The 118,358-nt window shown below is 41.5% G+C and overlaps 1 protein-coding gene across 1 annotated transcript; it reads right to left on the bottom strand.

The window, feature by feature from the left end:
• Nucleotides 1–26,484: 26,484 nt before the first annotated feature.
• On the bottom strand, nucleotides 26,485–116,515 carry ano2b (anoctamin 2b; the record flags this gene model as incomplete). The annotated part of the gene is made up of 27 exons (XM_083999645.1): nucleotides 26,485–26,871; nucleotides 28,587–28,692; nucleotides 44,456–44,628; nucleotides 45,725–45,777; nucleotides 45,994–46,146; nucleotides 57,451–57,593; nucleotides 60,081–60,181; nucleotides 60,288–60,345; nucleotides 61,612–61,723; nucleotides 63,313–63,514; nucleotides 63,737–63,811; nucleotides 75,937–76,020; nucleotides 76,670–76,756; nucleotides 77,125–77,207; nucleotides 78,684–78,844; nucleotides 79,899–80,033; nucleotides 81,529–81,593; nucleotides 83,242–83,289; nucleotides 83,517–83,572; nucleotides 87,828–87,879; nucleotides 87,969–88,023; nucleotides 88,144–88,295; nucleotides 88,533–88,631; nucleotides 102,926–103,321; nucleotides 107,440–107,481; nucleotides 109,942–110,135; nucleotides 116,479–116,515. 27 exons carry the CDS (start codon nucleotides 116,513–116,515, stop codon nucleotides 26,485–26,487), a joined length of 3,309 nt encoding a protein of 1,102 aa, XP_083855771.1.
• Nucleotides 116,516–118,358: the final 1,843 nt, after the last annotated feature.

Raw genomic sequence — 118,358 nt, 5'->3', positions numbered from 1 at the left:
GCTCGTATGAGAAATCATTCAGTAGCTACATGACTGAGTGAAATAAAATGTAGGCCTGAATGTGACATGAATGATAATTTGATAATTTCAATTTCTAATTATGTTTCATTTGTAATTTTTCCACATGTACCTTCATTGTATTACCTCTATGAGGACTTCAACCTATGTATGCTACAGTGTTTATTGTTCTAGATGGAGAAGGTTTCTGGATAAAAACATGACAATAGGTGACATACAGTACATGTGACCCATTGATAAAGGATCAGATAAAGTGACCTGATGCCTGCCACTGATGACATTTGGAGAAAAAAAAAACCCATCAGAACTATCCATTAGGCAGCTCTGGCTTCTGGGCTCTTTATTAGTGGAACGGTGGCACTTCTGCCACTGCGCTGTGGAAATGACTAACATGTAAGCTGCATGCCGTCACCATACAAGAACCTGTATAACTCTGATCTGAAACTTTGAGTGGGGACTCTCAGTTGGATGTGGATGTGGACGCAGGACGTGTATTACTGGAGATTACAGGGAACCGTCTCTGAACCCTGAAAGGACTGAGAAGAGTTGGTCTTGACCCACAGGTGAGTTCCTCACTGACTACAATGTATGAGTGTGTATCATTTCAACGTGACAACGCTCATGTCGGTTAAACTCTGTGTGTCGTCTCTGTGTGATGAGCAGCAGACCTGTCCTGGACCAAGATGACTCATATGAAACAGTTTCAGAACATCCCCATGTCAAAGGTACGTTAGTAAAGCTCACTCCTGCACAGTTTTAATATTTGCTGTGTATTTTTTTCAATATCAACCCCAACATTAACCTTAAAGATTATTATTCTTTGGAACTAAACTGATTGTCCAAGTGGACTGAAAAGGTTCCATATCATTTTAAAAATGTGGATTCATTGTTTTTATATCTGCCCAAACATTTAAACCTGATTTATGTTCAGAACTTCTTCTGACACAGGATAGTAGAAAGTGTTCCCCCGCTCTGATGTTTGCATCTTTAATCATTTCATGAGGAAATATCCTTTAATCTCCATTTTTGAAATCCCTATAGTGTAAATGTAAACTAACAGAACACATGTTCTGTATATACCTTTTTGTAAATTTGGGTAACACTTTACTTGAATACGGGTTCATAAGATTGACATAATACTGTCATAACCATAACATGACACCTGTCATAAACATTGTTGAATACTTATGACAGCTGTCGTTAAATGTCATTCGGTAAGTTATGTCACTTTTGATGCAAAGTTGACATAACTTACCAAATGACACTTAACGACAGCTGTCATAAGTATTCATTGATGATTATGACAGGTGTCATGTCATGGTTATGACAGTGTTATGTCAGTTTTATGAACCCATATTCAGGTAAAGTGTTACCTAAATTTGTCTCCATCCACTTGTTTTGACATATAACTGAAACTTGTGCATAAACAACACTGAGAGATTGACAGAGAGACATCAGCAGTGTATGAGCTCCAGGTACTGACAGAGAAGCCAATATCATTGAAACCAAATGAAATGAGATTCCTCTGCAGGCTGTCTTAGCTCAGACATCTGGAACAAGCTCTGAGTAGAACCTTCACATCAAAAGGAGCCAGTTGAGGCCCTTACGATGCCACCTGTGGGGTGGGGGGGGCTCTCTGGGCACATCCAACTGGGAGGAGACTCCAGGTCAGACCCAGAACTTGCAAGAGGGCGTCTATATTTCACCTGGCTGGGGAGCGTCTGGGATCCCTCAGGATGTATTAGTCTTCTGTCATGGCCTGACCTGGGATGGGTGGGAGGAGGTTGGAGAAAACAATTTGGTTGTGCTGAAAACAAAGTAATACATCCAGATGGAAACCAGACTGTGAACAAAGATGGAGGTAGCCTAAACAGGTTTCTGAAGAACAGCTTCTGACCTCAGAGTGAGCTGCTATACACCATCACCATATTGGTGTCTGACTCCGCCCCTAAATCCAGAGATGGGCAGAGAGGAGCACTCTCAAAGTGGCCACGCCCCCAAATAATCATACTGTTTTATTTATATATTTATTCACACTCTTGTGTCAACGGGAATAACTGCCTCTGTGTGTGTTTTTTAATTGCCTCTTGGAGACAAATAAAGTTGTATTTAATTGAATTGAATACAGACTTGATAAACTGTAAACAGGTGAGTTACATGTTATGAAGGTTGAGTGTTAATTTCTGCTGTAAAGTTGGACATTTTAACATGGGAGTCTATGGGGACTGACTCACTGTCGGCCACTCACTCTAGTGGTCAGGAGAGGAACTGCAGTTTGTAAGTTCATCTTTCTGTCGTTCTAGTTTACCAGAGATTGGACTCTCTAGGTTCGGATTCATTTATACCACGAAGTGAAACCAGTGACTGTGATGATTTACTCCAGCTGAAATAAGAAAAAAAAAAATGTTTGTTTTGTTTTTCTTTTAAATTTTTATTCCAATTTAGAACAGTCCGCACAGACGGCTGACTGTGCAGCAGACACAAGGGTTCATATAGAGTGTCACGTCTGATGGATGTTCGTTTTTCTGGTTCCAGTCAATGAGAGGTTTATGTAAAGAGGAGGACTACTCATTTCTGGGAGTGTCGGAAAGGACGACAAAAGAAACGGCAGAGGGAGGCGGAGCTTCCGAGGACGACTGGAGGGACAAGAAGGAGGAGAGGGTGAGGAGGAGATGAGGAGGGGTGAGGGGGAACAACACAGAAACCCTAATTCAACAAGCGTGTAACAATATTTGCGTGTGTGTGTTTCCCAGGTCCGCCAACGACTGGAGAGGGAGCAGCAGGAGAAAGAGAGACTCAGAGAAATAGAGGAGAGCAGGAAGGTGATCAATACACACACACACACACACACACACACACACACACACACACACACACACACACACATTCACACACACACACACACACTTTTGGATACACACTCAACAAGTCTGTGCAGCCAAGCAGCCTTTTGAAGGTTTAATGACACCAGCTCGGCATCAGTGGCTTGTGTTTGTTTCTCCTGAGGACACACTCTTGCCAATGCATGCATGCAAGCCTTGTCTCTCACTCTCACACACATACACACAGACACATGCACAGACACACAAGTTGCACCTGGCAGTGAAGTGGAAGCAACTGGAGTGGACTGGTGTGATGACAGATTGTTCTAAACATTGCTCAGTTTATTAGAGGCCAGGACGTGAAGGAGACACTTGAGAGTTTGGATTTCAGCTCTGGCGACAGTTTGTCGTTTACTCTTCCGTGGTTGGAGGAACCGGTTCTGATGGAATTGTTTACACCCTCCCCGAAGACGTCTCAATTCAGATTTGAAACATAAATCAGTTGTTTTGTTAAAGGGATAGTTCAACATTTTGGCAAATTGGCCCATTGCCATAATCGCTATAGTCATAGCAGTAGATTCGTTACCTTTATTTGTCAGTGCAAGCTATTTTTAGAATGGCGGAGTAGAGCGGCGAGCTGCTCAGAGCTACGCTATGGAGGCTCATGGGATTTCTTGGTTTCCCTCATCAAACTCATCAAATACACAATCCAAAAACTCCAAAACAGTCTGGTGGACAAGTTGTGACCTGCACATTCACCACGCAATGAGATAATAACACAACGTTACGAGACAGAGTTGTTTTTAAGGTAAATACAGAGACTGCTTGCTGAAAAACTGCCCGTGAAGGCAACGCGCATCAGCGGTTTTGCATGAATTTACCTCTACAACGGCTCCGTCTTGTAACATTCCGTCATTATCTCATAGCGTGGTGAATGTGCAGGTCACAACTTGTCCACGAGAGCGTTTTGGAGTTTTTGGATTGTGTATTTGATGAGGGAAACCAAGAAACCCCATTAGCCTCTGTAGCGTAGCTTTGAGCAGCTCACGGCTCTGCTCCGCCACTCTAAAAATAGCTTGCACCCACAATTAAAGGTGACGAACCTACTGCTATGACTATAGCGATTATGGCAATGGGCCAATTTGCCAAAAATGTTGAACTAACCTTTAAACCGTTGCCGCTTTGTATTTCCCCTATATCAGAAGACGTTGCGCTCAACCTGACGTGAGACCCGGCTGTCAGAGCCGGGCCTGATGGAAACAGCCAGGCAGACAGACAGTTGTGTGATGACGGATCGATGAGTGAATTTATGGTCAGGGTTCACTTCATCGCTCGCAGCCAAATCAGATTCACTTCCATGGAACAGCTCTGGCTCTCTGTCAAGGCTGCCGGGCTTATCGGTCGCGTCAAACTTCACTCACACACTTTGCTGCACTAAACATAGACAGACACACCCACATGCATGGGCGCACGCACGCTCTCACACACACACACACACATACACGTCGGAGCGGGAACACGTTCTGCATTTCCAAAACAGAAAGTGGCTGTGAGTTCATGTAGTGGATTCATTCAGAAACACACAGTTGCCAAAGCAGATGGACATCCTCACTAACATGGAATTCACACACACATGCACACGCACGTACACACACACACAAACACACTAGGCAGCTGTGGGTGCTTTGAGCAGCCGCCCCGTTTCTGACAAGTGTGTGTGAGGTTAACAAGGGACATAGGCTGTTGTTGTTGTCAGTGTTTCCGCTGCGTGCACACACACACACACACATACAGACATACAAAAAAAGACAGGGGGCTGGTGATAGTATTTACCCAGACAGAACGGACAGTTACTCTCACCTCAGTATGGAATGTACTTTCTTCACACACACACACATACACACATACATACATTGTGTGACCCCTGACACATGCATACCCATATATGCAATGTGAGCAAGCTTTGAGGGCCACAACCGCGCCAGACGAGGGCCAGCACCTGCTTTATCCAAATTACAAGACCAAACTACTCACACCATTATACATCCAGTGGATACTTTTAATACAGTTTAAAACTTCTTTGGAGGAGAGTCAGGGAATTCCTGAGTAGAAAATCATCAAGAGGTCAAACACAGCCAGCAGGAAATACATCTGTCTAACTATTTGGATGAAGTGTGAATGTATCAGACATCTATTTCAAGTCCAGGCCTTTGTCATGGAGCTAGAGTGCAGGATGTTTTCATATATTTTCAATGTTAAGTTAGTTACAGAGGAAGTTTCCCATACTTTATTACATGTATTGTTATTCAGCTGCAGGTGTTTTATTTAATGCATCACATCATGACATCTTTCTCTGCGCTAAATATTCTAACTCTCCCCCTGCAAACTGAAGGCAGAGAGACCTGGATGAATGAGAATATCCATAGACAGAGAGAAATATGCATTTTCTTTTTCCAGGAAACTTTTATTTTCATTGCAGACCTTGAAACTATATTGAGGGAGGCCAACGTGATAACATACCTCCAAATGTGATAGATGAGCACTGAGCTCCAAGAATGCTTCATGAGACCATCCTCCTGATAGGAAAAATAATAATACTATAGCTTGTCAGTGTAAGGAGCTTACTGTGACATATAGTTAATTTCTATTGTTGAGCAACCTCCAGTGGCTGCAATGATTATAACAGCAGCTGAGTTGAGTTTAATTTTATGTAATATAAGTATATATATAATATGTATATGACATAAACATAACATTTATCTCAAAGCAGCACCTGTAGCTCTGACCCTCTCTTCTGGTTTGCTGACTGTTTCCTTAGTAATCCAGTAAATCTATAGCAGACTTCAGGTTAAAGGTCCAGTGTGTAAGATTTATTGGCAAAATCTGAATATACGACCCATGAATATATTTGTATAAGTGTATAATCACTATAAAACAAAATCGGTTTAGTTTTTGTAGCCTTTAAATTCTTCTATACATACAGCAAGGGTCTTGCTTTAGAGAGTGTCACCATCTTGCGCCGCCGTGTTTGTACGGCAGCCAGTCGGGGTAAACAAGTGTTTTTGTCCTCGGAGGCCACCGTCACTTTGCCAATGGGAGGGTTGAGTGCGAGAGAGTGAGTGAGCACTGCAAACTATAATCTAAATGCTAGAAGTGACGGCCCCCCACCCCGTTTTACACACTGGACCTTTAACTAATCAAATCCTTTGAAGTCGAATGGTGGGTTCAGGTGGGCGGGGGGTTTGTTGTGACATCACAAAGACACAGGAAGTCCTGACGGCTGGTTTTAAGGCTCAGTTTCTGAATACAAGCTGTGTGTATTTCTCTGAGGACTGAGGTTTTGATACTTTCACAGTGTTAATATAGAACCTAGAGCTGATTTATAATCACACTACACATGAACATCTGCCTTTATATTGTATGGAGCTTTAATACAAACATCTGCCTTTATACTGTATGGAGCTTTAATACAAACATCTGCCTTTATACTGTATGGAGCTTTAATACAAACATCTGCCTTTATACTGTATGGAGCTTTAAGATGTTTTATTTCCGTAAATCTCCCTCAGTAAGTTTTTTTCCCCCCATCATACTCAAGTCTTATTTCATCAAATTGACTCCTCTTCTTTTGGTCTCATTCAGTCCTTTAGGTTTCAGGGGATTTTCTTTGTGCATGGTGTTGCATTCAGTATTCACATCTTTAGCATCTGCAGTAGGAGTCTAAATATCTTTCTAAAAAGCTTTCTAAAAGTATACAAATGTCCACAGTGTGACGTGATGGATTCGTGGAGTAAATATTATAATGTGTCCGTGCTCCTTTGGGACACTGTTCAGGGTCTGCAGACCATTCATATGTTCTGCAGAGCAGGCTGAGTGCACAACCAACGCAGCTGGCCAGATGGCTAATTGCCACCATGATGTTTTGATTGGATCACAGTCAGAAAACAAGTGCTAACACAATTTATCAATTTGTCAGTGATCGCTAATTTTACGGCAATTTGTTCCAAATGCGCTACTCCCGCTTCACGCACACAGCGACAACTGACATGTGTACAGAACATGAACCGAGCAATCATTCAAACAGCCAAATCAACTCAAGGTCTTTCTGGAAGAATGTGCTGATTGTTTGCCTGAGTGTGTGTGTGCATGTGTGTGTGTGTGTGTGTGTGTTGAGCATGTAATTGGGGAGGTAACACTTTAACTGCTTTCACCTTCACTCCACATGTGTCAGTGAGGCTTCCTCTTTAAACTGACATTAAACTAAATGCCTCCCTTGCTCACATTGGCTTCCTCCACATATTACTGCTCCCCTGACAGACACACACATACACACACACTCTCACGCACACACAAAGATACACACTCATGGCGTGACAGAAATGTTAATTGATGACAGGCCTTGTCCGTAGAGAGCAACTGGCCTCGGCCATCTCACATGTATCCGATCTGAGCTGTTTGAAAATTTCTCACTTGAAAATTAAACATAAGAATCATAGCAGGAAACCAGATCCAAGATAGAGCCCAGCAGTTTTCATACACTTCTAAACACTCATTACAGTAACACGCCTTACTGGAAGTTCAGGGCTGCAGCCCCAGCTGATAGTTTTATATCACTCTATCAGTCTTACAGTGATCTTAAGATGTTTTATTTGTCAGGATTTACTGTGAAGTAATGTGGGTGTTTATATGGGGGCTTGTATAGGTTATGTGCTATATAAAGTGTTTACAATCCAATATATCACCATTTATATCACTGTTTATTTGTAACAAGTTTATCAACCACGATAAACAACACAAGTAAAGCTTCACTGCAGTAAGACCTTGGTTCTACATCTATTTCATAGCTGAAGAAGAGCAGTGAAAGTTCACAGTAAGAGCAGAGTTCTTCAAGTGAGTGTTGGAGGTGTTGGAGAAGAGGTTTTCTCTGAAGAGGTGAGTCTTCAACAGATTCCTGAAGAGACAGCTCTCATAGACTCTGGCAGCTTGTTCCTCCTTCAGAGAACCACAGAACAGTCTGGACTGAGATTGACTCGTGTGCAGGGGTGGTGATGACAGACCACAGTCATTAGAGGAACACAGTGGCTGATAGTGAACATACAGCCGAATGATTGAGGTCCAGAAGATGGAGCAGACCCAGAGGTCTCTCTGAGACTGATTACGGTTCTTATAACAGTGGAGGTTGATGAACAGCAGAGTGACGTGGGGCCAGAGACCAGACATGCTGCTGCAATCTGGACCATGTAACCATGTGGTTTCACTGTGCATGAAGGGTGGTCCATAAGAGGAACACTGCAGTTCAAGGAGAGGGAGGTCTGGACCAAGAGCTGGAGGGTAGGACTGAGTCAGTACATCAACATTTAGCTCAGTCAGAGAGCCTTCACAACTGCATTTTCAAATCAAAGATGACACCCATGCAATTTGTGAGCTGGACGTAAAGAAAAGGAAAAGCCCATGTTAAACACTAGGCATGAACATGTGAGATGCATCAAGGAATTCAATCACTTTGGTCAGAACATCTCTAGAGGTGATTCAGTCTGTGAATTACACCACTGCAACTGCAGTCTGTGCAGTGTTCACACAGTATAAAGGTAGATGTCCATGTGTAGTGCTATTATAAAACAGATCTAGGTTATATACTGTGAAAGCATCAAAGCCTCAGTCCACAGAGAGATGGCATGCAGACAGCCTGCATTCATAAACTGAGCCTGAAAACCAGCCGTTTCACTTTGTGTCACATACAATGAGATCATTTTTGGTGATTAAAACTACAAATATATTTTCTGATGGCGCAATGTTTCAAATAAAACACAAGAGAAGAAAATATAGAGCGTTTCCGTCGCCATTGCCGGTACCGTTGCCCTTGCTGGGGATGAGACTATGATAAATTGGATGTCATACAGTATATCATCCATGAAATATCCAGATACCAGATATAAATAAGCTGTATTTTCTATATTAAATAGGCAAACTTTAACTCTCGCTATTGACTCATGAGGGAAAACATCTGGCTCTGTAATGGCCAGATGCTCCACTGTGATTAGGTGCTAGCTAACCGCAACAATGAGCTAAAAGATGCTACGATGCAGAACTCCTTGAGTTACAAATGGCCTAGTCATTTGACTCGTTGCTCAGATGTAAACATTGCATAATGCAGCTTTAACACAATGTCACCCTAATCCCTCTGTGTCCAGGAGAAAGAACAGCAGTGGCGGACTCATATAGCAGAGCTGAGCTCCAACCAGGAGAAGACTCTGACAGACCGGCTGGCGAGACTCAGGAGGTTCAGGGTAGGTATCACACACACACACACACACACACACACACACACACACACACACACACACACACACAAACAGATTATCTGAACTTGAGCTGCAGACCAACTGTTGATGTCAAATACACAGCTGATAAATCAACCAGCTGCCTTTTGACAAGTCTGACACCCTAACAGTGTGTGACTCAACACCACAGTGTGGCTCCTGCAGCAGCCACAAGGCCTCTAGTGTTCCCGCACGTCATTTTCACGTTGCACAGCGGTCACAGTTCAAGGTTATAGATCAGGCATTAGTTAAAAGCCCTGTCAGTGGCTCTTCAAATGAAGGGATGCCTTGAGGTTCAGTGAGTGGCTTTGGCAAAGTGAAGGGTTCAGAGCTGTCATCGTGGAGTTAGCTTTTACTGTGTATGGCACTGGTGCCAAATAATTATCCCTTTGTGTTGTGTTTAGCACTTGGTGTCACTGAGACCACCTGTCAATCAAATACTAATGATTTTCTGTTGGTGTGGAGCAACATTTATGACCAAGTTTCACTTTCTGATGGTGATCTTTCCTTAATCACTCAACATAAACACTGTTAACCCTTTAGTGGAGACCCTTTAATGCTCAGTGTTCCTCCTGCAGGAGTTCCAGAGGAAGGTGCTGGTGGAGGAGTCGGGGATGGAGGGTGGAGAGGTCGAGCACACAGTCCAACAACTTCTCACCAGGATGTAGATGCAACCATATCAGAGAGTGGTTTTGCGATAAATGTGTCTTGTGTTGCATTTTAACAACAATAAATCATCACTGTGTTGAGTGAGATATTAACACGCTCAGTGTGACTGGGTAACATGATTATAAAGGGCAAGGCTATGGAACGTCAATGTTCTTTCTTTGAACTGTGAAAACAAAAATGTCACACCATGTGGAGCAAGGAAAATAGAAACTCATGTCAGTCGTAGAAATAGCCATGTTTCCATTTTAAAGAGGGACCTGCAACTAAAAACAACCAAAGGAACTTCACTGTGCTAACATTGCATCACCTTTGCTAACAACCAACATCTCGTTTTGTCCCAAAGAACTGAATTCAACAATTAGTTTTGGCAACATTCACTCACTAGATTATTGTCATATATTTGACTGTTATTGTCAAGTTCTGCACCAAGCTCACTAATATAGAATGTGATGGACATGTTACATTAGGAAATCTACTGATTGGCTTTTGCTGTGAGTAAAATGAGGAGATTATTACCACTCTCATATTTGTGTATACATACAGTACGTGTGACATATCCAGCCTGGTTCAGTAATAGAGGTGCCAACCCTGAAGTTAGCAACACCCTGGTTCCCTCCAAAAACAGTCAGGTCTTAATACTTACAGTATTTATTATTCAGTAGAATTATCTTCAATCATGAACAAATTGGCAAATTACTCTGGAAAAGTAATTAAATTACTGATTACTGATTAGCCTACTCCTTTTAAAAGTCATCACATTACTGTTCTGGTTCCTTTATATCACAAGTAATTGGTATTTTTTACTAGTTACTCCATTCCCCAAAACAAAAACAAACAAACAAAAAACTGTGTGAGAGCAGCAGAGAGGAACGCGGAGGTCAGGCAATTATAACGCCTTACATTACTCCATTACTATAAAAGTAATTAAATAACAGTGCCCAACACTGCTTTTGAACCACTTTATGATGTTTGAAGCCAAATACAACCAGCAGAAGTGGAAAGCTAACATTATGCTACAACTACACCACAGTCACATGACCTCAACACCAGTTTTCATCTTCACTGTGATGGTTTCAACCGCCCTAACAACCTCTGTAGTCTCATTTAGACACTTGTTAGCAGTTCGGACCAGGCTATTTACTGATGTATTGAATGTTGTAGAATAAAATGTAAAAATGTCTTGAGCTTGTGTTCAACATAAACCTTATTTCAGTTATTTAAACACATTCAAAGAAGAGACTTGAGGAACACTGAGCAGGAAATCCAAATGGAAAACCCACGGTGGCCCTGAGAGCTCAACACACTGCAGCTTAAGGAAACAAAGGCAAAGACACAAATGTGCTGCAAATCCACAATTAAAGTGTTTCCAGGGAACTCTATAAAGTGATGATGTGATCATGTTATGTCTTTGCAAGTGTGTAAATTTAGAAAGACGTTTGTTTGCATGTGTTTTCTTCAGTTGGAGTGTGTTGAGCCTTCAGGACCTCCGTACAAAACCTCAACTTTATCTTTTTTTATATATACACTTTTTGGACAGTGAAGTGCAAACTCTCTGCTCCGCTCTCTGATCTGCTCATGGCGCCAGGATCACAGATAGAGTGGTATCAATGGAGTGGTGTTTCTCAGAATGTCAAACTATATCTTTGTTGTAGTGCAGTCTACTTCAGCTTAATGTAGTTACAATAATTACTGCACTAAGAGCTTTTTGTGTTTGTTAAGCTTTTTAGATGAGCCTTTTTAGTTTTTGCTTCCCATGTTGTTACTAAAACATATTTTTCTGTGAGAGACCCCACACATGAAGATAAAATCTTTGAACAGTTTTGATCGTATTGTGTGTGGTGTGCTCCGATATTCCAAATACAGCACACCACACACATAAAGATTACACTAGAATCTCGTCCCCCATGCAAGAAATCTCACGTGATTTGAATTTTGCTTTGATGGAGATGGTAGCCACACTGGTTCAAGTACCTCTGGCTGCAGCCCGCAGATCGGGGCGTGGCTCAACGTGGGCGGAGTTCAACATTTGACTCCTCCCACGTCGAGCCCCGCGCACTGTGCTTGACTCATTTTCGTGTGCCGTCTGGTGGAGGAGGACATGCAGCACATTCACAAGCGTCAATGCAGTACCTATGGACATAGTGGCACTAGACCCACTTATTGATTTTATTAGCTGGATTTTATTAAATTACAAAGACAGAACTGAGAATTAGGTCAAATATATTAGGTGGATGTTGAGCTCCGCCCACGTTGAGCCACGCCCTGATCTTTGGGCTGCAGCCAGGGGCTTCTCCACTGCTTTAATATGCTTCTTTTCTTCAGTCGGCATGCTTTTTTATTAGCTACATTCAATTTCACGTCACAATCACAATCTGAATTGTCGGCTTCCTCCACACACAAGACGACTTTTGATCGAAACAACGATCATAAATACTGAACATGTTAAATATTTAGGCGATCGTTGGCTCCGACCTTTTTCTGAGCAGATTGTCGGGAGAATTAGACTCTTAACACACTTCACACCACAAGATAATCTTGAAAGGATAATTTTATGAGCCATAAAATAATCAGTGACACTGCACACAGTGCTCTTTTATAAGGCTCATTCAGTTGATAGTCATCTGAAACCACAGTCGGCCTGAGAGACCACTGTGGTGTCATCATATGGTTCCTAAAAAGAAAAAAAGAGGAAATCCCCAAATTGTGTTGGTATCAGTCCTAAGATTAGATGTGATTTTGAATAGTTGAGGGTGTTGGACCGTAACATGATGTACCAGTACAGAGAGAGTACAGAGCTGAAGTCTCAACATTCTGTGATAATCTCATCTTGAGATAATGACAACAGTGTGCAGTGAGATAAAGGAAAGAGGCTGCATGAGTCATAAAACATCACTGAAACATTTACTATGGACACTTATCTGTTGATACATGTTCATCGAGCAAATAATCAGTTGGCTGCAGCTCTGAATGATTTAATTCACCCAGACATAAATCTGCAGCATGTGAGCTCATTTCTTTCCAGTAAATATTTACAGACTATAGCGTATTTGTATTTGTGTGTGCATCTATGCAACCGTATGTGTGTAATCATATGGCAGGACTGTCTCTCAGTCTGTCTAAACAAGATTTAAGAGGTCCTGAGACTCATCTCATCTGGCCTTCTATGGTAAGTGAGGGGGCAGAAGAAGAAAGCAGCAGAAAATAGAGGGATATTAATAAATATGAAGCCAAATTCAGGGTCAGACTGATAGACACAAAGAGAATGGCCTCCAGTATTTAGATACAGTTACAAGTGAAAACTCTTCTTCTATTCACCTAAATGAGACTGTTTCCACCCTGACATCCCAGTCTGGTAACACTTTATTTGACGCCTATCTCTATAACACATTATAACCATACTTATAATGAGTTATAAGGCAGTTATAGCACTATATAACTGTTATAAACACTCATAAATGATCATAATGCTTTATAACAATAATCATAACACACTATAAAGCATTTTATCATTACTTTTAAGGGCAGATATTATAATATGTTATAATTATTAGTAACTCGCTGACAATGCCAACATCGATAATACATTATAAATATAGTGATAATGTGTGTCTCATAAACGTGTATAACTATCATTATAAACACTCATCAATTATCATAAGACTTTATAACAATGAGCATAACACATCATAGAGCATTTTATAATGGCTTATAAGATCAAGTATTATAATAGAGTTATAATTGCTCTATGATGTGTTATGCTTATTGTTATAAAGCCTTATTATAATTGATGAGTGTTTATAATGATAGTTATGCATGTTTATAAGCCAACTATAACACATTATGACTACGGTATATGTATAATGCATTAGTGATGAGGGCATTGTCAGTGAGTTACTAACAATTACAACATATTATAATACCTGACCTAATAAGTAATGATAAAATGCTTTATGTTATGATTATTGTTATAAAGTATTATGAACATTGATGAGTGTTTATAACTATAGTTATACAGTGCTATAACTGCATTATAACTCATAATTAACGTTATAATGTGTTATAGAGATAGGCGTCAAATAAAGTGTTACCGACAGGCTCATAAAAACTGATTCTATGGTGGCCCTGAGAGGCCAATGCACCGTGACTAAAGGAAACACATCCAATTTAGAAAACATGTTGATTGACAGCGTGTTCACATACAGTAACACTGAAGTGGATCCAGGGGGACACTGAAAAGAGACGGACCTGTTGAGACGTGTTGAGTGTCCAGAGAGAAAGAGAGAGAGAGAGAGAAGGGCCACAGGTTGGAACTCGAACCTGCACAAAAACAACACAATTACACATGTGTAAAATGTTGTATGCACACGTTCATGCATTAAGTGTTGCTTAAACATACACTGGTTTTCATTATGTTTTGGTTGTGTGGGTGTGTTTATGTGTGTGTGCAGACAGACACAAAGCATGTATGTCAGTGTATTTGTAGGTCCATCGAGGGTGTGTTGGTGCACAGTATGTGTGTGTGTGTGTGTGTGTAGGGTGTGGCCAGGGTCATTCATGAAAGAATTCACATCAGAGTCCTATAGAAGTCTTTCATCCAAATAGCAAAGGGTGGAAAAGACAAAAGCCGCTGACAGAGACAGAGAGGATAGAAGGAAGAGAGGGAGGAGGAGGAGGAGAGGAAGGTGAGATGAGGAGGAACAGGTGTTACTGGTGTGTCAGATGAAGAAAAACAAAAAGAAAAAGAAGGAGTGTTAAAATACTTTGTACTTACAGTCTAAAGTATAGTATGGCCTGAGGACATAGACATACAGGAACATGAACTCCCTCCCTGTTCGTCCTCCTCCCATTGTGTCTTTAAAATCCTCTTCTTTACTGTTTACATCAACCATTTACCATTCTGAAAGTGCATGTGTCAAATTGATGAAGATGTTTTCAGAACTTACAACATTAATTTGCATAATTTCAAAAGCTTGCACAGTCTTGAGCTCTCATGGGGCCACCATGGAAAGACGCTTTGTTCTTTCTCTTTATATCTCGTCTGTAATAACGGGTGTACTTAGAGTATAAATGTCAGTGAACTTTCCTGGAAGGGCAGAATATGTAGTAACAGGAAAGTAAATGAAGAGCTGAGACAGATCAGGGCAGGCCAGGAATTAGCCACAGGCAGGAAACATAGACACTAAGACATGCCAGCGATTACACCATGTGAAAATGCACTATATCTGCTTCAGCTGTAAAACATGGAGCTACTGAAAGCAATAAACAACATGTTATTATGTATTATTATTATTTATTATTATTATAATATAGAATATATATTGGAGATATGAAAAAACTGACATTTACATCAATGTACTTCAGTTCATTTTATTTTGAAGAGCACACCTTACTAACTGTTTGGCTCAGGTCTGATTCTCATGCGCCATCCACCACAAAGACTATGTAGCAGCACCCGGCGCATCATTTTATTTCAAGAGTTAAACATGGTTGGTTGTGATATTTTTCTGTCTGCATCTTTAGGCCTGTTTGTTCAAACTGTAACACAAACCAGTTCCACGTGTCTGCTGTTCAATAGCTGCTGCAAACAGAAGATATTTCTATTTAACTGTGTACATTTGTATTTAACTCTGTATAAAGTGAATGGCCATATTCTCCACTATACAGTTTTCTTCTTTCTATATTTCAGTCAAATTTCATGCCGTGAAATTAATTAATCCTGCATTCACATGGAATCAGGCAGACGGACTACAGCAACTGGATGTGCTGATTGGATGGAACAAATTGAATGAAATATTAAAAATATATATTCTTCGTATTATTAAATGTTATCATCACTGCGGAAGAGTATTAGGGCCACTGTGGGAAAAAAAAAGTGAGTTCTGACTTTAATCTCAGAATTCTAAGTCAGAATTCTGAGTTTAAAGTAAGAATTGAAAAAGAAACATCAGAATTCTGACTTTTTAATTCTGAGTTTAAACCCAGAATTTTGAGATTAAAGTCAGCATTCTGAGATTAAAGTCTGAATTCTGAGAAAAATTTCAGAATTCTGACTCTAATCTCAAAATTCTGAGAAAATGACAGAACTCACTTTTTTCCCACAGTGGCCCTAATCCTCTTCTGTACATCACAGCTATACATATGGCAATACAATTCTTCTGTCTCCACAGCAACAAAGTTAACTTTTGCTGTGGAGGGACTTTAACATAAGTTTCAGTTGCAATGTCTACTTTCTCTAGGCCCAAGTTTACCGTCCTCCAGTCATCCACTAAAATGACATCCAGTTTGCTGACTGTGTGGTTGCATGTGAATGCAGCATAATTCCTCCTCTGTGAAAGAAGATGTGATCAGCAGTGATTAGTGATGGTAGAGCTACTCCAGTTACTTCGCCTGCAACAACAGTAAATAGTGTGTGAAATCAGGAGCATGAATCAGCAATTAAAGGTCTGTTGGGAAGCTGTGGTTGTGCACGAACATGCACACAAATCTCTAGAGCCTGGTATTTAAATGAAATATCCATGAGCTGACGGGAATCAGGGCCACGGAGTCTGACATCATCATCAGGTGTTAGATGATGTGATGGTCACACCCAAAACCTTTTTGTCTTCACATGATTAGGCTTTTGGGGAAAACTTCACATAGGACCCTGGATACATCCTGGCAAACTTTTTAAAAACTGACTTCATCATCATGTCAGAAATGTTCACGGTTTTCAAAGCTCGCTTAGTCAACAGAAATGTAAAACTCAAGTTACTGCTCTCTCCCCCATCTGTCCTTTTACAGTCCTCTTTGTGCTTTTTACTCTGCATTCCATCTTTCCAACTTTCCTTTCTATCCTCTTCTCTCACCTGTAGTTTAAGTGTATCCCATGGCAAATAAAAGTAAAATATCATTCTATCGACTCCAACTTTTATCCCGGTCTGTTTCCAGTTGCAGCTTCATCCCATTTTTTGACTTGGGTGCACATTAGTCTTTAGTGTTCATGTTCTGAGTGTTTCCTGCCAAACCTCTGTTGATATTTCCCTTTAAATGACCAGTCTACAGGCTTTGATATACATTCACTGGCCAGACTTCAGTCCTCTGGAAGCACATCTGCACCCGGGAAGACAGACTGATAAATATATAAAAACGTCCACTCCAAATGCAGCGCAGCACATCTGGGTTTCAGGTGACTGGGTTCAGATGATCTCAATAAGCGTTGACCTCACAGAGATCCAGAAACAAGAAGAGGTCCACTGTCCACTCCAAATGTCAGGAATGTGAATTCCATATTGAGGATGAATGGATCCACCACCGACGCCCACCACGGAGCAGCTGCTGCTGATCAGGAGCTGAATGCTGCCATCATGTCAGCAGCTTGTGTCAGGACACAGTTGTGTTTGACTCCATATGTTGTGCAAAGAGTTAGTGTAGTGTACAGTAAAGAGGTTCATGTGCTGCTGTCACTTCAACTTACCAAGGGAGGGTGAAGATATGCACCCAAACATCATCCTGGATCCAGATCAAGGTCCTGCTGCTGCAGCAACTAAGACTGACAGGAAGAGGAAGGAGCACTGAACAGACAACGTGGTTTTCAAGCATGGGCGTAACCGCGTATTCTTTGGGGGGGACATGTCCCCCCCGATATTAGGGAAACACCAATCTGTCCCCCCTATAAATATATAAAAATATGTGACATACTGTACATTCTCCTTTTAAGAACCCCAGCTGTTAACGCATCTGTCTCTTGTTATTTCTGATTTATTTTCCATTTAATTCTATTGTTTAATTCTTTTGTTAGGGAAAACTGTGTGTGCAACCACCCCAGTTGTGTGTTGGTAGCGCCCATGTTTTCAAGGATCAATTTGGAAAAGCAACAGGTTACTCTCCCTGTGTGTGTGTCTCTCTCTCTCTCTCTCTCTCTAACATACCCACACACACACACCAACACACCTCCAACCCCCCAACTGTGCGTGGCAACCACAGCTCATTTTTCTGCAGTGAGGTTCAGCTGGCTTTTACTGTGGTTGGATGCCAACTTGGCTGCACACTAGAAAAAGGAAAACTACCTGTTCCATTACAACACACGCACACACACGCACACTTGAATAGGTGTACTTATATAATTTATGATTTAATTGCGAACACATGCACTCATTCACACACTGCTGCAGCATGTTGCAGTCACGTCAGGCTTCACACAGAGATCCGGCGGTTGCGAGGGATGAATGACTTCCACAGCTCCAGTTCATAAGTCCAGTTGTGAATTTTACAGATTGAACACACTAAAGCTTTGTCGTTTCCTTAAAAACTGTCTTGTATAAACTATTGAAAACAGTTGTTAGTTGCTATTTGTAATTTGTACACTGGCCCTGAGAACTGAACACAACATCTTCACAAAACATGTGCAAACAGACAAAACACAGACAATTCTTTTGTAGCCTGTTGTTTGGCCGTGCCCTGAGGCTTTCATGGTGTTATTGCTCCTGCTGAGCCTCTTGCCATGTTATTGGTTCAGCTTCAACAGTCAAAGTGCTTTGTAAAATTAGTTTTTAAAGGAGCTGTATAAATACAGTTCTAATTGTTATTGTTAGTATTATCATCGTTGTGTTTTTTTATTTCAGAACTCCCGTAGCTGCCTGCGGCTCAGCTCTGACCTCAGAAAGAATGTGTTCACACCACTCTGGTCTCAGCATCTCTACACCACCTCCTGACGTTTCTGACAGTCTCTGCCAGGGTGTTTCTGTGTTTGGTTGTGTTGTGAGTATTTGTACCACATGTGTTGTCAAAATTGATGGGGAAGTTTTCTGAATTTGTTTTGCTCCATCTGTTTGCCTGTGTTCTCCTTTTGTTTCAGGTTTCAGGTTTCAGGTTACAGTGTGTTGAGCTCTCTGGGCCACTGTACAGTACAGTAGTACTGCAAAGATCCAAATTTATGGACCAAACAGATACAAAAGATGCATTTAAAAATTTAATTGTAGGGGAGACTGGGGTAAGTTGAGCATAGTTGCAAGTTGAGCCACCCCTTGTTGCTAGGAAACCATAAGAAAAAATGAGCATGTGACCAAATATAGGAGAAAGGCATCATGGAGTCTGTGAAGGTAAGGACCACATGGGTAAAGTGGTTTGACATTTTATGTCCGAAAAAAAAATTTCCTTTCGAAAATGAATTTAGTTAATCACAAGTTTCATGAGAATTGTGTTTAGACCAAAGATTATTATACTGTACATGAGTTGTGGTATCTATGAGCTACACCATGAGGAACCTTGAATGAAAGTGAACAATTTTAGCTGTGGGGAGTAATTAAGCTCTGTTTTTTAATTTCTTTTTTTATTTAAAGCAGAAGTGAGTGATCCGGTCGTTTTGGCTAATGCTGCGTTCCAGGCAGGCTTTTGAAATCGTAAATTACAGCTTCAAGTCACAACTTACGACTTTGTAGCGTTCCAGGCAACCCACTTGTGTTTTTCCGACCTGTTTTACCGGTGAAAGTCACTATAACGGCCACTCGTAACTTCCGACCGGTGAACTCGTACCAGATCGAACTGGTACCACTTCACGGTCGGAAAAATACGAGTTTCCTTGAACGCACCATAACAGTCCTCGTCGCTACGTCACCACATTCACGGCGTCCCTTGGCTGCACACACAGCCCTGCATGCCGTTCTCTCTCCTCATTGGATAAAAACTGTAGGATACGATAAAGGTTTTCTCCTCGGCTCAGAGCAGAGCAGAGGGACTGAGAGACCCGTGTTTCAGACCAAACACTCTATGTAAGTGATTGCTGTCGGAAGATATAACTATTTAAGACTTATATTAACACAAATATATCACTCACTTCTGCTTTAACCTGTTTTTAACTAATTTTATCTTTGTATGTGTCATTTTTAACCTTTGCTGCGAGTACTTGTACTTATGTGTGGTATGTAGGAATGTGTAATATTATATTGGGTATGTCTATGGTATGTAGGGATGTGTAATATTATTATGTTGGGTATGCCTGTGTTGATGTCCTTCCGCAACAAAGTTTTTGTCTGTATATGTCCTAATTAATAAATCAAGATTATGTTATGTTTACAGTAAGTAAGTTCCTGAGAGGAAGGTAACGCTGATTATAGTAAGTCAAACTTTACTTTCAAAGAGAAGGGTGAGTGATTCTTCCAAAGATGCGATGAAAATCGCAAAACTCCCCAAACCTCACTGAGTTGGTAGCAGTTTGTGTTCCCCTGCAACCTGAAAAGGTGGGAGATGGAAGGAGGGGGGTGGCTCAACTTACCCCGCTCCTACTGTATGCTCAACTGACTTCATGCACGAGACCACTTTTTTTGAACATGCTACATTATCAAATCAGTTATGTTTCATTCTGTTTGTTTGTAGGAATGCACAACATCCTGAAATGTATGCAGATATGAAACCAAACAATAATTGCCTTGATGTAGTGATCCTGAATATGAAAAGTGGCTCAACTTCCCCCGGCCTCCCGTACAATTTTTCCACTAGGGGGGGGGACATGTTTGGTTTAGTGAAATATCATAGTATCATGCATGTCATAGTAGAGATGATACATTTGGACATGATAATTAAATGGTTAATGTGCAAATGTTCATCTGCCTCAATTATAAAACATGTTGTTGCAACTAACCTAGACTAGAAGCCATGAAGCGGCTTCACTTTCACATCACAGCCAAGCTATTGAAAGAGATCTACATAGTTAACATACATTTGAAGAGGTAAGCTACAAAGCAGGCAGTGATATTACAAAATGAAGAAGAAGAAAAGAGGCATTCTAATTTGTGTTTGTCGCAGGCTGCTGTCTCCTCACATGTGAATTAAAGACTAAACTGTGCAGGTACAGAGTGAATCAGCTGATTCCTAACTGTTTCCTGATTGGAGGAAATATCCACATGTTACAACCATCTCTGTTCTCCACTGAGCAGACTGATGAATGAACGTCTCTCTCATCTGCAGAAGACCTAACCATCTGATTGTGGCGGGAAGTAAAGACAGTGCTGCCTTCAGGGACACTCAAGAAATCCCCGACAGTTCTTCGAGGAACACTGAAATCTCTGAGCAGTTGTTTCAGGTTAAACATTTCTGACACAAGTTTAACTCAACCGAGGCAAAGGCAAAGGCAAAGGCAAAAAAAAAAAAATACACAGCTGCACCATGTACAACATGACATACACCCATTTACTGTAACAATGATGGAATTTCACAGTACATCATATGACACAGAAGAATGTCCAGTGTTTTACATATTGCTTTTGATGTAGCTTCTAGCTACTGTACATGTGTTCACTGTCTCTTCAGATGCTTTCAAACTATCCACAGAGGTTTTACACTCTTCATTCAAGACATCATGACATCAGTCAGTATTCCCACAACACTGAAAAAGAAATGCTGTTTCTGGATCAGACAAGCTCATTAAGTTCTGTATCCTTGTTCTTAGGATAAAAACATCATTACCCAGTTGTCTCGGATGACAGTGTCATCTGCCATAGTATAGATTGTTCATAAAATGACAACTTCAGGCTGAGGCTTGACTCCGTTCATGGTACAGCTTCTCATGTAAACAGAAAACTAAACTAAAGCTAAACACAACTGTTGTTTGTTATAATTATTTTAAGGGGAAAATGGGATTCTACAATTAAAAAAATGGATTACTGCACAAAACTGATTACCTGTTTAAAGCTGCAAAAGCAGTGAGAGGTAGTTGTCTGAAAGAAATGAATGGATTTACCTGCTTATCTGTTTTCCACTTCATCTTAGAACAATTGTAAGCACTTGAAAACACCATCACAAAAGATAAATCATTACTTATACACCCTAAACCACTGTGTGGGTGGCCAGAGGCTCAAACAAGAAAATAGACATTTAAAGCTCCATTATATATAAAAAAAAAAAAAAAAAAAACGCCCACTAGGTAGCAGAGATAGATTGGACCTTTCGATATTCTCAGAAACACCCCTGATGTACCATAACCATGAGCATCTGGACTGTTTTTGTGGATGTTTTTCTTGTTTTACTTCGGTTTTGGTCACCACCAACTTGTGGGGGTTTTCTTCAATTACAAGGGAATTTTTCATTATGTCGTTTGTTGTCTTGTACAAAAATACATTTTATTTTATTTTACATTTTAAATAGACCTCTTACTTTTATAATCTGGAATATCACTGACTGACTGACTGACTGACTGACTGACTGACCGACCATAATTCCACTACTCCACCGTGCATGAATCCCTATCCAGAACAGAGAGTTATAGTGCCCATAACAAGAGGTCTAGTTTGGGGATAAATCTTTTAGGCAGTCCACAGTTTACCTGCCTCTCAGGAGGTGCAGGGAAGAGGAGGTGCACTTCCAGTACACTGAGCCTCCATCACAGCAAATAAACTACTTTCATTACATCTCTCATTATTACCAAAGGAGGCAGAAGAAGAACTAAACATAACACAAACCAGGCAGAGAACAAGAAAACAGCAGAGAGAGCTGTTAATATCACAAACTGCTAAAGGAACAAGCAGGTCTCAAGATCGTAACGATCGTAAACGGTAAAAATACCAGCAACTACACGAGACAACACACTTATTGCAGCACAGCAATAACAGCCCTCCTAACAAGGTTCTGCCCAATGAACCATTAGAGGAATTCTAACACAACCAATAGGAGCATTTCATCTGTGAAAGTACTGGCTTTACAAAAAAAAAGTATGATATTATTTTTTCTGTCTTTTCTGTCTAAGTGATCATTTTACATTAAATTCAGCTGAAATCACAGCTCAGTCTTTGTCTTTAATTTATGTGTTTGGTGATTATGTTGTCATTTTATGATCAGACACTATTGTGACTCATGGTTTAGTAGGAAAACCCACAGAAAACAGAGAGAAAACAATTGAAAATGTATGATTTATTCATGATTCATCTCTAAACTAGCTGCCAGTTTTTCATAGCTGATAATGTTGCCAACAAAAACTTTCTACAGGACAGACCAAGCCCAAGCACTCTTTCCCCGTGTCTTCTCGTGGTCCGTTGCCATCAAATGATGTGCGGTCAACAAATTGAAAGTCCAACAAGAGGAAACAGGTACTGTAGGCTACCTGAGAAAACACGCAATTCACTTTCTGTACACGTACGTAAGATGATTTGATGTACTCAGGTTAACTGGCAACGATGCCACAACTTGTTTCAACCTAGGATGTTTATTTTCTTTTGGCAGGTAACCTCACCAGGAGAACCTTGTCAAAAAAGGCCAAAACAAAAAAGAGAGTCCAATGAGATGAGACAGCAAACAGATCACACAACAGTTTAGAATTATTTCATAATATATCAACAATCATCCTATTTACTGTAGGAACTTCTACACCAGTTTAGGAAAGGTAAGGATGAACATTTCCATTTATAACACCAGCTGGAGCACACCACAATGTCTGAAAGTCCATGTGAAGTGATGTAAAGTTAACAATTTGTCACTGTATCACAGCTGAGCAAACATACATCATGTCATGTTGTACAGGAACCACGGGAGCAGTGACAAGGCCTCTGAAACAGCACTATGCGTTTACAGCATGTCAGCATACGTCACAGCTAGTGAAGTCTTGGTGTTCCAAGATGGCACCCATTCATACCAATATCCCCTGAAAATGACGCACCATGACCTGATCATGACATATCTATTGTTAAATTGTTGAATTGCAATTAATATCCATTCTTGCTTTGGTCAGAATTGTGATTATTTCTCTGCCTAGATTCAAGTGTTTTAAATACTGATACTAGCATCATAAATACATCTGATGCTGTGTAAAAAAAAAAAACTCAGGTGGTGATAACTATGTGAGTCCCCTCATCTGATTTCTGAAACTATTGATTTACTCTTATTTACTCAGTTTCATATGTTCACAGTTTTCCCAAAACTAAGAGCCCGTCCACATGGATTACGGTTTCAGTAAATCCGCATAAGTTTTTTATTGTTTCACATTTCCTCCAGAAGGTATTTTTGGGAAACGGGTCCGAGAAAGGGGAAATCTCAAAATGACACCTCAGTGTAGAAACCCAAAACAGAACTTTCGTGAAACAATGATGTCATACCTCCCACCACTCTAACCATAACCTGTAACCTGAACCACACCGCTAGACATAACAGTAACAACATCAGACACTGCGGCTGAATCACGACCATTAAATAATCGCTGATCGTCATATTTGCACTAGCACAACTCCCTGTCAACATTTAATCAAGGTATAATGTTTAGAGTTTGAATGCAGGGGGAAAGCTCCACATGTACTCTGCGTTTTGAGTCGTTTTCAGTGGATCCGTGTGTTTGCAGATATTTCTCTTCTTGAAACAATGTTGTGTTTACGGAAAACTTTCAAAACGAACAAGAAAAAGATTGCTTTGAGGGAAGCTCCTTTTCCATGTGGGCAAGGCCTAAATTCTTCTTCCCTGCAACAAAAAAGTAGCCTACACAGGAAGTCCCACTGTGCAGTGGCTGGCAACTACTATTCCACAGCATGGAACTGATTTCCAGTAATGATTGCTGCTAGCAAAATGTTAGCAACATTTTCAACATAGTCCCAACAGTAAAAAGGCAAAGTGTCCATCAAGCAGGCTAAGGGTTTAATTAGGAGGAGTAGCAATAGTGTAGGAAGTTTGATTCATTCAAGCTTTATTTATTTGATGATTGACAGGAACTTGACAATAATAGAAGGATTCTATCATTCATGTTTTATAAAGGGTTTAACCTGAGCTACGCTAACTATGACAGCAGTCACACACAGGGTTCTGAATTGAATCTGAATTGGGAAGGAATTAGGCTATTCAAGATGCTATGCTACATATATGCTACACCAGTGGACACATTTTCACAAGACTACCTACATCACTGGTAACTGTAATTGGCGAGTGTAATGAGTAAAGAGTGTCCAATGAAAGTAGTCTTGTCTTTTGCCATCACTACAACCAGACCTAAAGAGGAATATCTGATCTAAGTCCCTCTACTTTGACCCTGTGCCGGGGATGCTAATGCATGAAACATTAGCAAGCTTTGTCAAAAATCACTCCTTCATTTCTTACTTTCTATATAATGGACACTTAAATATTTACTTGGTAGTAAACAAAATCTGCCCTTTTTAAGTATTTGAAATTTCTCAGCCATCGCATGTAGTTTCTTAGCACCGACAGTAGCCTACGTCCTCATGGCAGACCAGAGTTATTGGAAAGAGAGGACATGGGCTGGGACTGAGTGGTTAGCATGCTGACTTAAGTGAAACAAAGCTATGATAGAGTTAGTGTTTGTTTCCACCACTGGAGACAGCTGTTGGTGAGTAAAGGCATGAACAACTTTTTTTAAACTGGTGAGCAAAGAGCTGTTTAATGCTGATGTTAGCTATATAGCAATGGCAAAAAAAAAAAAAAAAAAAAAGTCAATCAAATTATTATATAGAGTTGTTGATTTATGCAACAGTAAGTTTGCAGAGGAATAAATACTATTACGTAACTGCAAAATACAGCTCTATGTCAGCTGCAATTACCAAGACAGTAAGATGTGGCTCAGTCACATGGTGCATTTTCTTTGTTTCCCAACAAACCTTCAATATGGCTGCCACCAATTGACACTGTTTACTTTTATGGACAATCTTCTATTTAGTAAAGTGTTTTATTCTGTTCTGTGAAATAATAACAGATTATTGGTTGTACAGTACACTCCCATTAACCATAAAAGAGTCAGATTTCTCTTTGCGTTGGAAGCTGATAAAGTCTAGTTACGAGATTGTTCAGACCGATGTAAAAGTGCTTAAGGCTGAGAGGAAAATGCTTCGCAGTTCATCTAATTCTAAAACTGTAGCTTGGACTGGAATTTGAGTGGCATACAACAATGTGCCACATTGGCATTTGCGTTAATCCATCAACCTGCAGGGTGGGGTGTAGAAAAACAATGAGGAGCAGCTGTGTGTTGACTGACAATTCAATTGAAGTAAAATCTGAGGTCAACTAAAAGTGACTCCTAAATTCTTTGAAGTGGAATCAGTTTAAAGTGGAGTAAAAAAAAAAAAAAAGAAAGAAAAATAAAAACATTAAGACTTCCTTTTATGAGGCTCCTACACTTTCAGCACCGTGCACTGAAATGCATGGACAATACGGAATGTTGCTGCTACAAATTCTGTTAAAAGCAAAGAAAACAGAGATCAGCACATAAAGAAGGAAATGTCTGACAGTCCCTAACACTAGCAGTGAACCACAATGTCCATCACTCCATTTAAGTTGATTAAGTGTTCATTAGTTCATAGTTCTGTCTTCATCTCCAGTCTCTTTCAGCTTCTTGTGGTCTTCATCCGTTCAGCCTAATACAGTAATTATTGCTTTTCTACGCTATGAAGCTAGTGCGCCTCGCTAAGTAATTTATTTTTACCAAAAAGTAAAAATGATAACACTTCATCATGTGAACAGTCAGTGCGAATAGAAACAACATACAAACCCATTCGACCAGTGTAGACGCTGCACATTCAACCACTGCGACCTATGAATAAAACATCACATTAGCGTTAGGCTGTGATGCCTTTAATCACAGCTCCATTGTGTCACACACACCGGGACACAAGAGACACAGGCAGGAGAATATACTGTATATATGGACCAGATCACAGCCATGAGGCATAGCTGAGGTACCCCTATGGATGCACGTGATGTCACACCGCCGTGTGTCTGGCATTTTCATTTTCATTCCTAGGCAACGGAGGAACATTCCTTGTGAACTGGCTGAAGCTAGCGGCCCTGCACCTCACCCTCGGCCCTCCTCCTCCATCTTCAGCAGAGGCCTGGGTGGTGCCGGGGGGTAGAGTACTGTAGCGGCCCAGAACGGGGAGGCCCTGTTCTGGAGGGGCAGCAGCGTGGCCGCCCGGCTGGGCGGGGGTGTCCTTGGTGAAGAGGCTCTGGATGAGCTGGAATTTTTCTTTCTCTTCCCTCAAGAAGACGTCGACCAGGAGCTTCTTCTCCCGTTTGAGCTGCTCCACAATTGTTTTGGGGACGTCAGGGATCACCCAGGCAACCACGAGGCTGAGGAACATCACCAGGTTCTGAGGGCGGGGCCGAAGAGGAGAAATGGGTGAGTATAGACAGGTGGTGGTTCAAGTCACAAGTTACAGTTACAAGATCTTTAAGAGAGTCTATATAGTGCAGAGATGCTCAACACACATGAACCATGTTGAGCAGAAAATCTCAACTGTAATAATATATATATAAAAAAAAAATAGGAATAATAAACCATCACATATAAGAGCCAAATGTCACCTCAGTGTAGCTTTACATCTCCTCTCTCAGCTTCTCTCTGGAGCTCTAGTTGGTTCTGACTGGTTGCTTTCTAGGTGCTCCAGATTACAGAACAGTACAGAAACTAAATCGGTAACCTATACAGGCCTCTAATTACATGATAATGTCAAGAAATAGCAGTCAATTTAATGACTTGTCATTTATAATATGTATTTATTAATTTAATGTCATGTTCTTCATAAAGGCAAAAGATAACACATGCTTTTCATGTTTTGATTTTTTGGGGAATTATTATTTCTGGGCTATTTCTACAAAATCAATCGTTATTTCTTGGCATTACTTTGAAATTGAACGTTATTTCTAGACATTATGACGCAATTACTTGTTATTTCTTGGCTATTTCTTGACATTATCATGTAATTAGCGGCCTGTAAATTAAAGGGTTACCACTAAATCCTACAGGAATGGATGGATGGTCCAGGTGGGAGGGGCTTGGGGTGTGGCTGAGAGAAGTCCTGACTCACTCACTCAAGGCTCAGTGTCTGCAGGCAGCCTGTGTATTTTTCTATGGACCTGCTTCATAATCAAAAGACACATCTACCTTTTTTTATCATATCTTGCTCTAAATTTTGAAGCAGAGTTTATGGGGATGTAAATCGGCTAATGTAACATGTGCTACAACTCAAGCGTAGTTTTTCATGTATATTTCTTAAGGGGGTCAGGTTGAGTGGGTCCTCCACTAATCAGTAGCTCACTGGTTTTATCCACCTGCACATACACATTGGTTCGTCTTTGGGTGGATACTAAACCCTGAATTGAAGAACGCCTTTTTTCTGTTATTTCTCTTATGGGCATTTTTTCACATTGAGATGATGACATCAGTGAAAAGAGAAAGTAATGCTTATTTAAAAGAATATATATATATAGTTATTGACTGGGCACCTATCCATTTCAGCTCACACACTGTCTCTGCTTCATATTGCACTGGGAGTGTGGGAAACCTCTGATCCAGAAACTTGCCACCCACTGTAAAGTGTTTGACACTGAGGAAGTACAATGATCTATCTGCAGTAATGAACGGAAACTTGTCCAGCAGCTCTGCTGTTCAAAGACATGTGGTGGACACATGAGGCATGAGGCCGAAAGACAATAATGAGCTGGTCAGTGACTGACCTTGACCATAATGAGAGAACAGTGTGATCCACTTAAAAAGAAATGACTGGCCCACACACTACATGCATGAGCAATTACTTAATCTATGTTTTCATCACAGAAATTAAAGCCATACACCTGCACACAATAAAATGGGAAGTGGATCGACACATTTGAAACCTGCAGATGCAAAACTGTGCAATTCTGCGTTGTTGCTCATGAACTGTGAAAAGCCTGAACATGTGTGTGAAACTGTTAAAGACCATTATGTAATTAATTTATTAATAATTTGCTTCATTCTGAGTATTTCTGTCAGTCTGCTAATTGAATTAAGGATTAGCAAAAACAAACAAAAACAATGAGCTCATACCTGGAACAGTATGACAAAAGCCAGTCTTGCAGCCAGGACACACCAGTACTGTTTGGAGTAGTGGTATGCATCTAGAGACCAAGGGGGTTCCCTGTAGTCTTTGTACCTGCAACACAACACACAAGGAAGAGGAGTTAGACGGAGCGACCGTAGCAGCCGTGCTATGACGACCCTGTTGAAGAGGTACTATGAAGTACTCAGCTGTAATGGAAAATGACCAAAACCGAGTAGAGCAGCTGAGTCGAGTGGAGCCGTAACTGTGTGGTGTTCAAAGGGCCAATAGACTCCCATGTTAAAATGTCCAGCCTGGGGAAAAAGGTTTTGGTCTCTGCAGCAGTTAATTTCCTCCTTATTAGTTTACGTTTCAGAATGTAACTTAAAGTGCATTTCCCAACATGTTATATGAGGTAAATACAACATTTTAAACAAAAATTATGTTTTTATGTTTTTTTTTTTTTTTACTTAATTTAACTTAACTCAAGACCTATAAAATACAATGAATTACCAGCTTTTGAACCACTCTGATGAATAACATTTTAACATTTTCACTGTTCTCATGAACCAGTCAACCCTAACCCTGCCATCCAGTACTCCCATTAAAGGGACAACGAGGAGTTTTGGAAAGCAATGTCTTTTCACACTACATTTCCCATGAGCCTCCGCACGCACGGTGACTATATGAGACTATTTTATAACCAAATACAAACTCCTTGTTGTCCCTTTAATGCACTTTTTAAGTGTTTTTCAAATGATATTTTTCCATTCATTACAGTTTTACCTTCAGTCTTTTTATCATCATAACCATTACAACCATTAAATTAGCTTAGCCTTTTAACTTGTTATTTAGCTAAATGGTGAATTATCCTCAGGTTAGCTTTCCACCAACAAGACAAGGAAGCCTAGCTTTGCTAACGATGCTAACAGGAGTGAATGGTTGCCACAGTTATAGATCCAGGTCCACTAACAAAACCTCTAAATCCATTTTTCAAAGGTCTTCAATACTCTTCACACCTGTGGTTGACATCTGGAGACTGCGTCCATCTTTATATCCAAACAAAGGTCGCCCTTGCTGCAGAGTGTGATTATAGAGAACAGAGTCTGCTCCACAGTACCAGCTCTGCAAGGACCTCTGCCGGCAGAGAGGGGGAACAAATGTTTTTGCGGTGCTTATATAGACCAGTGAGGTTGAAATAAGGCGGTTAACAAGGTTAGCATAGGTGATTGCAGACTCTTGGACCCAACTCAGATCAACTTTCATCCTCAGCTGTTATTCCAAAACGGATTTATTATGAGACACAGGCTGATTACAACACACCACTCCTCCACTCAGCTTGGTACCTGCCTCAAAGCGCAGTAAACTTTATAAGGATTCCGTTCCTTTGTTTTTCTTTGTAGTAAACACGCTTTACTGTGCTGGTCAAACTAAAAGCCCAAAACTGGAACCACATGTTGAGCTAATGGGCGGCAGACTCAGACTGAAGACGGAGAAAAGAGGGAGAGACAAGAGGAGAATGAGAGATGATGGGAGGAAAAGAGGCAGAGGAATGAGAAGAAACTGACTGGGGATAAAGAACAAGAGAAAGAAGCCAAGAAAAGAAAATGTTTAATTCACGGCACGAGATGAAACAAGATTTTATTTCTCTAAGCAAATTGAGGTTGTGCTCTTATTTAGTCCAACACACTCAGTACATGAATGGAAACATTTCTAAACTTGTTTATTTATAAAAATTGGGTCAAGTTTTGGTTCCACTTTGTCTAAAATAAAACTTTATTTGCCACTGGCAGGCCGCTGCTCTGAACAAAGCCAGCTGACTCAAGAATGGCTATTGTGTGTGCTTGTGTGAAGTGCATAGTCTGCAGGAGTGGTGCAGACTGGAGTGTGAGGCTGTAAAAGTGAAAATGACTAGAGCTGCTCAATGTGCGAACAACAGAGAACAGAGTAAATTATGTCTACATGTTTGGTAATGTGTGTGTGTATCTGCTCTCAACAAGAATCAAGAGGATTATCATGTATGGACAAACATCTGGTTTCAACAACATACACACACTAATGAGACGACCTGGTACACAGCCAAGCCCAGTTTCCTGCTGTATGTGATCACTCCTACATAACATAGGCAGGGGTCTCACCCTATGTTCCACTCCAAGGTTTATTTAGAATGGAAGTCTTTGGGTGCAGTCGCTCATATGGAAACACAAATGAACACAGCAGGATTCAGTCAAAGTCAGCTCCTCAGCAGAAAACACGTTTGCAGCTGCATCAGCTCTAATACATCACATACAGTTTATCCCTTTGGAGGTGTTTCCAGATATGTAACCTATATAATTATAATATATATACAGCCCCTGGATATGAGACAATATGAGTTTATAACATGGGATTTATCTATTTTATACGTATTTTTGAAAATCTGTATGAGTTTTTTTTTTTTTTTTTTGAAAACCATGTGAACATTGAAGTTTACTAAAACAACATTTAAAGGGACAATGAGGAGTTTTGGAAAGCTCATACTACATTTATCATGAGCCTCCGCGCGCACGGTGAAATTCTTGGACCGGCGCAAGACGGACGTCTTGCCACAAATGTTTTCATTCATCAACAATGAAAGTCAGAGGTTCGAAGACGATCACATACCGTCGTAGTTCCGACCATAAACGGCGATTCGGCGGTGTTATTCTCATGACCCGCCGGGCAGCGTCCGCGAAACCGAAAGTAAGGAATCACTGGTCGGCTCACCCAGCATTTCCACCATTAATTAAAATAACAAAATAACGATAGAGACAAAACAATATATTTATCGAACATGGAGCCATTAACAAGTGTGGGTAGCGTAGATTCATCCACATTAACGTGAGGCTTTTTTATAACCAAATAGAAACTCCTCGTTGTCCCTTTAACAAAAATAGAAAAAACATGTTCATCATTTTCTGATGAACTTTGAACAAACTTCACATCTGTCTTCACATTCTGAAAGTATCTTTTGGACTCCATTGTTTATATTATCAACATGGACTGGCAGATTTTGAGGTGGATATACATTTATTCATGTATCATATTGTACTGTATATACATAAATAAACATACACATCTTTCAAAGATAGGCATGTACTGTATGTCAATATTTGGAATTGTTCTAACTTTGTAAAGTGTGTAATGTATATTATTATAAATCCTAATGGTTATGTGGTCAGGTCTGATTCCTGCTGGTTGGACCTTTATACTACATCTGCCCCTGTGTTTCTTGACTCTCTCACATTCCTCTATTCAATAAAGACATGCAAATTGAATAAAAAATAATAAACTTTATAATACTTCTTCTAAGAGCTGAAGTTAAACATATTGTAAGCATATAGTCATTGTAAACAGTGTTCAACTATCTTCTAAAAGAGAGGCTGAGTGGACAGAGACAGATGGTCCATCAGGGACTGAAAGTTGCGACATGTATAAATAATGTTTTGGTTTGGAGTCAGAGTGCAGGCACTTATTTTGCCATAAATTTTCATTTCCCATCAGCTCGGCTCAGTTATCTGTGACACAGTGAAACATACTGTAGCATTAGTGAAGAAGATAGCAAAATAAACCTGCTCCATACTTGAGCCACATGCTTGTTTTCTTCTGGCTCAACATATGTCTGGTTCCACGGTCCAAATCTGACCTACACTTAGTTTGATTGTCAGATGTTAGTTCCACATCTGGACCAATTCTAGTGCGCACACTTCCAGCCATCAGTCAGAACCCGCCCAGACATGGACATATACAGTATGGGCCAGGCATTGGCTCATATCGCCAACATATGTTGGGACAGTAGTTTCATTTTACTATCTGGGAAGTTATGATTTACGTAATTTAATTTTTAAATGTATTTATTTTGCACAAACATATCATTTAAAATATTATGAACAATTTTTATGATTGGGATGTGCGAAGGGGAGGTATGAATTTTATGAAACCGAAAAGGGCTTATATGAAAACCTCACCCATGAAGAACATAATCAAATAAAGACGAGAAACAATTAAATGATAACAAAAAATAAGTAGAAAAAAAGTAACAATCAATTGAGTGATATAAGAAGGAAAGGAAAAATACGTACATGAATGAATAATGCAAAACAATATGAGACATGCAATAATGAAAAATTAGGTACTTTTTGAGAGCCTTTTTAAATGATGTTAAATAAATAATATGATGTCAATGACCTGACCTTTATCTCAACTGCAGAGCAGTATCAATCTACGCTAGGATCTGCCAATATCAGTCAATATAAACTAAATTACACTGAGTCATTCTGCAGATTCAAAGCCACTGACAAGTGAGGGACATGAGCGATCGGCGCAGTGAGACCTTGGTGCTACATCTGTTTCATAGCTGAGGGAAATCAGGTGAAGAAGACCAGTGAGGACTGAGACTGAGGATGGTGATGACAGACCACGGTCATTAGAGGAACACAGTGGCTGGTAATGAACATACAGCTGAATGATTGAGCTCCAGTAGATGGAGCAGATCCAGAAGGTTCTCTGAGACTGATTCAGGTGGACATGAGGGTGGAGGCTGATGAGAAACAGAGTGAGATGTGAACAAACTCCAGATGGGCTGCTGTGTTCTGGATCATCTGTAAAGGCCTAAGTGGAGCACTGAGTCAGGTAAGATCTGAACTGTTGTATAGAGCAAAGAGACACAACCAGGAGACAGAAAGAGCTGCTCATCAAACATCACGCCAAGTTCTGTTCCAATGACCTCGGTTGTAGGAAAAGGTGATTTAGACACTGATAACATGATGGAGAGCGACAGTTCAGACTTAGAGATGTTTAGATAAAGATGGAGGTCCTTCACCCATGTGGGTTTAAACCGGTCACACCAGGTGATGCTCAGAAGAAATATGTTTTGACGATGATAAATTCTTGTAAGGTCTTCACCTTTGAAACTATAAGGAGACTGAACCCATAGGTTTCCTGTATCAAGACATTGATGTGACCACCAAGCAGCCCCCACACACATGTTCCACTGAGGTCTGTACAGTAAAGTGCTTTCATTCATGTTGAAGACAGGAGTGTACGGACTCAGCTGAAGTGTGGTCTTATACATGATATTTTCACATCAGCTATTTAAAAAGGATCGGGCCGTCCCCGCGGGATGTAAAGAAACATATAGCTCCTCTCAAGGCAAGAGCTGGAGAGTCCCTCATTGTTCATCTTCAGAACATCTTTAGGCAGAAAATCACATCCTCCCAAACCACTGAATGCACAGAGGAGATGAAGGAGATTGTGATTTACAGACAAAGGTCTGCATTATGTGGAGCCGGAGCTATTAACGGAGCAGTCTTCCAGTCAGCAATAGGACATTGAGATAGACATCGAGAGTCAACAGCCAGTCAAATCACGAGAGTAAACAGATTTATCACTGAACAGCAGGACGGAGAATCGAGGCGAAAACTAACCAAATATGGTCGAAGATTGAATCAAATCATTACGTGAGTTCTCTGCAAAAATAACTGTACAGTCTCAATAGCTCATGATAAACTGCTGAATGAATGAGGCAAAGGCAGCACCTGTACTGTGCTGGTAAACATTGGCTGATGCTGATGAAACAGGGTTCAATTGAGACCTAATATGTACAGTATACATGTACATATGGACTATTTCATTGTTACTAATATTACTGCTGCGATCATGATTTCTGTTTGCTTCATCTCCTCTGGCTGATCTTGTGCTCTGTGTTTTTAGATTAGCATATTACTGTTGTGATGTTGTGTCATGCACTTTGTTTTATCTCATACTGTTGATAATATGCTCTGTGTTTTTAGAATAGCCGCCTATGGACTGGTGTTGAAAATTAGCACATGTGCTAAAAACACCCAAGCAAAGCATCTGGTCTGTCCACTGGAACAGTGTCAATGTATTTGGGATGTTCATATCAAATAAAATAAACATAACATAACATATCATATGACTCGTTAAATCTCTTTTTCTTTTTACATTAGGAAGTCTGTTAAAATAAAACGACTATTATTAAGAGTTATACTACTACATTTTAACTTTTAATAAAGAAATACAAAACACGTCTGTATATCACTTACTGTATATCAAAGATTCTAATGTTGCAATCATCATCCATGCCATAATTTTCTGCAATATTACAACTAACCCTGAAACTTTGCATCCTTTCCTTCCTGCATGCTATGCAGTGTTCACCTGTAGCCGCTCCTCTTCACCCTGTCTCACCGGCACCACTGTGCTGACTCAGCTCTGGATGCGTGAGAAGAACAGCAACAACACAAACAAATGCAGAAGCTAATTGCACCAAACCAAATTTAATTTCACCTAAGGAAGACACTCTGTCTGACAGCACAGACACTGCAGGCACATGCAAGGACGCTGTTGTTCATTTTCTAATTAGGAACCCAAGGAGAGACAGGATAATAGAAAAAACACAGTTAAGTCTACTACTGTATGGCAGCAATGTAGAACAGGCAGTATGGAGGTGAAACAAACATTGAGGGAGACCATCATTCAGTCCCTTTGGTGCCAACATTCAGACAACAGGTCATGATCTCCCCCTCTGCGCCAGAATCACCAGGAAGTTTGCTACAGTACTTCCTAGTTTCAATAATAATGTAATATTAAATAACATCATAAGAAATATGGAGAGGGTGAGGGTGCAGCAACTGCAGCAGGAGAAGTAGGAGAGCAGGCATCACTCTGCAGAGTAGGACTCCTACTTGTTGTATTTTAGTTGTTTTGTTTTTTTTGTACAATGAAAAAACATCTGAAATGAAATTTTACATGTTTTTGAAGCCAAAATTAAAATGGATAAATCACTGTTTTTCTTGAGAGACTCTCTTTCACAAAAATGCATTTTTCTCAGCTTTCTAGAAAAAAAGTGGTTTTGGTGCAACCAGGCTCTATTCAACTTAATGTTTTTTCCCTAGTTAAATAGAGAGTCTCCTCTTTCCTTTGAGCTGTTAGGTGTTTTCAGAGTCATAGTACAAAATATTCTTGAAATATTACTCAAAATGCCCCGAAACGCTGGCACATGGCACTGACCATTTTATAAAAGGGCTGGCACTCAATGAGTTGTAAGTGGAAATCTGACGCCCCCCCTTCCAATTAAAATGTGGCTTGGTGGAATCAATAGCTGTGTGCCCCAAGAGAAAATAACTTATTGGATGCAGAAAATAAGTAAGACCTTTTACAAAATATAGCAACCATTTTTAATTTATATGGTTATATATATAAATCTGCCAGCCCACCAGGTAGACTACCGGTAATCTCTCTGTATTGAAATTTGACTTGGTATGAACTATGGATGCTACCCCATGTCTCTCTCACTATCTTTGATTATTATAATGTACTTTATTTATTCATTCATTTATTACTGTCATTGTTATTATTAATTTTTCTATTAATTGTTTTTTTTTCCATTTTCTATTGTCATTTTATTTTTACTTTGCCACCAGTGTTACCAGCAAAGTAGGTGTGACTGAAGACAGAAGTCCTGGTAGATACACCACGGTCCACGGTTTGACTCCCACTTCTGTTCCAACACACTCCCACACTCCTCCGCGCTGACTTCCAGAATAAAGGCATGAACGGGGCCGAATCGTTGTCAAGTCTGCAAAACTGCAACGTGAGGCTGTAACTTAAGGGGCTGTAAAGAACATTCTGATCTACTGTGTCTCACTTTCATGTCTCAACCAATACCTGAGCTTTACATGTACAGTACCTCCTGTCAATCACAACCCCATCCAGCAATTAGACCAAACCAAAAACAGTGCTGTGAAGATTGAATATCATTTTATAATAAAAAAAAATAAGAGAAATGAAAAAGAGAAACAGGAAACTCCGATCACACTGTGAACTTCCGCAGTGGAGTCAACAGATCGGCTTTGTGTAATGGCTGGGATTGTAGTTTTACATTGCGACAACTAACAAGACATAATCAGTCTTATCGCGTCCACACACATCTGTCATGTAAAAATGCCCCTGAAGCTAAAGCAGATGAACTGACCTGACTGAGAGAACTCCCCTCACACTATAGAAACCAGAGGAGGGGGGGGGGGGGGGGGGGGGGGGGGGGCTGTTAGCAGGGTCTTATGGTGTCTGATTCCTTCTCCTTATACAGTCATGAGTGAGGAATGCTGCCTCAGAGTCCACTCTTCTCTCCCTCTCTCTGCTCTTTGATCTATTCATTCTACTATGTCTCTCGCCCGCCCACTGCTCCTTGGCCCCGTGTTGCTGAGGATGGGCTGAAGTGTAAAACCTCCGACCTGCTGTCCTGTCACGCTCTGCTTCCTTTTACTCCACCTGCCCGGCTCTAATAAAATCTAAAATACTGTTATCATTTTTCTCCCTCTTCCTCTCTCCCTCTGTGTGTGTGTGTGTGTGTGTTCTGGACGCTCCATGTTTGGTTATAATAATACGGCTCAGCAGCCACTGGAGCATCTAACTCAATATTCTTTCGTAAGACTGCACAATGAGATTATGGTGAGTATGTGAGGGACTTGAGTATGTGTGTGTGTGTCTCTGTGTGTGTGTTTTACTATATTTGTGGGAACTAAAATCTGGGAGCTCATTATCCTTTTGGGGGGAAAATGCTGGAACTGATGAGTTTGATGAGCTGCATCAAATCATTATTGGTTCCCTATAAATGTAGTAAAGCAAGGGTGTGTGTGTGTGTGTGTGTGTGTGTGTGTGTGTGTGTGTGTGATCCTGAGAGTCCCTGCTGCCTCCTGGGATCCAGGAATAAATTTACTGACAAACAAGGGTCAGGACATTCCCATCCTTAAATACACACACACAGACTCACACACACGCATGCTAATGTGCTAATGCACACACATACACAATGGCATACACACACACTGAAAAAATTTGACTGCTGTCAGGTAACATTATGTGTGTGCAACATGTGTGTTTCATGTTTGTGAAGATTGATGTGTTTCCCTCTTGTCTGCTGCTCTGGGTGGCACGTTGGCGCAGTGGTTAGTACTCTACTCTGCAAGAAGAGACTTCTGGGTTGAATTCCCAGGCCTGTGGAGTTTTCCTGTTCTTCCTGTGTCTCTTTCAGCATCCAATCATTTCATCCTTGAGTTCAAGTCCATATTTGTGCCAGATTACAAGACATCTTAATGTATTTCCAGGGGACGCTATAAGTGATGGATGTGGCTGCAACTTCATTATTCCATTGTGACTTCTGAGGAGAGGGATTTGTTATGTGTTATCAAATTGATTAAAAAATATATTGTTTGCTGATATTACAGCACAATAATGTGTCATGTTCACAGTAAAGGATGACATTTTTCTGGGATCTCATCACGTGATTCCCACGGTATGGGATTTCACTATTAATCAGGTGATCGGGACGGGAATTAAAGTTAATGGGTGTGGACAGGAGTGGGAACCATGATGCAGTGTTTTTTTGTTTTTTTCTCCCTCTCTCTTTTTTTCTATTTAGAATTTTTCCACCAGCGATGGCAGCACAATCAGCAAGCAAGACAAAATCACGTTGGCGGACAAATTAAAAAATAAAGAGTCACAGCAGATAATATTTACCACCCTCTCTCGGGTATGTGAATTCTGAAGGTACAGCCACATGCACTTCTCAATAAATCTTCTTAATGCAATATAAATAAACACATGAAATACAACATTAGATGTAATGTTTAGTTTTATATTCAACTGTATTTGGAAGGAAGAAAATAATGGAGCTTGGACGGGAGTAAACAAATGGGAGTGGGATTTTTTAAAACTTTGGCTCAGGATTGGGACGGGATGGGATTATTTCTGTGGGAGTGGGATGGGATGGGAAAGGAGTCAAAATCCACTCCCATGTCAGCCTGTAGTTCACAGAATTTGTCCTGATGTTTCATCAGTGTGTGAATGTGTGTGTATGTGCAGGAAATTGACATATCTTCCTGGTCCATGCAGGACGATGTGTTTCCTGATATTTTGACATTTACAGTTATGTCATTTTATTTCTGAAACAAGAGCACTGGGTATAGAATAAATATTCCCCACTGGGCCAAAAGAAAACATGCCATCAGAAATAACATGATACATCGTGACATAGCTCAGAGCATCACTTGACCTCCTGCTAACAAGAAAGTAACCACGGCCAACTTCCTGTCAGCTCGGGGGAAACCAGCGCTGCTTTGACATGAAGCAGTCAGAAGATGAGGAGCACCGCTGTGATGATACTCTACAAACGCTACTCCTGCTGGAAACACATGAAGCCGCTCTGTCCGAGGGATATTTACACAATTCTGCCTCCGTTCTTGTTTTTATTTGCATTGATTTATCTGTTTGTGTTGTTTAGCTCTCTGGCTGAATACAATTTGTGCTTGAACTAACCGACGTCAGGAATGCAGATTGAAAACATACAAACATCATATCCCTGTAGGGAAGCTGCCTTTTCTCTTGCCCCCTCGACACGGAGGTGAGAGGTCAGCCACAGCTCACATTACGCCACAGGCTGGAGCCAATGAATCTCAGCAGGGGCTCCGACCTCAACCACCTATAAACACCGCATTTTATGAGATGTTCTCTAGGTTTACATGCTGTCGCCAAGGTACAACCACAACAAGCATCACTCATCAAAATCAATAAAAAAAAAGCCCAGTACAGCTGCATCATGCAGAGTGATATTATCTTTGTACAGTATTACACAAGCAGGGGGGTGATGACACAGGTTGGGGGCGAGGTACATCCTGGACAGGTCACCAGACAGACAACCACACATGCTCATGTGCACAACTTCAGGTATTTTAGAGTCAATAGTCAACCTAGTGTATGTGGCTTTAGACTGTTGGACGAAGACCTCAGGAACTCAGAACTTTTTGTTGGGATGCACAACCTACAAAAGACCTAACATCTTAATAAAAACTGTTTTACTCTTTCTCAAAAATTGGACTAAATATGCAGTGATGAGGGAAATGTTTGTTTTTGAAGGCAAGAGGGAGAAAGCAGCAGAGAGAGTGAAGATGTGCAGCTGGAATCAACTTTTCCATGCTCAAATAGCACAAGTGATTGATTTGAATTTCTTTTTCCATTTTGTATTAAAAAAAATGTATTACAAAAAATCAGCAGACAGACATAAGAAGACCATGTGACCATGATGCTGACTGTGAGCCCATGCTGCAGGGAGCTGTGCACCTGTCACAGGGATCTACAGACAAGTATGAAATGAACTATGGTATCGTACTGATTTACAGGCAAATCTCAAAACCAATAAATATTGTGGGTTTTTTTAACGACTGGGTAAACATCATCATCATCATAGTTGAGGCTACAGTCCTCACTGCAGGCGGCCCCGGTTCGAATCCTGCACTGGGCAGCCCTTTCCTGCATGTCATTCCCCCTCTCTGCCTCCCCATTTCCTGTCTCTCTCCCCAATGTACTGTCAATTAAAGGCAATAAAAAGCCCCAAAAATATATTTTAAAAAAACAAAAAAGCAAAACATCATCATCGTCGGGGAACCGTGTGACGTAGTGGGTGGAGCAGGCACCCCATATGCAGGGGGGCCTGCGGCCCTTTACTGCATGTCATCCCCCCTCTCTCTGCCTCCCCATTTCCTGTCTCTCTCAACTATCAATTAAAGGCAAAAAATGCATCATCATCATAATGAGGTGTTCTGTGGTCGACTGGTTAAGAGCGTGTCCCATGTTGGCAATTTCTGAAGCAGTGATCACCTGATTGACTCCCGACTGTGAGCCAGTCACTCTTCATTATCCTGTCAATTAAAGGCAAAAATGCCCCCAACTCCCCCAAAAAACATAAAACAGCACAATAAAAGGAATAACTTGAACTTATGTTAAGATCAAAACATTATTTATAATCCCATTATTATTTTTTTTAAACCAAATCTGTTTGAATGATTGGTCAGGCCACATTCAATGAACATCTAGAATGTAATGAAATTGAGTTGCTGTCTTGGTGTGTTCTTTCACATTTCTGAAAGCAAACTCCTTAGTTTTCTTGATGGAGGTGTAATGATAAATATATTTAATTACATAATGTCACATCATCTTCTATTGTGACCCCTGCTTCCATTTTGTTCTTGCTGTGCTTCATTCTTGCTAATCTGTTGACTGAACTGAACCATGGATGTTGTGATTATGCAGCATGAGTCTTTACCACAGGGCCACGCCCCAAAATATATCTTTTGATTATTCATAGCTTTCATAGTGTTACAGCAAAACCTTTGTTCAAAAACAAAACCATCCAACAAAGGTCCCTGGAGCAGGAACATCATGATCACTGTCCTGTCAACCCACCGCTGCAAATTACAAATGACTTCTGCTGCATCACATGACTTTGCTGCGGAGGGTTTTCAATTTGAAGCACAGGATACAGGAAGCGGGGACATATCTGCGCCAGCATACATGCACCCGATCCAGCCTGATGTCTGTGGTCAAATCGCCCCAAGACGGGGAAAACTGAACAGATACTGAAGGTATTGTTTGTCCAACGAGGCCTGATCCTGCTGCTGCAAAACATCAGCAGAGCAGAGGAGACACTGCAGCCATTTACACATTTATCATTTCTACTTATATGTCATTAAGGTACACGCTTCATCTGCTCTGCTGTCTTTTAAAGGGATAGTCCAGCTTTTTCTTGAAGTGGTGATGTACATATGAGGTATATGGCCATATAATACCATGACCATGATGATTCCGCAGGAGGACGTCAAGACCTCCTCTCAGGATTGGATGAACAAAATATTTTCTTGTTCTCTTTTTATTTTTCAATGTTTAATTAATTAATTAAAATTGGGCATTATTAATCTCTGTTTTTAGCCTAAAAAGAGATTAACTTAATTTTTTCCAAACAACTTTGTCATGTTGCGCTTCAGGGTCAGTACGGACGAGCAGTATGGAGGTATTTGGATGTTTCATAGTGTGTGTTTTGGACGATTTAAAAGTGAGCTCTATCCGGGGCGGTGCGTGGCGCAGTGGGTAAAGCGGCCGCCCCATGTAGAGGCTACAGTCCTCACTGCAGGCGGCTTCGGTTCGAATCCCGCATCGGGCAGCCCTTTCCTGCATGTCCCTCTCTCTGCCTCCCCTTTCCTGTCTATCTCTACTGTGTGCTATCAAATAAAGGCAAAAAGCCAAAAAATATACTTAAAAAAAAAAGTGAGCTCTATCCGCCGCCATTATATGAAAATCCGTTGCCCCCCTGGAACTCCAAAGGTGTTTTAATGACTCCAAAATATCTCCAAACCCTTCCTTGGCATGATGGGGAGTAGATGATTGGTGAATTATCAATTTTGGGTGAAGTATCCCTTTAAGTTTGTAACCAGTGTGCAGAATCCACAGCTTAGCATGTACAGTGTGTTTCTGTGGCAGCGTGGGGAGTACAGTAGAGGAAACATGGCAGCAGAGATGTACAGTGACGCTGTGCCCACTGAGGCAGAACCACTGCTGTTTTTATACATGATTAAAGATTTAAAACCTAAAAGCGGTTGGCTTCTGTCACACCATCCATCTATTTATTCATCCCTCCATCTACAGCACCTCTCTTCCAACATCCCTCCACGCTGCCTTCGTCACTCCACACGTGTCTTGGAAGTCGCTGTCCTCCTCCTTCCTCCAGATCTTTCCATTTCCTCGTCTGATCATTTTCTGCAACGATATCTTCCCCTCATCTGTCCAGCTGTGTGACACCATCGTTCATCCCATCATCCAATCTTGACCTCTTTTCTCCCCTCCTGCATGCGCTCATTCATACAAGAGGCCTCAAATTAAGTGGGCCAGAAAGAACGAGAGGAGGAGAAAGAAAGACGTGAACTGTCTGCAACATCTGACATACTTTGAATTGCATACTGAGTTGGATCATTTGCCTTGGAGCCCAGAGGCGCTGCTCACATCATCAGCAACCGCTAACACACTCGCCCGTCTGTACATCCACCATGCACACCCAGTAGATGCATGCAGACGTCACATGGGTAATTTCATGCCTATAAAGTGTTAAGGCCAAACAGAATCTAGTCGTGTTGCGGACGGGACGTGCCGAGCCACACTGACACAAAGGCCGTATTCTTGCATTGTAATTCTTTGCCCGCCTTATGCAACAGCAGGTCGGCCTCAGCTGTCTGTGGGCGCTGGCATCCTTGACCTTTTCTTCCACAGCGCTTTATAGTGAGGTTCTGCCACTGGCATGTGTGAAAACCCATGGAAGACATGGTACAATAGTTCACTGTATGACCGCACTAATGGAGCATGTGACACGTCTGTCACATCGACTGTCATTGTTTCAAAAACACAATTAGCATGTAAGTGTGTGAGCAGGATGAGTACCGACCGAATTCCAACTGCAATCCCGACTATGGACTAGTGTAAAAATCAAACGGTGCCACATTTTGGTCCCTGAACACACCCTCATGTTTGTGAGATAGTGGAGGAGTGTCTGGCTCACGCAGAGGGCATTGCCCCTGCTTGCCCTGCTCCCTGTCTCTCACAGACACATTGACAACAGAAAATATATATAAATGACTCTGGTCCAGTCGGGACTCGGGCTTCCTCTTTTTTTGGCTGTGATCGGGCCGAAAATCATTGCTAGTGAGTCGGTCCGTGCCAGGTTTGGGCTTCAACACAGAGAGGTCAGATTTTAATCTTCAAGCCTGTTCCTAACTCTACTGTCGGTGAACAGCTCCTCCTCTCCCTGGAAACTCTGAAGTTTTAAGCAGAGATCCCACTATTGCCATTAAAGGTCCAGTGTGTAATAATTAACAAGGTTTATTGGCAAAATCTGAATATACTACCCATGAATATATTTGTATATAAGTGTAAAATCGCTATAAAATAAAATGTGTTTGTTGTTTGTAGCCTTATAATTATTATTTTATATACATGTAGCAAGGGTCTTGCTTTAGAGAGTGTCGCCATCTTGCGCCGCCATGTTTGCACGGCAGCCCGAACGGAAAATCCAGCCAACCAGAGAGAGCGTTTCAAGAATTTCCATTTTGCGTTCATAAATAAACCAAGGTGAGTGCGAGCGAGCGAGTGCTGCAAACTAGAATCTGAACGTTACAGTAGATGTGACGGTTTTCCCCCCATTTTACACACTGGACCTTTAAAGAAGACCCCTGTGTCGACAGTTTACACTGAACCAAAATAATAATTCAGAAGTTTTGACATATTTTTTCTAGACAAAATAACTTCATTTACCACACAAAATTCCGAAAACAAGTACTGTTGCATAAAGGTACCGTTGCCCGATTACCAGTTTGTTGTTTTCTGTATAAGCTGCAGATAGACAAAGTCCAAAACAAATTTCCCCACAGGGACAATACAGTAAACTAACTTGACCTGAAATTCTGTCACTTTGACTCAGTTGAGATGGACATCAGCTCCATGTACGCCCAGGAAACAGACACCTCCAGAGTAAATTGATAATAACCTTGTGTTGCTATTACAGTAACACATTAGATATAATACCCAAACTACACTCTTCTGGTGTGACAGTAGATGAATGAGCAGTTCAAGGATGAATCTATCAAAGACTACCAGATATGAAAACACAAGAAATGTGTGTGCAAAATAGGCTTCTATTGTATGTTTGCTGAGTTCTGAATAAAATGATGATAGATAGATAGATAGATAGATAGATAGATTGATAGATAGATAGATAGATAGATAGATAGATAGATAGATAGATAGATAGATAGATAGATAGATAGATAGATAGATAGATAGATAGATAGATAGATAGATAGATAGATAGATAGTACTTTATTAATCCCTTGGGAGGTTACCCTCAGGGAAATTGAGTTTGTATACAACTATTTGAGTTGTATGTATTTAACAGTATCTTTAAGGTACCTCAATAAGACTTGCCTGTAAAAACTGTAAAGGAGCCAGTGTGAGTATTTACCGGCAGACGGTGATGTCTCCGGAGCTCTGCGGTGTTGTGCCAGGTTTAAAATTGGACACGTTGAAGTAGGAGAGTGTGTGGTCGATGAAGCCGTGCATGGTGCCGGTCTGACTGTACATGTACTGGTAGACCAGTCGAGGGATGAAGTCTGACGTGAAGGAAATCACAAAGGCCTCCAGAAACAAAGAGAGAGACAGAGAACGTTATTTTTTCTGTTGGTACAACATGAGAAAAATAGATTTAGCGTGGAAAAGTTGTTTGTTTTCAGATGCTAAAAGCTAAAACCACATTTAAAGAGATATCCAGCAATGTACTCATTTAGCAATATTGAATAAAGTCTGTAGGACTGATGAATGCAAGATATGTTCTGCTTACAGTTTTCCACCGCCGAGAAGGGCATTAAGTCTGTGTGTGTGTGTGTGTGTGTGTGTGTGTGTGTGTGTGTGTGTGTGTGTGTGTGTGTGTGTGTGTGTGTGTGTGTGTGTGTGTGTGTGTGTGTGTGTGTGTGTGTGTGTGTTGAGTGCCCCTGAGCTCTAGCATAAATACAAATTCCCATTGCTTTCTCCTGAATCCTCCACAAATCTGTTTAGTATTAAAAGTAAACGGAATAAGATTTAGTCAGCTGAGGACAAATCCTGAGCAGAATTGTCCTCAACTCCCACAGATCAGCCTTTACGGGTGTTTCAGATATAAATCAGGTTCTCATCAGGTCATCACACATCACAGAGAGCTTAAATCTGTGTTTACTTTCAGCTGTCATCAGTGTAACTTAAAGTCTATGCAGGACACACAGACCTGATGAGAGCTGGATTACATGTTGAAAACCTTCCTGCTGAACGTTGAGGTCAATCAACAACACTCTTGTATTGTGTAATCATTGTTAACCCTTCACCTCTATTCCTGGCTGGGATTTCTATGAAGTCACAGAAACCTAACCACCAACTGTGACTTAAGGATCTGTCAAAACTTTACAATGTAATATCTCTAAATTAATACAACAATAACATATTGTTAATTGTATATGCTGTAATGTTATTGTTATTCATATATATAATTTAAAAATAATTTATATTTATAATTTAAAAAAGCATTAAACACTCACGCCACTAACGCCAGTGGTATTAGAATAGGAAGAATGTAGCTACATGCATAATACATGCCTAAAATGTAAATACAGTGATCATTGATACAAATGTCCAGTCTGTTCTATAGGATACATGTATCTGTATATTTACTATAGTGAAGAATATACACTGCATTAATACTTACATTTATGATGACTGAGAATTTTCCCATTCCACTCAGGATGTTGTACCATATCCCTAGAGAAAGAAGAGCAATAGTGAGTGTATAACATCCATGTCCTCCTTCCACAGTGGATGTGTTCACCTGAGACCTGCTGGTGACGGCTGCAGGTTAAATCAGTTTAAGAAAATCACCGGAGAACACCATGACTACACGACAACATTATGAGTCATATAATAAAAAGGTCTTCTGCATGATCCGATATCAGCTGTGTGTGTGTCGGATCAACTCACCGATGTCTTTAGCGCGTATTGCTACAGGCCTGCGCAGCTCTGTGACAAACTTCTTGGCGTCCAGTCTGATCTCAATGACGTTGTTGAGGAGGGCGAAGAGCGGAGCGAGCGGGAACGAAGCCACAAACAGAGAGACGAAGCCAAACTGAATGACTGCAGGAGACAGAGGGGGACAGGTGCGTCAGTCTGTGGCTGGTACATGTGATATCTAAATCAAAGTTACATAATTGTGAGGACACTTCTCCCACACAATATCACCACAAGAAGAATGCATGTGTTAAACAGCAACGTATGCAACAACAATAATAAAGACCAGTGAGAAATAATTGGTAGATCATACAGGTGAAGTTGTGCTGAAAAAATAAAGACACCAAACTTTGGTAAAACCCAGAAATAGGCTCAGACTCATAAGAGTTAAACCAATGACAAAATGATGTTAAGCCAGTATAAATGTTGTACACTGCTGCCTGAACGCGTTCATGAACGATCGTTCATATTTTGGGCGAACGTGAACTGAACGTACTGTATTTCCACTTGATGAATGTTATTGTGAACGCGTTCATTCTGGCGTTTGTGAACGGCGCTCTCTCACAGTATGAATTTGTTCAAGAGTGTTTCAGATTTCCATAGAAACCCCAGCTAAAACACACCATAAACAGGCCTTATGTAGTAGAAAACCACCCAATCTGGCAACACCAGCCACCACAGTGTCACACAGCTAATCTAAACCCTGGTTGGATAAGAATTCAAAATTGGATACGAAGATTAAGGGCCCTAGTTTTGTAGACCGGGTGAAGTCTAACCTCAGGGCAGCTTCGCCACGTCAACGGGGTGTGGCCCAGGTCCATTTCGCAAGTTTGGTGGGCCACGCAGTCAGACTTAGACCAGCGCAAGCCCTCCCCTCATCCCTCCTACCGGCGCAAACGGTGAAGAGGGAGGAGACAGGGAGGGAGGGAGACAGGAGGAGGAGAGAAAGGCGTGGAGTGGGTTTGACACAGCCGAGTCAGATCTTCACCAATCAAATGAGCTCCTCTCCTCACCTTTAACTGCGCGGCGGGCGATGCGCGCTGCAAGTTTGTCATTTTATACTTGGACATGGACGGAGGAGACAGCGACGCCAGAGGCCGAACCTCTCCCAGGAGGAAACAGCTGTGCGGTCCGGAGGTCCGAGCTCAGAGTGACCAATAATGAGTTTACTAACATCCTTAACCAGGTTTGATCTGATACACTGAGAACCCCTGCCCAATGTAAGAAACAACAACTAATAAACTAATAAAGAAAGAAAAGAAACACCATGCGGGATGAAATCAGCGTAAAGAACGCTCTCTCTCTCTCTCTCTCTCTCTCTCTGTCCGTCTCTTTTTTTCTCTTTTTTTTCTGTGATAGAGATGCTGAGTATACTGTAGTAGGCTATATTCTGACTATCTGATACCGAGGCTGTTGTGGTGGACTAAGAGAGATGAAGATTTGTGTTTTGTTTTTCATTACGGCTGCGTGATGCGGTCGCTTGCGCTAATGAATTAATAAGTAAATAAATAAATAAAGCGATCATCACAAGGGCAGAGTGGTATCTCAACACGGCAGCGACATGCAGTCATCCACCCTCAGTCCTGCTTTTGGGACATCCACAGCTGCTTTTCAGTGCCAGTTCGTCCCTGCTGTGTTAATTCAGGTGGAGTTTCCATTACGCGTGCCACAGCCTTTGATCTCTGCTTTGATCTGACGTCAGATGTGACGGGACAATCTATATAGATATAAATTCACGTGTTGATTCCATTAGTTGCATTAATTAGTGGTTATTGTGGATATTTATTGCATTGAAATGTGCCTGGAACTGTGGAGATCTGCCTGTGAGGTCTTGGTGACGTGTGTGCACTGCAGGTCAGTCAGCCAAACTTCCACTGCACCTGCTGCGCTTCGCCCTGCGCTGAGACTAGACCTGGTTGGAGGTGGCGAGCTTTCAGCGCAACCTCGGCGGGACATTTTCGCACAAAACTTCCACTGCACCAAGCTGAATCTGTGACGCCTCCCCCTGCTGCGCGGCCACGCCTATCTCAGCGCAGCGCGATCTGCCAATCTTCCAATCTGACTTTGCACTAGGCTGCGCTGGTCGAAACTTGCATTAGACCAGCTGCGTTACCTTGCGCCACCTGCGCTGCGCCAGCAAACTAGGGCCCAAAGTGACAATGGAGACAACGGAGGACGGGGGAAAGAAGCGGAACTTCTCCGCTTCTCCGAAAGCAGATACACGGGCATTAAATCAGTCAGAAAAATGATCTTGCACTTTAATAAGCTACAATAAAAACAAAAACCTCCCAAATCTCAACAAAAGGGAGCAGAAAGAAGAAGAATCTTATGTAATCTGCCCCTTTAGCCCAGAAAATCTTTTTTTTTTCTTTTTACCTAGATGTTAAAACAATGTAGGAAGCAGGACGATAGTTACCATTACTTTGAACGCCTTTCAACTACACAGTTACAGCTCTACTGGACTCGGTTTGGGTCATTTTCCATTACAGAGTCCTTCACAGTTCCTCCTCAGAGCCGCGTTGTCTCGCTCTTTATTCTCTCCTCTCATCAGCTCCAAACACACGTGCACCTCGTTAACTCAGGTGACAGAATAATAACCGTCTAGGCTGCAGATCAGTGTGCGCTGCTGCCGATGTGTTTTTAAACTTGGATGGTTTGATCCTTGTCGGACGTCACACACATAGCCTAATCAAAAAAGCAAAATCCACAATCCACTCTGTTTATCAATTAACATAAAGCCTAGTGTTATTATAGAGCGGGTTGGATTGCCAGCATCAACAGTCAACCACTACCACAATTACTTCAACAAAATCCTACTGTGCTCTTCTAAATGTACTCCGCTCTCCTCTCTCCCTCTCACACTGCAGTTCTCTGACTCAGCAACGGTGTCGCCAATTCCTCCTGTTCCTCAAAAAAGGCGTAAATCACGGTACGCCAGGGTCAAAATGGGTGTAAATGTCCGCACTTTTCCCGGTCAGGTTTTGGCTTGATAGATCCCAAATTTGGCGGAGAAAAGTGTGTACGCACAAAACAAGAGGAAAATGATGTAAAAAAAGGTGTATCCACAATGATAAATGAGGCCCCTGGTCTGGCTTCACTACATCAGCTGCTGCCACTAAATCTCTCTGCACTCATTTTCACCCTGTTTGGTTTTGCAGTGTTTTCTTTGTCAGGTTTTATTTCCTTTCATGTGCAATAAACTTCCATGTGTGTTCTTTCCTCCTTACCTAGTTTGTCAGTGTTTATCCAGTAATTTATAATCAATCTTCACAATATATTGGTTTGTGTTGTAATAACTCTACAGGTGTCCTAGTCTGACATCAAACTTAAAGAAGAAGAAGGCAGGAACAGAAAATAATGACAACAAGTGGAATGACGTCACCACTAACACTAACATAATGTCTGCAGATATTTGATCAGTTCTAGATAACATGGGAAAACATCAGAGCCATCAGAGTTCAGGCTGGGTGAGTTTCACTAGTTCACTTTATATCAACATGTCATCAACAGGTTCATGTCCTGACATGTCACTGATCACTCACTGTTGACAGAAGCTAACGACACCTCTGGGCTCATGATGCCACCGGCAGCCCATAACACCTCTGGGTGCTCGGATTATCTCCTACAGCCATCACAGTTCAGTCTGTCTTAATGCTGAATATTCAGGAATATTAACATAATGGGTCTGCTTTGGTTTTCATTAGGGGTAGTGTATACGTTTTACTGTGGTATTGAATTTGGTTTGGATGATCTAGGAATTGTAACCCTATTTGTGCTGACATGACTCCAGTGTTGTTGTTTACTTGAGTTTTCTCTCTTTTTTGGGTTTGCTAAGACATCAGGGCCCGTACATATCAAGCTTTTAAAATTGCTGTGTTTCAGACATTTACTCCTATGTTCATATTTAAGTATTAATTCAAGACATCACGCTGGGAATCACTCTTACTCTCAGTTATTTAAGACAGCTCCAGAGGTCTTTTATTTTGGTTAGGAGTTGCCACTAGAGGCCTATGATGGCACAAAGAAGACAGAGTCGCGTGTGAACCCTCCAGGAGAGAAGGAATGTTTTGGAAATGTTTGATTTTTCATTGTATTTATTCGTTTATTTCTAATGGGACTCTGCATATTCATGAAAAAATAGAAAAAGCACACACATCCCTAAATCTAAATGCTGGGTGCCGGACAAAATAAGTAAATGATAAGAAAACTTGAGCCCGAAACATCACTCCCCCCTTGGATGATAATAAATTATTGCTCTGGAGCTTTTGTTGGTGTGCCGACTTTTCTTTTTCTTATCACTCTGCATATTCATGAACATACAAAATAGTTAATCAGTTGATATTGCATGGACAGATATTTGGGGCCACCCCAACAGCCACTAAGCCAAGCTGTTATGAAAATAATTATGGCGCCTATCACTCGACACATTGTTATTATTCGTTTCATCGACTTCCCAACAGATGCTTGATAACTAACTTTTAAGTAGAGCTTTGAGCTGTAGATATCACTCCTCAGTCAGTTCTACATCTACATCCCATGAATTACAAATGCTGTGCCTCATATAAAGTCATTTCCGGTGCTTAAAGCAGCAGCTACTAAACGTTTCAACTTCCTCACAGAAAAACATGTCTGTCCTGTGAAAAGAAAAGCAGATGTGTGAGAGAGGAACTCGTCATCAGAGACACACGTTTCAAACGTCATCAGTGTGGTGAGGAGTCGCTCTGTCTGTCCATTCAGATGATGCCTTTTAAGGTGAAACACTCCACAGCAGCCAAAACCGGGCCTTTTTATGATTAAGATGTGTGTGGGTGTATTTGTGTGTATCTACACTGTATGCTTATGAGTTTGTGTTTTCTAATATAATTACAGTAGATAACCCAGAGATATGACTGATTAAATCTAAGGTTGAGGTGAATGTGATGCACTTATAACTCATGTCAGCTTAAAGATAAAACAGTGAGTAGGGCACTATAAATATGAGCTGAATTACTGTGAGACAACTTAATAATTAAATAACAATTAATAAGGACCAATAAATGATCGGAACAACATCCACCTGCTTCTTAAGGTTGTGGACAGGAAACATGAGACGGATGAGGCCCTTGCCCAACTGGTGGAACCTTAGCAGTGTGGGAACGGGGGTTTCCAGTGAGCCGGAGACGGCCTCACCTTGGGACGCCGCAGACAAAGAGCGGCGAGGAAGAAAATACGACGGCGGCGCAGCGAGCGCTAGAGGGCAAGCTTAGAATAACCGGCTATCTACCTGACACGAGGTTGACGGGTTCGGGACTGGAGAACACAAAGGAGCGACACACAGACCTCAGCGCGGGGGGCTCACAGATACTGTATATAGGCTACATAAACACACACGCACACTACCACAGCAAATGTGTTAGAACAAACACAGAAGTGCCCATTCACATACTCACAACTCTGTGTGAGTGTGTTTGCATGCAGAGAGCAGACATTTCTGACATTCCTCTCCTGTTTGTCTCCTCCCACCTCCCTCTGTCCTCTCAGTCTCATCACCTCATCAGTATTAAAACCAGTAGATTTGATTCCAGTAAACACAGCCAGGAAACCTATAACCCTTCTAAATATGACATCAATTCTACCTTAAAGGTCTAGTGTGTAAAATTGGAGGAAATCCGTGATATCTAGCGTTCATTCCAGATCGCAGCGCTCACTCGCTCGCACATTCCCGTCGGCAAAGTGACGGTGTCCTCCAAGGACAAAAAAACTTTTACCACGACTGGGACGTCCGAAATAGGCTCAGACCCCTAAGAATTAAACCAATGACAAAATGATGTTAAGCCATGATAAATGTTGTACTCTGGTTATATTTCTGTAATGATGCTCCCAGGCAGAGAAGATCTATATAAGGCCATCAGATGGTCAGTGTTGTGCCTGAACGCGTTCAATGAACAATCGTTCAGGAGCAATGAGGTCTAAATCATTTTACGATAATGTCTGCTGTTTCCTCCTCCTTCTTCTTTCCTTCCACCTTCTTCTCATTGGTTTATGTATTAATGCAAAACTCACGAAACGCGTTCTCTGGCTGGCTAGATTTTCCATTTGGACTTCCGTACAAACATGGCGGCACAAGATGGCGACACTCTCTAACGCAAGACCCTTGCTATATGTTTATATAAAAGAAGAATTATAAGGCTACGAAAACTAAACAAATTTTATTTCATAGCGATTATACACTTATACAAATATATTCATGGGTAGTATATTCAGATTTTGCCAATAAACCTTCCCAATTTTTACACACTTTTTCAACGGCTTCATTGTAAACAAATGCACATGGCCGAGAGGAGGGTTAGCAACACAGCGGAAAAGCGACTACTTACATAGTTCCTCTTTAAGACGTATTTACTTTGTCTGTCCCTTTAGTCCAGTACAGTATGTTCTGTCTTTCAGACCCTGGTCCTGAATGCCACATTTACAAGAAGATTTCTCACGCTAAATAAAAGTATTATTTCACCATCAAAATTTTATAAGCTGTTTACAATTTCAACTGAACCGCAGTGTTTTTATGGCCGTGACCTGAGAGCAGACAGTCTCACTGGTTCACAGTCCTGCACATACACATGTTCCCTCTCTCTAAGGTCAGGCTTCTTGCTGCATGTTTACTGAACTGCTACCGCACTCTGACCTCGGCCTCCAGCAGGAAGTGCGCAGAGAAATCCGGCTGTGCAGCTCATTGGTTCACTGGGGCTTCATAAATGTCTCATTTTAAAATGATTCATTTTTCTAATCTGCTGCGTGTGGCCTGTATCTCTCCTCAGCATACGTTTGCATTTATTCTCTCTGAACATCACATTTGCATTTTTTTTTCAGTTTACTTATTTTAGCCTATTACTCTTCTGTTCTTTTATGTTCATTTTGTTTTGTTTCTATATAAAACATATTTTCATGTGTGTGATGTAAGTGACTGCACTGGCTGTCAAAGTAGGGATTCTCTGATGACTCCACCAAAAAGTGGAATCATTGATATTCACTTTAATTTCACTGAAAGAGTGTGGGACTATTTTTGGTCATGGGTTTGAAACATCTAAAAGCAAACACCTCATCACATGGGAGTCTATGGTCTAATTCAACCATATTTGTATGAACCTGGAAGTTGCTGGAGTTGGACGCTGCCAAAATGTTGGCGGTGGAGCAGCAGAGCCTTCACCCATCAACAGTCTATGCTGAAAGTTGAAAGTTTAACAAAAAGCTGAAATCAGATCTGCATCTGGTGAAAACTGATTATAGTTTCACCAAAAGATCCAACAGATGTGTTCAGACCACCGAGGAATTCAGATGTCAATGATATTTTCAAATCACAAATGCACAAAGGACTAAATGAGACTGTGGACATAGAAAGTGCTCACTCTGCTGAGCTGCATCTTTTTTTTTTTAAGTTTGCACAAGGCAAGAAATATATTTTTGCTATTTTACAAATGTCAAGGTGACGTAGCAGCTGATTTGTTTTGGTGACCTTTATAAACAGCTGAATATATTTTGACTTCTGTCTCAGTTGATCACTCCAACTGAACTGTTGATTGTTATAGAGTTCTTCCTTTCAGGATGTCAGCATGGCTCCACTTATTCTTTATACAATAGTCTTGTATTATAGAAAAACATCAGGTCAAACACTTGGTTTTCATCAGACAGGACAAGAGAAAATATGTCCCATCTTCCTAAATGCTCCAGTGAGCGGCTGCTGCTGTTTCACTCTGAGTTTGTTTCTGTCTTGTATTTTATCCAGTTTGTTGTTTTTGCTTTTTAAACAATCTCATGGGAAAAACAGACTATCTCATAATTCAAGTATTTAAATCAGAAGGTTTACAGTGCCCCCAGAAATATGTTTTGCTTATTGTTACTTGAATATTTGACCTAATGTGCAAGATGTGATACTGACAGCTTTTCTTTTCACATTCATCTGCTGAGGGATGTTCAGCTCAGATCCTGTGTAAAATGATGTTGTATCATCATGTGTCAATCACTGTCCATTTGCTATCTAAACAAGTGTGATAAGGAGACCAGGCCCCACAATTAAGAAAATGTAAAAGAAAAATCTTAATTTTAACAATTCCAAACAAGGTCAATTAATGTTCTTGTTTTTTTCCTTTCCCTGAGTCTTTGTATATAAAAAGTAGATGATGATAAACTCCACAGTTCTTGTCTGTTTTGTTCCATATCAGAGTGGATAAATCCAATTTTAAGACAATATCTTTTTTATATTTTAACCAACATTACTGCCAGTATTCTGCAAGAAACTCCAAAGTCCTGAGCAGAAGTAAAGATGATTGACTGGAAAAATCATACAATGATCTTTTTCTTTCTGTAAGAATATCAACCTATCTACGGTGGCCCTGAGAGCTCAATAAGCTGCAATACTTGCAAATCAACAAACCTGCTGCAAATTGAATAATCATGTTCAATAAGGAACATGATGGGGTTGGCTGTCTCTAGCTGATGGAAGATGGAAACTCTATAATTTAATCAAATGGCTCTGTTGTTACTTTGAGTAAGAACTGGAGTCGGATCCAGAGCAGCATTCATTTACAAGTTTAATTGACACTGATTAAACTTCTTCTAAATAAATGTGTGCTCCAGCCACAGACTGTAATGTGCTCCGGCTCTTTCCTTGGGTCAGTCAGCGGACCACGCCGGACAACATGACCAGATGCACTGGGTTCGGATCGAAAAACATTTAATAACTTGGGTCTGACCAAGCTTTTTTTTTTCCCCTGCAATCCAGCCGAGAATTAATGCTCATGAGTCCACCTGTAGCCATGCAGCCTATAGCAGAACGGCGTCTGTTTGAGACTCGGCCCTCTCTTTTTTTTTAGATAACACTGTGGCGCTTATAGCCCACTGTAGGGGGGATGTAGGGGGGATCTAGTGGTGATGCAGGACTTTAACCAGAAGCTGGAATACTTACTCTCTTACTTACTCTGTTTGATGGATAAAAAATGACGAAAGCAGAGGGGGGGTAAATACCACCCATCCCCCCCTGGCAAATCGCATCCTGGCCCTGCCCAAGGTAGGGGTGGTGTTATGCAAATTCGAAAACTAATTACATCATTGCCAGAACTGGGTGAACAGCTTGTAAAACCTCATGGATTTCAACCTAGGGAGTCTCAAAATTACAGATTTTTTTGTCAATTCTCATGTTTTGGGGGCCGGAAGGCAAGACAAACACCCAGATATATGTTATAGAGCCTTTAGAAAGTGATATTTCCATAATATGTCCCCTTTAAACGTTCCAGTGTTGAGTCTTCAGAGCAGCTGAGCACCTTCATCATCAGTTTAACACCTGAAGCTAGCTGTACCTGTGGACAGTCTCCATGGTGACTGTCTGCAGACTATATTTAATATATATTTATAAGAACAAAACAAAAAAAACTATCAATTATGTTCAATTTTGTCTGATTACAAGTGTCCTGTGGTTGTCAGGAAGTGATTTAATGAGTCTCTGGGCATCACATGATTTACAGTGTTCTTTCCAAGAGTTGTACATGTGCCAACAACACTAAATATAGACTGGTGATGCCAAGCGGCCGCAGCACTGCCAGCTTTCCACAGAAGCTCTGAATTCTCTCCAAATACATGAGCGACTGATAAGATGAAGGTTATTTTAAAGTCTTATTTAGATAGTTCCCACAGTGACGGAAGACTAAACCTTTAAAGGGTTTGAATGACTGCAGCTGTCTAAAAATTACCATTATGTTGTCTAACATTGAGTTATGTATTCAAATTCCCTGATTTCATCCACATGTAACAGTTTTTAAAAAAAAATCACATGACAAAGGGCATAAAGTAATTAGTGTGGGATCATTGTTGTCATCAGCGTCTCCTGGTTTGGATTCCTTCAGCTGGAGCTAAATTATCTCCAGAGGTCTCTCCTCCTCTACAACAAACAGCTGATAATCAAAAGCAGTCAAAATGCTGAATAAGAAATCTTCACACATGACCAACACTGTATACAGTGACTCAGCATCTCTCCAGCAGCTGAGAGCTGAGCTGCCTCACACGTCCTCAGCTTGTTTCTCTGAGAACTGCAGATCCAGAAGTCAACGACTAAAATCCTTCATTTGGTTCAAATGTAGAGTTGAAAACCACAAAGCTGATTTAAAAATCAATGCTGAGTTTTTGTGAGACAAACACAACGCTGACACACAATCGTAGAGGATATGATACCACTTATAGGCAACCAATGACATGTACACTTTACCATTTACTGTGCTTACTGGTTTTAACAGACAATATCCCATCACTCTGTCCTTGCACTGGCTTCCAGTTAGTTTTAGAATTGATTTTAAGATTTTACTGATCACTTTTAAAGCTTGCACTGGTCCGACTCCAAGCTATATATCGGAGCTCTGCAGCCTTAGATCCTCAGGAGGGGCTGTCCTGGTTGTTCCAAAGTCAAGATTTAAATCCAAAGGTGACTGGGTCTTTGCCATCACAGCCCCCCAGCTTTGGAACGACGAGGACATAGTAAGGGATGCGGACTCAGTGACATCTTTTAAATCGCCTCTGTCACCCACTGTTACAGACTTGCTTTATGTGACGTCTAGGGTCTTCTTTCTATCATCTATTTTATCTCACAGTTTTACTCAGTTTTACTCACTTTATACCTTCTTCTGTTGTAACTCTTTTATCCCATCTTTCCTTTTCTTATCATCATCTTATCTCCTTTAATCTTATAGACTCTGGTCTCAATTTGTTGTTGGGTTCTTGTATTGCCTGTGTTGCTGTATTGCCTTGGATGTACCATCTCTATGGCATTTATGGCTTGTCTATTATATGTTGTTTTGTCAAGCACTTTGTAAACTTGTGTTTTTAAAGGTGCTATATGTAAATAAAGTTATTATTATCATTATTACTATTGATACCAATAGCGTATCCAGTTAGTTATTTCTTGAAGGTAGATAGTAAAGGGGGTTATAGCTACAGGGTCATTAGGTTCAGTAAAGATAGCCAGACACAGTTGTGTCTTGTCCACATAACCATGGAAACATACATTGTGCTCTTTGATGATGTCACCAAGTGAGAGTAATAATGGCCCAGGGCAGAGGACGTCATGTTTCTAAGACACATGATCTCCACATCTGATGTAAAATGTCCCTGTGATGTACTGTATGTTTTGAACTGGTTTAACACAGAGGTACAAAGACTAACCAACCTTTCTAGACAGTTGATTAAGATATGGTCTGGACAATTGTAAGCAGTAATAGTGCAGTGGTTCGGTTGAAAGACTGTAACACTCAGGGTGTTGTGTAGTATATCTGCACTTTTTAAGTCTGTTGCATCAGCAGTAATACTTCTTCTAAGTGAAGCAATGTTGTTCTTGAAGAATGTTGATGCAGACATACACACATACAAGTATGATGCCTAAATGGTGGCTTTTTGTTCTGTGTGTGGACTCACTCATCTCCATGTATTCAGGTGTGAGGCCTTCGAAGGCAGCCAGTGCGTAGTCCAGGTTCCACTGCTGCGGAGGCCTCTCGTCCTCCTGCTCCTTCTCTGCTGATCCTTTAGCCTTCAGTGCTCGCACTAACTTCTTCAACTTCCTGTCAGGACACAGACGACAGGAAGACTGAGGTGAGGTTTTCACATAAAAAGTGTAAAAGAATTGTAATCATTTGATACATGATAACTTGTCTCCCTGATGAATAAGACACCAGGATGTGTTTTTCTAGGGGAACTGCACTCAGTAAACCTTTTCAGCCAAAACAGTCTTCAGTGAGGTGCTGACATTTCACTGGAGGAAGAGCCAGATGATCATTGTTCAACTGTGGACGCTGCCAAAGGCGGAACTCAGGTTGTGTGATGCTACCAAGCTGCTGCTGAGTCTCAAGAGTCTTTATGCAAGGTGTACTGTGTAAATGAACTGGGTTTTTCTGACTCTGATCCTCTATAAGTGCTACTGGTGGATCCACCTACTGATCATTTCTCTGTATTGTTATAGCAGCAGCTATAGCAGTTGGGTCCGTCTGTCCAACAGGTGGCAGCAGGTTGCTGGCAAAGAGTCAACTACCTGCTTTGTCTTTTTTTCAACAGAGAAGCACCAGAAACTCCCAACAAGTATCTTACATTAAGAACACCTGATTTACACAATCTAATCATGAATTAATTATATTAAATTATGTCAATTGACACAATTATTAATGGACCTAAACAGGCTCAACCAGACCAACACTCTAATATCAGATACAGGCTGAATTCACATTTAGCTTTTAGATGTTTTTTATAAATCAGCCGATAATTGACACTAATCAATCAGGGTATCCTACATGCTACATGCATTTATTTTATTGTTTATACACCTGGGGGTGTTCGTAGAATGTGTTTACTGCTCGTGAAATAAAAGCTCAAATAAAAGCAGCTAAATGGTTCACTACAGGCTTACTGTATGTGGTGGTCACACACACACACACACACACACACACACACAAAACAGTTACAGTTTTCACACATACATGTTAACTGCCTTATAAACACACACAGTCAGGGATGTACAGTAGTTGTTAACTCACACGGACGAATACAGTCCTGATGGAACCTTTTTCCATTGCAGTTGGTGTATCTTTGACCGGTGGGGGAGGGGTTTCACAGTACAGAGTGAGATGCACCATACCAGGGGTTAAAATAATAACACCACTGCCTCACATTTATATAACTCCACCAAGTTCAGTTTACACGCCTGTCTGTCCAGACTCATCTAATTTAATCAGGGAGGACTTTGAAGGAATTTAATAAAAGGTGTTGAGTGTGTTCTCTGGCGAGATGGAAGTTATCACACTGAGAGACACACACAACCAAACTCTGTGTTGTTCAGCCAAGGAAGGTGATTCTGATAAAATGCAGAGTGGTAGCCATAACAAAGACAAAGCTTCAAATGTTGATGTTCTGCAAAGAAGCTTGAAATTCAAATTTTAGTGTATTTTACAGTTGATTTAAAGGGATAGTTCAACATTTTGGCAAATTCGCCCATTGCCATAACCCGTATAGTCATAGGAGCAGGTTTGTTATCTTTATTTGTCGGTGTAAGCTATTTTTAGAACGGCGGAGCAGAGCCGCGAGCTGCTCAGAGCTACGCTATGGAAGCTAATGGGATTTCTTGGTTTCCATCATCAAACTCATCAAATACACAATCCAACAACTCCAAAACGCTGTCATGGACAAGTTGTGACCTGCACATTCACCACGCTATGAGATAATAACGGAACGCTACAAGACAGAGTTGTTTTCAAGGCATCTCATTAGCCTCCGTAGCGTAGCTCTGAGCAGTTTGCGGCTCTGCTCCGCCGTTCTAAAAATAGCTTGCACCGACAATTTAAGGTAATGAACCTACTGCTATGACTATAGGGATTACGGCAATGGGCGAATTTGCCAAAATGTTGAACTATCCCTTTAAGACAACGCAAGAGATGGTAGCAGACAGCTAACACAAGATGGAGGTTAAATAACACAACTGCTCCAGAAGAAGATAGATATTGAGATATTGAGACACAACCACCATGAGTCCATGAAACAACTGGGTCAGCCCCTGACTCAGGGTAAAGCTGCACAGTGAGAGCTTTGGTGTTCCAGGACGCCTCCCAGGTGTGAAAGCTTTTAAGAGGATGAAAGAGAAAGAGATGAGAAGGCATGTAGACGGTATGATGGTATGATGGTATGTGCCGTGGCTCCCTGATCCCTCAAGACGTCCTGGAGAAAGCTGCAGCATTTGATAAGACTCACCTACAGGGTCAGAGGTGGCACTGCGCTCCCAGCAGCAGAGAGCAGTGTGGCCCGAGGCGGAGAGGCCTCTCTGCTGTGTGTGACAGTTGTTATAAACAGAGCCGACCTCTGCACTTTGGGATTTGCATGTAAAAGCTGAGCTGATGGGCAAGATGGAGTAGCAGAGTGTAGACACGGAGGGAATGTCATCGCAACAAGAAGGTACGGAGGGAATGTCGGAGGTGCCTGTGAGTAGCCTGTGTGTGTGTGTGTTTGATCTATGTGTTTTTGTTCCCGGCTGTGTTGCACCTCCGTGGCGTCTGCCATGTACTTACGGGATGCCGATCTCAAAGATGTTGTTCTGGATCAGCTGTTTCCCCAGCATGATGATGCTGAGCTGGATGCAGAGCTCGATGAGGCAGCCGCCCGGAGCACACTGGAGGAGACACACACAGACAGTAAGCATGACACTCACACACATATTCAACAGCAGCAACAGCAGTAGCTGAAGTTCTGCACTGAGACAAATAAAAAGAACCAACCTCTTCCATTCGATAATCATTGAAGACATACACGTAGTTGCCAGGTCGACCTGCAAACCTGCACAGACAGAGATAGATTCCTTTACAATACACTAGTGGTTCCCAACCTTTTTTGACTGTGACCCCATTTTGACATCACAAATTTCTGGCGACCCTGTCAATCAAGATGCACCAGCTCAGATGCTGCATTTGACTTGATTTGATGATATTTGATTTATTTGAGAAAGTGAAAGTATAGAATACAGGTGTTTAAGATTGTGTGTGGTGTTTTTAATCATAATTTTAGAAAGAATAATTATTACTTGAAAAAATATTTTATCAGTCATTTTTTATCAATTACTAGACATTTCAGGCGACCCCATTTGAATTACAGGCGACCCCAAGGTTGAAAAACACTGCAATAAAGGTTCAGTGATGTTTTTAAAGATCATTTCTTAAAACATTTGGAAACATGATTTTGATTTTTATCTGTTTTCATAATTTGCCAAGTTTTATAGGGAAGATTGAGGACGGTCCAACAAGTGACACACATACTTCATGCACTCACTTAGATCCACATGGAAGTTAGAACATAATCAACACCTGCATTTAATTAAAAGAAAAGTTGATGTATTTTTTGTGAGAGTGTTTTGGAGTTGTTGGATTGTGTATTTGATGAGTTTGATGAGGGAAACCAAGAAATCCTATCATCCTCCGTAGCGTACATTAGCTCTGAGCAGCTCACGGCTCTGCTCCGCCACTCTAAAAACAGCTTGCACCGACAATTAAAGGTAATAAACCTACTCCTAAAACAATAGGGATTATGGCAATGGGCCAATTTGCCAAAATGTTGAACTATCCCTTTAATAATAAACTCATTAAGTGTTCAATGATAAAATACTACGGAATAAGTATACTATACCAATATCATAATATCAATAATTGATCACTATGCTTATGGAGACCAATATCAAATGTGCTGCATCTGTCCACTGGGTTAAGCTCAGTTGCAACTTCTGAATCCCTCCAATCAAATACACATTGTGGATGAAGTCACAGGAAATCATATTTAGATGTGATGAACAGAGACATCTGTGATTAAGATATAAAAATGTGGATGGTCAGATTACTCTGAGTCACTGAGACAAAGTTGCAACTGCCCCCGTCTCCACCAGCGTTCTATAAATGATTAGTTGGCCCACAGGTTGGGAACCGTGGTCTGAGGGAATTCCCCCCCTCTTTAAATAAATCATTCAGAAACCCATTAGATTTGCTGAAAAAGTCATGTCAATAAATGACCTCGGAGGGAAATGTACATGTAGTGAGGCACATGGCTGTCACTCACCGTCCCTTGAAGAACGCCACGTAAAAGATGGGCGCGTACGCATTCATGAACTTGAGCAGGAAGGCCTTCAGGATGAGACGCTCCTCAAAGTTGGTTTCTGTTTTGGGGATCTCTGCAAGAAGGCGTTGACATGGCATTGTTTCGTGAGGTCAGAGGTCACAGAGGAGGAGAAAGTATTTGAATGCACATGAAGTAAAGTAGGTTTCCAGTTTTCCAGAGAGGAAAGTGATTCTGTCAGTGTGAGTTATGACGTGATCACTGTGCTGGAAGTAGGTTAAAATACTGGCACATCACTCTATCTCTCTCTCACACACACACACATGCATGCATTTTCCCCTTTTCTCACACTTCCTTTTCTTCTCCTCTCTTTCCAAGGTTTTGAATATGAATGTAAATGCAGCTGAAGCCTCGCGGGACGACTGATGGGACGGCTGGAGCATGAAAACATCAAAGTTTCATCAAGACACTCTCTCTCTGTCTCTCACCCTCACGGACGCAGGATGATCACATGATGTGAAAACGTTTGATTTAGTTTATGAGCGGCAGACACATCTTTTCCTCATCCTTTTTTTAAATATGTAATGAACATGAAAAACACTAAGTGAATAAGACGACATCTGACTCTCATTAGTAAACTGAGTGAGTCTAAATCAGGAGAAAAAAAAAAAAACTCAGCTGGACATTTCACAAAATGCTCTAAAATAGTGTCCACTCATTTATCATCTACCATTTCTTACTCTACCTCCAAAAAACTTAACAAGTTTCAAATGTTGTTGATGTCACTAGATTTACTCTCATATCTGTGCCATAACTGTAACACTAGAGTTAGCACATGTTTTGTTAAATGTTGCTCCAAAAGCATGAGAAACAACTGAGCTGGGACTGAGATAATTACTGGTGTATTTTATGTTGTAGAATAAAACATGAACACATGTTGAGCTTGTGTTGAACATCTTATTACAATCATATAAACAAACCAAAACTCCTTGAGGCTTCTAATGATAATAATAATGGTAATATTAGATATCCTTTGTCTTGTGTCAGCTTTCTGCTACCATATGGTGTTCGGGTCAGTTTTGGCCCGTGTTTTAAATCAGCTGTAAAATACACTAAAAACATTTTTTTTTCACCCAATTTGTTTATCATCTCTTGGTTACATTGTTAGGCTTCCTTATCCATGAAAAGGTTGGTTTTAATATTTTTTGGTGTGGGCCCCTGGGCCTTTTTTGTCTGTATACCCCTTGGCTTCAATTGAACCTTCCTCTTATGGTGTTAGGGTCAGTTTTGACACACTAAAAACAATTATTCATCATCCCATTTGTACTCATCTCTTGGTTACGTTGTCAGGCTTCCTTATCTATGAAAAGGTTGGTTTTGCACTTATGATTTCAGTTTTAACTCTAATTATTGTTCTTATCATTATAAACGGGTCAAAATTGACCCTAACACCACAAATGTCATAATTTTAACCAGAGCATTTTAGAATTTTGTGAAAAAGAAAAAGTGTTTTATTTTGTTTAGATAGAGGTTCCTGACCAAGTCAAAAGGCCTTGATGCTATAAACACATTTATGTGGTACTTTTATTCATTTAAAACCTGAAAACGGGTCACTGACCCGAACACAAGAGAAGCGATATGTAGCAATAGCAAAAAGAGCTGCTCCTACAGTGATTCCACAGTCTGGACTTTGTGTCTGTGTACCTAGCTCTGTCAGCCACACTGCCACGGCTCCGTAGATTTCATCCAGGATCAGGATAACCACCAGGTTAATGATGACGGCGGTGGCCGTCACCGTCACCCGGACGTTGGACTTGGTCTCCGGGTCGGGGCTCATGGCCATCAGCGCCGACACGGTGATGCGGTACACGATGACCCCGAAGACGGCAGAAAACGTCAGTCCAAACTGGGACGTGAAAGAAGGAAAAATGAATTAGTCATCACTCATACTATTTGTGTGGGATTAATATTTCAAGGAAGACATCGATGTAGGTCACTGTACTGTACATGTATGTCAACTCTGCTATGTTTGTTTTTATAAATAAAGTGCTTTTATCTATACAGAGAGAATATATATATACTATATATGATCCCTGGCACAGCCTTCACTTGATGTTTATGTACTGACCATGAAGAGGATAGAGGAAACGTTGATGAAGTATCCAGGAAGTCGGTCTTTCCAGGTCAACTTGTCTATGGCAGTCTGACAGGAAGGATAGAAGGGGGAGGGGGGAGGAAAAGTTTGCATGTTACTGATACAGTGAACAATGCTTCATCAACCGTAGTAGGAAATCTGAGGTGTGGACCACAGAGCCTCATCCAAAGCTGCTTCATTCATAAAAATAAACAAAAAAAAAACAATCCCTGGGTGATGCCTTTGAACGCATCGTCACAGTTTCATTTCCTCCTGTTTGTAAAAGCTGAATGAGAGTGGAAGCTGCTGCAGCGCGGCTCCTGGCATCTGCGCGTAGCTGCCTCCACAGGAAACATTATGTTACGTCTCAACAGAGAGACATAAAGAAGCACAATGGACCAGTTTATAGCCTGCATCCTAAATTTGGAGACCAGCTGGAACAAATATTTTCATTCCACACAATCTCAGATACCCAGGCGACCACTGGTTAATGTGCTTTATCCATTTTCCCAGGCACTGACATGGGAACATTTCTGTAAAACTTACCTAACCATAGAATTGAGAAATACATAAACCCTGCTAGTACAAACACAACAACATGTGGATTGGTATGAAGTGACATAACATTTAAAGTTTGTTGTGTCAAGTCCTGACTCTTTGAGACCTTGTACCTGTTTTACTACATAGAGATCAATTAGAAAGTTGATTCCAAGCACTTTTGTTGGATAAACCTTGGGACATCCTTGAGCCTCTGCTGGTTGTGTTTTAATACTTTGGCCCTTGTAGTACTGATTGAAGATATAATATTTGGAGCTTTGCATGTGTTGGATAGTGGGTTTGTTCTTCTTCCCATTGGCTGGGACCAGGTTAGCTGTTTCCACCTAAGTGGTGTATGTTCTATGCATTAGAGTGGTATCAATCCACTCAAAATGAGTAAATAAACACATTTTACAAATTTCCAAAAGGAAAATAAAGGTATTTTTAAGTTTAAGTCAAGTTTACTGAGATGGTGTTTGGTTCCAAAACCCACTTTACATCTTCTTATGTATCAACACCTCAAATGAAAGACAGGAGAAGAGGAACATATGAAGTTTAAAGGACCAGCATCCTGTTATTAACCATAATTACCAATCATCACTCATTCCCTGTTTGTTGTTGACTAGCTGGCCCTTTGGGCTACCGGCCGACCCGGGTTCAAAGACAATTTCTGTGACTACAAACATGGGTAACCATGGTAACAAGTGTTTCACAGGGAGAACAGAGCTAGGATGTGTAAAAACTGAACAAAATTAATCAAATAGCCTACACTCTGTCCTTCCTTACTCTATTAATGTTCACCTGAAGACAGTGTGTGTAACTCTCTGCCAGTAAGAGAATCCTGTATAAGGAGAAGATGCTTGCCTGTAATATTTGTTGTCACATGGGGTTTGATCTCTGCAAAGACAAATGCTGCATCCCCATCTCCAGGAATGTGACCCCCTTCACCAGGCATCAGTAATAATAGGTGTGTATATACATACATATACTTACATGGACAGGCTGAGACACAGCTAGAGGGGAATTTCACACACACACACACACACACACAAACACTAAGCTCACTGTGATGGACAGTCAGTGTGAGCGCTGGAAGACATTCTCTATGCCAAGAGAACAGCACCATCTAGTGGACCGAGTGGCTCAGTACAGCCTGTAATACAGTAATACAATAACACTCTACTTTCATTGGACATAAGGAAAATATATAACAATTAAGGTCCATCCAACAAACTGGTGCTATAGTCCTTGGTCCTACAACAGGTATCTCAGACATGAAATATATACAAAATATATAGACAAATGTCTGTGCAGATCCTCAGAGACTTCAGCCAAGGACAAACTATATGTGAAGCAGAGCATGAAGATGCTTTTACACTTATAAAAGGACAAAAAGACCTTCAGCTTCAGTGTGTGTGTGTGTGTGTGTGTGTGTGTGTGTGTGTGTGTGTGTGTGTGTGTGTGTGTGTGTGTGTGTGTGTGTGTGTGTGTGTGTGTGTGTGTGTGTGTGTGTGTGTGTGTGTGTGTTAGAAATGGTTGGTGGGGACAGCCATCAGAGAGGAGCAGCAGTAAATGGGTCAGGTGTTATATTTGGTTTGTACCCTCCGTTGAGGAAAACCCAACAAGGCATCTCATGACAGAGTCACACACGCTCGTTATGTCTCACTCTCTGACTTCAAATATAGGCTACAGCTAGACTTCACTTTCATATAATGGCTATGGTGACATCTTTAAAATCAGTTTTGTTCAGCACATAGTCAATAAATAATCTCTTTAGTGAAGCTACAACCACAGAATGTAAAGCAGCTTGAAAGAGTGCCAGGGGGTACGATCTCTGTCAACAAGGGAATCAAACCCACGACCTTAAGGTCAATAATAAAACAATCATAAGTGGAAAACTGGAATTTTCTGATTATTTAAGTGGTCATGTCATGAGAAAACAGTTTAACACACCTAGCTTTTTGCACAATAATCCGTTTTACCAGTGCATGTATACACCTTTATCTGGTTAACTTGGTTCTCCTACTACTTGTCGCGCCTCCAGTGACTCAGAAAATCTTTGTATTGGAGTCAATGGGCAGCAGGAAAGGGACCTGGCTGCACTCAGAGGTTCACAGTTTAAATTCTGTAAGTCTATCTGCTTCTGTAAGAGCACATTGAGAGAGAGTGGACAGGTTTGTCTACAACTGTGGATGAAATCATGAGTGTAGAGTGTCATTTGTGGCCAGGAGCAGTGAGGAAAGAGACAAATTTCAGACAATTTCAGGCAAATTCTCCCCAACTCCAGCCCAAAGATTCCACGCAATACACATCCATTATAATCTCAAGATTTCTCCAAACAGTGATTGATCAAAAACTATAAAACCTTGCGAAGCGTGGAATAATACATCAATAGACAAGATTTGTATTTTGAATTGAATTGAATTAAACTTTATTGAGAGGGGAAATTAGTTTAAATATTAAAGTTTAAATGGAGTCTCCAGGTGAAAGTTTGACCTCCTCTCAATCATTCTCTATGGGAAATTTTTCGTAGATGAGTTTGATATGAGCTCAAACTACTAGGCTAGTAGAAGTTTAGTGGTGGTGACACTGAAGTCAGAGGATTGTGGAAGATGATCCAGCTGAACTAAACCTAAACTCTACTTCATCATCATCAATTCCGGTATTTAGCATTTATCCACCATTTGAGGATTGATAGTGTCCCAGTATCGTTCTTTCTCTGAGCAGTGGAGGCTCCAACGGGTGGATCCTTCACATCCACACCTATCCAAAGAGTCAATGGTTTCTGATGTAACAAAAGTTCCTGTTGTCAAGGTTGCTAGGAAACAAGAGCGCTGCTTCGTAATGCAGCAGGAAGGTCAGACACAGCTGGAAGTCCCCTGTAGACCAGAACATCTCATCAGAGTTCGGCCCTCACTGTCTCTGACAGTGATGAAGGGCCACACCTTTGTGAGTCCAATTCCCTGAAGGATGCCACCGCCAAACACAGCTACTGTAATAATCCCACTGGCTTTTTGCTGAGGGAACCCAGATGATCCTAAATTCAGGGTTAGACTATGAACTTTATCATGACTCAAAGTACATATAAATATAATTTGACAATATTAAGTGAGAAAGTGATTTTTTGTTTAGTTTTTTTTTTTTTTTTTTTGCTTAAGTGTTTTGCCTCTGGTTAATTAAAGGAACATCTGTCACTGAGGATCAGACATGACCTCAGTTATAAATAAACAAGAAAAATGTGCCAAATGACCAAATAAATAATTACGATTATTAGGCCTAGTTTGTAATCATGAAGACTAAAGGTTGATGTTTGGTACAGTGGCTGTAGAATGTCATGTAATAACTGGTGGAACACATGCAAATTAGTAAATAAACCACTTAAAATGTGCTGCAACATAATCTGTAGATCTGATCCTACAGCACATTTCACTGTCTCAGGTAACAAATCAAAAGGTGTGTGTATGTGTGTGTGTGTGTGTGTGTGTGCGTGTGCGTGTGCGTGTGTGAATGTCAGAGAGAGTTCTGTGTCGCCATAGTGACGGTCACTAATCTTACCCCTGGCTTCCTGCCCAGCATGCATCACTCCCACTCAACTGCCCTCCCTCTGCTTCTCTACATCCCTGTAATTCTCAAAGTCTCTCTCTTTTTTCCCATCTCTCTCTCTCTCTGTTTCTCTCTCTCTCTTGCTGTTTGTCTTTTCCTTTTTGTCTGTTTTCTTCCTCTAACACACTTTGTCTTTTTTTTTCATCTCCCACAGATGTTTGTATTAAAAAATAGAATAGAAAATAGAAAATGTGTCTTTGGCCTACATGTGCAGCAGGTCAAGTGCATTAACAAACATCACATCCAACCAAGTCATACAATACACTAAACAAGACACAAAAAAACTATAAGAAAAAGAAATGAGCACCAGTTGAGGCTGAGAGAGGATAAAAGGGATCTGAAGTGCTGTGTGCTGAGGCAGTAGGCTGACTTACTGATTAAGATATTTTATAGCAATGGGAATTAATGATTTTCTGTAAATGCTTTTCTTAGCACAGGGGGCTTTACATTTCTCCTGACAGCACTAGCTGGAAGTACTGATGTAGAAGACGGTTGTTATCATCTAGTATTTTGTTGTTGAGGCGTTGGACCTCTGTACTATGGTGGTGACCAGGACGGTGGGGTTTGTACTGTGGAGAGCTTTGTTTTGCTCAAACCAGGGAACAGTGTTATAGGTGAGTGTACTGTGGATCAGAGATTGGTACACCGTATTGAGGGTGAATTGGCTGACATGAAATTGCCTTAATTTGCGCAGCAGGAAAAGCTTTTCTGTGTTTTCTTTGTAAATGTAGTCCACATGATCTGTGAAGGTAAAAGACTGGTCCAACACAGTCCCCAGGTACCTAAAGGAGTTAGGTGACTGACTATAAGGCCCTTAGCTGTGATAGGTTCAAATAAAGGCTTTGACAGTTGCTCTTGTTACCAAATAGACTCTTTTGTTTTGGTTATGTTCAGTAAGAGACTGTGTCATCAAACCATTTTATGAGCTCTTTGACAAAGTTAAAATAAACATTTAATGACTCTACACTGGTAAGGCGTTCCACTGAGGCCATGTCAGCTGCATAACTAGTGTTAGGTTGTTTGTATTGCACATTATTTGATTTGTGTAAAGTGAAAATAAAATTGGTGACAAAATTCACCCGGTCTCATGTATTTAAAACTAGTCTGTCAGACATAAAATCCTTTATCTTGACTCTTCATGGTGGATTACATAGGAATTATTTTATCCAGCAAATAATAGATAAGTCTATGCAAGTTAAAAATGGTGCAGGTGTTCAGTTCAGTCACTGATTGCATCAGTGTCCCTTTATGCAAACTGGAGAGGATCTAGATCACAGAGTGACCGTGTTGGATGGATACACATGACTCTCTCCATGCACTAATAGGAATGAGGGCAATGGAGCAAAAGTCCTGCAGGTCTTATGGCTCTGGTTTTCTTGGGAATGGAGATTACTGTTGATGTTTTACAGATCGTTGGGACAGAGCTAGTGTCCATGAGCAGCTGGAAAAGTTTGGTAAACACACCTCTTCAGCACAGTCTTTAAAGGAGACATATTCTGCCCCTTATACACAAATGAAAATAGCTCCCAGGTGTCTTAAAGACAGGTCTGTGACATGCTTTGGTCTAAATACCACAAGGATCAAACATCACAGCTCTTTTCATCCTCTCAAAACAGCCCTGTTCAGAACTGCTAGTTTCAGTGCCTGTCCCTTTAAATGCAAATGAACCACTGCTTGCCCCGCCCCACCCTTTCTACCGGTACCGGGTGGTATTATGCAAAAACTAATGACATCATTGCCAGACAACAGAGGGAACAGCTCGTAAAACCACATGGATTTTAACCTAGAGAGCCTGAAAATTACAGATTTTTTGTCAAGACAAAACACACATATGTTAAAGAGCCTTCAAAAAGTGATATTTCTATGATATGTCCCTCCGAATCTGTCAGGTCTTACAGCTCTGTGTGGTTTCACCTTCCTCAGGACGGACATCTCTGATAAAAAATGATTAAAACGGCTGAAAAAAGTATTGCTGATTTTGGATGAGAGAGCTCCTTATTGTAAAGCTGTAGACATTTGCTGTATAGATCACTATGGTTGCTCCATTATCAATGTTATTATCAATATTGAGAGAGAAAAAGGTTGTGTCTATGTCATTTTTTAGGTTCTACATGATAAAGATGTGAGCATGAGAAAGCAGCCAAACAGTGGCAAACTTCTCAAGACGATGCACTCTTTGTAAATATTGAAAAAACAAAAGCAGAATTTTAGATGTGACAGAGTTTCAATGGTTGTCAATTTATCATTCGTGATTGGCTTCTTCCAGTTTGTGCAGTTTGTAATGTCAAGTCACATTCCTGCAGGAGTAGCCTAACAACACAGACACTGTAACACCATGTGGAGTTCTTCTGGAGCTTCCTCCTCTGACCCTTTTCTTCCTCTTTGATTTGTGGATAGAACTTTCAGTTGTGGATAAACTAGGATTAAGTGTTTGTGTGTCTGTTTATTAGAGGGATTAGCTTCCTCATGCTAATCCTCATTCGCCGAATGCTCCCTTTCAACAGCACCACTCGTTTTCTGCCAAATCTGACTGTGTAATTGTTGAGTACAGAGAAGGAAGTGGGAAAGATGTGTGTCTTTCAACAGCTGACAGACTCAGTGTGAAACAGTGTGAAACAGTCTGGGGTTGTCTGAGACGAGACAGAAAACAAAGACAAAAAAAAAACTAACTTGTCCTGAATCTATATTCATCCAAATGAAGAGCCCTTTTCTAGGAGAGAAGGAGAGAGCAGCCTCAGATTTAAGATCATATAAAGAATTGCATAATTAATCCCCAAAGGAAAATTATTTTGTCCGTCAGCTCATCTACCATTTGCAGAAGAATTAAAAAGCCTGATGGCTGTAGGTATGAAGTGTCTTATAGCGTATCTCTCTGTCCTGCAGTGAAGAGAAGAGAGAGGAGTCGTCCATCACTGCTGGGTTTTTTTTTTTTTTTTTGGTCCATCAAGGTGTTATGAAGTGAATAATCTGAGTTGTTCAGCCTCTACAATTCTTCAGTGTGCATCTCTCCACCACATCCCCCAGTGAGTCCATCAGGGAAACATGATTGAAGTCTCAGAATGTTTAGTCTGTATCCTAGCAACAACTTCATGGAGAACTTCAGATGGAATTTCAGCAGTTGCCATGGATGAGATGTAGTTTTCACCAATATCTCCAGCTCATCATCCCTCTTGTTGGGCAGAGAGTTGACATTTCCCATGATGACTGATGGCAGAAAGGACCTACAGTACAGTACATCTCCACTTCCAATCTTCACCTTTGCACCAGCATGGAAGCCAAAAGAATAGTTCTTCATCTCAGCTGTGAACAGGGAGGCACCCTCCAGACCATGAAAGAAGCTCCTCTCCTGAACAAACAAACTCCTCTCAATATGACTGAGTAAAAGCTCAGAGCTAACATTACCAGTTGAAGCGCACGCTCTGGAACATATAATATAATCATTAGGATCTAAATAATTTAGAATAGAATTATTTGTTTTCTCTGCTGTATGGAAATGTACATTTGTAAGTAGGCTGCATTATTTTGGTTTTGTTAGGGTGTATGGACGGCACAGTCTCAAATTGGTCATCATAGTATAATTGGAAAAGTTGTGTTATTTTCAATCATCTTGTAAACAATTACAAGATCATTGCTTCTGAAGGAGTAAAACACTGTTATAGTAGTATAGCAGTGACTACTCTTGGATTACGAGGACATATTTCACAGAGTAGTTAATTCTAAGAACATTTATTGTGCATATCTGCACTGCAGTAGGCTATAAAAGAAAAGAAGCTAAATCTTCTCTCAAGTTGCACCAATCTCTTTTTTTCATAAATACAATAAAATTAAGTGGAATAACATGAAGATTTAAAAAAGGCTTCAGTGGAACAGCAGGTTTCTTTCCCTCAACCAACACAAAGACAATCAAACTCCTAAAATGCAGTATTTATTTAAAGTGACTGTTCTTGAGTTACATTATGGCAAGCATTACCATCATTGCTTCTACACAGTCCAAAATAACCCATGTGCAGTGTTTGTGCTTGCTAACTGGAGCTGCTCTTGTCTGTGCATACATACAATCTAGTGTAATAAAGATATTGACCAAGTCATTTTTGGGCTTTTTAATGTGTACATGTATCATACTTGTACAGGTGTTTTAAATATTGCTTAATTACTCTGCTCAGGTTGTGGGTCTGTATGTCAGGAGTGATTCTCTGAATCTAGTGCACTTTTTGTTAATATAATAGTTTCCATGACTACCTTAACCAAAACATACAAAAATCTGGAAAAAAATATATGTCAATGAATCATGAAATAGCAATACCAAGCATAATTATAGCTGCTGCGCAGCGATGGGTCGGGTCCGGGCTGCTTTTGGGCAAATTTAGGCAATTCTGAGCAACAAACAGGAGAATAGGAAGACAAGACAGTTGACCTTATAATGTTCAATTTGCATCAGTTGAGGATTGAACCCACAACCTCGGGAATCAAAGACCGTTGTCTATCGCACTGAGCTAATTGACAAGTGGTAGTTTAACAGTGGCTTCACAAATTGAGTAAGCCATTCACTGTCGTGTAGGCAGATTTGAAACCACAGTAAAAAGAAAAATCAGTTTTTGAGGTAAAATAATGATATGTATTTGTCAAACATCTACTATGAATCTATGATGTTAGGAGCCTTCGCACATGGTCCAGTCCAAGCTATTTGGATTTTTAAATTTAGAGGCTTGTTGTGATGCCACCATTAGGACAATTGTCTTGTGTTTTGTGTTAAGGACAACTGACATTTTGATCGGTCATCATCATCATCATCACCCTGGCTGGGTCTCGAACCCACAGCCTCTGACACCAAGAACCAGTTCCTAACTCGCTGAGCTAAGCGGCTGGTAGTGAGACCTGCTGTGTAGCTTCATTTATCCACTCAGGGAGTCAGTGCCCAGGCAGCTGTTGTCAAGGCAGATTTCAGAAAGTCAGAAATTCTATTATCTAAACAAAAATCTGTTAATACATAAATTGCATTTAGACAGCAAAACAGCTTGAGGACATCTGACATTTTGATCTGTCATCATCATCATCACCCTTGCTGGGTCTCGAACTCACAACCTCTGACACCAAGAACCAGCTCCTAACTCGCTGAGCTAATTAGCTGGTAGTGAGACCTGCTGTGTAGCTTCATTTATCCACTCAGGTGAGCCAGTGCCCGGGCAGCTGTTGTGATGAAATGGTCAAAATGTCAATAATTCAGTCATCTAAACAAAAATCTGATAATACATAAATTGCATCTTGACAGCATGGAAATGTTGGTGATTTGTTTTTAATGATAAGTGTTTTGCTTCATAAGAGAAAATCTGATGTTTATAAATTCCACTCTCACATTGACTGCAGTTGTTCCCATGAGAGCAGAATTCAAAATGTTCTAGAAAATTTAGTTTTTGAGTTAAAATTCTGATATTTGCCAAACTTCATCAACCATGACTCCAGAATATTGTCATTTTTTTTCAGGAAGATTGAAAATGTATTTATCAAGAATTTGATGGTATATGTTTACAGTACTGTTTACAGTCAAACGTTTTCATGCACTGTAGGCTCAATTTTTGCTTAATCAAAAAACCGAGAAACAAGTTTTGTGGAGGACGGTCTGGAGATGCTCTGTAGCAAGTTTGGTGTCAATTGAGCAAAAATTGTGGGAGGAGATACATTTTAAAAGTTTTACAGTTATTGAAAAAAACAGAGTGATGGACTTCATAATTTGTAATAAGTTTAAGTGGACAAAAGTTTCAGCAGTATTGAGGCTACATTGTGGTGAAGTTTCAACACTGTAGCATCTACCGTTGGTTTGGTAGGAATTTTTAAAGTTTTTAAATTTAAACGCTTATTGTGCCCCCCCTAGGAGGGGGGGGCACATGTCCTTGGAGTTGAGTGAATCTGGCATGGGACTGAACCTTTGTGCAAAGTTTGGTGAGTTTTCGCCCATGGGAAGTATGACTTCCTTGGAAGAAGAAAGAAAGAAAGAAGAAGAAGAAGAAGAATTCCTAGGAATACAATAGTGTCCTGTCAGCTGCGCTGCCCGGACCCTAATAATTCCCCTGTTTTAAAAATAATGGTTCAGTTCAACATCCTCAGCATTGAGGAAGTGACATCAATCAAGGCTTTAGAAGAACATACTGTGAAGAGAACAAAGTGTTAGCATCTTTTGTTACTGTTTTTTGTGAGATTGACATTGTCAAGCTCAACCTTCGACTGCATTATATAAATAAAAGATAGTTAACAACTCTTTAGGAACTAACAGAAAACTAACAATAATGTTGAAAAATATTATAATTTCATGATTTCCTAAAGTCATATGGTGCTATAGCCTGCCCTACGCTTTGTTTAATTATAGACTTATGGCTAATTTTAGCCAGAATCTTCAACCATGTAGCATTCAACCCTGTAACAAAAACAATGTGAGGGGACTTGTTACGGGGTTGAACGTTTTTTCAAAAATCAGACAATTATAAGTGCACTGAATTCAGAGAATCATCTTGCTGTCATTACTGGAATGCATTGCAATGCATCTTGGGATAGCTTGGACCATGAAGGGCCCACCTGTAGGACACTTTGTTGCTCAGGTAAAGAATGGGACAGTCTAGTTGCACCACAACAGCACATGCAGCTTTTGATCTGAGACACATACAGCTCCAGGATCAGGAGAAGAGAAGCAGAGACACTGATTATCCCTAATTACCATCAGCTGTGTGTCTTCAGCTCTGTCCATCCAGTCCTTCTAAACATGTCATTAACCAGCACTGGCCTTAAAGGGCCGGAGTGGAGGATTTAAGGGGGGGGGGGGGGGGGGTCTATGGAACAGATGGAATGTAATATTCATGATGTTATTTGTATTCATAACGTTTTCATTATGACCAGAATAAAAAAAGAAAAACTCTGTATTTCCATTAACTTCCTCCTTTCTAACAATGAGTTTTGATGAACATCTGGGTCACACACAGTCCTCATACATAGCCTCTGCTTTTTCTTGCATTTTCTTCTTCAGAACAGAAGCTTTTTAATATCAGCTCTCCAATATGCAAAGTTCCCGCCCAACGCTATTCTGCAGAACCACTGTCACTGCATCCTTCTGCTGCCTGTGATTGGTTTGAATAGATGAAAACATGCCAACAGCAGAAATACAATAGATACAGTGTTGACCCAGCGCTAAAGGAAGGGGGGTCTGCAGCCCCTCAGCTAGATGGTAAATGGACTTACATAGTGCACTCAAAGCACTTTAGACTATTAGTCACATCCACACACAGTGCTTGTATCTACACCTCAATACAGTATGTGATGTGGCTTGAACCACTGACCACCTGCTAACCCTGTATACTGGTCCTTTAACCGAATGGCAACTTGATTTGACACAGTGACACTGTGACTTCCTCCTTCTGCTTTGGAACAAAAACACACCACAGAGCTGAAAATCACTGTGTAAAATAACACTTTTGTCTTCCTGTCTGCTGATGGTAGGGGCCTCCTGCTCCCTCACCACAAACCAAGTATAAATTCAACTAAGTTTCTGAACTAGTTCCCTCAGTACGTAGAGTCAGATGTGAGCAGGTCTCAGTGATGAGCCACCTGAAGCACCGACTTAAGGAGGGGACATCCCTTCCAGAAGAGATACAGATATTTGGTGCCGAAGGAATTTCATTTGTACTTTTAATCCCAGAAACAGACCAGAGATTACTGAGGATCAGTTCGTTGCTGTGATCATCAGATATGTGGATTAAGATAGAAGATGCAGAGGAAGCACAAGTACCTGAGGAGCTGAGACTGTAGCAGCCCGAGGACGGGACAGGAAGAGAAGAACAGATAGACAGCAGCCTGCAGGAGGGGGAAACCGGAGAGGAGAGGAAAGAAGGAGCAGGAGGAGGAGGAGGAAAGGAGAGGAGGAAAGGAGGAGCAGGAGGAGGAGAGGAGAGGAGAGGAGAGGAGAGGAGAGGAGAGGAGAGGAGAGGAGAGGAGAGGAGAGGAGAGGAGAGGAGAGGAGAGGAGAGGAGAGGAGAGGAGAGGAGAGAAGGAGGAGGTGAGGGGGGGGTTACCGGTATTCCTGCAGCCATGGCAGACAGCAGTTTTTGTCTCCATCTGTCCTTCCCTGTCACTGTCCCGTCCTCCTGTTTCTCTGGCTGCAAGACAGAGGGACAGGTTACACACACACACACACACACATGCACACGCACACTCATGCACAGACGTCTAAAAACTATTATGCACAGTTAGTAACCAACCCCTCAGTCTACAACTGACCCTGTAAATGAATGTTCAGGGCTTTTTTTTTACCCCAGCACCACAGACAAGACACTGGTTAACTGTCTCTTCTTCCTAACAACAAGCTGAGCCGTGTGGTCACTGCTCACACATCCACCACGGCTACAGCTCCACCTGTAGAGTCCTTCAGGTCTCAGGTTCAGGACGCCGCAGCACTGATCCTGCACCGTGTCAATCAGTCGCCCTCTCACCCCTCTCACCGTGGCAGCACGCCATCTGTCGCCCCAGCACAGTGGATGTGGGCCAACGGGGCTCAATGTGACTGACCCAATTTACAGAGGCAATCTAGATCATTACATCTCACACATTAATGTCCGGTGCACGTTTCAGAAATCAAAATATCAGCAACCGTTCAGTAAGACTGAACCAGACGCCAGATGAGTGTATCTTAAAACCTGATGTTTTTTTAACAATTCATGAATGAGCATTAGTGTATTATATATTTCCATTAGTAGCCTATCAGTGGCATTCTGGTCTATGCTAATGGAGGTGTTAAATCTATCTTACCTCATTCTTCTTCTTCTTTTTCTTATTCTTCTGCTTCCTCTGTCTCTTCTGGAGGAGGATGGTCTCGTACCGTGGCCTGGGGTGTTCCTGAGGGGAAACCAGAGGTGGTAAAATTATAAATACACTCATTCACCCATCTCTCTCTCTCTCTATCTCACTGACTGTTGTACAACCATAAAATGCAGGATAAGAAACTGAATTAACTGATGTGTTTCTTTTGTCAGTCTCCTCTATGCCTAACAGTGCAGCTCCTACAGTACACAAAACAAGCAGCTCCTTTGCAATCAGCTGGTCAGAGTGTGTATGTGTGTGTATGTGTGTGCTCATGTCTATGTTTGTCCTATGTTTGAGGACTTTGTATCTGTAAGTGTGTTTACGTGTGTATTCAGACCTCCACTCTCAGTAGTGCATGTGCCAATTTGTGTGTGTGTGTGTGTGTGTGTGTGTGTGTGTACCTCGTCTTCCTCGATACCCGTCAGATCCCAGCTGAAGCTCAAACTGATCTGACGACGCTTCCAGTGCTCCAGGAACAGCACCGCTGCAAATACACACACACACACACACACACACACACACACACACACACACACACACACACGAGTACACAACTGTTGTTAATGCCAACATTAGCTATGTAGCAATAGCAAACCTTACAACTAGCACAACAATAGCTATTGCAATTGCTATGGACCCAGAGTCCAAAATAAAGAAATATAATATATATGGGGCTTGGGTGGCACAGGCCCGCCCTAAAATCTGAGAGGCCACCCCAGGCACCACCCCAAAATATGATGGGCTATATGCCCAGTATAGTTTTATACTGGCTTTTGTCAAGTTATTTTTCTTATTTTTTCAAGAATGAAATAGAGGGAAATTGAGGGTTTTCTATCACAGTTGTATGTTGCCACTCCTGTATTTTGACTAGTATATCTAGTTTTTCTCACAGTGTTAGTAACTGAAGTAGATATGGGTTTTGCAGACAAAACTGGGCATGGCCAAAACCTGTGTGGGCGTGTGTTTACGTGTGCACATGTATACATGAGTACGTAATGTGTGCGCACAGGCACTAATGCTCACGTTTCATGCCACCCCACCATAAGTCAAAGCTCCACTTGGGCCACCCCTATCAAAAATATCTGGACACGCCCCTGCCCAGTCAAAGTCCAGACCTAAATCCTACTGAGAATCTGTGGAAAGACTTGAAAACTGCTGCTCACAAACGCTCTCCAACCAATCTGACTCAACTGGAGCTGTTTTGAAAAGAAGAATGGGGAGAAATTGCAAAGCTGGTGGACACACACCCCAAAAGACGAAAGGTGGTTCAACAAAGTATTGACTCAGGGGGCTGAATACATATGCACAGTGCACACCACACTTTTCAGATTTTGATTTGTGAAACATCTTGAACACCATGTATCATTTTCCTTCCACTTCACCATTATGTGCTACTTCATGTTGGTCTATCACATAAAATCCCAATAAAATACATTTAAGTTTGTGGTTGTAACGTGACGAATTTAAAAAGTTCAAAGTTCAAGGGGTATGAATACTTTTGAAGTCTGCTGCCTGTAAATGTCATCATTTCTTCTTATTTTTCTGAAATGAAAATAAATTCACCTCACTACGACAGGTTAAACAGTCCTGAGGGCGACTATTTGGTCAAAATGATCTGTAGCCTCACAATATTATGCCAGGAACCAGAGGAGCTGATTAAGATGCTGATCACGTACCAGAGTATCAAAAGAGCACGATACAGAGACTTTCACCACAGAGAGTTTGTGCTGCTAATTGTATTTATTTAATTCCCTTTGACTGTGACTTCTGTATCTGTTAACCTTTAATTCCTACTGTGTTGGCCTGTTGCTCTCAGCACGACTTCCTCTTGAGGTGAAGGCAGTCATGAGATATTAATGAGCAACTTCGCATTCAGCCCACCTGTTCACACACACGCAAACGCACGGGAAAACACGCGCGCACACACGCACTCCTCGAAGCAAAACGCGTATAACCTCACCCCACAGAGACATGAAAATGGCGAAGAAGACGGTGGCGGGGTTGTCGAAGAGGTGCGAAGCTCTGGCGGTGCCGCAGGCGGTGCTGAGCTGCCAGAAGTCACAGGCTCCGTCACACAGAGGACACATGGTGAAATTCAGACGGTCGTCACACATCTCCAGGCTGAGGAGGGAGAGAGAGTCCAGACGTATTTGTGATTAACAGTTACAGGGATTTAAATGCTAGATTCACCACCTGTCCGTTTACATTTAACCGTTGGAAATGAATGGAAGTTTTAACACATATGCACAATAAAAGCTTCATAGTATTCATGAGCAGTAGTGTAGGCTGAATTATCAGCCTTTTGCTTCATGACACACTCACACACTGCCAGCTGTACCTTCTGTGTTCCTCCCACACAACCCTGACTACAGCCAGATACAGCAGGTATCTGGGCAATCCCTGTCTGCAGTGTGTGTGAGCATGTGTGCGTGCATTTAAAGGGATAGTTCAACATTTTGGCAAATTGGCCCATTGCCATAATTCCTATAGTTTAAGGAGTTGGTTCATTACCTTTATTTGTTGGTGCAAGCCGTTTTTAGAACGGCAGAGCAGAGCCATGAGCTGCTCAGAGCTAGAGGCTAATGGGATTTCCTGGTTTCCCTCATCAAACTCATCAAATACACAATCCAACAACTCCAAAATGCTCTTGTGGACAAGTTGTGACCTGCACATTCACCACGCTATGAGATAATAACGGAACGTTACGAGACGGAGTTGTTTTCGAGGCAAATGCAGAGACTGCTTCCCAAAAAAAACGCCACCCACAGGAACGTGCATCAGCGGTTTTGCATGAATTTACCTCGTAACGTTCCGTTATTATCTCATTGCGTGGTGAATGTGCAGGTCACAACTTGTCCACCAGAGTGTTTTGGAGTTGTTGGATTGTGTATTTGCTCTGAGCAGCTCGCGGCTCTGCTCCGCTGATCTAAAAATAGCTTGCAATAATAGCTTAAAGGTAACAAACCTACTGCTACTATAGGGATTATGGCAATGGGCCAATTTGCCAAAAAGTTGAACTACCCCTTTAAAGGAGAAGAAACTCTAATTTTTTCCATCCTGCATCTTTTAAGTGTGAGTGTATTAGCAGACATGGAGCTGCCCTCACCACTTTGTGTCTTTAGAGGTCAAATCAAGAGAGATGTCACACTGGAAGTGGAACATTGGAGGGACATACCTGGGTATGTTAGTGTTGACTGTGGCCACCCCGTAGCCAAACACAATGATCCCCACTATGGAGGCCGGTACCAGCAGCTGCGTGTAAACACCCAGCCAGGCGAAGTAAAGGCCGATCTTCTCCCCAAAGTACTTCCTGTGGGGTCAGAGCAGGTCAAGGGTTAACTCACACAGGTGTAATGACGCATCTAATCTGAAGCTGGAGCATCATCTGAGCATCGTCACAGCCTTTGTGTGTAAAACAACAGTCAGCGTCCTTCATCACCAGTGATGGGAATGACGGCGTTACTAACGGCGCTACTTTTTTCAGTAACAGTAATCAAAAGAATTACTGTTTCCCCTGTTACAACGGTGTTACTGTTACTGACAATAAAATGCGCCGTTATGCTGTTACTTGACTCATCGGAAAATAATACACTGTTTAAGTATAGGACGTTATACACACAGTTTTCTCAGTTCATCAACTGGTCGCGAAAAGCCATTTATCTGGAACTAACCAACTCACTCAGCATTCCTCCACACAGGCAGGCAGGATCCGCAACGTGCTGTATCACTCCACCTCTTCCACACACCGCTGATCTAAACAGCTGATAGGCGGAGTGATACAGCGTGTCTCGAAGCCTGTCTGTGTGGAGGAATACTGAGTGAGTTGGTTAGTGCAGTGGTTACATAAACAGGGATAGGGAGGGAAGTCCAAGTAATTTGACGTATTTGAGAAGTCATACATTAAAAACTCACATTTCCAATCAAAGTAACATGCCCAACACTGTTCATCACACACTTTTCATCAACCTTCTGTGCAGCTTTATTTGCCACAAACATTTTTAAACCTGTAACTACAGTCCCTTCAGCAGTGTCACCTGCAGCAGCAGCAGTAGCAGGAGGACGGATGTGACCTATGGTGACCTTTGTCTCATCATTCAGCTGCATTTGGCAAAACTATGCACACTTCAAATAAATGTCTTTCTATCTCAAGTCACATCATCATCACTGTATTGACCAGTTTTATCTCACCCTCACACACATCTCTCTCCTGGCTTGTTCTTGCTCATGCAGTCAGGGGAGGAGATGCTACCCTACAGTTAACTAGCTTCTTTCCAACAGCAGGCAGGTTGCTTAGCCAAGGACTGTGAACTGCTCATATCTGGATCTGTTCCTCAGGAATATATCTGTAATTTGAATCTAAATTACTTATTATTTTGTCCTATTTAAATGTCTTTTTAGCTAATTCAATTTTAGCCTCCTTTTATTTTAATCTAGCACTGAATAACTGAGTGGTGGATGTGTGAAACTCAATTTCGTTTTTATGTGATGCATAAAAATTACAATAAAGGAATCAATCACACATATCACTCATTTTTCTCATACGGTGCAGGAGTAATGGGAACGTGTCCAAATTTACTGTCTTCAACACATTTGTCTCACCTCATGGAGACTGAGTGGTTTCACAATAAAAGCAGATTAATCCAACACTGATACAAGCTTTGGATATGCGAGGTCTTAAATGCGCATTTGCAGCTGAACACAGTTTGATGTGAGTCTCATATTAACATAGTGTTGTGATGGCAGTCATCTTCAGTTATATATTAGGCAAAACAACGTCTCCATGTGTCTGAGCTGCGTCGTGTTACCTGACGAGGTCAATGGGCTGGTACTTGTAAAAGGCCGAGTATTTGGCCCACTCGTCATGCAGAACCTGAGGACACACAGAGAAGAGAGACGGGCAGTGTGGGTGTGTGACATGGTGTTGTGTGTTTACCTGCTGGAGCAGCATGAAAACCAGCAAAGTCATCAGAGGAAGAGGAATATTCTGTCTGTCAACACGTTTGTAAGGATCCCCATAATGAAACAGCTACTCTTCCTGGGCTCCATGTTAAAACATGCATATAAATACGATTACAATGATATGTTACATAAATGCATACATGAATACAATTTCTTCACTAAATTCCCCCCTTTCCCCTGCTGTTAAACCGGCCTTCCCTTCCCGGCCCTGCCATCCAGTCCTCCCATTAAGCTGGCCTGCTCTCCCTGCCTTCCCTCACCAGAAGCTGCCTTTATCAGCTCTTAACATTTCTGTGTTTTCCACATTCTGTGTTTTAAACTGTTTTCTTGTCTGTAACAACATCTACTACACGTCTGTCCGTCCTGGGTGAGGGATCCCTCCTCTGTTGCTCACCCTGAGGTTTCTCCATTTTTTCCCTGTTAAAAGGGTTTTCTATGGAGTTTTCCCTCAGTGGATGTGAGGGTCTAAGGGCAGAGGATGTTGTTATGATGCCATGTAAAGCCCTTTGAGACAAACTGTTTGTAAAAATGGGCTTTATAAATAAAACTGCCTTGCCTACACACAGAGTACCTGCCAACAATAAATCCAATGCATTAGGATAAAAATAAAAAATGTCATAAAAGAAAAATCAGCAAAAACAGGTAGTATTTTTCAGGCCTTTACCCAAGAACAATCTTTTTAGCAGTTTTTTTTTTTTTTTTTTTTTTACTTTCTTTACTTGTTTGAGTTACGAAATGTATGGCAACTTATTCTATCAGAAATGGCTCTATACATAACCCTTTTTTTAACAGCATTAATTCTTGGTCTATAGGAATCATAGCATGACCCCTCCTCACTTGTCTTGTTTCATGGCTATGTCTGTTTTGAGAAAATGAAATTCTTCAGTGAAGACAAGTTGGTTGTTTGAAAACACATATATTCCTATATATTCCTATTCCTATATAAAGTTAGAAGACTCTCCACCTTCAGCCAGGCAAGATCAGCAGGTATTTGCTCTATGCTTTTCCTCATTAAGTTTTCATTAAGCTATACATACAGTATAACTGCAGCTGAAGTAACATTATCATGAAGCCTGGTGCCCTGGAAACTGAAGGAATATATAAAATATATACTGTATGATACTAAAAAATGAATGACTCATGAAGTTCTTCATTTATATTTTGTCCAGATTTCTTTGTTTATCTTTGTTTTATTTTATGTGCTAACCTGAACTCCCCAAAACTTTTTTTTTCCGTTTTGCTCCGTCCTCTCCCCTCGCAGCAGCTCGGCCTCACAGACATGTTTACTCAACTTAAACTTCAATCTGCGCCACAGCTCTGCAGATGGGAGGGTGGAGCCACCGAGACAGGGAGTGAGAGTAAATAAAGGAGATGAAAGAAGTTGAGTCATTGTTAGGGAAAAGTGGAAGTTCCCTTTGCTTTTCAGCTAATTTCTGTGGCCCCAGCATCAGCAGGTGACTCTGGACAGTGGGAGCGTTTGGATAGAAAGACAAAACGGAGAGGAGGAGGAGGAGGAGCTGAGGAAGAGAGGGAGAGAAACGTGAGAGGAGGCGTCGTACCTGTCTGTCGTTCCTCTCCTCCTCGTGTCCGCTGACCCTGAAGTCACCCTGAGGACCAGGAGGAGGAGAGGGTGAGAATCACAACACACACACTCATCTATAATAGACAGAGGACACACTGCGCACTTTTGGAAATACACACTTTCACACACAAGTTCCAAAAAAACACTCAATAAAATCAAACCCAAACGGTCAATAACGCTCTATTTAGCACATTTGCTACACTTCAACCTGCAGAAACTCAACACTCAACACTCGCTGAAGGTCTCACTTACATCATGGAGAGGGAAGGCAGAGTCGTACACGCCTTTAGCTATCAACGTGCTGATGCCTGGAGAAGAGAGAGAGAAGAGACATAAGCCATAACATCACTCTGAACATCTTCTGTCAAGGTTTTGTTTTGAACCATAAACCATGAGAGTTTTACACTTCATCACACCTAAGAAGTTTATTTACAACGAATGGCTACAAGACGAGGTGTGAAATAAAGTGTAATAAATAAATAAATAAATAAAAAAGAACATTCAATGTACTGCAAATGTCTGATGTGTTACTGTTATTATGTGCTGAAGGAGAAATTTTCTTCATATGAGCGGAGTGAATCTGACCCAGGATCTTAAAGGTAGAGTCTGTAGGTTTGTTCAATGCAGTTTGTAAACACAACATTCAACCTCTGCCCTCCTTTCTGGCTCAACTGCCACGACCCCTGCCCCCTGACAGCAGTAGTCAGAACAACTGACCCATGTTCAACTGCTGCTCACATGGAACCCCTTTCCAATTTGGCCTTCAAAGTTCACCTTTACTACCACCTAAGATAGAGACTGGATACCAGACTGGATGACCATGTCAAGCCGGGAGAAATGGCGGATACTGAAGAAAAGGAAATACAGTGTGAATGAGGCGCTGGAGAGTCAGGGCCGGGTGAAGCCGCCCGCGGGTCCTCCTACTCGTTGCAGCATAGCGCTCAAGGCTCTTGTTGCTGGTTGCAACAGGACATGGGCCTGATGCTCCAGCGCCTCACTCGGACCTTGCACCTGCATTATGTCATTGGCTGGAGAAAACATACCGACTCCGCCCAGAAACGTCCCAACTACACCAAAACTACACCAAAACATCAAAATATATTTGGATATGAAGTAGTGTTGTTGATTGATTCTGGTCCAACTCTTGACATTTTAGTCAAAATATTTCAATTGTATTTTGTTGTAAAAATGTAAGAGTGACTTCCCTCTATGGGTTGAAACCTGGCTATTACAATCAAATTTGGCTATTGGCTGAGATGGAGGCCATTGACGTTTTTGGAGGCAGCTTTCGTCACGCACCACCACTGTTCGCCTCGCCACCTCAGCGCCGGCTGCTGCCTGTGGTCCTAACAGCTGGCTGGATGCGAATCGTTTGCGGCTCGGCCTCCTAGTAGTGTCCACGCTACTAGGGCTCATGTGTCTTAACTGCTCCTGGATCTGTCCGCCCATAATCAATCAATCATTTTTTGAATTTCCAGCTTAGACACCTATAAATCTATATTTACTTTTTTTAGGAAAATCCTACAGACTCTACATTTAAGGCCTTATTATGGGGGCATTGAGGAGCCAGCACACTGCAGTCAGAGTAAATACTGTACATGCAATCAAGGAAAAACATCTTCATCAATTTGACAGCACATTCTAGGTTTTGTATCTGCAGCACGTGTTGTCAAATTGATGTGTGTGTTTTCTGTAATTAAATGAAATTGAATCAACTCCTGATTGTTTCTGTCTGACAAAGTCACAGGAAGTCCTGGCAGTTGGTTTCAAGGCTCAGTTTCTGAATACAGGCTGTGTGAATTTATCTGTGGACTGAGGCTTTGATACTTTCACAGTATTAATATAGAACCTAGAGCTGATTTATGATCACACACATGAACATCTACCTTTATACTAAAGGAGACTTTAACACTCAGCTATTCCATGTTACAGATTCATATTTGACAGTGGCGATATGTGAAGCAAAGACATGAGGCCACAGCCTGGAGCCTGCACCATTTCTGTTCCTTCTTTCAGTGTCAGGCAGACTGGGACTCATTCATCGGCCACTTTTAGTCTTTGGGATCCTTCACATGGGAAGTGATGACCTGACCCGTGAAGGTCGAGGCCGACATCGATGCACATCAGATGACCCGGCACGTAGTACAAGCGCTTCTTTCATCACGGTAATTAATCAAATAATTACAAGCGCCTCAAAGGAGACTGGTTACTATGCAGTGATTAGCTCTGCTATTATTGAACGTCATGACCACCACACACACACACACACACACACACACAAATACTATTGTAAGAAGAATGCTCACTCAACCAGCTAGAAACAACCACAACTCTCAGAGGCCCCTGCTTCAATCTCAGCCTGACCCAGGAAGTATGACCCATTTGTACAGCGAGGAGAGCAACAGCGTGTGTCTGTGTTTGTGTGTGCGTGTGTGACTTTGAAGAATAACAAGATCATAAAGGCTGAAGAGAAGCAGCTCTCTTTTCTGTCCCCTCCTCCCCTGCAGCTCCATCAGTACCCGCTGGCTGGGACCTTCTGCTGTGATGGCCGAGCCAACCAGACATATGGTGAACTCTGGGAATGAGTCGGGTGTCAGCTCGTTCCTATATGGAACCAATGGGCCTCATAAATATAGCGGCAGCTGTTGTATGACATGAAATTGCACAGATTCAGTTTACGCTCGCTAAACAAGGCCCTGTTTCATCGTAATGCAGCGTTTAGAACATTTGGAGAATGAATCAGTCTCGTAGATAAGCAGTAATGGCCCCACAGCAGAGCTCAGTGACATGTTTGTCTTTTGTTATTGCACCATTTTAGAGTTTGGACAGCTTTGCTTACCAGTGTCACCACTGGCACCACTGCTGACATTTAATGAGGGATGCCTCTCTCCAGAGCTGTGTCTGATGTAGAGGGGGTGTAACTACAGTACAACACCCAGACAGTCTCTGTACAAGTTGTTGGCTCCTCAACCGCTGCACTCTTTATAAGACAAACTCTGGTCTGCTCCTCCAAAATAGTCCAGTTGGATTTAGGCCAAACATCACAACTGATGGATCAAAGACATTGATCTGCCCAAAAAAGATGTTCACTCAGGCCAGATTTACACCTATGTTTATGCTCTATCTTATCTTTAAATAGCAATAAGAAAGATTTTTCAACCCCACAGGCTGAAATAGAAACATCATGTCCTCTAGGAGCTCACTGAGATGTTCATTATCAGTGATTCAACTATAGACCAACCTGCTGCTGGGGTTTCCTTCTCTTCCTCTGTTTTTGGCCAAAAAAACAAGTCTCAAGATCCTCTAACCTCTGACTAGGATTTTCAACTTTTCAATTCATTCTGCAGACGCACCTATACAAAGTGATTTACACTGAGGGACATCAGGCAGAGAGGAACAGTGAAAGTAGCCTTCATAGTGAGTGATACAATATATCCCATAAGAAATAAAAAGGCTCTTAAACCATTTCATTATTAAAGGAGTAGTTCAGGTAAATTTATGCGGGGCTGTGTGAGGTAGGCTACTTATACACAGCCAGTGTATTATAGTCTAGTATTTGAATCAGTTTGCTCCCGGTCTGAAGAAGCAGGAGAAACATGGGCACAGTGCAAACCTTTGACTGGCACCGTATGCTCAGTAAATACTAGTGATGCACGGTTCAATTCTCATGTCATCCTAATCCACATGTTTGAATAAATCATCCACCCAGCAACTTATTTCAACATATTAAGAGACGGTGGCATATGGGGACATCCCCACGTTCCCCAGGTTCTATGTTCCCCGCTCACCCAAAAAAGGGTTCTATGTTCCCCTTACTAAAAAAAGGTTCTATGTTCCCCGCTTACTAAAAAAAAGGTTCTATGTTCCCAACTCACCCAAAAAAGGGTTCTATGTTCCCCACTTATCCAAAAAAGGGTTCTATGTTCCCCACTTATCCAAAAAAGGGTACTATGTTCCCCACTCACCCAAAAAAGGGTTCTATGTTCCCCACTTATCCAAAAAAGGGTACTATGTCCCCCACTCACCCAAAAAAGGGTTCTATGTTCCCCACTTATCCAAAAAAAGGTTCTATGTTCCCCACTCACCCAAAAAACGGTTCTATGTTCCCCACTCACCCAAAAAAGGGTTCTATGTTCCCCGCTCACCCAAAAAAAGGTTCTATGTTCCCCGCTCATCCAAAAAAGACAGGAAACATAGCAGTTAGGGTTACGGTTTATGTTCCGTTGTTTGTGTTTAGAGATGTTAAAACAACATAGTAATGCTACTGCTATGCTTCCTGCCTTTTTTGGATAAGCGGGGAATGTAGCACCTTTTTTTTTTGTAAGTGGGGAACATAGAATCTTTTCTGCAGGGCTAAGAGGGGAACATAGAACCCAGGGAACATAGATCCACTCCCGGGATATGACACCTGATGATAATGTAAAGTGATCCACTAAAGGAGGCAGGTCTTAATTAAACAAGCATGTATCTATGTTCATCAGCAAGTTCATTTGTTAATCTGTACAACTCAAACCATACACACATAAACACCCATAGTGAACACACACAGCCTGGTGTCCTCACCTATGGTCTGACAGGTTCGGACGCACACTGTTCGTCTCAGAATCTCGTACACCTGAGAAAGATGTTGAAATGTTTAGACTGAAGAAATGAACCAATCCTGTGACACCACAGAAACACATTCAAAAGGAAATCAACACTCACTATTCGGCCTCTTGTAGCATTGTCAAAGAATGTGTCCTTAGATGCAATGTTGTACCTGAGAGGAACAAAACCAGTCAATAAAAGCCTGTAAACATCTGCATTACAACAGCAATGCATCAATATAGACCTGTTAGTTCAGTCAGGGTGTGTGTGTGTGTGTGTGTCTGTGTCTCACAGGTGGAGTTTGTCCCTGGAGAAGCAGTGAGACAGAAACTTGGCGCTCTCGTGGTCCTGATGTGGAACTTTGGGCTGAAAAGGTTGATTCAGTTTCCTCCACACTGAGCTCATACTGGACCCAAAACCACTTTCTTCTTTGAATTCATAACGCTGACAACATAAAACACACAACATAGAATTAACTGACTCAACTTATTACACAGATATTGTATTTATTGTTACAGTTAGGGTCCAAAGGTGAGTAGCCCTGTAGAAATGACCAGCTAACTCTAACTCAGTATCACTATGATACTGAGTTCTCTTGTTGTTGCACAATGCAGCTGGATCCAGAAATGTGTTCACTGACTGCTGATAAAGTGAAAACTGTTGCTGAGGTAACCATCCTACCGTTTTGGTGGGGACCTTTATCTTGAGGAACTCTGCCTCTCGACACAGCACTGGCCAGGGAGCATGGAGCCGAGTGAAGCTGGGGCCGTGGGCCTTGATCTGCAAAACAAACCAAAAGTCATGTAAAGTTACAGCCAGGGCCCAACTGGGGAAAATAACCAGGTCTACATAGTGATCAGACTCAGTGGGCAGGATAGTAAAAACAAAAAAACTGTCGGATTACAGTAGAATCAATCTTTTGAATAATCTGATATTGAATCATAAAGATCCATATTTTAACATGTCTCTTATTTTTTTATGTGGATTTGTAAAACTTCCATGATAAGATTAGTTCAGGGTGAGTGTGGATGCATTACTGTCTAGGTCAGAGACAACCAGGAACAATGCCCTAGATCTTTTTTTCCTAAAAGTGAAATAAAATAGGCTATCAAAAATAAAATCATGTTGAATATATAAACCTTAATGTGCTTGAAGATCTGATCTCTGAAGCAGGTTTCATTCAAGATGATATAAAACAAAAATCACAAACTTAAAGAACCAACATTGTCAAACTGTGGGGGTCAGAGGTCAGGGTAAATAATCCTGAAAACTTCATTAGCACCAAAACTATGTGTGTCATCCACTGACAGGTAGCTACAGCCAGACAAACAAATAAAATATAAAAGATGCTAACTATGCTAACTGTTCTGATCCATCTGCTAGACTCTGGTTCCGGTCTCAACAGACTCCTCCTCTGATGTTTCCTCATCTAACCATCTTGATGCTCTCTGCTCTCTCACACATCAACCTGGGTATATAAGCCTACTAGCTAGCTTGGCTAAAACTACTTGTTGCATAGAACAGAGAGACCTATGTGAAGCACGACAGCAACCTCCAAAGCACAAACATGGCCTCTGAGAGTTGAAACTAAACATTTACTGATAGTTCACATTTTGGCAAATTCGCCTGTCATAGGAGTAGGTTCATTATCCGCCATGCTATGAAATAATCATAAGTATGTAACATTACAACACATGAAGCAAATACTCTGAACTACTTGTGATTTTGAAATCACTCCACCCAACAGCCGTGTCTGGAATGTAGTTCCAGCTACACATTCGAAAGAACTTCGTAATGTCCCATTATTATTTCATAATGTGGTGAATGTGCAGATCACAACTTGTCCACGAGAGTGTTTTGGAGTTGTTGGATTGTGTATTTGATCAGTTTTGAGGGACAGGGGATCTGTACCGTTCACCTCCATTGTGTTCACTGGGCAGCTCGCGTCTCTGCCCCACAGATCACAAAACAACATGCACTTAAAGGTAATGAACCTACTTTACTGCTATGACTATACAGATTATGGGAATAGGCGAATTTGCCAAAATGTTGAACTGTCTCTTTAAGTCTGAGTCTCTGACATTAGTCCGAACCACTGAAATACTGTGTAGCTAACCAGACTAGCCAGTAGCATCTCTCTGTGTTGATGCAGCCTCTTCCTGAAGCAAAGCCCAGAGCTGTTTACTCCATAGTTTTGGGTGCTATGATGTATTTGGATGTATTTATTGTATGTAAAAACCAAATCACGAGTCACGACTCATCAAGCTTGCACTACTAATGAATCACAGTCCAGCGCCCACACACTAATTATTATTTAATATTAAGATGCATTAACAGCATTTGATAATTGGCAGCTTCAGTAGCATCATGAGGTTTGTGCCTGAACTCTGATAAACCCCCCCTCCCTCCCTCCCTCCCTCCGCCCTGCAGGCCTCCTGTGACTGAGTGAGGATAAAGAATTTATTGTGCTGCAGCAGTGAGACCTCCTCCTCCAAAATCTATGCAGCAGCCATTATGGAGCCGGATTGCACCGCGAGTGAGAGCGCAACCTGAAATGAAAGGGAGCAGAGCCAAGCAGGGGGCAACTGCCAGGTAACCTTACCCTCCTCAGACCCCCACCAGCTTCTGTAAGGGCTGGGAGGGGGAGGGGGAGGGGGAGGGGGCAAACAGAAAACGATGGAAACCTGAAACTCCTCTCTCTACTCCTGCTCTCCTGATATCTTTCACCCCCCCCCCCCCCCCACCACCACCCCTCCTCCTCACATATAGTAGGCTACTGTACCTTGTGCCGGCCGCTAGACACAGTCTCACTGACTGATTGACTGACTGGCTGACTCACTGACTGTCACTCCTACTCCTCTTATATTTCACTATCTTCTCCCACTCTCACGTCCACACTGGCCTTTGTCCTGCCAGGGAAACAGTGGAGCGGAAAGTTATCCGACCTTCACTGCTCTTCAAGACATACAGATACATTTAACATGCGTATACAGTATGAAATAATGTCTGGAAGGAACGCTTTGGATTAATTTTAATGTTTTCATTCGTATTAAATCCCATTTGGAGAGTGGAAAAACTCATTGATTGAAAAAAAATTGAATCATCAATGGAGTTGGATTTTTGGATTAATTAACTGTTGTTAATGTGTGTGGCCGTGGTTGGGGGTGGGGGGCAGGGGGCCTCCAAGGTGCCCCTTGCTTGGGGCCTCCAGAGTGTCTAGAAAACGATTTACTTTTCAGCCTCTCTAATGATTTTGCCTCACAACAATTATGAACAAAATAATCAAGATAAAATGAGCCATGCTCCTAATTCACAGCAGATTTATATGTTGTATGTGAATGTTAATGTTTTTTCTCTCTTGCAAAACCACAAAAGGTATCAATAAGACCAAGTAGTGGATCAATAAACAGTATCAATACAAGTAGTGGATTAAAGAGGAACTATGCCAGTCCGGTCGCTGTTTTTGCTGTGTTGCTAACCCTCCTCTCGGCCATGTGCATTTGTTTACAACAAAGCCGGCGAGAAATCAATCAATAGAGTGGTAGATAACGTTATATACATATACGATGTTACCATGTGTATATTTGTGTGGTCTTATCTCTCATAAGAGACTGCGGGTTACGCGGTGCGTTTGTGTGGCGGTGCCGCAGAGACGAGAGCTGGGACAGCGGGTCGGAGGCTCTGATCTTACAAGGTTGGTTTTCAGCCAAGAGACGCTACGGTAGGTGGAAGGCAGAGAGCCTCCATTCTCCCTGGAACTAGGTACAAGTCATTGATTTAACCAGCACAATTACTCCAAAGCTGTTTAATTGAGGTAAAATGTAGCAGAGTTTAGATACAAATCCTGCAAACAGTAGTTCCTCTTTATCTTAATGATCACCATCAACTATCTGGAGCAAATTCAAATGAGTGTGTTGTGTTTCCAAAGTCAGCGAGTAATCATGTTAAATAGTTGGTATCTAAATATTAATCATAATAATGATTTTTGCCGTCATGGATCAGCTGCACCTGCTACCATCATCCACCATCTCTCACCCCCTCCTTACCCCTCCCTTCCCTCCTTTTGTATCACTCCATCAAAAAGTAGAGGATATAAATACCTTTCAGCCTGGAGAAGGTTAATTAGTAGAGGGATTTCCAATTAGCTCTTTATCTCTGTAGGAGGGGTAACTAGGACGCAGCCAGGGGCATCTTTGGGTGGGGAAGGAGAGAAGGGGGTGGGTGGATTGGGGGGGATTGAGTATGAGCGGGTGGGCGATGAGATGGCTGAGAAGAGTGTAGTGGTGAGGGAAGACCGATTTAGACAAGTCAGAGGGAGACAGTGATGGAGGAGAAAATGGAGACAGGAAGAGAGAAACAACATGAGAGGTGGGGAGTGGAAGTCAATGGATTTCTGAAAGACTGACAGAAGGAGGGGGAGGGGGGTGGAGGGGCATTAGAAGACCTCCACAAGGTGGTCGGATGGAGGGATCAATGCAGATATGCTGAGACATTTGATGATGGTGTCTCCTGCTCTAACATCTGTTGCAGAACACACTGAAACTCTTAAAAGGTGTACAGAAAAGAAAATTGAATTTGAGCCCACTGTGGATCCTGTATAACTCATCTATCAGACGATGGAGTTTGTGCAAAATTCTATTTTCGAGTAAATCCGGGATGAAAGTGTGGTATTTTTTTTTTCGCATTGGATAATGCAGGCACACGAATTATGCGTCAGCCTGCTCACGATTCATCAGCCACTGATATTGGATCTGTCATCCGTCAATCAAACGTCTGAGACACACACACACACACTGAGCACGCCCCAAACATTGAATATCCCGCCCGCTCGATAACGACCAATCAAATTTGTTTTCTTTGCTCGGGTAAACTCATGCGTCAACTCGTGGAAAAGAGCTTTGCACAGTTTTTTTCGTTGCATTCACCCTTCACACACATTCATACAGCTCAGTTCACAGACAGGCTTTTTGGGGGCTAGTCATTTACACACATTCACACATCCGATGACACATCAGAGGGCAAGTGTGGGTTCAGTGTCTTGCCCAAGGACACTCCTACATGCAGACTAGAGAGGAGCTGGGAATCGAACCACCGACCTTCCGGTTAGTGATGTAATCACTGTAATCATGGTAACAGAACAATTCTACAACATCACGTCCTCTGTGATCACGTGTCAGTGTTGTTTATCTGACAGAATCTCAACATTGACTTCATCTAGTTTGAAGTCACATTTTTAAGACTCAGAGACGCCCTGTGTCTAATGAACTGTGTCTGTGAATCATTGACTTCTGTGAAGCAGCCGTATGTCCTCTTGTTTTAATCACCTGCTCACCCAGTGATGAGAGGAGGACACCTCTGTCAATAATCTAGCTTCATGTGTTTCCTAACAGATGATAGAAACAATCAAAAACAAAGATGAGGAGTAGTCCCAGCTCCCAGCTTCCCTGAAGTCTCATTTCTACCACACAGTGTAGGTGAAACACTGGCACTGAATTATTTAGTTTGAGCAACTGATCATTTTTGGTGATTTAAAAAAAAAAGAGAGATGTCTTGGATAAAATGAGTTTTAGGTAATATTACTATTTTAGGCTTATGGGGCTGTTGAAGAGATGATTCTGTTTCATGGCTGGTACTGTACATGGTGCATTTTTGGTGATTTTTGATGGAAAACATGTTTTTCAAGGTTTTCAGGGTTTTAAATATTAAAAGTGTTTTATTCAGTGTTTTGAGAGGAGGAGACTGGATAATTCAGCCCCAGATGTCAGAACCGCTGACAGTGAAGGAATCCAAACTAGGGGAAACTGACAGTACTGGTGGTGAAGACAACAGCTGCCACACTGTCTCACTACATCACTGTTGAGATAAGATCTGTTTTAGCTTTGAGCTATGACAGCGTCAACTTGTCTCATATATATACTGTATATGACTCGCTGTCCTGTCAATAGGTTTTGTTTCTGAGGGACTCTAGTCATTCCTATGGGTGAATTAAGAGAGCTGGATGCCATGACTCAGTCTTGCTCCCAGTTCACTGGTCTGTGGTATTGTAGTCTCGCTCGCCAGACCTTCCTCCAGAGGAGAAGTGGTATTGAAACTAAAAACCCCCAACACCCAAAAAAGCAAATTTTCCCATAGAGTATACTGTTATAAAAGGGATTAACCTAAATGGACCCTCTGACAAACAGCATCAGGTATTACTGTTTGTGTTGTGACATATAGAATATGACCATGTTTCTGAGCAGAAAGAAAAACAGTCTGTCTCTCCTAAGTTTCCCTCTGATTGTTTTACAGTAAACACAGCTGAGCACAGCTTAGTCTTTTAAATAATGAGTTTGGTGATTTTGGCACAGTTCAAATCACGATTTAACCACAGGTCACACATACACAATGTTTTGACCTGGTCCTGGTTGTTTAAGGGTTGTGTACCATTATCGAGAGAAAAAGAAATGTTTTTCCTCCAAGAGAAAAATGTTTGTAATTTTAATATTTTTCAAATTGCTACTGGTTTTGTGCTCATTCTCCACCAAAGTCCTGAAGCAGACACTTAATCCTGCTCGCTCTGTTTCCCAAGCCCCCACAGGCTGAACTCTTCACGAGTCCCAGTCCACTTCTTGAATTAACATCTCTCTGTGATTTAATTAAAAGTGTTCTGCCGGAGGACGTCCCTAAGAGATCGAAGGTCAGCTCAATAATCCTCAGGCGCAGTCAACAAGTTTGACATTTAAGCTGCACTTCTTCTTTTTCCAGGCATCCAATTAATCTGAAGTCAAACAGGTTGGACACGAGCAGGAGATTGTAGTTCACTACAATCTACACATTAGTTAAACACATTTAATGCTTTAATGTGATTTAAAGTTGTATCTCCAGTCACTCCTAATTATGCAATAAAACACATGCTGGACTTATTAGATGGTGAGTTCTGAAAATTGTCCAGAGCTTTTTTGTCTTATCGAGCATGAGCAGCAGTTAAAGGTAGGGTTGGAGATCTTATTCTGTGGCATCTTTTACTGAACGGGTGGGGCTTGGGGTTTACTCTGTGCTGATTGGGTATTCTCTGAGCAGGATGTGACGCCAGCAGAAAGCACAAAAATAAGTGTCAAATTTAAAACTCAACAGAGAAGAAGCATTAGAAAGTGTCTACATGGCCAGAAAGTCTTCCAACTTTCAATTTATTTATTTTCTGGAGGACAGTGTACAGTGTCTAAAGAGGAAGGGATGTGGCTGTACCCAATTGCAGCCAGGGCTGACTTACATTGGCAGTCCCCCTGCCAGATGTTGGCACAGTACCTCAAAAGAACAATAAAATAAATACAATCAAGTACAATGCAACAACAACAACAACAGTAAAAAGAAGACAAGATGTATGATAAGGGAACAACTAAACGATTACGCAACGATCGGCTATGCAGACTGGAGGAACCATTAGTGGACGACCTGTTCTACCTCCTGACTGAGGTGTGGTCAAAATGAATCATAATAAATAACAATGCAAAAGTATTCTTTGTCACCCAAGGAGCAGAAGTTGTACTAAAGAAGAACATTAGTTGAAGTTATAACCAAAGTGCAAAGACCTGGAAGATGATAATGTTTCTGACCAACCTGTCAATGAGTAAATGCAGTGATTAAAAGAGATTACTATTATCATCATCATTTTTTGGTCTATTCTTGTGTATTCTTCATCTGTAGTGTGACAAACTCACCACTACTAATAAAAGTAGAGAAAAAGATCTATGTCCATTAAAACCTTTTGTCATATAATTTTCATTCCCATTCACCAACATAAATTCATTCATTTTGAATTAGATCATCTGTTTCTTCTGTATTATTCTTTGCAGATATTCAGTTTGATCGTGTCTATACGTGCTGCAGTGAGCAGCAAACCTACAGTTACCATCAGACCACTTTCTCTTTTCCAGCACTTTCTACAACACTGACAGACGGAGCGTACTTGTGCTTGTCAGTCATCCTGTAAGAATAGCTGTCAGTGTGTTGCAGCAGCGCTCCTCTTCATACCGGCCGCTCTCAGCATCAGATTCGATTGACGCCTCGATCCATGAGATGAGATAAGGAGCTATCAGTCAGTCAGGTAATCTCATCCTGGCTTAGGCTCCATGGCCACACTGTCAACAATCTGATTAATACTAGCCCGCAGACTGCACACACTGTCGACGGGCTGCACGCCAACTCACACACACACACACTCACTCATTCACATGTATTAGCAATAGGTACCACACAATATGCCAGACCCTAATTCAATATATAGAGATGCAACTGTCTTTCAGTCGTTTCTCCAGCAAACGTTGGACCTCGCTCCAGGTTATTTAGGACTTTTTTTTTTTTTTACAAACAGCTGAAGTGAACGACTCTTAAATGTGACAAATGGTTCCACATGTTGGAGCTGAAGTAGCACCAGCAGTTATCAGTTATCTGCTAACAACTTTAACAAAATCTACAGTTGTACAACTCTGTGGCAGTGAGCATGCTCTGCCAAGCACCCATTACACACACACACACACACACACACACACACACACTAGAAATGGACAAAACTACACACTGTGGTTGCTACGTAACACACAATCACCACGAAAGCTATTTGTACATGCCAAAACAAAATTACCCATTTGGGCCTAAATTAGTAAATCGATACAAAGAGGTCAGCTCAGCAGCTGTGTTGGCTACAGAGACTGGAGCCAAGTCAAACAGCTCGGAGGAAACGGTGAGGCTGGTGTGTGGATTGTGAATCTGGTCTCTAGTGTTCATGTCAAGCGTCGATCCATAAAACGATATGTTTGTGGTTTTTAAGAGCCAAAAACCATCTCAGTGTAGTCGTAAATCTCCTCTCTCTGACTTCTCTCTGGAGCTCTACTAACAACAGGTCAATGAGCCAATCAGAAGAGAGGAAATTCTGTTCCCTCTCTTCTGATTGGCTGACTGTTTTCTAAATGAAGATATAGCAGATCTCATGTAAATGCTCTGAAACCAAATCCTGCGAGGTTGTATTGTGTGGCTGAGATGATGGCTGCTTTACTGTGACATCACAAAGTTCCAGGAAGTCCCTGTGTAATTCTCTGTGGACTGAGGCTTTGATACTTCCACAGTGTTAACCTGGACCTGGTTCATAACCAAAGGACACACAGACACACATCTACTTTATACTAAACAGGACCTTTAAAGGAAACACCAAAATGAAGTGTCTTACTATGCAGTTTGGATTCAGTGTAATTTCTGCATTCTGACCATATCTACTGATGACACACCGTCCATGCTTCAACAACAATGGCCTTTTCAAAGCCTCTGAGGGTGGGTTCACACCTAACGGTCCGTCATCCGATTCAAACCAACACAAGGATGATACATTGTTGCAATTTTTTAATTGGTCACAATGGCCAAACTCCAACTTGCTCTTTGACTATGACACGAACACTCAAGGACACTGGGACATTGCACGGACATTCATGGAAAAAGAGCTGCATTACTCATATTGTCCTGTAACCTATGCTTTTCTTTTGTTATTAATATTAAGTCAAATGCTACAATGTAATACATCAGCGTACAACAACCCCCCCCCCCCCCCCCCCCCTTTTTTTTTGTTTTGTTTTGTTTTGTTTTGTTTTGTTTTGTTTCTGGTCTTGTTTTGTTTTGTTTTGTTTTGTAACTACGTGAGTGTGTCTGTATGTATGTATGTGTAGTGTGAGTGGTGTGGTGTCAGGGTGTGTGTGTATGCATGTGAGCCTTTGGGTGTGTTGTGAAGTGTGTGTGTGTGTGTGCGTGTATGTGCATTCGTGAGAGGTATGGTTGAATATGTACATTGCAGTGCATTGCAGCAGACTTGCCATCCTTTTTGCCTTGTTTTATTATGATGTTGAAAATTAATAAAAAAAAAATATATATAAAAAAAAAACAATGGCCAAACTCAAACAGTCCAGAAACTGTAAATAAAAGTCACAGCAACGTCCTCACAATTACATCATGGAGCATCGTCAGCTTATTTTCATGTTGGTGCCGATCTAGACTGTAGGCTATATCAGCAGGTTTTAACGCGCTGCACATTTGAACAGCTGGTAAGAATGCAGGCATTTAGTTAATGTATTAACATATACAGTACATTATCTGAAGACGCTCTGCAATCAGACAGTCAGATCACAGAAGACAACAGGCAGTAATGAGAGCCTACCACAACTTTTTTTCTTTTGCCATTCGAGCGGGACCAGTGAGGTCAGTGGACAATAATAAGTTCAAAATCACAAACACGTAAAAATCACAACGTTGTCTCATCATAACAGCAGCTCTTGTTTACAGAGTCCATGCATCTCCTTAAGTGAATGAATGAAATGATGTGTAAAACGGTGCGCTTCTTCGTGATTGGTGCAGAGGGGGTTCACACCAGAAGTAAACCGCTCTAGAGTTCACTTGATAGCCGAGATCACTATGAGATGGACCAGGGAGCGGCACTGGAGTTCAGGCCAGTGTTCACACCGACCCAAACGAACCACACCAAGGGGGTAAACGCTCCAGGGTTCAGTTCAACCGGACTAAACAAGGCTGGTGTTAACGCGACCTTAAAGGGATAGTTCAACATTTTGGCAAATTTGCCATAATCCCTATAGTTTTAGGAGTAGGTTCGTTACCTTTACTTGTCGGTGCAAGCTATTTTTAGATCAGCAGAGCAGAGATGCAGGCTGCTCAGCTAACACTACGGAGGCTAATGGTATTTCCAGGCTTTCCCTCAAAACTCATCCCGACAGGACCGGCAGGACTTTGCATTTACCCATGCATTTACCTCGAAAACAACTCTGTCTCCTAACATTCCGTTATTATCTCATAGCGTGGTGAATGTGCAGGTTACAACTTGTTCACAGGAGCGTTTTGGAGTTGTTAGATTGTGTATTTGATGTGTTTTGAGGGGAAGCCTGGAAATCCCATGAGCCTCATGCCTCACGTCTCTGCTCCACCGATCTAAAAACAGCTTGCGCCGACAATTAAAGGTAACGAACCTACTCCTAAAACTATAGGGATTATGGCAATGGGCAAATTTGCCAAAATGTTGAAATATCCCTTTAAGCTTCTCTCCCACTGATAAAAAAAAAAACATGCTAATGTTGGACTGTTGTCAGCAACTGAAAATTATTCTGTTAGTATTCACACCCAGGTCACATGACTGAAACCACTCCAGCTCCAACAGCATTGACAACAACACCTTTGTGTATCATTTTTACTGGTTGGTGTCGCAATCACCAACTCAAGCATGTCACACAGAGGCTGCAACACTTTACACAGGCAACAAACCAGCTACTCACTCTCTCTCTCTCAACTGCAGCTATGTGTGTGTGTATGCTGGTGCATGTGATGACATCACTCCTTGCAGATGTGTGTCAACAGCAAGTTCACCCACATCTTTAAAAAAAACCTGTAGATAGCATCAATTGGGCCTTATCAGCCTTTCTAATCCTACCACAGAGCATGGTATCTACGCATCAGCATCTAATTTTCTCTTGAGTCATTCATTGATTCAGGTTTTTCCTTCAACTCGTCACCTGTCAGTCCCTGGTAGATACAACACAACAGAAACATCACACAACAAAGATGGAAGCGTCATGATTGGAAAACAGTACCAAATGAGCACCATAGCTGGTTTTCGAAGCAATGTGACCAGAGCTCAGCAGTGTATTCTGTGATGTGCAAGGAAGTAATTACACTTCATGATAAAATAAAGTGAAATGTCCCTCTGAGGTACGTTCACACACTCATGAGCTCCACAGCAGCTCACTGCTTATTTTAGGGAAGTCCTTCAGATGTAGATACAGGAACACAAGTCCAAGCTTTAAAGGTGAAGTGTTTTGAATGTGTGCCTTTACTTCTACTTTATGTATTTTCTGGTGAATAATGAAAGCATTTTCTTCAGAAGAATATACCCCAGAGGATTAAACACACCAGCTGTGGCACATACATCCACATGTGGAAGATGAATCCAGTTACCAGCTGCACAGTCTGTCAGGATTATTAAATTATGTTTGCAGTTTAATCCTGTTGATCCTGGAGTCACTTACTGTAAATGTGCTAACTCTCCGTGCAATCTCTCTGCATGGCTGCATTCTGATAATAGACATCAGTAAAAATCTATCCACAACAGCAGTAACTGCAGATGTAGCGCAGCTCACTCCAACTTGTGTAATTTGTGTGAGACTGTGCTACGGAGGTGTGTGACTGAATAATTCAAGGATGAGTTTTTAAAGATTCCCATCACGTCAGTCTATCCTCTGGTGAGTGTGAACCCGTCTTGTCCACTGTGTCACTGCTGATGCGGTTCATGTTGTTCACCACAGGTGCACCAGGGTTCAGGAGGGCAAGTCATGTGACTGTTAAGGTGAGACACTACAGGTGAATAGGGTAAAATATTTAACTATATCACTATGAAACGTCTGAAGTTTATTACTTACATTAAGACAAATATTTTTTGTATGTAAATGAGGCAATGCCTTATTAAATATTCACTAATTCGCATACATTTCCAGAACAGAAATCTGAAATTGTTTGTTTTATTTTGATGACATATTAGAGTCAGAGGTTTTTACAGAGGGGATTTTGGATATCTCTTTTTATCCCTCTGTAAATGAAAAAATACTGTCACCAGCCCTAAAAAAAAATCTAATTTCGCCATGGTTTTAGGAATAAAATGTTGTATAAATCAGGCTGTGAATGATATATCAACAAACCCCTCTGTAAGAACCTTCAGAATTTAGAAAGGGATAAAACTGGAAGGTTTGGTGTCTGTGGGTGCTGCTGAAAACTGAGAAAACAGCCTTTAAATACTTGTTTTGTAAAATTCCATAGATTGTTATTGTCAATCGTACTTTTACTGTTGCTGATGCAAAGGAAATGACCATTTTTGGAGCCTACATCATTGTTCAGGAGAGAGAGCTTTACAATGATACCTGACATGACATGGCTCAGACAACAGGCATGGAACAGTTTAGTAGCATGATAACTTTTGGTGAATTTAGGAGAAATCTACCAACGAAAAAGACAAAATGAAGTAAAATAAAAACCTTAATGTTGATTTTCTACAATTTCTTTCCACTATTTTGAAAGAAGACATGATAAGGAAGCAAATAGCCCAAAATCCACAAATTGATCAGTGCATGAAAAAACAGTGTTTTTGCCTGTAGTGTCTCGCCTTAACCACAGTGAAAAAGAATCAAGTTCTCAACTTTAAAATAATAAAAAATAGAATTTTAAATGGAGCTTTGAATCATGTCCACTAAGAGCAAACTGATGATGACACTGGGGGAAAAAAACATACAGTATTTATGATCCTGTTTGACGTGCTTGTGTCCGTATGTTTTAACTGAAATGTAGTTTAGCAGTGATGTGGTGGTGGTATATAAGACTGACAGCATCTTTCAAAGTTTCATGAAGCCCCCTTGCTGGTGTAATAAACACCTCATTCCTCCGCAACACACTGAGCCTCACCCACCATCTCCCTCCACCATCTGAGCCCAGCTCCTATGTAGGCGCTCACCTTAAATAGCTGAAGACAGAGTTACATCAGAGCCTGTGTGAAGGTTTTATCTTCAAATCCTTCAATCTACAGCATCAAGCCTGTGTCAAACCACCTCTCATATCATAGTCCTGAATTATTCTCCAGGTACAGTTAAAAAGAACTGAACAGAATCGTTCATCTTGATGTTTTCTCCAACAGTTCAACATCCTCATCTCCTAATAGCCAAATAAAGGAACATTGTATACCTCAACACCACCTAACTGCTGTTTTTAAAGCTGCTCTAATCATCATAAACATGTCTAACTCCAAACATTTGACACATAGCTGGTCATTGCAGTATGTTCAGCCTTGTTTCAGTTTCACCTTCCCATGACAACAGCCGCTTTCTTTTCTATTTCAGTAGATGTTGATGGTGTCTGATGTTTCTCAACTTGTCCACCTCATCAACTTAGGTGGTAAACATCATAAACCGATCAGGCATAACATTATGACCACTGACAGGTGAAATGAATAACACTGAACATCTCTAAGCACATCTCTACCTCACACTTTACACCAGAAATAGCATGTTGGAATCATGTCTATCTATGTTCTATGTATTGTAGATGTTGTATATTACTATTTTTATTGTATGGGACATCTGAATTTGTGTTTTGGAACTCTCCAAGCTTGGCTCTATTCTGATAATAGAATCAGTAAAGTAGAAGATAGTAGAATCAGTAATGTTCTTCTATGTATTGTTATATATACAGTAAGTGAACATAGGTCTCTCTCATGTGCTGCAGCTGCAGCTCTTGTGGGCTATCAGAAGTTGGTCCAGGGAAGCGGCCACAGGCTCATTGATACACGTAGGGACAGAAGGCTGGCCCGTGGCTCCCATCCAACAGACCACTGCTGAATGAGTTCATGTTGGTTCTGATAGAAAGCTGTCACAACACAGTGCAGCGCAGTTTGTTGTGTATTTGGCAGCAAAATGGGCCAACAAAGTATTAGACAGGTGGTCAGAATGATATACCTGATCGCTGTACATCTGTTTTGTAGCTAGTTAAAGTTAAATGAACCAACTGTTGACTGTTATAACACCATTTATGTATTGGCAGACCTATCTGTACTGCTTTTTTTTTTTTGCTATTGCACATTTTATTACATATCTGCTTTTTTTTGTTTTGTTTATTCGACTGTTCATTGTCTGTGTAATTTGCCTGCTAAATGACTGGAAAATCAACAGTTAATCCTTCTCAGTGAATTGTTGGACAACTCCTGGCCTGTTCCAGAGCAGCTGAGAGCATGTTGAAGAACACTTTTCTCTGAAAGTGCTTTAAGAGCCTTCACATGAGAGACACGGTCTGGTAACAAACTGTAATTTCTGTCGTATGAAAATTTTGACTTGATCACATTAATGTGAAATTGTCACTGTGTTTCTTGCAAGAGCCTTTAAATCCACCAACTTAGAAGATGTGTGTCATCATATAAAAATAAGACATAAGGAGTAAAATATGGACAGTGTGTGGTGTCAGGAGGACAACCTGGATAGTAGCATGACCACACACACACACACACACACACTCACCTCTTTGTCCCTCTCTATCTCCAGGCCGGCCTCCAGCAGGTTGGCCTCAAACTCTTGTCTGATCAGACGCATCTCGTGGTCAGCCGGCTCCGTGGGCTCGCTCCCTCCCGCTAAGCCCAGCTCCATGAACACCTCACCGCCGCTCGCCGCCTCCCCTTCCTGCACGGCCCCCGCCGCCGCTCCCCTTCCGCCCGCTGCATCCGAGCCCCCGGACTGCAGGAAGTTGCCGTTGGAAACGACAGACAATCTGTCCTGTGGCACCGAGGTGCTGGTGGGGGATCGTATGGAGCTGTGCCGCCGCTGGTGGAAGACCAGGACGTAGTCAACCTTCCGTCGGCCATCGGAGAAGCACAGGCCTTCGCCGCCGCTCTGAGGGCTGGAAGCTGAACTCACGACCTGTGGGGAACCAGCAGAGTTGCAGCAATTAGATTATAGGCTAGTTGTAACCAGTGAGGCTGTTGTGAGACAGAGCAAACCAGTCATCTTCATCACACTCTTCACAGTGATCATAACACAGTGACCGTTTTAACGTCTGCACTCTGAGCACCTTAAAGCAGCAGTGGACTTATGTAACGACTGTTTGAATGAACTTAAACATCTACTGCACTGTCAGCACACGCAACCATAAGTGGCTTTTGGCAGGTTCTCAAAAACACTGAAGTGAGAACCTCCAGCAGCAGAGTGGGCAGTCAGCTCACCTTTGGCAGTTTGATTCTTTATTTAGACTGAGAGAAAGTAGAGAGCGAGACTAAACATGGAGGACACAAGAGGCAGAGCTCTATAGGCTCTGGGTGCAGGTTGCTTTATATCAGCTCTCTAAAATATGGTGGTAGCTCCTGTGCATTATGACCTTCACCAGGGAGATGTCAGCCTGCAACCAATCACATCAACCCTCAAGCACCAGATTAAGAAGAAGAATACGAGAAATCAATCAAAAGTTGTTGTTCTTTTGTTGTTGCCTTGTTTTTCATTTCTTCCTTCTTTTCCTCTCTGTTGCTTGTTGTGTTTTTTCCCTGTTCTGCTTCTTTCCCTCTTTTCTCTTCCTATTGGTTGATTTGTTTTGGTGATTTTTATAAGGATGATTTTATATAAGCCCCTTGGGCTTGTTTTTCCTCTCCTGCACAGTTAGTATTTGCCTTTTGTACTATGAAATGTAATGCTTGTTGTATCATTGTGCATGAATAAAAATAATAAGAAGAAACACTTTCTTAATCCCAAAAGGGAAATTCATTTGTCTGATTTTTGTTTGATTATGATGATGACAATGCTTCTGGCACTTCAGCTACATACTTGAACAGTACATTCATACAAATATCCTTTCCCAACTGTTATAGATGACAACAGTAGATAAGTCTGTAGGGATAAACAGATCTCTTGAAATGGAGTGAGCAGAAACACTCAGATGAGCCTCTACTTCATCATGTCTGCAAGAGGGTTTTTTATTTATTTATAAAAGGTCCAAACTACAATTAAAAACATTGATACTTTGATCACATTCATCTAGATGAGAAAATGCTCTCATATAGCATAGCAGCTTTGTGTCAAATCCTGTGCATTTACAGTACATTACATATATTTCAATGCCTCATACTGTCCCAAGAGCCAGACAGATGTTGTCCAGCTGACTCTCCAGCTAAGATAACTGATATAAAATGACATCAGGTCTGTGCAAACAGTTTTCCAGTGTTCATTTGCATATCCCTGCAGCCTACCACCGGGTCAGAGCGGGCACCCTTACTACTTTGTGCAGGTCTCTGCCACCTTTCTGCTCCTGACACTGAGGTCCTGAAATCAGCCTCCATTACACCTCCAGGTGGGGAGAGTGGGATGAAAATGTACAGTCTTTAAATTGTGGTACTGAAAACTGCAATCTCTGTGTCTGCAGGAACAAAGTGCTGGCAGATAGTGGAGCTGGAGAATATGCAAGAGTAGCAGCAGTGTGTTACATCATGAATGCAGCCAGGTATCAGATCTTTTATGGGAGAGAATACTGTTCTACGGTCAGATTTAAGGAGGCTGCTGTAGCTCCAACTAATGTTTGTTTGTAGCTGTAGCTGGGCAGCACTGCACATCAGACACATTATAAAAGCTGCAGGAAGGCACTATCTAACATGATCTGTTTGTTAAAGAGCCCACATATTCACTGTTTCACTTGAGTTTTTTGTACAGAAATGACTTTGGGTACAGACTGTGTCTCACTGACGTCTTGTGTGCACCTGTTGGCCAGAGCATCCAGCACCTTGACCATTTGTAAACAGGCTGCATCAGAAATCTGCCCCTGGGATAGTTCAACATTTTGGCAAATTGGCCCATTGCCATAATCCCTATAGTCATAGCAGTAGGTTCGTTACCTTTAATTGTCGGTGCAAGCTATTTTTAGAACGGCGGAGCAGAGCCGTGAGCTGCTCAGAGCTACGCTACGGAGGCTAATGGGATTTCTTGGTTTTCCTCATCAAACTCATCAAATACACAATCCAACAATTCCAAAACACTCTGATGGACAAGTTGTGACCTGCACATTCACCACACTATGAGATAATAACGTAACGTTACGAGACAGAGTTGTTTTCGAGGCAAATGCAGAGACTGCTTGCTGAAAAACTGCCCCCGACGGGAACGTGCATCAACGGTTTGGCATTAATTTTCCTCGTTTTGGAGTTGTTGGATTGTGTATTTGAAGAGTTTGATGAGCGGAACCAAGAAATCCCATTAGCCTCCGTAGCGTAGCTCTGAGCAGCTCGCTGCTCTGCTCCGCTGTTCTAAAAATAGCTTGCACCGACAATTAAAGGTAACAAACCTACTCCTAAGACTATGGCAATAGGCAAATTTGCCAAAATGTTTAACTATCCCTTTAACAATGTCTGACTCCTCCGTGTGGAGTGCAAAGTAACAGGGTTAGTTCTGTGTTCATTATGAGGAGTAATTTCAGACACAGCTCAGTTATTTGTGCATGTGCAGAGGACCCCAAGGTATCCCTGGGCGTCCCACGTAAAAGGGGAATCATTAATTTTGAGTATGAGTGTTTTGCTGACAGGTTTAAAGATGAATTATCTGACAGCAAACATTCAGACAAGGTTCTGCAGTGAGGGTCCACGATGTGAAAAAGTTTGACAATGCTCCAAAGAGAAAATAATGTCCCTGATGACGGAAATGATGTTGTTACTATAGTAACCTATGGCATTCATTATTACTCATTGTTAGTCTATAAATGAATGCTGTATTTGGCATAACTGTAATTAGTATCAGAGACGCTGGTATATTGGCATCCTCATTAATGTGTCTGTGGCCTATGATTTATATGAAGAGGTGTGTGCGCAGTATAATATAATACAATAACATGTGGTATAATCTGAAGGGGAAAGAACAATTTTGGAATATCAAATCAGAAACTGTATTACCTCTGGGGTTCAATAAAATGGAAATCACATTATGAACTACTTTATGGCATCAAACTTGTATTTTACAGAACCATCAACTAACTTCAAGGTGCTATAGCAGAAAACGAGGCGGCACAAGATCATATCCAACATGGAAAAATACACCAGGGACGAGGAAACTCACCCAATTCAAAACAGCACAGACATACAGTATTCCTAAACTGACAACACAAAACTCTTTGTGTTGAAATGTCAGATGGATGCACTTGGGAACACCCAATCATCTGACCTCTATGGAGAAAGACTTTGGAAAATGACTGAATGTAAAGGAGATACACATTATTCCATAAACATGTGTTGATGAGGAGACAGAATCCAGATACACAACACATCCAGCAGAGAAGGCGGAGCAGCTGAGACAAAACCAGAGACTGGACCATCAGCCAAACAACCGGAATGAAATAAATGGACCGAGTCAACAGCAAAAAACAGCTTCAAATCAATGTATTAATAAGAGAAACAGACATAACAAACAGCCAGACTTGTGACAGTCATGAACCAAAGATAACAATAACCTTGTAAAGAATTTGAAACTTTTTCTAAATGGAAGATTTTTTTTTTAGCTCTTTGAACCTGTAACACAATTTTCTCTACAGTCCGAGAAACATACAAAAGTCTGCAACAAAGGAAAAGAAGGTGTTTTATAATGATAGCCTACATATCCACTTAGATATTCATTTATTCACCTCCAAACTCCTGGAACTTTCCCTAAGGGCTCCTGTTTCCAGACACTGGTATTATTAGAAACTTACTCCTTATTCCCATCTGGGTTAGCCAAGCCACTTCCAAGAAGGTCTCCAGGTATAGGCAATTAGTTGGTAAAAACTTAATAATAATATAAATTCTACTAATAATAATAATAATAATAATTATGATTTTTTTTTTAACTTTTATTTCCAGTTTCATAATAATCTTATAATCAAGCTATCTTTAGCTGTGGGTTGTGTCTTGTATATTGAGCTGATAATACAGTTTACAGTAGGTTCAGTGTTAACAGCATGGACAACACAGTGGGTCAGATTGGTCACCGGTCTGACAACACGAGGCACGGACAGCTACAGACAGGGCTGTACTTACTGGGATCTTGTCTTCACCCGGGGACATCTGCATGCTGTTGCGCTTTAGAGACATGGAGAGAAGCAGGACGAGGAGAAGAAGGAGAAGAAGTAGTAGAAGTAGAAAAAGAAGAAGAGCAGAGGTGAAAGTTGGCGGTCTTTGTGGGAAAAAACAGCCGCATTCCTCATCATCATCATCATCATCATCATCACCACCTCCATCCCCATCCTCCCCACTGGACACTGGAGGTCACTCCAGGTAGCCCACAGTCCGAGAGGAGCGCGAGCGCCCGTGCAGCGGCTCTCATGGTGAGGAGACGGAGGAGAGAGTGAGAGAGAGGAGGCAGCAGTCCGCTCCGTCCAGCAGCTCCACCACCACACGCTGCTGCTGCTGATAACACATCTACCCAACTGTGTGATCTGGAGGCTGCCTGCGCACCGCCGGGGCTTTTTGGCACCGAGCGCGTCCACGCTGTAAAAAGTGCCCGCGCGTGTTCGCTGTTCGGTGTGTGTGCACAGGTTTGATGCTGCTGACTCTCAACAGGCTGCGTTTACTCTCTACACAGGCAACACGTTTCTGCCGAGTGGGTGTGGGGGTGGGGGGTGCTAAATGAGTCACACTCACATCACGGTCCACTCTTTTTTTAAAGTTTCCTCATAGTGAACTTCACCACACTGTCCTTGTCCTGTGCTCTCACTGTGATATGTTTTACAGTGTAGAGAGAAGGTGCAGCCTTGTTCACTTAGATACTAGCCCACTTCTTCCACAGCCTTTTCTCAATGGCTACACTATAATCACACAAAAGCAACTTCATGTAGGCAGGGCCGTTGCTAGGAATTCTGGGCCCCCTGAAAAAATACTGACGTGGGCCCCCACCCCCTGACTTTTCATCATCACTTTTTTGATTGACTGTGTAAGAGAAAATCAGTCTCCTGGGGGGGTTTGTGGGCCCTACTGGGCTGTGGGCCCCTATAGAATTGTCATCACCTTTCTCTCCTATGCAACCTCCCTGCATGTAGGTGTGTAACACTTGTGTCTCTGTTTTTATACAAGTTGAAGCAAAAGACACAGGATTCTTCTCTCTACACACAAATAGTTATGTGTCTCTCAAATTTAGTTTAGAGTGTTTAAATCTGTGTTAGTGAGAAATCCTCTGTTGAGTTGAGTTCTTTGTATGACTGAACTATTCTGCATAAGACACTGACTAATACTCATAGTAATGTTGCATTAGCATCAAAACAAAGTAGGCTAAATAAAAAAAATGATAATACATACGTAGTCTAAGAAAAAAAAGTGGAAAAGTCAGGGGGTAGGGGCCCACTTTAGTATTCTTTCAGGGGGCCCAGAATTCCTAGCAACGGCCCTGGGTGTGTACTAACATGGTGCTGATTCCACAGCGTGGTTACTGTACAGGTGAGTGTCAGGCTGCTCACAGCAGAGAGCAACTTTAAAATCTGTTTTATTTTTGAAAAATAAAAAGTTTGATATTTTGGTGGCTTAGGGATAAAGAAAATGAAAATGCTCTCAACCATTCTTAGGACACAGAAACTATAGCAACATTTCAAACAAATAGTTCATATTTGATAGGGTCAGGGTTGACTTGGGCTACAGATGTACATTATTTTGAAAAAAAAAGGTTGTACCTGGTGCGACCAAACAGTGCGACACAGAGGAGACAACGCTGTGCAGTGTGTAGACACAGCACAAAGCCACAGTTGCTGCACAGTGTGAGGCTGCAGGCTTAAAACATGCTCACAGTTTGACCACCGTGAGCTGTTCCCAGCATTGTTGATGGGAATTTGGCAGGAACACCTTCACCTGCAGCATCACCAGGGAGCAGCTGTGCAGTCATCACACTGTGCTATCAGCACCTTGACACCTGTCAGGTGGTCGGCTTATTCTCAAACACATTTGTGGAGAAAAATGTATTTCACAGGTCAACTTGTGAAAAATAAAGTAAGATTAAATTTTTATGTTCTTTTTGTTTAGAGGGTGTAACTGTATCAGGCTGTAATTTGTTACTGTCAGATTTGGGGGACTTTGTGGGTGCGCAGGACCACAGAAATCGTCCTCAGACACACTCAAAGATACACACACACACACACACACACACACACCTGTATACCTATGTGAGGCAGTGCTAACCCCAGGCTTTCCTATTAACCTACTTCTAACATCAGCTCTAATCCTCAACTGAATCAGCATCCACCTCAAACTCACATGTTTTACCCAAAGTCAGTCTGAGGTCAATTCAATTCATCCAAATAGTTTAGTTACTGCTTTTATTTTGAAAAGCTACATGAATAAATCCTATTCTCTGATGTGATTTGAATGAGATTTTTAATACTTTATGCTAACTCATGCACTGATGCAACGTGATGAAACGCATTACACACAGACAAGAAATATTACATGATTAACTTTGTTTAATAAGTTGCGCTTTTTTTATGACAGTGTAAAAGTCTCATTTTCTAGCTGTTGTTTTTTTTCACACACATACACACGTTCTCCTGCTGTAGTCACCTGCAGCAGACTGTGTGATTCCTCATCCACAGGCTCTTCAATAAAAGGCTCAGTTTCCAGGATGATGTAGGACACGGGCTCCAGTTTTTGACTGGATGTCCTTGTCAGCTGGAACAGGGTGTCGCTGTGGATGGAGGACGACTCGCTGAGGGCCGTGGCCACTCGACTGAAGCCCGCACCACTGGTCCATGACTCTGAAAGACATTAATGTCGGAAAATTAAGTGGGATATACATTATTTCAATTCACATTTCAACATCGTCACTGAACATTTTTGCAAAAGGCACACCACACACTGCAGAATCTGTTCACCAGAGATGATGTATCACTAAAACTCTTAGAGCTGGGGGTGGTACAGAAACACAACTACAAGCAGTTTACTCTGTGATTTTCCACCAGGGACCAAACACAGAAGTGGAGCAGGGTGAATTTGCAGCTTCTTGGATGATTCACTAGTATTGATTCAGGTGTATTTTCACATCTTGTCCTTAGCAGCTTTCTTTTATTTATCCAGGTAAAGTCAAACAGTGGCACGACACAACTGAATACATTTACTGAGGGGCTAGCTACTACATTCATGTGACAGCTGTAGTTATAAGTTAATTTACACACTGCAATTTTACATAGAAAATATGAACAGTGAAAATACAATGCATTGTTTTACCCAAAAGTAGCAACACAGTGATGCATATAAAATTGAATCAAATAATACAAAGTATCCATTGTGCTTATAATACTGATAGTTTTGCATAAATAGCAATGTCAGTGCAGCACTTTTAACTTGAAAAATTACAGTTTGGCAAATTCATCACTCACATTACATTAAAGGTCATTAAAGGTCTCATAATGTTCCGTCCATGTGTAGTGTGATCATAAATCAGCTCCAGGTTCTATATTAATACTGTGAAAGTACCAAAGCCTCAGTCCACAGAAAAATACACACAGCCTGTAGCCTATTCAGAAACGGAGGCTTAAACCAGCTGTCAGTACTTCCTGTAACATTGTGATGTCACAAGCACAAGTGATCTATCCCAGTCAAACCCTAAGTCCCGCCCACCTGGGCCCATCATCCAACCAGAAGTCTTTCACCTGAAATCTGCAATATTTTTTTATTGGATCACTCAGAGAGCAGTCAATCAATCAGAAAAGAGACTCAGAGCTTCCTCTCTTCTGATTGGCTGACACCAACCTGTTGTCAGTACAGCTCTAGAGAGAAATTGAGAGAGAAGAATAAAACTGCACCAAAATGATTTTTAGTTCTTAAATTCACAAACATATCTTGTTATGGGTCAACATCTAAGTTAAAACACACGAGAAGGTGAAGAAAAGGAGCTTTTTTATCATGCACCGATTCCCCATCATAAACCCTCCTCTACAATAACAGTTATGATGCAGTCTTGTGATTTCTGTGTTTTGGAAATCAAACATTTTTAGCTACCACTCCACATCAATGGGCGCCACAAATATGCAAAGTGGCCCAGTGTGGCTTTGTCTCAAACTGTGCAAATTGATGCGTGCGTCAGTCAATCACAAACTGCCTCAAAAGCTCTTTACAAAGGACAAGCCTACATACTCTCAACAATAGGTCTCCAAACACAAGGGAAACAAAAGACACAAGGCAGAAGAAAAAAAAGAAATGCTAGAAATGATTGTTTCCCCTGTGGAGGGGGGGGGGAGGATGCAGCAGGTGACTTGTTGCTCAGCCACGAACACTTCCTGTCAGTGCAGCCGCCACAAAACATCTTTAGCAATCTGACGGTCTGCTATCAAGAGCTGCAACAGATTGCCGTTCTTTGTAATAAGGTTAGTGTGTGTGTGCATGTGTGTGTGCATGATTATTTTAGGGATACAGACAGCTGTAGCCATAGTAACGCACTAGGCCACGTGCTGTGCTCTCATTTCAGCACCATATACAGACCGGCATCCGCTCTCTCATGCACACACACAGTTGTACACCACGTATTGTACAACCATGGAATCTGTCAGCCAGGTCAAGAGAGGGGGTGGGTGGGGTTGAGGGGGGGTCTCTGTTCTGATGATGTTTCTTCAAGCATTTTCAGCCTCTAAAGACATTTTATGGCAACAGTTAGTGTTTCACTTGACAGCAGCGCAGTAGCCCCGAGGTGAGAGAGGCAGGACTGAAACTGGAAGGTCGCCAGTTTGAATCTAGTGGGAGGGGACGTGAATGAGAAAATCCCTCTTGTGTAAAGATAAAACAGATCATCACAGAAACCACTGAGAGAAGTATTAAAATCATTACTCAAATACGTTTTGTTCAAATCAGAAACTGTCATCCTCTCTAATAGAAGCAGACTGAAGGTTCTCATTTTGAGCTAGATTTTCACCTTCATCGAGATAGAGACAGTGAGAGAAGGAATATTTGAGGGGGAGATAGAGGGGAGGAGGTGATATGTAACAAAGGGTCCAGGTTGGATTTGAACCTGAGCCACCAGGGAGCTCCAGGCTCTGAGGTCAGCTGACCAGAGAGAGGGAGATGTGAGAATCCAGACCTAAACAAGCTGGAGTCTAATTCCTGCCCTGTGTCAAATAGCAAGATTAATTGTCATCCAGTCTGAAATCAAAATTATCTTACTCAAAAACAAACTTTTTCCAGCTTTATTTTACAAATTAACCTTTACAACATCAAACTAATGAAACAAATGGTGACTGTTCTGAAAAGTAAATTAAATTATTATTTATTAAAGGGAAAAGTCATCAGTCCCTTGATGTAATACTTCATAGAGTCACCTATTGTTTTAATTATAGCCATCAGTCTCTTTGGACATGTCTCTTCTAGCATTGCACATCTGAATTGGGGAATATTTATCCATTTCTCTTTGAAGAATTGTTCAAGTTCACTTTGTCAAATTTAAATCGAGTTCAAATAAAATGCAGCATATAATGAGCCAGAAAAGAGTTGGGAACCACTGGATTAAAGACTGGACTCTGATAAAGGACATTCACCTTCCTACAGTATCCTTAAATCACTGCATTGTTCTTTTGGCAGTATGTTTAGGATCATTGTCATGTTGGAAGATGAAGGACCTGCCCATCTTCAGCTGCCTATGGGATTCAGGTTTTCCTCAAGAATTTGGGTGTTCTTGGCAGCATCCATGTTCCCTTCAGTGCTGACCGACTGCTGAAGAGAAACATCCCCACAATATGATGTTTCCACCACAGTAGGTATATGGTGTGTGATGGATAGCATGTTGTGTTTGGTGGAGCTTGCCCCAAAAAGTTCAATCTTAGTCTCATATCTAGTAGTTTGTGTTCAGTTCTCCATCCCTCTATCAGCATGAAAACGTGTCCTCAGCTTCCTCTGCTGTGCCTTCACATCTTTGAGCTTTAGGAACATTCCCTGGCTCGTTTCTCAGAATGATTGTGTAAGATAAACACTCCCTATTTTCACACTAATTTCTAATGGCGGTGACAAAGGGCATCTTTCAGGGAACAGCTAATGGGCAGCAGCACAGCACAAAGACTGGATGCTGATGCTTTTATCACATGTTGTCTCAGCTCAGGCTCTGACTGTACTGATGAAGCTGAACACATTTTAACCCTGTTTCACTTGGTTTGATGTTCTTAATCGTTTTGATTAGACAAAAGCACTGATGTACTACAGCTATAAGAACTCTCCATATTTTCAGGAAAGTATTACAGATGCACTTTGTTGTGCTGGAATTAATTATGATTGTTGCCCTGCTGCGCCTCAGTGTTTGAAATTGATTGTCAGAGGTCTGACTTGAGTAAAAATAAACTTCAGCCTCTGGTCTCTGTTGTATTCATGGAGAAGCTGAGCATTGAGGCTGTTTTACTCTGCTCTAAGATCCAAACAGTTCCCTGTTTGGTCCAGTGACAGAATGACTGCTTGGGTTTGTGTTGGAATAAAAAGTGAAAGCACAAAAAAGGGTTGGAGACCTTACACAAGTCCTGACAGCTGCTTTTAAGCCTCTGCTTTTTTTCTACCTTTACACATAAGGATCTTTACATAACACAAATCAGATCCTGACATGTAAATGCTGACATCCTCCAACTGTCACAAACATCACAATGCCAATTAACCCAGTTTTCATTTCCACTGGACTAACACAGGATATATCAGTCCAACAACTATCTGACATAGTGTTTGCCTACGGTGGCTTTGAGAGCTCATCATGCTGTAACTGAAGACAACACAATCACCTATTCCCAAAACATAATTTTTTTTTACAACATGCAGTTTACAACACAACACAGTCAAAATATAGAACTGTGTTCAGTAGCACAGGCAACAACAACAAGTGTCTCCATAGGGTATAGGCTACAGAAGATGATGAACTTGTTATTTAAAGAGGAACAGGATTTGTATCTTAAAGGGATAGTTCAGCTTTTTTAGAAGTGGGGTTGTCTCCCAGCTCTGGTCTCTGCGGCACCGTGACACAAACGCCCCCCTCAACCCATAATCTCTGTTTATGACAGATTGAACTACACAAATATACACGTCTTAACATCGTATATGATATATAACGTTATCTACCGCTCTATAGGTTTCTTTCTCACCAGCTCTGTTGCAAACAAATGCACATGACCAGGACGAGGGTTAGTAAAACAGCAGAAAAGCGATCTGACTTACAGAGTTCCTCTTTAATGCTTTATGACTTTTAAAGTGAAAAGAACTGAAGACGAGCACATATAATATATGTATACGTTATAACACATCCATACCTAACTTTTACACATTTGTGTCTTTAATTGCGTTACAGTTAATTGTGTTACAGTCAGGTCCTGGGAGAGTGTGGCTCTCCTAGGACCGCTGTATAGGATCACTGTAGAACACGGCAACAGTGGAGTTCACAGTGAGGAGTGTGTGTGTGGAGTAGTTTCACATTTGCTATTGAGTGTATTCTGAATCAGCACAAAAGAAGATGTAGTTCTTTAATATGGAAGCATACACAGACAGCACACCTCATTATGTAGAGTGTGGAGTATTTCTACATCTTCTATTATGAAGTGCTGATCATTGTGGTGGGTTTTTCTCTGCATCTATATAACAGTGTCTTGACCTGACGCTGTAAAGTGCCTTGAGAACATCTTTGTTATGATTCGGCGCCATACAAATAAAGCTGAGCTGAATTGAATCAAGGGTCCTTTATCTTAATAGTCTCTTTATGCACGCTCCAAGTATCTCCTCAGTAAATCCCTGCACCGACCAGTCATTCCTCTGCTGCAGTCGATATCTGCTGCCTCCTCCATCGTTTCAGATGTTCCCCCTGGAGCGGCCCACTGAAATGTTCCCGCGCCGCAGCAGCGTTGCTTCCTCTGAACTCATGCTCTGAGCTGCAGGCATCATCTGAGCAGCTCCCCTCCCCTCAGCCAGTCTCAGGGTTTTTTACCACTATGTTAGCTTAAAGGGATAGTTCACCCAAAATTCAAATTTCACTCATTATCTACTCACCCTCATGTCGACTAAGAGCTGTGAGAATTTTCAGTCCCCCGTCCCTTCTCTGAGTTACGGGGGGGGGGGGGGGGGGTCTGCGCAGCAGTATTTGTCCATATAATGGTTGTCAATGGATACCAACTTTCTTCTTCCAAAAAGACACACCAAAAAACCTCCAAATACCTCTATACTGCTCGTCTGTAATGTCCCTCTTGTATTGAAGCCCGACATGAGAAACTGTTCCCTGTTCACGAGAGATTTGCACTGACACAGGAAGAGCAGTGAACTGAGACACTGGGAGCTTCCGCTACAAACAAGCTTAAAATATAGACTTATTTCATTTTTTTGGAACAATTTCTCATGTCGGGGCTTCAATACAAGAGGGACATTACAGACGGGCAGTATGGAGGTATTTGGATGTTTTTTGGTGTGTCTTTTTGGACGAAGAAAGTTGGTATCCATTGACAACCATTATATGGACAAATACTGCTGTGCGGACCACCCTGTAACTCAGAGAAGGCACGGAGGACTCTGAAAATTCTTACAGCTCTTAGTTGACATGAGGGTGAGTAGATAATGAGTGAAATTTGAATTTTGGGTGAACTATCCCTTTAACGGCGTCCTGCTGTTTCAAAACCAAAAGCATCATTTCATTTTTAGCTGCAACGCTTTCCTCACCTCGCTGGCAGGAAAAGCGTGGCGGCAGTCGGCCATGTAAACTAACCCGGATTACCGCCCTGCCTGAGGCTTACAGAGCGGGAGCACGTGTCTGAGAATCAGTCCTCCTTAAAAAAAAACTGATTCATTCCATCGAAACGTGGTGAAACGGTTCCTCCAGGAGACAAGAGGGAAACAAGACCACGTCGGTGCAGAGGGTCTGAATTCATAATCGAATTAAACTACGCATGCAACTGTACACCCTGGCTGCCCCACACGGCCTGCTGACACACACACACACACACAAACACACACACTTGGAAGGAGGGACAATAGGCGGGTTACTCTACTGTGGTCCTGTCTAGTGTATCTTCTTTGTTTTGGTGGGGAGGGGGGGTGGATGGAGGCAGGACAGGCTACACAAAGGAGAGAGCAGAGGGTTATATAGGTTACTGTGGCACTCACCTGCACAGGTAGAGGGGGGGGATCTGCGGAGAGCCATGGCACCTTCCAGTCACCGTTTTCCTCTCAGGTCCTGGTCGAATCAGGCGGCCATGCTGGTTTGCTGTCAGCAGCAGGTGAGGGGGGAAACCAACAACACTGACTCACCAGTGCAATCCTCAGCTCAGTGCAGGCTTAGCTCTGTGGGATAATGCTCCTCTCCACATGGCCGGGGGAACCCCCACAACTCAAGCTTATTGTGTACACTTCCCTTAACGCAACGACTCGTGGGTAACAGAGCGGCCGGCTGATTGGGTGTTGGGCTCAGGAGATTATTGGGCCCTCTAATGTGCACTAATTACTGCGCCTTCTGTTGAGGTTTAGCTGCAGACCTGTGAGATCGTAAGGGTTCTCCGCTCAGAGCTTAAGACCACGGACAAGACATCCTAGCGCAAATTAAAGTTATACAATGAGGAGCTTCGGCCAAGAAAGAGAGTTAATGACAAGCAGGGGGATGTATGTGGCATATGGGCTTCAGAGTGTAGTGACAGGTGGAAGTGCAGCACGTTCCAGACTTGGAATTAATCCACATCTGTTCCTCAGGTCTCTGCTTTGTTGAATGGGTTATAATATTCATGTTTTATTCTACACCAGTAAATAGCCTGGTCTTGATTCTTTAAGTTTTTAGGTAAAAAAAAAAAAAAGGCAAGTTGGGAACAAGTCTAAAACTCAGAACCAGACTGATGATAACCTCGAGGTCAGGCTACAAAAAACTACATCATCACTGCAGCTTCGTTATGTAGTTCAATTTTTAAGTTGAGTAATGACATCACCACTCATGTGCATCAGTGATGCATCACTGTTTGTAACCAACACAACCTTCTGTTTCCAATCAGAAGTACGTATGTCCAATCTGCTGCTGGTTCAAACTGGCACATCCACATATTTTCTGACAAAAACACATTCTATCATACAGCTGTGGAGGTCAGAGCTCATCTAGACACTTCATTACTACCGGTGTGACAGCTGCCCATACACTGTAGACACAGATGCAGAATCGTTCAGCAGCTTAAGAAAACACATGCACTTTGACACACACTCACAACACAACACACACGATTCGGCGACGAACCAAACTGGGATGCACTTGTTGTTCAATGCTTTGTGACTTATAATAGCCCTACACGATATCAGCAAAATGTGACATGCAATGACACTGTTCAATATTGTGATGAAGATATGACTTGTGATAAATAAGCTTTTATCTTACAAGGTTGGTTTTCAGCCAAGAGACGCTAGGTGGAAGGCAAAGAGCCTCCATTATCTCTGGAACAAGTTACAAGTCATTGATTTAACCCAAATGCCGTTTTACTTTGAAATATGGTCCGATGTCCCTTCGGATGTTAAAGGGATAGTTCAACATTTTTGAAAATTGGCCCATCGCCATGATCCCCCTAGTAATAGCAGTAGGTTCGTTACCTTTAATTGTTGGTCCAAGCTGCTTTTAGATCGGGGGAGAAGAATACCGAGCGGCGCAGCTACACTACGGAGGCTAATGGAATTTCTTGGTTTTGCTCATCAAACTCAGCAAATACACAACCAAAAAACTCAAAAACGCTGTGGTGGACAAGTTGTGACCTGCACATTCACCACGCTATGAGATAATAGCGGAAAGTTGCGAGATGGAGTTGTTTTAGAGGCAAAGTCGGACTTTACACTCTAGACGGCTGCTCGGCGGAGTGATTTCAAAAGCGGCTGTTTACTGCAGATACGTCCGTATACTACGGTACTGGCTGAGGTGCGCACACTGTGTCCCTCCGACCAGTGGTTCACTGAAGAAAGTAGTTCCGAGTATTTGCTTCACTTCTCTTAACTTTCCGCTATTATCTCATAGCGTGGTAAAT

Source organism: Trachurus trachurus (assembly GCF_905171665.1).
Source record: "Trachurus trachurus genome assembly, chromosome: 23".
NCBI classification, from domain to species: domain Eukaryota; kingdom Metazoa; phylum Chordata; class Actinopteri; order Carangiformes; family Carangidae; genus Trachurus; species Trachurus trachurus.
Note: the sequence above shows the minus strand (reverse complement) of the source record. Positions and strands in the feature narration are given on the sequence as shown.